The sequence below is a fragment of the Coenobita brevimanus genome, chromosome 51 (assembly GCF_032717465.1).
Source record: "Coenobita brevimanus isolate Jiangsu-jjx chromosome 51, ASM3271746v2, whole genome shotgun sequence".
Classification (NCBI taxonomy): Eukaryota; Metazoa; Arthropoda; class Malacostraca; order Decapoda; family Coenobitidae; genus Coenobita; species Coenobita brevimanus.
The window spans coordinates 26961959-27100460 of NC_137004.1; the positions used below are offsets into that span (position 1 = coordinate 26961959).

General features: G+C 42.7%; 1 protein-coding gene across 1 annotated transcript; it reads left to right on the plus strand.

Moving 5' to 3' along the window:
- The first annotated feature begins 43154 nt into the window (after positions 1-43154).
- Positions 43155-94552, plus strand: LOC145400255 (caspase-1-like). The gene is made up of 6 exons (XM_080272772.1): positions 43155-43289; positions 52385-52505; positions 70203-70381; positions 77155-77290; positions 87684-87836; positions 94467-94552. The coding sequence occupies exons 1-6, from the start codon at positions 43185-43187 to the stop codon at positions 94550-94552; spliced, it is 780 nt and encodes a 259-aa protein (XP_080128898.1). The 5' UTR covers positions 43155-43184.
- Positions 94553-138502: the final 43950 nt, after the last annotated feature.

Sequence of the window (138502 nt, forward strand, 5' to 3'; positions counted from 1 at the left end):
ATCCACTTATCACAAATACTGCACAAGATGGAGTTTCTCCTTACACCCTTGTGGCAAACTGCACATGACCACACTCCCTCAGCTTTGACAGTACCACCACTTGTCCTAGGTATCATCACTTTTGTTTTATCCACATTTACTCTCAAACCCTTGTTACAATGACTTTTTGGCTTGTCACTTATAATAGTCACAAGAAGGCAGCATATTATTGAGTGAATGGAGAGTTCCCCTACTTACCACATTAGTTGTTGTTACTCAACTTGGTCTGCCTGGCTGAGCAGACCTGTCAACTGCACATAAACCAATACCCCTGTGGGGTCATTCCATAGGTTCCTTACACTGTTCATGTTGTGCCTGTATCTTAGTGTGGCATTTTCTGTGCAGTGCTTCATGTTGTGTGTTACATTGTGTGGCCCTGTTCTGCAAGGAGGGCACATGTCATCTGTGAGTCCTCCCACCTGGAATCTAAGCCTATAACTGAGGAATACTTAGTATATCCTGATCAAAGCCTGGCTAAGTGTACTTGTTCAGTTATATTTAAAGATACTTCTGATGGGTGGCTGTCAGGAGGGAGACTTGTAGTACAAATACAGTGTTTTGATTGAAGTGTTGTATTTTCACGCACATGCAGTATAATGAGTATGTAGTTGTTTCTTCATTAATAATGTTGGACTATCATTAGGTGAGATGTTGCTGAAATGGGTCTGGTAATGTTTATGTTGTGATTGTTTTCTGTGACTAGTGTATAGTCCTGTTTTACATGTGTAACAACAGGTGTGTTGGGTGTTGGCACAACTTGCCACATAGAATTGTTTGCCTTTTGTACAGAGATAATCCCTGACAATGAGAACTTTAGCTTCAGAATGTAAATGAGCTAAAGGAGTAGTGCGCATGCTGCCAGTTATGCATCGTTTTGTATGATATGCAAAGTGTTGCTGTAGATAGGATGGGAGTCCAAGAGGGGGGTGGAATAGGACATTATTGATCTGATGCAATTTATTGCTTGTAGTGTAAGGGAAATGTAGCTTTTGTTGCTTTAACCCATGGATTGCGAGCCACAGCTCAGGCTGGGTAGCATCACGTTGCAAGCCACAGCTCAGGCTGTGCTGGCTGTGTATCACTGCTAATTACTCCACCTCTGTGCAAACTTACACATGGCACCATGCAAAGACAGAAAGAGAGAGATTTTTTTTCTTTTCACCAGATGATGCCCTGGATTGTTTATCTTCGTTTATGATAAACAAAAACAAAAAAAGTTTTTGTTTTTTTGTTCATTTTTTACTTCCCCTATGTAAATTTACGCATGGCCCTATGCAAAGATGGAGAGGGAGAGAGAGAATGTTTCTTTTTACCAGGTGATGCCCTGGATGTTTATCTTCAAGTTTATAAAAAAATAAAAAAAAAAAAAAAAACTTCATTTTTAGCACATGACAGGGTGGGATAAAAAAAAGATAACTGCTCAATCCATGGGTTAAGTCTGCTCCTTTAGCCCCTGAAAGACGGGTGTCCTGCATATGAGGTCCCCCCCCCCTACCACCAACACACTACCCCCACCCCTTCCACCCCCACCCCACACACCCCACTGTCCCTTCCACCTCTCACCTCCATCCTCCCACCACCCCTCACCCCAACCCCCCACACCCCCATCTCCCAACCCACCTATATCCTAGACCCCACCTTCGCTACACCCCATGCTCCTCACCCCCCACCACCCCCCATAATCCCCCCCACCACTCCCACAAACAAGTTTCAGACTATCCACTGATGAATGGAGGAAAGTGCAGTGTTGGGAGTAGTATGTGTATGTGTGTTAAGTGGAGGAGGTTGGGACAGAGAGTGAGGGAAAGGGCTGATGGGGAAGCCACAAGAACAGTAAGAGTAAGCACACGACACTTTATGTATGTCTTGTGTGTACGGTGTAAAGAAAAATGTCATTTTAGTAAAGCAGTTAACACTCTCAGCCTCCTGTGATTCATACTCAGCTAAATACAATTATATGGTGCTCGCTGCAATAGAACACTAGAGTTGTCCTAATTATGAGGGGATTAAGGGAACCAGTATTTATACTCCACCAAGATATACAACACTAGCATGGAGAACACAAACAAATGCTGGCTTGCAAACTAGCTATTTATCTGATAGACAAGCACATGTTACATTTTAAGGGAAGTCATCATGAACACAAAATTTTCTTGTGTTCCACCGAGCTCCGTTCTCTGACACACTCTTCAGCCTCTACATACGTGATATACGAGTATTCACACTTTGGCCACCCACAAACTGTGCCTTATATGTAGATCACATAACCATAACAACCACACACCACTTTACTGATACAGCGTGTACATTGCAATAGGACACTGAAGACTTGTATAGCTGACAACAGGCTGAAGAATGCTTCAACCACACTCATCACCAACAGTAACCATGAATAAAGGTACAGTGTATCCTCGTTTATCTTGGCTAATTGCTTCTGCACCTCTACCATGTTAGAGAAATTTAATTTTACTGGGACTCTTGAAACCCCCAATTTCCTTCTGTACCCCTGCCCAAAATCCACTTTCCCCTCCACTTGTGGTGCACCCTCCACTTGTGGTGCAAAATTTTTTAAACCCCCCAATTTTATCCTCCTAGAAAGCATTAATACAGTTCAGAAAATTATAAAAGAGTATTATTACAGTTAAAAGCCACATTTTATTTACCTTATGGGAGGATAAGAGGAGACACACTATGCCAGAGAGGAGGTAGAGGGGAGAACACTGGTAAAAATCCTTCAAAGTCAGTAGCACTTATAACACTTCACACATCATCATCTATGTTATCCATGGCTTATTCTTCCTGCTGGCATTGGATATCCTGTTCCTGGAGTTCAGCAGCAGCTTGTCTGGCAAAGTAGCGAGTGACAAGTAACTGTTTATGTCGACTCACTTGTTCAGTGTGCATACAAATGTCGATGTTGAAAACATTTAACATCTGCCTGATCATTTCATTTCCTCTGGAAAGTGAAGAGTCCTTATCCAAGATGATCTCCTTGAGATAATCAACTTGATTCAGAATCTGACTTAACGTCTCACTGCTGGGTTCACCTGGTGCATTTTCCTCCCTTCCTTCCTCTTGCCCTTCCCTATCCTGCTCGTCCCTGACTTGCTGTTCAACTTCCTCCATTAGTCTGTCCAATGAAGTGTCACTGACGTCCCTGACAACTTCCATCACCTCCCCAAGAGTCACCTTATCACAACCTGGCATAGCCTAAGCAGCAGACACAGCAACAGAGGTGGACTCGGCAGCTTTTTGGGTAAAAGAAATTGAGGAAGTAAGGAGGATAGGGCCTTATAAGAAAGGGGAAACAAGACCAATGAGAGTCAAGTTTACATCAGAAAGTGTAATAAATGAGATACTTAAAGTGGCCTGGAAATTAAGCAAAGAGGCGGGGATGGAAAATATTATAATAAGAAAAGATCTGAATGAAGAAGAAAGAGAAGTTTTAAAATCATTAAAGGAAGAAGTAAAGGAAAAAAATGATAAGAGGACAGAGGAAGAACGTAATACTTTTTTTTGGAGAGTATTGGATATGAAAGTAAGGAAATGGTATTTAAGGAAATAGAAGTGAAGGAAACTAGGGGGGATGGTTGTGAAAGATCAGAAGTTGAGGAAGTGGTACGGACAGAGAGTAGGAGAGAAGAGGGTATTAATAATGTCAAAAATAATTTGAAGGTGATATATACTAATGTTGATGGTTTCATATCGACAAGGATCGAAATTAATGATTTCTTGAGAGAACATGAACCTGATGTCATGTGCTTTGTAGAGACCATATTAAGAGAAGATATTGATGTTCATTTGGGAGATGGTAAATACAAACTGTGGAGAAAAGACAGAAAAGAAAAAAAGGGAGGAGGAGTGATGATAGCAGTGAAGAACAACATAAATGTAGATACTGTGGAAATGGGAGAAGGCAGGGCTGAAGTGATATATATGAAATTAGAAACTGGAGAGAATGTTAAGAGAGATATGGTGGTAGTGTATGTTCCCCCAAAGACGAGAGCATGGAAGGATGACGAATACCATGAGATGTTGTCAGATATGGCTAGCTACTTGCAAAAAATAATTGAGAAAAGCAATAATATAATTTTGGTGGGTGACTTTAATTGTAAAGAGGTGAACTGGGAGGAATGGTACTCGGGAGGCGGCGAGGATTCGTGGGGCACTATGTTATTAAATATAATAATGAATAATGTGATGACGCAGTGGGTCAAAGAAGAGACACGGTTTCGAGGTGAGGACACACCAGCAAGGTTAGATTTACTGTTCACCAAAGAACCCGATGTAATAGAATCATTGGAATATCTCTGTCCTATGGGAAAAAGTGATCACGTGGTCATTGAGTTCCAGATGTTAATAGGAAACGTCGAGCCAAGAGACGAGCTTCATAGACAGGGAAGATACAACTTTGGCAAAGCAAATTTTACAGGATTGAGAAACTTTTTTGAAAATGCGGATTGGAGAAAATTCAGAGAAACAAGAGAGATACAGAGGAAGTGGGATATCTTTCTAGACCTCTATAATTTGGGAGTGAAAAAATTTGTACCAAGAGTAAGAGGGAAAGAAAACAGGAAAAAGGAGTGGTTTAATAGAAGGTGTATGATAGCCAAAAAAGAGAGAGATAAGGCGTGGAACAATTGGAGAAAGAGAGGTAACGACAGAACAAAGGAAGAATATAAAAGAACAAGAAACGAATACACAAGAATACGTAGGGAAGAAGAAAGGAATTTTGAAAAAGGTATAATTGACAAATGCAAGGATGAACCCAAACTGTTTTATAGATTTGTTAATGGCAAACTGAAACAAAAGGAAGGAATCACCAAGCTGAAAGTAGATGGAGAGGTCTTTAAGGATGCGGCAATGCAAGCAGAAATAATGAACAAACGTTTCCAGTCAGTTTTCACTAAAGAAAAGGAGCTTGTGGAAGGGGAGGGAGTGATTAGAAATGTTCCGGTGATGAAAGATATAAAAGTGGAGGTGCAGGAAGTGTATAAATTACTGGAATGTAAGGAAAGCCCCAGGACCTGATGGAATTTCTAATTGGGTACTGAAGGAATGCAGAGAACAACTGGCGGATAAAATTCACAGCTTAATTGTATGCTCACTGGAAGAGGGGAAAGTGCCAAAAGAATGGAAGAGGGCAAATGTGGTACCAATTTACAAGGGAGGAAACAGGGAAGAACCCCTGAATTATAGACCAGTGTCTCTAACCAGCATGGTCGCAAAATTGTGTGAGAGAATCCTGAAAGACAGATGGATAAAATATCTGGAAGAGATGAATATTTTGGCTGAATGTCAGTTTGGATTTAGAAGTGGAAGGTCATGTGTTTCAAACTTGTTGAGCTTTTACTCAAGAGTGATTGATGTGGTACAGGAGAGAGATGGTTGGGTGGATTGTGTGTACTTAGACTTAGAGAAGGCCTTTGACAAGGTACCTCATAAGAGACTAATATGGAAACTAGAATATATAGGAGGACTAAAGGGGAAACTTCTGGAATGGATGAGAGACTTTTTGAGAGACAGACAAATGAGGACAGTAATAAAGGAAAAGATGTCTGGATGGAGGGAAGTAACAAGTGGAGTCCCTCAAGGCTCAGTGTTGGCGCCAGTAATGTTCCTGATTTACGTAAATGATATGGTAGATGGAGTGAACAGTTATGCGAGTCTGTTTGCTGATGATGTAAAGATCTTGAGGAAGATAGAGGTTGAGGAGGATTGTAAAATACTGCAGGAGGATTTGGATAGGATACACAATTGGAGCCGGATGTGGGAAATGAAATTTAATGTAAAGAAATGTAAAATATTGGAAATGGGTAAAAGTACCAGGAGAGCATCACTGAATTATTTTTTGGGTAATGAATTAATCACAAAAAGGAGAGAAGAGAAAGATTTGGGAGTGCTGGTCCAAGATAGTTTGTCACCAGAAAAGCACATTAACAAGATAGTTGGAGAGACTTATAAGCTCTTGACTAACATAAGAGTAGCATTTCATTATATGGATGAGGAAATGATGAAAAAATTGATAGTGGCCATGATCCGCCCCAGGTTAGAATATGCAGCGGTAGTGTGGTGCCCACACAAAAAGAAAGATATAAACAAGATTGAGAGAATACAAAGAACAGCAACCAAGATGGTCCCCAGTCTGACAGACATGTCATACAGAGAGAGGCTGGAAAAACTGGATTTGTCTTCGTTAGAGGAAAGGAGAAAGAGGGGAGACATGATTGCGGTGTTCAGGACCATGGTGGGAGTAGATAAAATTGACAAAGAAGATCTGTTTGTATGGGATAAGAGAGCAACAAGAGGACATGGAATGAAATTGAAAAAGTCAAGCTGCTTGAAGGATATCAAGAAATATAGCTTTCCTTACAGAAGTATAGACTTATGGAATAGCCTGGACAAAGAGATCGTCCAGTCAAAAAACTTAAACGAGTTTAAAGTTAAATTCGACTTATTGAGAAACAGCGACAGAAACCCACGAGCATAGTACATTCCGTGTATATCACAATTAGGTATATTCTTAAATATTTGGAATGACTTAGACAAAGAGGTGGTGCATGAGAAAAACATTCATGTGTGTAAAGGTAGACTTGATAAATGTGGATATGGAGACAGGACAACACGAGCATTGCTCAATTCCTGTATACTACAAATAGGTAAATACATTGCCAAGCGTGGTTAATGGTGGTTATGATTCATCTCATCACCCCCTGCCCGGTTCAAATAACCATGTTAGCTTTGTCAACGGCCATGTTAGAAGCAATAGTGCTTCCAGAAAATTGTACCGTGTTAGACCATTTTCGTGTTAACGAAGACCGTGTTAGACCATTTTCGTGTTAACGAAGACCGTGTTAGACGAGGATAGACTGTACTCCTCTCACAGCGTTCATTTAATTTTGTTTATAAAGGCTTCAAAGTGCTTGCATGCGTCAGTCATGGTCACATAACTACAGCTTTCCATGCAGCTCGAGCTCTGGCAGCCTCCTTAGTCAGTTCCTTATCCCAGAGGTCACACACTATGACCTCATCCCAGGTCTTTTTCAGTCTGCCTCTCGCAACCCCACCTTCGGCATTCACACTTCTCACTTTCTGCACCCATTTGTTATCCCCCAGCTTCTCCACATGCCCAAACCATCTCAGTCTACTCCTCTTCATCAGTACACCAATACATGGCAATGTCCATGTGCCACACACACTCTTCACCAAGATCCTTTAAGTGACTATGACATGAAGGTCCATGGGGTTACACATGACACCAAGATCCTTGGAGTGCCATGTGACACCAAGATCCTTGGAGTGCCATGTGACACTAAGATCCTTGGAGTTACATATGACACCAAGATTCTTGGAGTTACTTGACACCAAGATCCTTGGAGCAACATATGACACCAGGATCCTTGGAGTAATGTATATCGCCGAGATCCTTGAAGTGGTGTTACACCAAGATCCTTGGAGTGACATGAAACCAAAATCCTTAGAGTGACATGACACCAAGATCCTTGTAGTGACATATGACACCAAGATCTTTGGAGTGACATGACACCAAGATCCTTGAAGTTACATATGACACCAAGATCCTTGGAGTGTCATATGACACCAGAATCCTTGGAGTGACATGACACCAGACTCCCATTCAGGGACCAAGTACAAGACATCAAGAGGCAGTGCACCTCCAAACTCAGTGCACTTGGGGCAACTACAGGTTCAGACTTAGGGAACTAAAAGAAACACTTACCTTACTCTACAAACAGTACAGTTGACAAGTGATGTCCTGTGCCTCCCCAGCCTGGACTTCCATCATATCAAATACCACACCTTGAAAATCATACAGAACAATACCCAACACATCACCACTGGCTGCACCAAAACCACACCCATAGCCTACTTACACTTTGAAATTAAAGTCCTCCCTGTCAGAAACCACACCCACAGTTCACTTACACTCTGAAATTAAAGTCCTCTCTGTCAGAGACTACAGTGATGTAAGAGGCATCTAATTCTCTGAAGAAGGCTGTGCTAATACACAACACCCCTGTCACTACGTGACAGAGTGACACAGCACCCCTAGGCACAAAAAACAGTTACCACACAGATGCTGTCAATCCCTCAAAGCAGTGGTTCTCAAACTTTTTCAGCCCCTATACCCCAAGTTCAATATCATATCAACCTGATACCCCTTCCCTAATATCATTACTCCTTTCACGTTCATTTTTCTTAATAAGACTGTGTCTGTGCTTTGTTTTTATGTATAACAGAGCGGAGAACCCAGTCTCGCATACAAAAAATACAAAAAATTGTTCAATTTTTTTCAAGATGCCTTGCTGGAGACCCCCTAGAACCCATTTTGATACCCCCTAGGGGTGTTGAGGCACTACTTTAAGAACACCTCTACAACAGTATCCCTCCTCTGGACATCCCAACACTACCAATGAAGAGAGACCTACATACACACTTCACACACAAGGCAATACAACACCTTAATCAGAACACAGTATTACAAGCCCCCCTCCTGACATCTGTCAGAAGAGTCCTTAAATAGATATGATGGCATTAGCCTAGCAAGCTTAGATCAGGACATCACCCCATCCACCTTAGCTACCAACTTAGATGATGTGTGTCATACATGTAGAATGGGCCCACACAACACACATAATGGAGCACTGCACAGCACATACCACACTAAGATGCAGACACACCACCAATGTAGGGAATCTGTGAGACAACCCCATAAGTTTTTTTTTTTTTTTTTCCCACAGCCCAGTAGTCCTTCAACATATACATCTTCATACCCCCAAAAGGATTTGAACCTGGGTCCATTAAGACTACAGGCCACCTCCCTACTGATTCGGCCACTGTCTCCCCTTGTGATTGATGGGACCGCTCTGCTTGGTGAAGAGTGGTTGAGCAACAACAATAAGGCTCATACTTTGCAGGTAGACAAAATCACCTGGTGTCAAGTGGAAAAATATACTTTACTCGTTTTACTAACCTGGTCTAATGTTGCTATCTATCCATCCTGAATGCAGAGTTATAACAAGCGATTACCAGTAACACAAGAATATGATGCTAGTTACCAGAAAGTGCTACGGAAGACCTGTAAAGACGTAGTATTGTGTTTCTGCCACTGACCTTTGAAATAAGCTACAAAAGAATAAAAATCTAGGCCAATTTAGTGTGAAAAATGTATCGTTATCCCGATCAGAATAAGGTTAATAATCTCAGGAATATTGCATTCTGAGTTAACCACAAGTCGTATTCTAGGTGGCATAGGCAGGGTTGGGAGAAAATCACAGATTTTTTTTTTTAATAAAGATTTTTAATTTAAACTGGATTTTTTTTTTAAATTTAACCCATAGACATACCAGTGACGACCTGTGTCATCATGCATTTGTCAACCTCTGATGTCAGTATGACGATTTTGCTCGTCATCAGATGTAATCTCTAAAGAAATATTTAGGGAGTCATCATTTTTGTTGGATGACGGGCAAAAGTGGGTGAAGCTAAGCCTGCCACAGCCGGTGCGTGCGTGCTCATGCACTGCCATTTTCATCTATCTCAGCAGGCACACCCCACTCACCGACTATTCCATCCACCTTCACATTCCCTACTTTACCATTCATATCACCAATCAAAAACACTCTCTCATTCCTTCCAAACTTTTTCATGCACACTTCCACATTTGTCCTGAACTCTTCTCTCACTCTGCTAGCACGATCTTGCGTTGGCGCATACACACACACACAATCGCCCACATTTGTATTCCAACTTTCAACTTGACCCACACAATCCTTGACCCAACTGATCCATACTGTCTTATGCTCTTCTTCCATCTTTTACTCACAACTATACATACTCCTTCCTTTGCCCTCTCATTCTCACCTACTCCTGCGCATACACCCCATCCATACTCCCAGTCTCTCACACTTTCTCCTCTCCATTTTGTTTCAGTTATTCCACATCCACTTTCGCACCCTCAAGCACCTGGACAATCTCTCTCTCTTTCACCTCATCATTCGCTTCTCTTACATTCAATGTACCCATTACCAAGTCCTTTGTCCGGTCCTGGGTCATCATCGTTTGGTCAGTCCTTGTCCGAGGCTTCTTTTTTGTTTTTTTAGTTAGTTGTTTTCCGGGGAGGGGCACTAACCCTCCGCCAACCCTTTTTGATCCCGGTAATCCTTCTGCTAGATCATCATTGTTACCTTCTTTATCCACTGTTGACCCCTCGTGACCCACATCCAATTCTTCAAGCATTTCCTTGACGTATGCCAGTACTTGGTCCTTCTGCTCTTGTAATGAAAGCCAGTCCAGTTTGAACCAAGGATCCAAAAAAAGCCGCCACTTGAACATCTCTCATTTCCTTGTATGGATCCAAACTTTTCTTCACAGTGTAATAGCACTTTAGCCAGTTGTTCACAGTACTGTAATTCCATATTGTGAATTAGATTCTCCAGTGAGTGTTGAAGTCCCTGAATCATCGGTCCAATAGCAGTTATGGTCATCTTCTGTCCCTCCACAACTTTCGTGGCCTCATGAATAGGTTCGAGGAAAATTACAAGCACTTTTAAGGCAGAAATCCCCACTGGCATGATTTACTTACTCCTCTGCTTTCTCTGGGACAGAAGATCAGTTGCATTATTCACCTCTACAGGGTTCACTTTTGGTGAGTGTAGCCTATACACTGTATATATACTGTACATGGCTAGTGTGGGAGTGATCGCCCTCTACCTACACAGATCAAAAGCCCTCGGGAGCAGGGGGGTGGTTGCTTTCTCAGGCAGAGGAACTCCTTTAGAGTGAAATGGCTGGGAAGCATGCCGGCACGTGACTGGCTACAGCATAGCTGGGTCTTTCGGGTGTGGGCAATCAGGCAAGTTAGCTGCCTACTGCGACTGCAACACAATGGCGAGGTGTTCAGGAAGTTAGCCAAAGAAACCTTGATGGACTCTGAAAGAACAATAATGGCCCCCAGTCCCGTGCAGCCCTTAAATGGGCAGGGGGTGCTAAGAATCTCACGGTTGCCTCAATTACAATCTAATTCCTTTGTCAATGCAAAAAATACAATTAAAATTGGTAACTGGAATGTGAGAGCGCTAAATTATGACTGTAAAATCGATGAGTTAGTGAAGGTTTTTCAAAATTACGGACTTGATATTTGTGCTCTGACAGAAACTAGATTAACTGGAGTCGATAAGTTGGATTTGGAGGATGGTATACGTTTATTGATATCTGGTCGACAGGACGGAATGCATTATCAGGGAGTAGGGTTGTTGCTGGGTTGTAAGGCAAATAAGGCTTTATGTGAGTGGGATCCTATAGATGAGCGATTGTTATACGCACGGTTTAAATCAAACCATGGCAACATCAGTCTGTTTGTGTGTTATGCACCTACTAATGATGCACTCGATGAAAGGAAAGACACATTTTATGAAAAGTTGCAAGAAGGAGTAGGAAGGGTACCTAGACATGATGTTTTGATCTGCGTTGGAGACTTTAATGCAGTAATGGGCTGTTCAAATGAGGGATTTGAGGCATGTATGGGTAAGATGGGAGTTGGTAGTAGGATGAGTGAAAACGGAGTGAGGTTTGGAAGCTTCTGTCTAGCAAATGACTTAGTCATCGGGGGCACACTCTTTCAGCATTGCAATATACACAAGACAACTTGGGTGTCGCCGTGTGGAAAATATAAAAATCAGATTGATCACATCGCTATCAGTAGGAGGCATAGAAGTTCTCTGCTAGATGTTCATGTTAAACGGGGAGCGGATATTGGTAGTGACCATCAACTCAGCATTGCAAAAATAAGGTTTAAACTTAAAAATCAGAAGAAGGAAAAATCTGGTGTTGGTAGATACGATATTGTTAAGCTTAGAAGGGAAGGAGAAGAAAAGGAGGAATTCAGATTAGAATGCAGAAATAGGTTTTTGGTGTTGGAAACGTTGGAAGAGGGGGAGAGAAGTGTAGATGAGATGTGGGAGGATGTGAACAAAGTTTTGCATGAGACTGCTGAATGTACGATTGGAAGGAGACATAGCTTCAGGAGAAAGAAATGGATATCAGAGGAAACGTGGGATATGATAAAAAAGAGGGGTGAGGCTAAATTGAGGAGTGAGATGCAATGCGTTGATGAACGAGAAATTGAATTAGCAAGAGCTGCGTACTGGAGTTTGAATTCAGAAGTAAGAAGGTTAGCTAGGAGAGATAAAAGAAGATGTGTGGATGAAAAGGTTGCAGAGACTGAAATCTTAATAAACAAAAATGATGGACAGAGTCAAAGAATAGCATATGAATCGATTAGAGAACTGAGTGGTAATGCAGGTAAACGCAAGGAAATACCAGTTAGAGACAGGGAAGGAAATTTATTGACCAAAGATGGAGATATTAAAAATAGATGGAAAGAGCATTTTGAGACAGTTCTTAATAGACCAATACCACCAGAAGAGGATATACCGTCTGCTCAGGAAGATTTAAATATAGAAACAGGAGAGTTGAGGCTTGCAGAAGTGGGGAAAGCAGTAAAACAGTTAAAGAATAATAAGGCACCAGGGGAGGATGGTTTATTTCCGGAAATGTTTAAAGTGGAGGGGGATAGATTAATAATGATCTTGACCAAGCTATTCAATAAGATATGGGTGACGGGGTTACTACCATCAGTTTGGAAGAATGGTGTAATTGTTAAAGTTCCGAAGAAGGGAGACCTGAGTGAATGTGGTAATTGGAGGGGAATCTCTTTGTCACCGATAACTTTGAAAGTTTTCAGTAGAGTGTTGTTAAATAGGTTGGAGCCGGTGGTTGAGGGTATTCTGAGGGATGAACAGGCTGGTTTTAGAAAGGGACGTGGTTGCAATGATCAGATCTTTATAGTTAGGCATTTGATGCAGCAAGTTAATGAAATGAGAGTACCGTTAAGTCTTTGTTTTGTTGATTTTGAAAAGGCTTTTGATAGTGTTTCGAGAAAGACTATGGGGAAGATCATGAGACATTATGGAATACCAGAGGAGTTTGTGAGGGTCATTATGAACATGCATGAGGACACATTTTGTAAAGTGATGGTTGATGGTTGTCTTAGTGATTCGTTCGAAGTCAAGTCCGGAGTAATTCAAGGTAGTGTTCTATCGCCTTTACTATTTATATTGGTCATTGATTACATTATGAAACGCGTTGGAACAGAAACCGGTGCAGGTATACTTTGGGGAAAGAACAGGAAACTTTTGGATTTAGATTATGCAGATGATATAGTTTTGATTTGTGATGGCCCAGAAGAGATGCAGAGAGTGTTGGACTGTTTGGTGAGTGAAGGTCGCAAGGTGGGTTTGGTTATTAATTGTGGAAAAACTGAAATAATCAATATGAATATGGAAAATGCGCAGGAATGTGTAATTGGAGGTATGGTTGTAAAGCAAGTTGATAGGTTTAAATATTTAGGTACTTATTTAGCCAAGGATGGTTCTTTGAACTTTGAATTCGAGGAAAGGTTAAAGAAGGCTAATCAGGCAATGGGAATGCTTAAAAATATTTGGAATAATAACAATTTCTCTGTGCATACAAAAATCAAACTTTATAAGGTAATGGTTAGGAGTATCTTAATTTATGGACACGAGTCTTGGTACAGCACAGTGACTATGGAAAATAAATTCTTGGTGTTTGAAAATAAAGCACTTAGAAGAATATTAGGAGTTAAGTGGTGGGAAAAGATACCAAATAGTAGAATTAGAGAAATAACGGGAGTGCAGCCGATCGATGAATATGTTAGATTCTCACGATGGAAGTGGCTAGGACATGTGTATAGGAGACAGGGAATAGTACGAGGTATACCAGGGTGGGTGGCACTTGGTAGGAGAGGTAGAGGAAGGCCAAAAGAGACGTGGGTGAGGACAATGAGACGGGAAGCTGGAGATGAGTGTTGGGGAGATCTTGAGGAGTTAGCACAAGATAGGATGTGGTGGTGTGAGTTCATCGAGGTCCTATGCATCCCCGAGGGTGCCACAGGAAATGATTGATTGATTGACAGGGTTCATGAGTATAGATTTCACCATTTTCAACAGTGAAGTCTATCATGTCACATTTTGAGTCTGGAGAACAATTCCTTTAGATCTAAGGTACGGAGCAGCTACTGTTGATTTCCAGGGCCGTAACCAGGACTTGAAAACAGACGAGGCGAACACAGCCCTACAAGGGGGGTTCGAGGGCATGCTTCCCCGGATTTTTTTTTTTTTTTTTTTTTAGCCCTAGCACCAAATAATCCAATTACAGGTGAATCTGAACAAATTTAAATTAAGTAACTCTGAAAATTTCAAAAATGTTGCTACAGTTGTATGTTTTTATTAACACCATCTGAGATGCCCCTTCCCACGGGAAACCCAGGGAAGGCTGTCGCAACACCAACCCCACGAAGGACCCACGGCCCCACACTCACCCCAGGAGGAGACCACGGGGGGGGGGGCGTGTAGAGAGAGCATCAGACCCGACCGAGGTGGTCCTAGGTGTCCCATGGCCCTGCGCCCCACTTCCTCCCAACACGGGCACCAGCAGGAAAGGAGTCCCGGCCAACTACATGCCAGCCCTCGCCAGGATCGGGGTGGGACTTGTCTCTGCACAGTCTCAAGCAGCACTGTGGTAACAGCCACTGTACGAACCAGGGAAGGGATGGCCACTATACGCCCTTCAGCTGTTACCCCCTGCAGCCCCGCAGTTACGGCCACTGTACGTGCGTCGGCTGGGGTCACCCCTGGAACCAACCCTGCAGTGACAGCCAGTGTACACACCGGGCAGGACGTGATGGCCACTGTACATGCATCGGCTGGTAAACCAGGCAGAGGCAGAATTGCGGTGATGGCCACTGTACGCACCAGGGAATTACGGCCATTCTACACCCTTCGTCTGCCTCCCCAGGGAACAGCACTGTGGTGACGGCCACTGTACGCACCGGGCAGGAGGTGACGGCCACTGTATGCACTTTGGCTGTTACCTCTAGGGCTTATGGAACTGGGGTGATGGCCACTGTACACACTGGGGAAGGGAAGGCCACTGTACGTCCTTCATCCACAGCCCCTGAGACTACCCCTTTGGAGGAAGTCCCTGGCTCGGCCCACCACCCCTCCGGAGGCAGAGTGAGATGTCTCTCTTCATCTTCTCACAGGTGCAGTCCCCCAGAGGAGTTACAGATCGAGAAGTGGTGGTGAGGGCCTCTCCCGAGCCTGGGGATCCACACTCTACAGGCCGCCCCTGGACGATGCCCACCACTGACGGATGCCACGAGGAAGGAACGCTGCAGGCAGCTCCTGACGGTGGTCCAACCCTGTGGAGACCATAGCTCTCAAACACCCAGGGGCATCCCCAGGACTCCGGGGTGGGGCCTCCCGAGCCCCACCCACAGACGACCCTCTTCCAGGAGCAGGTGAAGGCAGGCAAGCCTGTTGGCCCTGTTCGGCCCCAGTCCAGAGGGCCACCTACCAGGTCAAAGCTCCACCAGGAAAGGGCCTCCCTGCATGCCAACCAGCAGCCCCCTCCAGACGACATCACCCTTGGCATTAGTTCTGTGCCCCCTACGGGAGGGCACACCTGAAGAGCTACCTCCCATGCCTGGGTGCCACCTGTAATCAGCCCAGTCCCCAGCAGCCTGGGCCAAGCCTGACAGTGTCCCTATTAACCTGCACATATATGTCATTGTATTATATTGTAAAGGATTGTAACTAAGGCAATATATGTGTAAGGTTGGTCTGCCAAGTTTTTATGTACTTTTCCTCTTGTAAGTGTATTCTAGTTCCGGTCTCGAAAGAGAACCCCGCTCAGTAGCTAGTGTTCTTAGGACGAGAAGTCGACCTAAAAACACCTAGCATAACACAAGGTACTTTTGGTCATTTGCTGAAGTTGAAATACCCATGCGGTGGGGTAAGCCAGACACCACCACCCCGGGAGAACAGAACGGGGGGGCGATACCCACCCCACCAGAAGATGACAGGGAGGCTGGCTCACCTGTCATACCTTCCAGGCAAGAGCATCTTATCTCCCTCACGACCCGACGCCCCTCTTCTCCACAGCCAGACCACCTGGCAGTGTACAGGAAAAGTACACTACACTCCAGCGGAGGGAATGGTCATTGGAATCGGGGTGGGACTTGCAGTGGCAAGATCCCAAGCAGACCCTCGGACGCCAAGTCCCCTGGATCAGCCTTCTTTTTAACAGAGGACTCAGGAGGAGCCTCAAGGGCTGCTATTCCCCCAAAGGGGCAGCAGCACAGTATCACCCACCAGGGATACTGTGGGTGGAAGGACTGTCAGTTTGCCACCCTCTGCCAACCCCCTTTGGAGGACAGCACATCGGCACATCCATCAGACGACCCTTGCTGGCATCCCCAAGGAGGAAGACGGGCCCTGGGGTACTCTCTGCCAGAGGTACCACACAGGACAAGACATCTCCGTCCCCGAGTGCTGTCTCCAGGACAGGAATCCCAGACCCTAGAGCCGGAGAGCAGCCTCTGTCGGAGCTGTGGCCATAGCCGGGCATATCCATCGGGCACCTTCTCCCCACTGCCAAGACTACAGCCAGAGAGCAGCCTCCATTGGAGCTGTGGCAATAGCCGGGCATATCCATCAGGTGCCTTCTTCCCACCGCCAAGACTACGGCTGGAGTGCAGCCTCCGTCGGAGCTATGGCAATAGCTGGGCGTATCCATCGGTTGCCTTCTCTCCGCTGCCAGGGTCTGTAGTGCCCACAGGAGCCTCCCCCAACTCCTCTTGCCCTCCTGTCCCCCGTGGGAGCCCAGGTAGTGCCCAACGGGGCTGCCTGACAGAGGGAGAGTCCCTTGGACCTTCCCCGTCTAGCCTGGACTGAAGTTCCAGTGGGGCCTTCCCGCCCCACCAAGTAGGAGAGCCAGCCCCTGGCCGCTCTCCCTCCGCCCGTCCCCAGGTTCCTGCAGAGGAATGTACCGTACCTTTTGCCCCGACCACCACTCCGGTGGCAGAGTAAGGTGCCCCTCTCCCCGCCCTTCTACACAAGAGGGCAGTTTCTGCTCCTTCTCAGGGACCCCACCAGAGACCAGAGCGGGCGTGACATCCCTGAGGCCCAGTATCCTGTCCTTGCAGCCCCAGGTGTTGTCAGATTCTTCCAGGACGAGAGGATGCAGCTCACCCCTGCCAGTCCCCTCCCGACGGTGAGACTGCAGCCCCCGGAGTCAGCAGGCCTACCCCGGTGTTTGCTGCAGTAGGCGAGGCTCCCTCAGCTATGGCGGCCACAGACCCTTCCTGACGACCACCTCTGCAGAACGAGGCAGCAGCCCACCCCGGGTGCCGCCCTCTCCATGCCCAACCCCAGCCCTGAGCCCCTCCAGGTCCTCTCCTAGGACCCTGATGATGACTATGGGCCAGTGACGAGCAGCCCTCTTCTGGTCCTCTTTGGCCCTAGCTCAGAGAGCCCTGCTTCCTGCCGGGCTGTAGCAGCTAGGGAGCCGCCCAGCACACCACCTGCCCACTCCTCCAGGACTTGTGGCAACCTCACGGACCATCCTCTCTTGTACTACTTGCCGGGTGGCCCACCTCCCACATCCGGCTGACATCTGAAACTCCCGGTGTAGGCCCTCCCGCCCCGTGGGCCATGTCCTCCACTCCACCGGCATCGTGAGTACTAGATCCTATGATTGTACACTTCCCCAGTGTTGTTGGACCTCCCCCCAGTGAACCAGCCCCTGTGACTCTTCCCCCTATATCCGTGGTGCCTCTTCCCCAGTGTTGATCAACCCTCCCCAGTGCTCTATCCCCTCTTCCTCCCCCCCCTGACAGCTGCAGTGTTATCCTCCCTCAGTGTGCAATAATGAACTCTGCTACTTGTGATCTTGCATGCAGAGTGTTCGACACCCACACTCGGGTTGGTTCCCTGACACTGACAACCCTCCCCCAGTGTCGCCCCCTCAGGACATCATATGTCAGTGTAACTCTCCCTAGTGTATTCTCCCTCCCCTCCCCAGGCCCCTAGTCCCCATCCCCATGTGAACAGACCCTCCCTAGACTCACTAATACCCCTCCCTGCCCCCCTTTTTGTATCAATGCTATGTAACGCGTACATAACCTAAGCTTAGCTAAGGTATTGTCCATGTCATGCAGATACATTGTACTAGCTAGGAATCCGTTTATGTCACGCGGATACCTAAATGTAAGGGCTTGAATATATATCTTCACGCGTCTGTCATATTGGGTATACTGTATTGGTACTATACTGTCCGTGTGTGCTTAACATAATGTAGCTGACATATTTGTGAACTATTGTCTGTGACACTGTGTGGACATAACTCTACAGTACATCAGGAAGGTGTAACTCTGTGCACAGGTCAGACTTTCTGAACTACCTGGAAAATGATTGTTGTAAACACTATTCTAAGTGTTATGCAGTGTATTCTGAGTCCAGACTTCTCGGGTTCAGGTACGGTGTGACCTTGGGTTCTTTACTCTCGACTGGGTCAGTCACAGGCAAGGAAGGAAAAACACAATCACCACTGGTCAGAGGCACAATTATATATTATCAAAAAGACAAACACACACCGTTCTATGAGCAAAACTAAGGAACTTACAAAGACACAGAAATATATATGCACCAATCACTTTCCACCTACTTCAGCAAGCTCTGGCTTATACACGGAATTTCACCTTTCTAAACTGAGAGTATATCCACACAGCGTCGCAGACAGTATTACCACAATAGGTCAGGTATGTCGTACACCCATCAGGCGCGTGACATGTATGACGGCATATATTCAAGTCCTTAAGCCTAGGGATTCGCATGACATGGACGAGGCCCTAGCTAATACAATAGTTACGCGTCGCATAGATGAGGCGCTAGCTAACCTTAGGCTACATATGCATCACATGGGAGAAGAATATATGATGGCTCGTGCATGAGGGGGGGAGGGTGGATGAGTGAGTCCAGGGTGGGTTTATTCGTGTGAGGGACGGGGGCTGGGGCCTGGGGAAGGGAGAGGGAGAACACACTGGGGGGAAGGATCACACTGAGGTATACTGCTCGGTGGGGGGAAACGGCACTGTGGGGAGGGTTGTCACTATTGGAAAACCGGCCCCTGGGGAGGGGTGTCAAACACTCCATGTATGAGATCACAAGTAGAATTCACTATGATGACACACTGAGGGGAGGTACTACCCCAATTGCTGGGGGAAGGGGAAGTGTACGGGGGGTGAAACACTGAGGAGGGGCATGTCACACTGGGGAGGCTCACCGCCGGTGAAAGGAGGGATCACAGGGGTTAGTTCACTGGGGGAGCAGACTGTCACAGTGTCTGGTATTCACAGTTCGTGCAGAGGGGAGGACATGGCCCACAGGACAGAAAGGCCTACGCCAGGAGCTCCAGATGACAGCCAGGCGTGGGAGGTGGGCCGTCCAGCAAGTAGTGTGGGGGATGGTGGTCTGTGTAGCCACCACTAGTCCCGAAGGAGTGGGCGGGTGGTGTTAGGTGGCTCCCTAGCCGCGACGACCCAGTGGGAGGCATGGCTCTCCGGGCTAGAGCCGAAGAGGGCCAAGAGGCCCACCGCTCGGCGCCGCCCTTAGTCGTCATCAAGGTCCTGGGAGAGGACCTGGGGAGGCCTGGCCCTAGGGTTGGCCGGGAGGAGGGCAATGTCCTTACTGGGCTGTCATCTCATCTGGCAGGGGCGGCCGTCAGGGAGGAACTGCAGCCACTTACACCGGGGGAGGGCCGACCACCACAGCGAGCATCTGGGGAGGCCTGCTGTCTCCAGGAGCTGTAGTCTTGACTGAAGGACGAGGCAATCAGGGTTGGACTGTGGCCTCTCGTCCTGGTGCAGCCCATCAACACCTGGGGAAGGCAGGGCTGCAAGGACTGGACGCCTGGCCCCGGGGACGTCTCACCCAGCCTGGTCTCGGGTGAGGAGCCTGTAGGGGAGCAAATCCCACCTTCTCGGATTGAGAGACGGGGAAATGGGCACCTTACTCTGCCAGAGGTGGTGGGCGGCATTAGGGGCATTCCCCTCTACAGGAGCCTGGGGACTGAAGGAGAGAGCATGGCCAAGCCTCTTGCTTGGCAGGCATGTAGGGCCCCGCCGAAACTCCATTCCGGGGTATGCAATGGAGATCCAGGGGACTCTCCCTCCATCAGGCAGCCCCGTTGGGCACTGCCTGGGCTCCTAGAGGAGGCCGGAGAACGGAAGGAGTCAGAGGCGACTCTTTGGGACATTGCCGACCTGGGTGGCTGGGAGATACTGCCTGCTGGGCTCGCCCTGTCACAGCCATGGATCTGGCAGAGCCTACACTCTGGCCATAAGACCTGGGATTTCTGCCCCTGTGACAGTGGGAGGAGGAGGTCGGGCGCGGGCGAACTCTCCCGAGTTTTACCACAGCTCCAACGGAGCATGCCCTCCTTCCGTAGGGGTCAGGATTCCTGTCCCAGCGCTGGGGGGAGGAAGAGGTCGGACAAACTCTCTCAGCTTTAGCCTCAGCTCCGACGGTGTGCCCTCCTTCTACCAGGGAAGGTTTTATCCCAGGGATGGGGGGAGGAAGAGGTCAGACGAACTCTTTTGGCTTTTACCACAGCTCCGACGGAGCATGCCCTCCTGCCGTAGGGGGATAGCAACCCTTGAGGCTCCTCCTGAGTCCTCTATTAAATAGGAGGCCGATCCGGAGGACTCGGTGTCCGAGGGTGTGCCAGGGAGCTTGTCAATACAAGTCCCACCCCGATTCTGGTGGGCGTTCCCACTGCTGAAGACTAGTGTACTTTCCCTGCACACTGCTGGGTGGTCTGGCTGAGGAGAAGAGGGTCGCCGGGTCACGGGCGAGATATGTCGCTTTAGCCTGGACGGTGAGCCAGGTGAGCCAGCCTGTCCGTGGTCCCCTTGTGGAATGGGTGGCACCCCCTCATTCTCTCCTCCTAGGGTTGTGGTGTCGGGTTCATGCAGCCGCGAAGGTATTTCACTGTCATTGTAAGTTCCTCAGTTTTGCTCATAGAACGGTGTGTGTATTTGTTTTTCGGTAATATATATGTGTGCCTTTTGACCAGTGGTGTTTGTGTTTTCCTTCCAAGTATTGACCCGGTCGGGAATAAAGAACCCAATACCGCACCGTTTCTGTGACCGAGAAGAACACGCTGCATAACAAAAGTACAGTATGAAGGGAGAAACCTGTACTGCACACAGGAAAAATCATCTGGTAAATTACCAATATGCTGGGAATCGAACCAGGGACTCTCAGATGAGAGCCAGGCAGCATACTTTCCTGGTGTAGTGGTATGCTGCCTGGCTCTCATCTGAGAGTCCCTGGTTCGATTCCCAGCATATTGGTAATTTACCAGAAGAAAAAAGTACAGTAATGACAGGATATGACTGAAATGAAAATCTGATGTTTAGAACTGTCTAGGTCGGTATTTTTTTTCTGCTGCAATACAGTATATAACTTACATCAGCGACAATTACTATATTATTTTTGGGTATGATTTTGATCATAGACGAAATAGAATAAAACACAGTGCACAGGTACTAAAACGTCCCTAACGCGAGATTAGTATCAGACGCAAACAAAGGCTGCTGTTGCGTTGCATCAAGCCAAAGCTACACAGTTTATTGCCAACGGTTGGTGAGACCCTTTGAAAACTGTTGCATTTTGGATGTAGTTTATATATATATATATATATATAATATTGGTATATAATTCTTGCATTGAGCAAATATTTTTGATGAAATTTACGGGTCCTTGGAGGACGAGGGGCTGCAAAAGCAGAAGTTAGATCCAACAGCATATAAATTGCGGAGTGGGCATGACACTTCGCCACACACGTATATTTCTCGGAAGATCTGAACAACTACACTTTCTCTAGTTAAGAAGCCTTTTTTTTTTTTTTAGCCTACGGGCCTCGCGCCATGAGCAGCCCTTGAATCAACACCAAGAAAAAATAAATCAAGTTCTTTAAATCTTCGCCTCTCGTGCGTGGCCTTCCCATATATCCTATTGAAATTATTCTTTCACAGGTTACTTGTTATGTTTTTTAGCCTACCATAGATATCGGCCTTTTTATTTTTTTTTTTGTTTTACTTGTGAAATATGTAAAGCTTTATCACATACTGTCATCCATCAAGAGCAGAAGTTGCTGCGGAACTCCAAATATCTTACTTTTGGTGTAATTTCAGATTCTCTACCAATATTAGGTCTGAATAATTTCAGTTGATTAAGTTAGGATTGTTAAGATCAGCGTAGTAAATTAAGATTAGACTGAGAGTTGCTCCGATAGATATTTGGCGACTCTCTAAGGTTGAGTGGCACTCCTAGGTGGTTAAAGTTAGGGGGTCTGGGGGCGAAGCTGAAAGGATCAACCTGTAACTTAACAAATTAATCACAGTGGTCTGGCCAGGATTTGACCTCAGGCCCTCACACTTCATACCTGCACATGTTACCACTGAGCTAAAGAGAAGATCCCCACATTGCTTCTAAGCAATGCAGGCTTTTGTACACCCCATTACATCACTCTTTTCTCCTCCCGGTGATTAACTTGGTCAGTTTCGAACACATGTGGTAGTGTAGCACACCGGAAGCCACCATTAGGGGGAGCCCGCAAACCACACAAACAGCTCACCCCCGGGATGTACGGTATGGTTTAAGATACTGTCGACAACATCATGGCCCTCTAAGTCCCGCCTCACATCCCGCACCGCTGCCAACCAATGTAAAGGACCAACCTGAAACTTAACAAATTAATCACAATAGTGTGGCCAGGATTTGAACTCAGGCCCTCACGCTTCATACTCATGCATGTTACCACTGAGCCAAAGAGAGGATCCCCACATTGCCTCTAAGCAATGCGAGTTTTGTACACCCCATTACAGAGACCTCCTTTTGGGATAAGGTAGGCTAGATTGTTAAGTTTTCTACAGATTTTCATGTTTGATGCACAGATGTGTCCCGTCGGCAACATCATCAGTTATCAACTCGTCCATTTTGTTATAGGCAGCTCTAGGCAAATTGGTGGCATCCATAAATACTCCCAAATAAGTTTATTTCATTTTTCACTACACTTCTTTTTGGAGGCAGGGTGGCTCAGTGGTAAAGCATTGGACTTGAGATTGGGATGTCGTGAGTTCGAGCCTCGCCTGGTAGTTGCCATGCCATAAGAGGTAGCGCCCTCTCGTCACCTAGCAGGGCTATATGATCTAATAAGGTCTAGCTTGGAGGAACATTTCCCTTTTTTTTTTTTTTTTTTTTTGTGTGTGTGTGTGTGTGTGTAAAATAACCAGTTAACTATCTGTGTTAAGTACTGTATTAGAATTACTTTCCTGAAGATCTTGACATTGTAAGAAGACGGTTGCAATTGTGTTGCCCCTGTGGTAAAGTTTTACCTCAAATTCTTCAATATTTTGTTCTACAATTCTCATAGTAACAACCACAACAGCAGCAGTCATGTCAAAAATGCCTTGCTCAGTGTCAGGTGCCAACTTAGATTCATTGGTACCCAGGTTATTGTAACATACCGGTACAAGGCCACTACCCACAAGTGAACTGGAGTAAAATGCCTTTCCTAGCAGACATGGCAAAAAGAAATAGCTAATGGTGAAGGTCCACAGTGATTCTAGTGGTTTTCTTAAAGACTGATGTTTTAAGGAAAGTAATTTGGTCATTTTCAAGAAGAAATAGGACCTCTTAAATATTACTAGTACAGTATTATTATTACTATTATAATTATTATTAATATTATTATTATTATGTTGTGGTAGGTGGGAATGCTTAGCATCCACTCGGACGATGTAGTTCTGCTTTGGGTGTCTGCCCTTTCCTCTTTTTCTTCCTTCCTCTTCTGTCTTTCCTTCGTTTTTTCCTCTTTCTGCCCACGATTGACTTTACACTCTCTCTTTTGTCTTTCTTTCCTTCATTCTCTCTTCTTCCTTCTTGCCTATGGGTGGCTCTACACTTAGTGACAAGCCAAAAGGTTTCCCGTACAGCAGGAAACCATTTACTATGCTGGGTGGTAACCTTATACGGTAACCAGATTTTGGCACCTGGTGGTTTAGTTGGTAATTAAGGCACTCCAATTGGATTCAGCCTGTGTTGGTTTATATCCAAGGGATGGTTGGGGTTTATTTGCTCATGTATTGCCATTCAGGGATGAGTGAGGTTGGTTACTTCCATCTTAAATGTCAGGACCAACTTGCCAAGCCCTGGGCTTCTATGCTTCCCATGGGGCAACATAAGATTGGATGATGGATGGATAGACTTGTTATGCCTAACTCCAAATTGATTCAGTGACATTATAGATTTGTACAGAAGTGGATTTTTGAGTATGAACAAGATCCATCAGTACTGTAATAAGAAAAATTTGATTATATAAGGTTTTGTTAGATTAGGTTAGGTTAGGGAAAGTTTTGTCAAGTTAGGTTAGGATGAAGAATGTCAGGTTGTTGTGAAAAATTAGGTTAAGCTTGGATAAATCAGCAATGATAAGGGTAATTTTGTGCCTGGTAATCAAAGATGGTGTCCCTCTGTCATGGTTGCAAACAAGATGGTGTCTGTCTTGGGCACTGTGGTAGGTCATAAACAAAAACTACTTTTCTGAAAGCTATTCATGACTTTTAGTGTTACTACAATTCTGTATTACCAGAATCATCACACAAGTTTGGTGAAATATTAGACATTACTAAAGGGATAACTCCATATGTAATGTAATGACCTAGCAGTATTACCATTGCACAGTTATATGCTTATGTCTGTTATACATACACATCTTACAGTATGTCATACAGTAACCAATTTAACTATGTTGCATTTGTTCAGTTATGTATACAACTTGTTTAAAATGTAATATTACTGGATCATTGCAATATTAACACAAATATTATATCTATACAATATTATAATCAGTGTTATGTATTAACCTTTTAAACGTTGCCGTGAACAGTCGACCCCCCCCCGAGTGGCAGGGTTGTATCGCGGTCTGAGTACCTGTAGGAAAATATTAGCCAAAAATCAGAGATTAACCCTAGAACATTATACTTGGTATGGCAGATAGTCCTTACATTCAGCTTTCTCCAGAGACATGTGTTGAGCCTTCGTGGACTACCCAAGGACTTGTGGAGACTTGCAAAGTTGGGTAACCAAATCTTCACTTTCACACCTCCAGCAACCCGGTTTCCCCTCTACCACAGCCTCATTCTGTCACAGTAAACTTTATACTACAACGTAAAGGTAGTTTGGAATCCGTATTTGTACAATAAGCACTGAAAATAAGGCTAAAATCAACGGAGCGTACGGCCGACATGCAGTGTGGCGGCGGTCTTCCCGTCACTCAACAAACATTTCCATTTTCGCAGCTAAAAACATGTATACTACATTATTTTCAATCATATTACTTCCCAAAAGATCACTGCGGCGCGCTTTTTATTCTGCCTTACACCCGTCACTTAATTCTCGTTCCTGTCGGCCGCTTGCACTGACTCAGAAGAGCTAGAACTCGCCATAATGTCACTTTGAAAGCCTGTGGTAAACTGACGCTAAACAGGGGCAAACCGTGCGAAAAAAAAGCTAGTGTTACAACTGGGGAAACAAGCGTTTCCTATTAGCATAAACTGCTTGTGAGAGGAGAGCGCAGATTTACAGTTCTGAGCAGTCAGAGTGCTGCCATGTATCACAGCCAGGCTGGCCGGGCCTTGGGGGGGGGGGGAACGCGATACTTGGCAACAACGGTCAGTAGTACAAAGGTAAAGTATGCTAATTGTAGCTAAAGGGTGGTGGTACTGATAGACAATACCAGCTGGAGCCTGCTTGCCTGCGGTTATTCAAAATTTACTAGAATCGCAAACACGACGCTCCACCGTTATGTCCTTTTCGCTGGATTCCCAGTGTCTTCGTCTGGTAATTGATGACCTCCTTGACGAAATGGCAGTGGAACCAGACTTTGAAGATCTGGGCTGTGAGCCATGCCTTCAAGGAATGGTACCAGACAACAGGAAGGACATCCATCACCCCATGAAGACACCGAGGCTGCTTTACACGGCCAACAATAACGGGCTTAAGCCGGTGCATGCCGTTAGCATTGGCACAACACAAAGCAGATATCCGTTGCTTGCAGAGCTTGCAGCTAGGTACACGCTTCTCCGTCTCCTCGGTTAGAGGGTTCGTAGGCAGAGAGCGATTAAATAAGCCAGTTTCGTCAGTGTTGTAGACTTGACCGAGAGTGAGGCCCTCCCTGTCGATCAAGCGCTTCACCTTGCGCCGAAACTTGTCTACTCCATCCTCGTTGGCGTCCAAAGCTTCGCCATGAGACTTATGGTTTGTAAGGCCATGTCGTAACTTGAACGCGAAGAGCCAACCTTCAGATGCCTTGAAGTCTAGGGCGTTGCCAAGCCTTGCAAACGTCTTAGCAGCAGCCTTCAGCTCCGTGCAGAGCACCATCACACCAACAGCACGTTGCTGTCGATACCAAATCAACGTGGAGCGGTCAACTTGTGCATACTTGGGAGTATACATCACCTTCCTCTCTACGTTGCTTTTGCTTTTCGATGAGAAGTCAGCCGTGTACAGCATGAGTTTGTCGCGGGATCTCTTGATATCAAACAAAGTAGATCGGGCCAGGTTGAATTCACGAAGGATTCGTGAGGAAGACCATCCCGCATCCACATTGTCCAGTATCTCCCTCTTCTCCAGAGTCATAACCAGTCTCTTCCTCTTCTCAGGTGGCGGGGCCATCATCACACACACGAAGGAGAGGCACGAGCACAGCAGGTAAGGCACCACCACAAAAGCGAGCACGTGGGCGACCATGACGACGAGCATGCACACACAACGAGACGGGCGGTAAGTGGGGAGGATGCAGAGGTGCTCTAGCGGACGTCAGCGGAACGACGCACCAAAACACAGCTGGCCTGCGCTTTGCGCTAACTTCAAATTATGGGCAGGAAAAAGTCGGATTTTTTTCAAATTTTTGGCGGTTTTTGGCCCATTTTGGGAATACAGTAGTGCACCAACTTTCGCTACAGCAGGATTCGCGGAATCCACTTTCGCGGCATGCACCAAATATTCCCTAACTTCCACTTTCGCTTGAAAAAAAATCAATTTTCGCGCACAAATTTTGGGTTTGGGACAATATTTTGAACTTTGAATATCCTGCACCGCCCGCCCGTAACCCACCGCCATCTTGAATGACGTCATGTCAACACTCTGTCCACCCATTCCCGCCATTGTGTACGAGCGTGCTAGCTCCATTGTGTTGGATTCTCACGGTTCAATGGCCTCTACTATACCTGGTAGTGTGGGGAAAGGGCCTGGTGGTGTGGGGGGAGAGCCTGGTGGTGTGGGGGGAGGGCCGGGAGGCAGTGGTGGTGATAAAAAGTGGCCGGGACATTCAAAGTCGGGAGGAAAGGCCAAGGCTAAAAGAGAGTATCGTGTTGGAGTGAAGAAATGGCAGTATAATAATGAAATGAAAAGGAAGATAGTTAAGCACATGGACAAGGGCGCAAAAAACAGTGAGAGAGAGTGGTAGCGAGGCAGCAAGAGGTGGCGCCAATACGTCTGGCGTGGCTTAATAAGCCCGCCACGCACCTCGGATACTTACCCCCAACATCCATTAAACACCTCAACCTGGTCTCTGTGGTATGTTTCTCCTCATATAATGTGTACTGTACAGTTTTTCCCTTGTACGAAGGAAAAGGGGAAAAAGAAGTGTGTAGTAATCATAGGGGCATTTGTCTTCTTAGTATAATAGGAAAAGTGTATGGTAGGATACTTATAGACAGAGTTAGAGAAAGAACAGAGAAATTAGTTGGAGAAGAACAGGGAGGCTTTAGGAAGGGAAGAGGTTGTGTAGATCAGATATTCATTCTTAGATCTTTAGTGGAAAAGTTTCTAGAGAAGGGAAAGAAGTTGTATGCGGCTTTCATGGATTTGGAGAAAGCATATGACAGGGTGGATAGACAAGGATTATGGAAAGTGTTAAGAATATATGGAGTAGATGGGAAGTTGTTGAATGCTGTGAAGAGTATGTACGATGGTGCGAAGGCTGCAGTGCGTGTGGTTGGTGAACTAAGTGAATTTTTCTCTTTGAAAGTTGGTTTGAAACAGGGATGTGTCATGTCTCCATGGTTGTTCAATCTGTACATGGATGGGGTAATAAAAGAGGTACAAGGTAGGGTAGTGGATGTTGGAGTGGCCCTGGTGAGAGAGGATAGTGTTTGGAAACTCCCTGTACTGTTGTTTGCAGATGATACTGTGTTGTTGAGTGAAGACGAAGGGGAGCTGCAAGGCTTGGTGGATGAGTTTGAGAGAGTGCGTAAGAAACGGATCCTAAAAGTGAATGTAGGGAGGAGTAAAGTGATGGTCTTTGAGAGAGGTGAAGTTAATGAATGTACAGCTAGGTTAGATGGTGAGGAATTGGAAAATGTGAGTACGTTTAAGTATTTAAGTAGTGTGATGAGTAAGGATGGAGGTTTGGAGGGTGAAGTGCTTGAAAGGGTACAGCAGGGAAGAAAGGTTGCTGGTTCCTTGAAAGCAGTGATAAGAAACAGGGAAGTGAGCATGGAAGTGAAAAAGTTACTACATGACAGTATTGTGATACCAACTCTAACGTACGGAAGTGAAGCTTGGACATTGTTGGAAGGACACAAGTCAAGAGTGAGAGCAGTGGAAATGAGTTATTTAAGAGGAGCCTGTGGAGTCACGTGGAGAGACAGGCTGACGAATGAGGATATAAAGGAGCGTTGTGGTGTGGATGTGGATGTGATAGGAAGCGTTATGAGGAACACACTGAGGTGGTTTGGCCATGTGGAGAGGATGGAGGGTGAAAGACTGACGAATAGAGTGTATGTGAGTGAGGTGGAGGGGGGAAGAGGGAGGGGGAGGCCGAGGATGAGATGGAGGGATGGGGTGGAGAGGTATATGAGAGAGGGGGATGTGAGTTGGAAGCAGGGCAGTGAAATGGCGGGGGACAGGGCGACTTGGAGGCGATTTGTTTGTGGCCACCCCAAACGTGATTGAGGCGTCTGGCAATAGATAGATAGATAGATAGATAGTACAGTTTTTATTGTTTGTATCTCACAATGCAATGTACAATAGTGATTTGATGTACTGTATTGCAAGTGAAAATGAAAATCTGATGTTACTTTAGGATAACTGGGAACCAATTAGCCTTTTTGCCATAAAGACAATGCCCCAACTTTCGCTAATTCCACTTTCGTGCATTATTTTTGGACCCAATTAGGTGCGAAAATTGGTGCCCCACTGTATTGGATCTCGGAACAAAAATGTCCGGTTATTGGGGATGTCCGGAAATTGGGCGTCCGGATATTACAGGGATTACTTATATATATATATATATATATATATATATACAGTAATCACTCCAGTATCCAACGAAATAGAGCCATAGGTAGGTCCGGATATTGGTTCTGTCCGGATATTGGGCCCCAGCTTATGGACTTGTACTTATGGACCCTAACTCAGAGAAACACCTATACAACTCCCTCTGGACATGCATAGCACCTATTTAAGACCCAAATCACACCAATAAGGCACATAAATGACTGAAATAAATGCAAAAGAAACATAAAATGAGGGTTTAGAGGTAGGTTCATACAATATTAAACTTTCTGGTTACTGGCTCCTGGACTGGTAGTTATGGACTCTAACCTAGCCTAACTCAGAAAAACACCTTCCTACTGCACGTGCATAGCTCCTAACACCTTATTCACACCAATAAAGGACATTAAAGAGTGAAATGAGGTAAGTATAGTATGGAAAAAAGTACAGTATGAAACGGGCGGGATTTTTTTTTTTTTTTTTTTTTTTTTTTTTTTGGAATATTGGATCCCAGGACGATTATGTCCGGGTAGTGGGGATGTTCAGATATTGGGCATCCGGATATTAGAGTGATTACTGTACTTCTTCCTTAGCCTTTATCATTCTTTTTCTGTGCCTGCCCTCCTCTCTTCCTATTTCTCCCATCTTTCCTGTCACTTCATATTGCTTTTCTTTCCCTTACAGGTGGCTTTACATCGAGTGACAAGCCAAATGGTTTCATGTAAGCCAAGAAACCATTTACAACGCTGGGTGGTAACCACATAACCAAACCATATGTGCTCCCTACGTGTCAGCAAGTGGGTTGGTGGAGGGTTAGTGCCCCTCCCCGTAAAACAAATAACTCAGAGTCAAATGACCACCCTTTACGGGATTATGGCATCTGGCAATAGATAGATAGATAGATTATTATTATTGTTATTATTATTATAATGGCACCTGATGGTTTAGTGGGTAATTAAGGCGCTCCAATCGGATTGAGCCTATGTAGGTTTATATCCAAGGGGTGGTTAGGGTTTATTGCTCACATAATGCCATTCAGGGATGAGTGAGGCTGGCCACTCTCATCTTAAATATCAGGACCAACTTGCCCAGCCCCACGCTCCTACGCTTCTCATGGGGCAGCATTGGATTGGATGATGGATGGATTATTATTGTTATTAATATTATTTATTATTATTATATTATTATTATTATTATTATATGATTATTATTATTATTATTATTATTATTATTATTGATGCTGCTGCTGCTGCTTATGCTGCTGCTTTTGGTGCTGCAGTATTATTATTATTACTGTTATTATTATTATTATTATTACTGTAGTGATAAATTTTGAAAGCTATTCAGGAATTGCACATCTTACTTTTATCAGCCATATTTCCTTTCAAAAATATTTTTACCTTTCTTGTATTACTTACTGTGCATCTTGCTTATGCCCACATCTTTTTGACAAAGATACTTTCCACAGTCTGTAAATCTTGAAAGTTCTCTGTCATGCATAGTCCAAGTTTCACTCTTATTCATAAGTGAAACACCTTCTCGCTAACTATATTACCTTGTCCTTCAGAATAATTCCAAGTTGCGTAACATATATTTTTTTGATGTCAGACACCTAGACACTCTGTACCATTTTGTTTCATTACTTGCATCTTTCGGGTTAACATTTGTGTCATTATCTTTATATGGTTGGAAATTACATTGAACATGTAGTCTTTAGTACCAGGTATTAATGCAATCTATTAACTCTTTCATTCCCCCCCTCCCCCCTGGCCGATTGCTGGACAGTTGTATTCTGCTTAGGCAAGATGTTGTCAGGCTGAAGGGTTTGGAGCTCTGTTTTGGATAGTTTCAAGCTTTGGCCTTTCTCTTTACAGGTTATTTCTTAGAGAAAAGTGAAGGAAGATGAATACTGGTCAGAAACATAATGAAGGAGATGGAGTGGAGAAAGTAGAGACTGTAGAACAAAACAGTGTTGTGAAAACAAGCACCACAACAGAGCATACAAATGGTAGTAGCAACCGTGAAGTAGATGGAGCAGTCCAGGGAGCAAAGGAGGATGTAAAGGATGCTGGACCCCGGGGCACTACTGTGTAAGTCCTGAACTTATTGTATAAGCTATTCAGCAAGTATTTGGTACTGGTACAACCAGGGATGGGGTCAAATACAAGTGCCCAGTTACAAATACAGACACAAATATGTTAATTTCTTTGCAGCCAGTTACAAATACAGGTATAGTAACCCCTCGTTATATGATGCCTCATACAATATTTCACATACGATGTCGACATTTTAGTACCCTACACTCGCTATACAATGGGAATGATTCACTACAATGATAGATCGTCAGTGGCTCAGTGAATAGTGAACGCAACGCAAACATCCCCACACGGTCGGCGCTGGACAACACACACTCGTCCACCGGTCCATCCTCATCAGCCAGCCCTGCCCAGCCAGCCAGTTCTGACAGTGATGAGTGAGGGCTGTGAGACCCTTACTGTCCCTTAGCCTAGTAGTTGGGACAATTCGCCGTCAAGTCAATTCGCCGTCAGGATCATTCCCCGTCATTTATGTACACATCAGTTTATTTATCAAGTACAGTGGGGCACCAATTTTCGCGCCTAATTGGGTCCAAAAATAATGCGCGAAAGAGGAATTAGCGAATGTTGGGGCATTGTCTTTATGGCAAAAAGGCTAATTGGTTCCCGGTTATCCTAAAGTAACATCAGATTTTCATTTTCACTTGCAATACAGTACATCAAATCACTATTGTACATTGCATTGTGAGATACAAACAATAAAAACTGTACAGTACACATTATATGAGGAGAAACATACCACAGAGACCAGGTTGAGGTGTTTAATGGATGTTGGGGGTAAGTATCCGAGGCGCGTGGCGGGCTTATTTAGCCACGCCAGACGTATTGGCGCCACCTCTTGCTTCCTCGCTACCGCTCTCTCTCTCTGCCTCCTCAGATGCAACTTATTATACTGCCGTTTCTTCATTCCAACACGATACTCTCTTTTAGCCTTGGCCTTTCCTCCCGACTTTGAATGTCCCGGCCACTTTTTATCACCACCACTGCCTCCCGGCCCTCCCCCCACACCACCAGGCTCTCCCCCCACACCACCAGGCCCTTTCCCCACACTACCAGGTATAGTAGAGGACATTGAACCGTGAGAATCCAACACAATGGAGCTAGCACGCTCGTACACAATGGCGGGGATGGGTGGACAGAGTGTTGACATGACGTCATTCAAGATGGCGGTGGGTTGCGGGCAGGCGGTGCAGGAAATTCAAAGTTCAAAATATCGTCCCAAACCCAAAATTTGTGCGCGAAAATTGATTTTTTTCAAGCGAAAGTGGAAGTTAGGGAATATTTGGTGCATGCCGCGAAAGTGGATTCTGCGAATCCTGCTGTAGCGAAAGTTGGTGCACTACTGTACACTAGTTTTTGAATTATATGAGTTATAAATGTGATGGTGGTTTATTGTGTTTATAGTAAATGTAAAATATGGCATCAAATAATGGGTATTAACTGAAAAAAAAATATAAATATATTGAAACGCGAATCAGGCGATTTATGATCTTTCCTTCAGCGATTAACATAAAGCTACATACAAGACATTGGCATTTATATAAATGCCTAATGACCTGAAGTGAACGATCGACATGCTTTGGAATTATATGAATAATCTTCATGTTACGTCTGTATAAATGTTTTGGGACAATTCGCCATCAAGTTAATTCGCCATCACAACAGTACCAAGACAATTCGCCATCAGGACTTTTCGTCATCAGGACGATTCCCCGTTGTTTATTTACGTATCAGTTTATTTAGCAAGTACAATAGTTATTGAATACTTGTACCTCTTCAAAGTCGTTTTAAAATTTACCCAGGATGTTTTAGTACCAATGGAAATTAATGAAGACAGCTATGGTTGACGCTAGCATATAATTCAAAGTCAGCTACAGCGAGGTAGAAACAAGTTAATTACTGTCTAAAAGTGCAGCTTATAAATGATATCCAAAGCCTACGCTATGGAATGAACATAGACTTTGATAGATCCCCCTGAAAATTAGGTATTAAAGTACAGTAGTGCACCAACTTTCGCTACAGCAGGATTCGTGGAATCCACTTTCGTGGCATGCACCAAATATTCCCTAACTTCCACTTTCGCTTGAAAAAAATCGATTTTCGCGCACAAATTTTGGGATTGGGACAATATATTGAACTTTGAATTTCCTGCACCGCCCGCCTGCAACCCACCGCCATCTTGAATGACGTCATGTCAACACTCTGTCCACCCATTCCCGCCATTGTGTACGAGCGTGCTAGCTCCATTGTGTTGGATTCTCACGGTTCAATGGCCTCTACTATACCTGGTAGCGTGGGGAAAGGGCCTGGTGGTGTGGGAGGAGGGCCGGGAGGCAGTGGTGGTGATAAAAAGTGGCCGGGACATTCAAAGTCGGGAGGAAAGGCCAAGGCTAAAAGAGAGTATCGTGTTGGAATGAAGAAACGGCAGTATAATAAGTTGCATCTGAGGAGGCAGAGAGAGAGAGTGGTAGCGAGGCAGCAAGAGGTGGCGCCAATACGTCTGGCGTGGCTAAATAAGCCCGCCACGCGCCTCGGTTACTTACCCCCAACATCCATTAAACACCTCAACCTGGTCTCTGTGGTATGTTTCTCCTCATATAATGTGTACTGTACAGTTTTTATTGTTTGTATCTCACAATGCAATGTACAATAGTGATTTGATGTACTGTATTGCAAGTGAAAATGAAAATCTGATGTTACTTTAGGATAACCGGGAACCAATTAGCCTTTTTGCCATAAAGACAATGCCCCAACTTTCGCTAATTCCACTTTCGCGCATTATTTTTGGACCCAATTAGGTGCGAAAATTGGTGCCCCACTGTATCAATTAATCAATAATAAGCATATTTATAGAATGATGGGGGATTGTCCTGACGGGGAATCATCCATATTCTGACGGCGAATTGACTTCACAGGCAATTCACTCAGAACCACATCAACAACCCTTCTTGCTTCAGTAGAAGTAAGAACCACTGTATACTGTAGTTTTCGTGTTTTTCCTCTTTATTCATTGCTAACGTGTTACTTTAAATGTTTAAACATAAGGATGTATCATGTATGTGAGTGCAAAGGTGTGTGTATGTGGGAGTTTAGGTAGGTCTGGGAACGTATCCCCACTGACTCCAGGTTATAATGAGCCTGCTGTATGATGGATTGCTATACGATGGGGTTTTCAGGAATGGAACCCCATCGTATAATGAGGTGTTACTGTACAAATGTTCAAACTTCTAAATCTTCAAATACAAATAAAGTACAAATATGAAGCTTCAAATACAAATAAAATACAGTAATCCCTCTACTTTCTGGATGCCCACTTTCTGGACGTCCCCACTTACCGGACATTGTGGGCCTGGACCATTGGAACCGAAAAATGGCCAAAAAAAGAAAAAAAATCCCCCCAAAATCCTAATTTTTTCCCACCCGTAATTTGAAATTGCCGCGCGGCACCAAACAGCTGCTTACACCATGGCCCCTTCACCCCTTCCTTCCTCCCCCTCCCCCCTCCCTGTCAGGTTGCCATTTGGTATTTTTCATTACCAAATGTGGGCCAATTTGGTAATGAAAAATTCGTTTGGTAATGAATCAGAATAATGCATTACCAAACAGATTTTTCACATGTATGAGGATACACAGGATGGAGATGGTGGATTGTTTGCTCTCTCTGATCAATATGCCACCCTACATAGCGTGAAAATAATCAACATGCTGTAAGGAGAGTGATTACATGTATTTCCACTTGTATGTATAATTAGTGAAGAATAAATGTTAGCTTTACGAATTTGGTAATGAAAAGTTAAATTTGGTAATGAAAGTTGAGGAGATTGGTAATGTGGCCGTTGCGATCTGGCAACTCTGTTTCTCCGACATCAACAGTTACTCCCTAACTTCGATTGTGAATAGATGCTTAGTGCACTGGAAGTCACATGTGCTCATTTTTTGTGAATAAACAGTGAATATACTGCAATACCTCACCTCTAGACCACATGGGAATTTACAGTGTTGTGCAGTGTTAAGAAATTTGAATTTAGAGTCCAAAGGATCAACTGTGGAGTGCAAATTGGCAGTTTAAACTGGCAGTTAGAATTGCAATGTTGCAGTTAAGAACAGTGTGCAGTGTTAAACAATTATAACTCACAGTGCAAAGAATTAAGTGCAGCACAACACTGGATTACTGTACTTGCTTCAAGAGCGTTTTCACCCTTGCCAAAACCTTAGAAAGGCAGCCACGAACGTGATGTAAGTACCCTGGCTGAGGTACACTCACTTCTAATTCCTCATTCTTTGGTTCCTTTTCATTTATTTCATGCTTTATGTCCATTATTGGTATGAATAGGGTCTTAAATAGGTAAATAGGTGCTATGCATGTCCGGTAGGGAGTTATTTAGGTGGCTTTCAAAGTTAGGCTGGTTAGGGTCCATAAGTACCAGTCCAGGAGGCTGGTGCCCACTATCCGGACAGGAGCACTTTCCGGACATGCCTTTGGCTCTGTTACGTTGGATAGTGGAGGGATTACTGTACAAATACAGTATTGTACCAACAGATACAAATATGAAGCTTCAAATACAAATACAAGTGCAGATTTTGGTTAGTTTTACTCACTGATAATGCTTCACTCATTTATTATAGCACAACACCACTGTTTTAATTTAACAAAGTAAACTAACCTTTAAAGCTGTCCATAGATTGGATGTGCTCTTGAGGGAGCCAGCAACAGTCTTGACAATAATTACACTCAGCGATGTACTGGCTAGGGTCAGAACCAGGCTGCTTAGGTCCAAAACGTCTTAATACAGTACTGGACATCTTGGCTGTACAAGTGACTGCCGGTTTCTTGTGCTGATCTCAGTCTCTCAACATAGGCTAACAGGTTTGGAACATGTTCTGACAAGTGTAGTACTGTACACTATCCCTTGACTGAATGAGAGTGGTAGACAAGATGCCAACTGTGCCAACTTTTATTTATGAAGAAAAGTAAAATTCAACATTGGCACTAATTTTACCACAATGGCATGTAAAATTAGCAGTTTTATATGAGTGAATTTGACTGTATTTGAAGCAAATATAGCAAATGCAAGGCTCAAATACATATACAAATACAAATATGCACTTTTAAAATTCTCAATTACAAATACAAATATGCAGCTTTTAAAATTCTCAGATACAAATAAAATACAAATATTGATTTTTGTGTATTTGCAAATACAAATACAAATATGTATTTGACCCCATCCCTGGGTACAACACCAATTTTCCAGCTCCAGATGATCTGGCACCTCTTTTAATCCAGACAAAATTAGAAGAAGACACTTGACGGTATGCCCGTGTTTTACGATGAGAGTGTGTTTGAAAGAAATCATTCTATAACAGTTTATTGTATATTGAGTCATTATAACATGGACTTCGTGGGGATATATTTTTAGCCAAGGGACATCTTCCCAACAAAGTATAAAAACAAATTTCCAACTCACCCACACTGGTAGTTTTTTCATTTCATGGCCCTTCACTTACTGCTTACCACCAAAAATGTTTTAAAATTAGTTTCCTGTGCACCTAAGCTGGTATAGTCGCAGTCAGTGAGTCTGAAGGTTTCATTATTGTTCCCTGGCAACCTACTGATCATCAGTGTGTCCAATTTCGTGTATGATGTGATATTCATAGGAAACGGTTGTTGGTATTATATGAATGGCCACATGTGCAGGCAGTAAGGAAACATGCAGTTAATTCACTCAGTTTTAAGTTTCAGAGAACAATTACTGTAGCAGACAACTATTTTTGTTAATTTATATTGTGGCTATAACACTCCAGAGAGAGAAGGGAGGGTGGGGGAGGTTGCACACCCAGCTGAGTTACGACACCATATAGAGTGATTCTTGGTGACCTAATAAGGATCAGTTTTAATTCTTAGTTTATATTACTCGTTTACCGTGAGAGTGCGAGAACAGTTCGAAGTTGAGGAGTGTCATAATTATCAGTGTTATAGTACGAATTACTTGAAAAAAAAAAGATCTATCTATCTATCTATTGCCAGATGCCTCAATCACGTTTGGGGTGGCCACAAACAAATCACCTCCACGTCGCCCTGTCCCCCGCCATTTCACTGCCCTGCTCCCAACTCACACCCCCCTCTCTCATATACCTCTCCACCCCATCCCTCCATCTCATCCTCAGCCTCCCCCTCCCTCTTCCCCCCTCCACCTCACTCACATACACTCTCTTCGTCAGTCTTTCACCCTCCATCCTCTCCACATGGCCAAACCACCTCAGTGTGTTCCTCATAACGCTTCCTATCACATCCACATCCACACCACAACGCTCCTTTATATCCTCATTCGTCAGCCTGTCTCTCCATGTGACGCCACAGGCTCCTCTTAAATAACTCATTTCCACTGCTCTCACTCTTGACTTGTGTCCTTCCAACAACGTCCAAGCTTCACTTCCATACATTAGAGTTGGGATCACAATACTGTCATGTAGTAACTTTTTCACTTCCATGCTCACTTCCTTGTTTCTTATCACTGCTTTCAAAGAACCAGCAACTTTTCTTCCCTGCTGTACCCTTTCAAGCACTTCACCCTCCAAACCTCCATCCTTACTCATCACACTACCCAAATACTTAAACGTACTCACATTTTCCAATTCCTCGCCATCCAACCTCGCTGTACATTCACTGACTTCACCTTTCTCAAAGACCATCATTTTACTCTTCCCTACATTGACCTTTAGATTCCGTTTCTTACACGCTCTCCCAAACTCATCCACCAAGCCTTGCAGCTCCCCTTTGTCTTCACTCAACAAAACAATATCATCTGCAAACAACAGTACAGGGAGTTTCCAAACACTATCCACTCTCACGAGGACCACTCCAACATCCACTACCCTACCTTGTACCTCTTTTATTACCCCATCCATATACAGATTGAACAACCATGGAGACATGACACGTCTCTGTTTCAACCCAACCTTCAAAGAGAAAAATTCACTTAGTTCACCATCCACATGCACTGCAGCCTTAGCATCATCATACATACTCTTCACAGCATTCAGCAACTTCCCGTCTACTCCATATATTCTTAATACTTTCCACAATCCTTGTCTATCCACCCTGTCATATGCTTTCTCCAAATCCATGAAAGCCGCATACAACTTCTTTCCCTTCTCTAGAAACTTTTCCACTAAAGATCTAAGAATGAATATCTGATCTACACAACCTCTTCCCCTCCTAAAGCCTCCCTGTTCTTCTCCAACTAATTCCTCTGTTCTTTCTCTGACTCTGTCAATAAGTATCCTACCATACACTTTTCCTATAATACTAAGAAGACAAATGCCCCTATGATTACCACACACTTCTTTTTCCCCTTTTCCTTGGTACAAGGGAATAATTATACATGACTTCCAATCCTCCGGGACTCTACCTTCCTGCCAGGCCAATCTGCACATCTTCCACATTCATTCTACTACTATCTCTCCCCCATGCTTCAGCATTTCACCACGCACTCCATCAATTCCTGGGGCTTTCCCCAACTTAACTTTCTTCATTGCTTCCACAACTTCTATCCTACTGATTTCTTCCTGTCTTCTCACCTCCCTCCTTCTCTCAGCCATTTCCCAGCCACTTACACTTGCATTACTTCCATCCTCTATGTTCAACAATACCTTAAAGTGTTCTCTCCATCTGCTCACTTTTTCTCCCTTCTCCACTAGTACTCTACCATTTTTATCTTTCACTCCCCTGCTAACCTCACTTGCAGTCTGTCTTACTCTCTTCACCTCTTTCCAGAACATTTTCTTACAGTCCCTCCACTTTACACTCAGATTCCTTCCAAATTCCTCATCCACTCTATTCTTACTCTCTCTTACTAATCTTTTCACCTCTCTCTCTCTTTCTACATATAACTCTCTCTTCCGCCTCTCAACTTCTTCCACGCCCCTATTTCTCATCCATTCATTGTATGCTTTCTTCTTTTGTGCCACAGCCTATCTCACCTCTTCAGTCCACCACACTGTTCCTTGCACCCCCCCTTCGTCTTCTCTTCCTTCCACACACCACGTCACATGCTGCACATATTTCTTCTGTAAATATCCTGCACACACCGTCCACATCCCCCATTTGCTTCAATTCATATTTTGCCCAATCGTTCCTCCACTTCTCTCTTATACTCTGCCTTTTTCTCATCCTCTTGTAACCTTTCCACTCTCCTTGCAACTACTCCTTCCTCTCAATACTGATGACAGTATGGATGGAATGAGTACTGGTACTGCACTCAAAACCTTTTCATAACACTAAGATTACATAGACTGACTCAAAATAATAAAGTAAAAGTACTCTGTATACCTTTTACAACAATAAATACAGGATTAAAAAAAAAAAAAAAAAAAAAAACGACCACCAGCAATAACCAACAACATTGCAATGTCACATATTTTGCGGATAATACTCCAGGGAGTAAGGGTACAATGTAAACTACATATGGTATAGTAGCTGTGTTAGAATATGATATACATAATTTGTAATTAACATATAGTGGATCAGCATGGTGCACTACATTGGTCCGTGGAGGGCAGTGTTCAAGCCCTTTTTAAATTATAAACAGTGACCTTATAAATTAACAAAACAGCGCTCTGGGACAGTATTTATTCTTCGAAATTTAAAATTGACTATAATTAGCAGTATTCCTCATAACTTCCTGCGTATTTGGCCATTCAGATAATACTGTGCCAACAACTGCTTCCTATGCGTATCAGATTATATATAGTTCCTGATTTACGTAAATGATATGGTAGATGGAGTGAACAGTTATGCAAGTCTGTTTGCTGATAATGCAAAGATCTTGAGGAAGGTAGAGGTTGAGGAGGACTGTAAAATGCTGCAGGAGGATCTGCATGGGATACACGATCGGAGCTGTATGTGGGAAATAGATTCAATGCAAAGAAGTGTAAAATACTGTATTGGAAATGGGTAAAAGTACCAAGAGGCCATCACATAATTATTTGACGGGTAATTAACCAATCACAAAAGCAAGAGAAGAGAAAGATTTGGGAGTGCTAGTCCAGGATAGTTTGTCACCGGAAAAACATATTAACAAGACAGTTAGATAGACGTATAAACTCTTGACTAACATAAGAGTAGCATTTCATTACATGGATGAGGAGATGATGAAAAAATTGATAGTGGCCATGATCTGCCCCAGGTTAGAATATGCAGCAGTAGTGTGGTCCCCACACAAAAAGAAAGATATAAACAAGATTGAGAGAATACAAAGAGCAGCAACCAAGATGGTTCCCAGTCTGGAAGATCTGTCGTACAGAGACAGGCTGGAAAAGCAGGATTTGCCTTCCTTAGAGGAAAGGAGAGAGAGGGGTAACATGACTGCAGTGTGTAGGACCATGATGGGAGTAGATAAAATTGACAGAAGATCTGCTTGTATGGGATAAGAGAGTAACAAGAGGACATGGAATGAAACTGAAGAAGCCAAGCTGCTTGAAGGATATCAAGAAATAGTTTTAATTATAGGTGCATAGACCTGTGGGATAGCCTGGACAGAGAGATCGTCCAGTCTAAAAAATGAGTTTAAAGCAAAATTAGACTTATTAAGAAACAGAGAGAGGAACTCCGCTGCCTCTCCCTCTCATTGTGCCATTGTTTACCGAGTGTCCTGCAGTGTTTTGGCTTTCACCACTTTGTTATGGCACCTACCTGTGAACTATCGAGTGAAATCATATCCCAGATCATTGCTTTAAAGGAGGCAGGCCACCAGACAAAGGAAATTAGTGAATTGGTTGGTGTGGCACGATCGACAGTGCGTCGTTGGTGCGCTTGGTTTCGTGTGGAAAACAGTGGTGAAGTTCCCACAAGGAAACCGCGGTCTGGTAGGCCTAGGAAAACTTCCCCAAGGTCTGTTAATGTTTTAAAACGTGCAGTGGAGTTTAATCCTCGTGTTAGTGCAAGGAAAATAAAGGAGAGCAACCCGGAAGTGTTTGGTGAGGTGTCTGTGAGAACAGTGTCTCGTAAGGTCCATGAACTTGGTTACACAAGTCACAGGCCTGTGAAGAAGCCTCTTCTCACAAAAAACCAGCAACTTCGTAGGCTTGCCTTTGCTAATAAATATCTTAACTGGGGTGAGCAATGGTGTCAGTGTTGTGGTCTGGTGAGGCAACGTTTAGTGTCACCTGTAACAGAGTAGCACGTGTGTACTGACACAAAGGTAGTGACCCACTTGACCCACGGTATGTAGAAAGCACAGTTAAACATCCTGATTCACTCATGGTATGGGGTTGTTTTTCTGGTCAAGGTTTGGGGAAGCTTGTTGTGCTTCCCAAGAACATTAGAGTGAATCAGGATGTTTACCTGGAGCTTCTGTGTGATCATTTACCAGACTTCTTCGAGCTAACAGGTGCACGAGTGTTTCAGCAGGATGGTGCACCTGCTCACAAGGCCAAATCGGTCACCAATTGGCTTTGTGACTGTGAGGTATCATTCATGAAAGACTGGCCAGGAAATAGCCCAGACCTCAACCAGATTGAAAACCTCTGGTACCTCGTAAAGAAGAGTCTCCAAGGGAAGGACGTGAGCTCTCTGCCTAAGCTGGAAGCCGCCATTCTTGACCCCTGGGAGAAAATACCCCTCCAGCACCTCAGGAGCCTCGCCCTTTCACTTCAAAGACGTTTCAGGTCCATGAAGAAGCGTAAAGGATACCCTACGAAGCACTAAAGGTAAATAAAATGCATTATATGTTTTTTCAATGTTGAAAGGTTTGTTTCATAGGAGGGACGCAGGACGCTCGATACTTCTGATGAGTACTGTAGAAGGTAAAATATCAAAAGGAAGGTAAGTGGCTGGGGCTATAAAGTCCCTGTTATGAAACAGGTCTGAGTGTGGTGGGTGTGAATGGCCTGCGTGGAGGAGTTTTAGTGCCTACATTAATTTATGAGTGTGAGACATTGATGAGGCATGGAAATGAAAACTGAGGAGTAAAAGCAATGAAAATGAGGTTGTTAAAGAAGATGTGTGGCGTGTGGAAACTGTATAGGATAAGAAATAATGTGATTTGTGAAAGATATAAGGGACAGGGAAGTTTGTGGATACCAGAGTTGAAGGAAGGTTACTTGAGTGTATGGTATGTGGAGGGATTGAGTGTGAAAAGTGTGTATCTGAGTGAGTTTGAAGGTGAGAGGAGGCATGGTAGATCATGGAGGAGGATATATGTGGTAAAAAATGAGTGTGAGGAAACAGATTATGGCAGCTGACGATGCAAGGGAAGTGCCAGTGGATTGAGCTGGTAGGAAAAATTTTGTATGGAGGAGTGTATGACAAAGGTTTAGCACCCCCCATTTTTTCCTGATGATGTGATGGTCATTGGATTGACTCTAACTGATATAGTAGGTATGGAGTGCAGAAGTGTGGATGTTTATGAAAGGTGAATTCAGGGTTCTAGGAGCTTGAGTTGTTAGTGAGTGAGTGTGTGGCTCATTTAATTGGACAGTTTGGGTTACTTCCCATTCTCAAGTTTTTTTTCTCTCTTTCTTTTTCTCTCTCCCTCTCTGTTTCTCTGGACCTTACCTCATCCCATTTTTGTGTGAGAAAAGAAGCTTCAAGGAGTATTAGCATATATTAATTGTTATTTATATTAATTTATTCTGAGTGACACCTCTGAGTGCTGCCTCATGATAGTAGATCATTAACTTTTTTTTTTTTTTTTTTTTTTTTATCCACCATATCTACTTTAGTGAGGAGAATGGGATTGCTGTGGAATCAAGATTGGCGAGGATGCCAGTGTCACGTGATGCCATGCGATACAGTAGCTCTCACTCTCACCGTGGCCATTGTGTCATCTTCAATCACCGCTACTTTGACCGCCACACTGGCCTTGGGGTAGGTTCCTCCTGTATTTTAGTAGTAACTCTGATGGCTTGATGTTGGAATGTTTGATCTTTTAGAGTGAGTGAAGGGCTCTTCCTTATCTTCCACATCTTTACTTTTATGTTAACACTGATTCATATAAAAGAAAATGACTGGTTCATGACCAAAAATCATGACAGTAACGATAATGCTATTAGCATTACTGGTACTGATCTTTTCTGTCTGATTTTTGTTGAACTTCTTTATATTTGGTCAAGTACTGAAGGTCAGTAATAGTTCCAATAGGAGAGTACAGGCAGTTTTGTTATGCAGTTGGGTTATGTTAATATAAAATGGATTGGATATTGGTTGAGCATATAGTGAGCATAATACAGGTATACTCCAATTTAACGATGCAGTTGGTTAGGTAAAAACCCATTATTAGGTGGGGTATCATATATTGGGATAGTTTTAACATGTAATGGGATGCATTTTTCATCCTTGGGTTTCCTTCCCGAAGCAAGATCCAAATGAGCCCAAAAACAAGTTTAAAGCCAATCTTAATGGCCTAACAGCTGTAAAAGAAGCTAACCTAAGCCTAATACCTGTTAATAACTCACCAAAACCAACAAATAAAATCTGAAATTCGTCAAATATAAGTCTGGAAAAAAATCAGACTTAGTAAGCTGTACCCCAAAATAACAATGTTCACCCCACCTATGGCTAAAACATATTAATCTTAGTCTAAAAACTGTTTATAAATGAATCTAAACACACAATTTTAGTCTAAAATGTCATCAAAATCGGTAAAAGAAATAAAAACCTGTCATTAAACCGGGATTTGGCCATCATTAGGCTGGGTATGATGGTATTTCTTCCCATCGTTAAGCTGGGGTATCGCATCTAGGGGTATCGTATATCAGGGTGTTACAGTACTTGGTACGAATTTGTGTAGTACGAGAGTATATTGGTTTTCAAACAGTAATATAGGCATTATAAGCATTGTTTCACTCACTAACTCATCACCATACCTGACCTTTTTTTGCCACATTACCTGATCATCATTTCTGACTGTTTCTTCCTCTGATGCTATGTAAAGTTTGTCCTCCACATTGTTATTGATTGGGAAATCACTCTGGACCTGAATTTCGTACCGTGGCATGACATGGCTTTATTTGCAAGGTCACTGATAACAGGTGAATTGCTGAGACAATGGCATGCAGGGGGGGGGGAGGAGGTCATGCTGGGTAAGGCATTGTCCCTGCCTGGCATCTTGTAGAGGAAGGTGTCCTGTGTATACGTACCAAAAATCACTTGCGAAAATTTAAAATTGTACAAATTAGGGGCCTTGCAATTGATTCGCGTTTATGTACGTCGACGGGAATGGCAGTGACAAAACCTGTGGACGTTAATTCACGTCAACAGGACGCCGCGGGTTAGATATATTTTTATTCCAGCCAGGAATGTTAATTATTAGCTACCAAGGCAAGCAAAAAAATTTGCATCACCTTTTTTGTAAGGCATCACTGGCAGTGTCTTCCAGCCAGTCCGCTGGTAGCTTACTTTTGGCTGTACGTATTTCCATCTGAGCTTCTGGCTCACTTTTGATAAAAAGCAAAAGCTTCCTAGTGCCTGTAGCTTCTTCTCTGGAAAGTAATGAAATGTTTATGTAAATACAGTACAGTACAATATGCATGCAGGTGGCACCAGCCTGTCACCTCTGTGTTACGAACATAGCTAGTGGCCTGCTTTTGGCGTAATTGTTCCATCTGTGCACCTCACTCTCACTTTTAACTCTTTCAGGTTGCAAATAGGTCCATGGGTCCATCTGAGAAATTGCATTTTTGACCAAAAAATCAGGGTTTGTAAATTTAGAAAAAAAAAAAAATAATAATAATAATACAGTAATCATGCATAAGGAACTAATATACTGGTATATCTGTTTACAAAATGTTTGGGCTCTGCTTACCAAATAATAATAATAATCATGCATAAGGAACTAATATACTGGTATATCTGCTTACAAAATGTTTGGGTTCTGCTTACCAAACAAGAGCTGTAATAATGATGGGAAGTTGTGTAGCAAGTGGTGTGTGGTAGTGCAGTGACTGTACGTACTGTATATGTTTGTTTGGTCTCAGACAAATGCATTTCTGGAAATAAAATGATAGAGAAACACTTTACAAACCTAAAATCATTAATGTGTGTTTTTTTCTTCTCAGTTGGATTGTCCAATACCCAGGAAGTGAGTAAATATTGAGAGCCATATGACAAGAAACATTCAGGCTTGACCCCTCAGATGCATATCACATTTGGCTCTTTCCAGATCAGGAAAACTAAAATCTTGTGCGCTTGTCTGGTGGTCGCAGAGGGTGTCTGGGGAGCAGCCCACGTGCTGATACCATTCACCAGCTTCCTGCCACAGTTTTGATATGGGGAAATATGGAGCCACGATCGTGGCTGGGAAACCCCTTCCGATAAAACCACGATAAATAACAAAATATACTTAGCACTGATAGCTCTTTCTTTGGAAAGTAAAATATCTATGTAAATATTGATCCACTTGCTCCCAGCCTGTCATCTTTGTTAAGTATGTAGTTAATTGCCAGCTTTTGACTATACTCATTTCCGTCTGTGCATGTCATTCTCACTCTTAACCCTTAAGATACACAATTTGATTGACCAAACTTCCCTGCAAACCTGTATATCGGGCCAATTTTTCAACTCTTTTAAAAATAAAAATTTTATACCGAAGGTTTAGAACTTGAATTGCACGCCTTTATGCCACAAACTAGAGAATTTTAGACCAACTGTTTCATAAGCTATAGCTCGTCAAAGTTGAAAAAGCTACCCTTCCAGGTGGAGCAACTCCGGTTTTCTATGCTCACCCACCCAATCTCTCCCTCATTCCTCCCCTCCCATTACCTTCCTCACCCACTCCCATCACCCCCCATCTCTCCCTACCCTTCCCACCTCCCCCTACCCCCTTCCCCCCACCTTTCAGAATTTTCCTGCACTTTTTTTTTTTTTTTTTTTTAACCCCTTAACCGCGGGGCGTCACTTTCGTGACGCTTGGGAGCAAGGGATCATACCGCGGGGCGTCGCTTTTGTGATTCTGTGTTATTTTGAATTCACCTGGGCTTCCAAGTGGGGGCTTGTATCATCTATCAGTACTGCCAATGTCCAACACTAGTCAGCACTACTAATCTCATCTGTACTCCCATCCATTGTTGACAATTTAGCCATTTCTCCCCGTTCTTGACTCCCCTCCCTACCCCCCCTCCATTACCCTATCCTCTCGCCTGCCCGGCCGTGCTACGCTAAGTAAATCTTCCCTGGAATTTTTCACTGATTTCATCCATTGAAATAAGCCCTATGTCCTATTCTTATACCAAATAATATATACAAGAAAGAAATAAGGTAAGTGAGAGTGCCATACACCTGGAATTGGCTAATTATCACCTGACAACACCTCACGTGCACTCGTTCGCTAATTTTCGCTGTTTTTTTCCCCTTGAATAATGCCGTATAATCTATTTTCGTAATAAATATACATGTAAGGAGGGAAGGGAGAAGCCTAAGTGATATTTACATTCACCTGGAACTACCTAATTTATAATGTATTGTCTAGATTTCCTGCCAATCATATCAGTGCTAGACAAAGCTGTTTCAAGATCTAACATTGGTAGCTCTGAATATATATCTCCTAAGTAGGCCTCTAATCTATTTTCGTAATAAATATACATGTAAGGAGGGAAGGGAGAAGCCTAAGTGATATTTACATTCACCTGGAACTACCAAATTTATAATGTATTGTCTAGATTTCCTGCCAGTCATATCAGTGCTAGACTTAGCTGTTTCAAGAAGTAATATTGGTAACTCTGAATAACCCCTCTAAGCAGGCCTCCACGCTGGCCCTCCGTTATCAGTTTACTCTCATCTTCTGAAGCGAGAGTACATATGTTTCTTCTTGCTGACTTCAAGGCCTTTTTTCACCCCCATGCAAATGGCCCTGTGACCTTTACCCCCTACTAAACCTCGTGTGGAAAGAGGTAAAGGGCTGACAATTGATAAAAGAGTGACTACGATCTTTCTATTGAGTAAAACAGTGCAAGTGGAATTGTAAATAATGTGTAAACAGCAAGTGAAAGTAATGAATGTAAATATACGTGAACAATGGAAAATAGTTTTATAAGTTATTTCAAGTGACAGTGCACAACACAGTGTAAATAAAATAGAAATGTAAATAACGTAAATAAAATAGAGAACGTAAATAGAAATGTAAATGAGTAGTATTATAAGAATACGAGTATATACCCTAGGAGTAATGAAAGTGAAAGTTTCACTCTAGCATGTCTGAATGCTATGAGTTATGAGAGTGAAGATGAAAGTGACATTCACTCTCAATGCCAGTATACAGGACGAGAAAGTGAATGCTACGTATTTTACTGAAAGAAATTGAATCCCTACAGTGACAATAAACTAATACTACTGAAGGAAACTTATGGATAAAGATTGTAGATATATATAAGTGTTATATAGTTATAGAAATATAAAGTGTGAGGGGTTTTATGAATAATAAATGACAGAGTAACAAAAGCGAACTAGTGCCAGTGCGACGATCAGACGCGCTCGTAATTTCCATTGCTTTCACAGTGTTTTTTTTTTTTTGAGTACGGATCCCAAACTACTTGAAAATTGTAGAATAGTGTTTATAGTGTTTGTATCTGGCTGTGGTAATCATATTACGGGTTGTCGGGAAGTGTAAAGTGGAGACTTCGTTACCCTACTTCAGAGGTCTCCACAAGTCCTACGGTAACCGACGAAGGCTCAACAATCATTCCAGGAGAAAGCTGAAGGTATGTGCCATAAGCATACGTAATTTTATTATTCTGGGACTAATAACTGATTTTTGGCAAATATTTTTTGAGAGTCTGTCGGAGCCCAAATAACCCCGCGGCACACGCAAGTCATTGGTAAACAAGCCCGCGGTGTAGGGGTTAACAATAGCATGCACAGTAATTATATTAGTGTTCCTCACTCACTCCCAACACCCTTCCCCCCAACACTTCTCTCCTCCTCACCTTCCCTACCCCCCATCCCCCTCACTCATAGCTGCTTAACTGTTCAAATAAAAAACGTTCTTGAAAAAACATACATTCTGTGTTTCGTGCATCAGCGTATGCAATTACCCAAACAATAATCTGGTATTGAATGAAAACATGCGACATGAAGAGTAACAATGACGTACAATACTCTAGGCGGGGGGGGGGGGTTAAGTGGACAGCATACTACAGGGGGTTGGGGGTGGGGGTGGGGTGGGTAGAGGTCTGGAGGGGTGATATGAGGGTATAGAGGTGGGAGACAGCACAAGACAAAGTGGACAGGCAGAGAGGGAGTACAGGGGTGTGAAGGGTGGGTAGGGGGGATATAACCCTCCTCAGGGAGACAGGGAGGGAGGGAAAGGAGGGGAACCATAGTGGTGTGATGGGGGAGGGGGAGGGAGGGAGCAGGAGGCGGTCAGAGGCGAGGGAGGGGGAGAAGGAACAAAGGTATTGGGGTAGAGGAAGGTGGCAAGAGGGCAGTGGGGGAATCACCCCCCCCCCACCATGGGTAGGGGCCCAGATCCTTCCCCCTTCCTACTCAGGACTTAGTTCGTATTGGTTTGCATTGATATACATCACGATCGGGCCAAAGCCTAACGTCCGCAGTTGTTTACAAAGGCTCCTTTATCGATCACATTCGGCATCTTGCGTAATCCTGAAAAAGGATCGATCGATCCTGTTAATACTTTAGGGGTTAATGTATAAAAAAAAAGTTTTTTGTGCCTGTAGCTCCTTTTGTTATAAATAATACAACAATCCTTTGATTGTCGCATAGATTGGTAATGCGGCTAATGCATGATAATGAAACTGTGTGATAACAAAAGTACAGAACCTATGGGACTGATCCTAATTGGTATGGGGCACCCCACTTGTAAACGTAAATTTTCCTTTCTACAACAATTTAGTCCCGCCAAATACATACATACTTATGGGAAGTATCACAGGCACACATAGGCATAGTTAGGTTAACCCCTTAACCGTGGGGCGTCACTTTCGTGACGCTTGGGAGCAAGGGATCATACCGCGGGGCGTCACTTTTGTGATTCTGTGTTACAGTATATTGAATTCACCCAGGCTTCCAAGTGGTGGCTTGTATCATCTATCAGTACTGCCAATGTCCAACACTAGTCAGCACTACTAATCTCATCTGTACTCCCATCCATTGTTGACAATTTAGCCATTTCTCCCCGTTCTTGACTCCCCTCTCTACCTCCCCTCCATTACCCTATCCTCTCGCCTGCCCGGCCGTGCTACGCTAAGTAAATCTTCCCTGGAATTTTTCACTGATTTCATCCATTGAAATAAGCCCTGTGCCCTATTCTTATACCAAATAATATATACAAGAAAGAAATAAGGTAAGTGAGAGTGCCATACACCTAGAATTGGCTAATTATCACCTGACAACACCTCACGTGCACTCGTTCGCTAATTTTCGCCGTTTATTTCCCCTTGAAATATGCTGTATAATCTATTTTCATAATAAAAATATATATAAGAAAGGAAGGGAGAAGCCTAAGTGATATTTACATTCACCTGGAACTACCTAATTATTTCAGGCCACCACACTGTATTCTACGCTAAGTAAATCTTCCCTGGAATTTTCCACTGATTTCATCCATTGAAATAAGCCCTATGCCCTATTCTTATACCAAATAATATATACAAAAAAGAAATAAGGTAAGTGATAGTGCCATACACCTGGAATTGGCTAATTATCACCTGACAACACCTCACGTGCACTCGTTCGGTAATTTTCACTGTTTATTTCCCCTTGAAATATGCCGTATAATCTATTTTCGTAATAAACATACATATAAGGAGGGAAGGGAGAAGCCTAAGTGATATTTACATTCACCTGGAACTACCTAATTTATTATGTATTGTCTTGGTTTCCTGCCAATCATTTCATTGCTATATATTAGCAGGTCTCACAGGGCTGAAGTTGGTAGTATTGCACTCACCCAAGCCAGGCAGCAGGAGGTCACCACTATCAGTTCACTGTCGTCTTTCAAGGTGAAGGTATGTCTGATTTGCTCCTGCTAACTTCTGCCGTTTTTCAGCCCCATGCAAAGGGCCCTGTGACCTTTACTCCCTACTAAACCTCGTGTGGAAAGAGGTAAAGGGCTGACAATTGATAAAAGAGTGACTACGATCTTTCTATTGAGTAAAACAGTGCAAGTGGAATTGTAAATAATGTGTAAATAATGTGTAAACAGCAAGTGAAAGCATTGAATGTAAATATTCGTGAACAGTGGAAAATAGTTTTATAAGTTATTTCAAGTGACAGTGAACAACACAGTGTAAATAAAATAGAAATGTAAATAACGTAAATAAAATAGAGAACGTAAATAGAAATGTAAATGAGTAGTATTATAAGAATACGAGTATATACCCTAGGAGTAATGAAGGTAAAAGTTTCAATCTAGCATGTATGAATACTATGAGTTATGAGAGTGAAGGTGAAAGTGACATTCACTCTCAGTGCTAGTATACAGGACGAGAAAGTGAATGCTATGTATTTTACTGAAAGAAATTAAATGCCTACAGTGAGAGTAAGCTACTGTTACTGAAGGAAAGTTATGGATAAAGACTGTAGATATATATAAGTGTTATATAGTAATAGAAATATAAACTGTGAGTGTTTTTATGAATAATAAATGACAGAACACCAGCGGCGAACTAGCGCAAGTGGGAAGGTCATACGCCCTCGTAATTTTCATTGCTTACACAGTGTTTTTTTTTGGAGTATGGATTCCAAACTATTTGAGAATCATAGAATAGTGTTTCTAGTGATAATATCAGACTGTGGTAATCATATTATGGGTTGTCGAGAAGTGTAAAGTGGACACTTTGTTACCCAACTTCAGAGGTCTCCACAAGTCCTATGGTACTCGACGAAGGCTCAACAAACACCCCAGGAGAAAGCTGAAGGTATGTGCCATAAGCATATATGATTTTAATATTCTAGGACTAATAACTGATTTTTGGCAAATATTTTTAGAGAGTCTATCAAAGCGCGAATATGCCCACGGGAGCCGCAAGAAAAAGCAAAACAAGCCCGCTGTTAAAAGGTGATGAAAAGGATACAGTAAGGAAAAAACATGTAATCATACAGAGACCTGGGATATGTTTGAGGTTAGAGGTTTTGAGGGATAGAGGGTGAAGAGTTAGTGGTCTCCACTATCTGGGTTTAACCTCTTGGATAGGGCCTCATCTTTGAATCCCTCAAAGCCATCAGAAACCACAGACTTTGCACCTTCATTGTAGGGACAAACTAGCTCAAGTGCATAACAAATCCTTTTAGCCCAAAAAATGCTCATTAGCAACAGGAATGCAGATTTACATATGGCAGTGATAACAAAAACTGGTATCACCAAATGCACGATAACCAAGGGATCATTGTCATATTAAGTGTTTATGTAAATATGCATGTAGGCATTGGCAGCCAGTTTCCTTTGTTGTGTATGTAGCTATTTGCCCGCTTTCAGCTGTACTTATTTCTATCTATGCATCTTACTCTCAGTTTGAATAAAGGACAGCATTCTCAGTGCCTACAGCTGAACAGGTATTAAGTGTAGATGAGGTAGGCCAATGGTGAAATGATATTTATAAGTGGCAGAAGCCGTTGCACATCATTTGGCACTGTCAGGGTAACATGGTACTTTTATCGCATGGTATATTCATGTGAGAACACTAGAAGTCAAGGTCAGGCAGGTGAGACATGGGAAGAGAAAGAGGGAAGAGGATGCAGACTGCATCCACAGCAGCCATTTTTGATGGCCACGTTGACATATGTCACTGCGGAGGACTTTCAATGTCAGTGCCTGGTGGTTTGTGTTGGGGGTGGGGGCTGATTTCTAGAATTTTCCAGTACATATCTTTCTCCCTCCCCCCCCAACTCCACTGTGCCTGTCACTTATGGGTAGGGTTTGTCTATCTGCTCATGTTGATGCATGCAAAAACCACGCAAATAATGAGCTAACTGTATACTCTTATCCGTACTTTTTTTATTTTTTCTGGCAGGAACGAAATGGAACAGACCGTGACCGTGACCAGATGCAGCAGTTGTTCAAGAACCTGGGGTTTGACGTGCAGGTCCATAACAACCTTACTGTGGCTGAAATCAAAGCTGTCATTCAGGACTGTAAGTTCTTGACATCATGTTTCTTTACTTAATCATATAAGGGAATGGTGATCAATAAACAGACTGGTGGATTGTCGAGAGGGACATTTTATAGCTTGGTATTTTTCAGAAACTTTTATAAAACTCAGGAAATAAGTGGACTGTGGTCAACATCCATTAGTTTTTTACTGAAGCGAGATTTTATGCAGGAAAACAGCTATCCAACCTCCAGTGAGCATTACTTCAAATACCTTACTCTCTTCTAGAAACCATCCTTCATGGAATGACCAATTCAGAAATGTCTCCAAGTTATTTCATCCATACACCGTCTCATGGTTGGAGAGGCTCCCCATATATAGCTCTTCTCAACGAGGTGGAGTCAAAGGCTTTCGGTCTCATTAACTCACCTCCTCTAACTGGCTCCCTTCAGCCTCTTTCTCTTCACTGGACTGTTGCATCTTTATTTTCTGTTGCAACTTCAGTGGTCACTGCTCCTCTGAACTGTCTGCTAGCATCTCTTCACCACTACGGCAGGTGCGTAGCACCCATCTAGCAACCAACTCTCTTCCCTTTTCTGTCCAACTCTCTAATGCAAGAATTAACCATTGCTGCCAGTCCTCCATGTATGCAACAGGTCAGCTCTGGAACTGTCTTCCCCTGTCTATATGTCCTACTGTCTGTGACCCGCAGTCTTTCAAACACACTGTGTCCAGCCATCTCAAAATGAACTGATCTTGAATTTAGCTCTCTGTTATTATTATTATTATTATTTTTTTTATTTTTTTTTTTTTAGGGAACAATCTTATGGGCTCCTGGCCTTGGTTCCTTCTTCCTTGCATTAAAAAAAAAAAAAAAAAAAAAAAAAATCACTTTACCATACCCTGCTGTACTGGTTATCAGCATTAATATGCATTTTGAGGGCTCGCGGACAAACTGTCTTAAGTAATACCATCCAGTAATTGGAAAAAATCATGGGGACCTGCCAGACAACTCTGGACCCATCAGACACTGTTTTGCATTTAATGTATGCTGTTCGTTACATGGAGCGTATTAGACATGCCTACCAGTTTGTTTCCCACATGTGGCATGACTCAGAATGCATTTACCAACACAGGCGACAGTTTTTCCCACCCACATGGAATAGGCTGGGGAGCGAGAAGCATTGGCACGTCAGGCTATTTTTCAGCTATTTCCGGTAGGCTTGTGCGGGTTGAAGGCTGTGGACACACTGTACTGCATGTGATCAGTATCTGTCTTACTGCATCTTTCATTGTGTTAACATCTCTGCCAGCGCATCTTGCATCTCTTGAATGTGAAAAGTGTTACCCCATATTGATTGCAAAAAATGGCTTCTAGTAAGAAACCACCACCACCTTCTCCACTGAGAAAGCAAAGAGGAAGATTTTGAGTCTAGAGGAATTGATGAAAGTGATCGAGGTGTGCGATAACCAAGATCTGACTGTGTTTATGTATGTATGTTTATATACAGTGGCTCCCCCTTATCCGCGGGGGATACGTTCCTAGACTCCCCTGTACATCTAGATACGGACAAAATCCAGATACGGAGCAATATTCTACCTCCCAACACCCTACCAATACCCAACCTGTATATACAGTACGGTACCTCTCCTAATTGTGACAGTGTTCTGCGGTCTTTCACTTACTGTATTTGGTCATCAAAACACACATGGGAATATCCAGTATAATGTTAGACACTAAGAAAACAATGCATAAACAATAAAACCCCCCCAAAATCCACAGTACTTACCACCCAGTGAACGGCGGACAGGTGTCGTAACCCGCTAGCCTCCAGGTGGTGTTTAACAAATGTCAAATATCTCCTCCTCCATCCACTTGAGCTGGGCAATAAATGGGGATGTGCAGTGAGGTGATGGAGGCCTACCCACCTCAGGAAAGTCTGAAGACAGCCACAAACTAACTTCTGATGGCGACTCAACGGCTGTTGATATGCCTTGTTGTGGGTCCAAGAGTGAAAACTGGGGATGAGGTGGTGGTGGTGGAGAGGACAGGCTCGTACACGTAGGGGTGGCAGGCTTGAAAAAGGAGTCAGGCTTGGTCTGACAATAGGTGTGACTATTCTGACAGAGGATGACAGTGTCCCTGAATGCCCGCAGATCCATTGCCAGCCTCAGTGGCACCAAATATCTGTGCAGTGGGGGTGCTCAGCATATTTGAGCACCTGCTCAATGCCGGCACGTAGCATATCAAGACAAGGGAGTGGTGGAGTGGCGGGGTGCTCAGAGTCAGGGTCCTCATCCTCATCCTATTTTGCTGTCTTCTGTCTGCCTTTCATAAACAGCAGCGGTGATGTCCTCATAAGACAAAGTCTGAATACCTGGATCACCGCCATTGTCATCCAACCTCTCCTCGTATTGTCAAAGTCCACATCCTCGCCTGCCGTATATAGATGAAGGTGGAAATTCTCCACGTCAAATCCCACAAAGTCGTGTGCAGCTTTGTATCCCTGAAGGAGACGAGACCAACCACTTTCGAGGATGTTGACGGAGACTTCTTTTCAAGCATTCAACGAGTTGAAAATCGCAGAGATGATGATGTAATGGCGAAGATTTTCCAAGGTCTGCTCCCCGCGTGTGTCGACCCCTTGCTCATCTTCTAGCATTATCACCACATCATCGAGGAACCTCTGACAGTACAGTCTCTTCGCCGCCACAATAACACCTTGGTCCACTGGTTGAATGAGAGCAGTTGTATTAGGTGGCAGAAACATGCACATGATACAACCATTATCAGCAACCAATTCTTTCTTGGATGAATGTGCAGGGGCATTGTCAATTAGCAGGAGTGCCTTCTCCTGGTTGTGAGGGATACAAAGTTCCTCCATTTGATAATGGATAACCTCCTTGACACAGTGTCTGTGGAACCAATCTCTGAAAATCTTACAGGTAAACCAGACCTTCATAGAATGGTACCACACAACAGGCAGGCTATCCATCAACCCACGGAGACAATGTGGCAGTTTTGCGTGTCCAAAATTAACGGGCTTGAGGTGGTGCATCCTGTTAGCGTTGGCGCGGCCCAAGACCGAGACTCACTGTTTGGACAACTTCCGACCAGGCACAGTCTTCTCCCTCTCTTCTGCCAGGGTGTTGATGGGCAAGGACTGATAGATGAGACCAGTTTTGTCAGCATTGTACATTTGACTCAGGCCCTCCTCCTTGATTAGGTGCTGCACTTTCTGGCAGAATGGCCAACATCCTCCACTGTCACATCCAAAGCCTCACTATGTGTCCTACAGCCAGTAAAGTCCATGTCAAAGTTTGAACTGTAAGAGCCAACTCTCTGATGTGTTGAAGTTCTGCACGTTGTAGCAGGTGTGCAAACTTTTCGGCTGCCACCTTCATTTTGGTCCCATGTACAAGCACGCCTGCACCCTGTTGTTGATGGAACCAAACCAAAGTTGACTGGTCGATGGTGGTTTGGTGGGGCTGAGATTTCATCTTCCTGTCGCCCTTTCAAGTGGCATTGCTGTAGTCATGTCCATACTGAGTCAGCTTGGCCTGTGATTTCTTGACATCAAACAAGGTTGAATAGGCCAGCCTGCATCAACCTTACTGAATTTCACGCTCCTTCTCCAGAGTCAAAACCTTCCTCTCTCTCTTCTCGGGTCATGATGGGGCCATCATCACGCACACAAGAAAGCCACAGAGGGAAATCAAGGCTTGTGGGAGGTAGGGAACCACCACAAATACAACAGTGGAAGCAGCTTTGGTTACAAGCACATCCACACTTGTGAGAGAGAGACAGGAACTGAGGTGTGGTACTGCCACGTGAACGCTGTGCTGCCATATCTCTACCCATGCTTGGCTATGAGTACTCAAGGAAAAAGCGCCAAACTGACCTGTGAGAGTAAGGGTTAATTTCGCCCAGCCAGGCAAATGTTGCCACACGGCAGCAACACTGGATCTCTGTACATTATGGTGTCAGGGAGTGTCTGAATAATCCAGCTGGCCAGGTGACTTTGACCATTTGGTAGGGAGGTGGATGGCAGCGCGTGCCTGTGAGCATCTCAGTAATCCGGGCGGTCTGGGGACTTTGACCATTTGGCGAGGAGCCGGATGGCCATATTTGCTGAGCTTGTGGGGTAGGGTCTTTATTACTTGCATGCGGCCAGTAGTGTCTGAGTGATCTGGGCAGCTGAGAGATTTTGACTTTTTGGTGAGGAGGCAGACGGTCATATTTGCTGAGCTTGTGGGTTAGGGTCTGTATTACTCTCCCACAGCTGGTAGCATCCAAGTGATTCAGGTGGCCAGGGGACTTTGACTGTTTGGTGAGGAGGCAGACGGTCATATTAGCATATGGGTTAGGGTCTGTATTACTCCTGTGCAGCCAGTCTTGTCCGAGTGATCCGAGCAGCTGGGGGACTTCGAGTGGTTGGTGAGGAGACAGATTGCCATTTTTGCTCAGCTTGTGCTTTAGGGTCTATTACCCGCGCTTGGCCAGAGAGTCCGGCTGGTCGCCAAATCGATTTTTTAAATTTGTTGGCTGCCCAACCGGCAATCTCGGAAATTTTATGTTCTGATACGGACAAATAAATCTGGATACAGAAATACAATAGAGCCAAGGACTAACAATCGAATATGGAGTATGTCAGGTACAGAGCATCCGGATAATTGAGTTATTACTGTATATACACGTAAAGGAAGCTTATCATTGGCATATCTGAATACGGCTTATCAGTGGCATATCTGAATTTCCAGCATCACTGCTCTCTTGCTTTGGAGCCATTACTAAGTAGAATAAGGGTTACTTAACACAAGCACGGCAGTACCGCGACAGTCATTCTGATTACCGAGACAGCTACTAAGTGACTAACAGGTGGGTTGCGTATACGTTATCTTTGTACGCATGTAAAAAGACGAGCTTACCGCTCCTTCAGTTATTTTTGGTCATAATCATACCAAAGTACTGCTTAGCAGTCATGAATAGCAAACATCTTTGTGTCTAATAGTGGAATGAAAAGCTTATGCATTACGAGGTCCAGTTTATTGTGGTGGACTACCGCACCATCGTGACACATTGCAGGGTTTGGGGGGTTGCTATGGTAACCACACAAGTGCCTCACCCTCTGGATGAAGACACTGTTGTTCACAGACATCTCTGTAATGTATGAATTATTTTATTTTCATGTTAGTACTGAAAATTACCATGTTTTAGAACTTGTTAAAGCAAAATTTGTCAGTACAGTAATTATTAAAAATGAAATATTTTGATAAATTACAAACAAAACTGTGCTATGTGGCTGGTAGTGCACTGTGTGGTGACTGAATTGAGCACCCATACCGTGTCCTGGGTATGGTTAGGCCAGGTCTACTGAAAAGTTCATTAATCCACTGCAGCTGATAAAATAACAGTACTGTACAGTGTGGATACACTGGACAAAGATATAATTCATGTCCCAGGCGGGATGGAGCAGGAAGGCGCGAGATTTCATCATGCTGCTCAGAACGACACGTAATTTAAAACTTATGAATTGTTTATTTCTGGAATTTTCCACTTAATATTTACTGACTGCAGTTGACTGTGGGTAACTGAAACCTTGGATGGTGGTTCCACATATACATATATATATATATATATATATATATATATATATATTGTATATATACTGTATATATATGTATGTATGTATAAAATTGTTTGTATTATTTATAAAGGTTCCAGGATGATTGCATTCGTTGGCCTTGGTCAGCTGATGGTGGGTCTCCATGCTTCTTAAGCTCTGATAGCCTCCCTATTGAGTTTCTTATCCCAGAGTTCACACTCTGTGACCTCATTCCAGGTTATTTTTGGTCTGCCTTTCGCACCCCTACTCTCGACATTCATACCTTTCTCCTTCCGCATCCATCCATCATCTTCCATCTTCTGAACATGCCCGAACATCTCAGTCTACCCTTCTTCATCATGACACCAATACATTCAAGCCCAATCCATCCTTTGAACTCTTAAATTACAGTCCTAGCCCCCCCCCCCCACAGTCCTCTCATTCAAGGATGTACTACACACACATACAGGCAAACCCTGATTTACACTACCCCTAGATGTGATACCCTGCAATAGCGATAGGGGTAGAAATACCACCTACCCCTCCTATCGTAGGCTTACCCCCTGTTTTGTGATGGATTTTTATTTTTTTATTGCTGATTGATGATATTTTAGACTTCAGTTTTGTGTGTAGGTTGTTTTATAAACTTTTTGGACTTGAATGTGATTTAGTCATAGGTGGAATGAACACTGTCATTTGGGGTATGGATTCTTGCCTGTCAGACTAGGTACAAAACAGTGTGGACAGCTAGGCGACTCAACAAAGAATATTTCGTGTTTGACCATTGAATTGTCATCTAACCTATCATGGAATACATAATAATAATTTAAAAGAAATATTAATAAATATGAAAACCTTAGAGTAAATATTTCTCGTATTGATGAAAACTGTGACATCAATAAATCATATGTTTACATTTTGGCTATTCAAGGAAAAACACTTTGAAAATACAAAGGAATTTCTAAATAAATGTTGGAAAATAAGAGAGAAGAAAGTAAAGGAGCTCAGGAACCAGAACAGTAGCTAAAACGACATAAAGAGGGGCCATTGCAAAGGCTATCCCGATCGCATCATCGATCGATAAGTGATGTTTTTAAATTCAGATTGTTCAAGGGTAAACGATTTGAAAATACAAAGGAATTTCTAAATAAGTGTTGGAAAATAAGAGAGAAGAAAATAATGGAGCTCAGCAACCAGAACAGTAACTAAAAAGACTTAAAGAGGGGCCTTTGAACAGGCCATCCCAATTGCATCATTGATTGATAAATCATGTGTTTGCATTTGGGCTATTCAAGGGAAAATGCTTTGAAATTATAAAGGAATTTCTAAATAAATGTTGGAAAACAAGAGAGAAGAAAAATTAAGGAGCTCAGCAACCAGAACAGTAACAAAAAAGACATAAAGCAGGGCCGTTGAAAAGGCAATCCTGATCACATCATCAATCTCATTCCCCATCAAGAGAATTCCCCGTCAAAACATCAACGATTTTCTGTCACAACAATCCGCACCTTGGATGATTTTGTGTCATTCATACATTATTATTATGCACAACAGATGTTTATTTGATTGTCTCGGGACCGTCTGATGGTGGGATTGTAAACAGTGCTGCTGCTTCTTCTCTACCAAGAGTAAATATGAGTCGGAAATCGCATTCTCGAGTGACCTTGACTGGGTACAAGAGAGATGAGCCGTGGTTTTAGACGTAGGTTTGCCATTTTTACAGCTGTTATGCCTTTCAGACTGGCTTTAAACTTTTTTTTTTTTTTACTCATTTGGGTGAGTTTGGGACTTGGTTGGTAGGGAAACCCAAGGCTCAAAAACACATTTCAGTACATGTATACCCTGATATACGATATCCCTAGATTCAATACCCCAGCTTAGTGATGTGGGTAGATATACCACCATACCCTGCCTAACAATGGCCAAACTTTGGTTTAAGGATGGGTTTAGATTTTTAAAAACCGATTTTGATGATATTTTAGACAAATTTTGTGTTTAGGTTGATTTGTAAACTGGTTTTAGACTTATATTAATGTGTTTTAGCCATAGGTGGGGTGAACTTTGTCATTTTGGGGTACAGTTTACTAAGTTTGATGTTGGAGTGGATGTTGGAGTGGCCCTGGTGAGAGAGGATAGTGTTTGGAAACTCCCTGTACTGTTGTTTGCAGATGATACTGTGTTGTTGAGTGAAGACGAAGGGGAGCTGCAAGGCTTGGTGGATGAGTTTGAGAGAGTGTGTAAGAAACGGAACCTAAAGGTGAATGTAGGGAAGAGTAAAGTGATGGTCTTTGAGAGAGGTGAAGTCAGTGAATGTACAGCGAGGATGGATGGTGAGGAATTGGAAAATGTGAGTACGTTTAAGTATTTGGGTAGTGTGATGAGTAAGGATGGAGGTTTGAAGGGTGAAGTGCTTGAAAGGGTACAGCAGGGAAGAAAGGTTGCTGGTTCCTTAAAAGCAGTGATAAGAAACAGGGAAGTGAGCATGGAAGTAAAAAAGTTACTACATGACAGTATTGTGATACCAACTCTAACGTACGGAAGTGAAGCTTGGACATTGTTGGAAGGACACAAGTCAAGAGTGAGAGCAGTGGAAATGAGTTATTTTTAGAGGAGCCTGTGGAGTCACGTGGAGAGACAGGCTGACGAATGAGGATATAAAGGAGCGTTGTGGTGTGGATGTGGATGTGATAGGAAGCGTTGTGAGGAACACACTGAGGTGGTTTGGCCATGTGGAGAGGATGGAGGGTGAAAGATTGACGAAGAGAGTGTATGTGAGTGAGGTGGAGGGTGGAAGAGGGAGGGGGAGACCGAGGATGAGATGGAGGGATGGGGTGGAGAGGTATATGAGAGAGGGGGGTGTGAGTTGGGAGCAGGGCAGTGAAATGGCGGGGGACAGGGCGACTTGGAGGCGATTTGTTTGTGGCCACCCCAAACGGGATTGAGGCGTCTGGCAATAGATAGATAGATTTTTTCCAGGCATTTATGACGATTTTTGGATTTATTTTCTGGGTTTAGGTGAGTTATTAACTGTTTTAGGCATAGTTTAGCTTATTTTAAAGCTATTTGGGGGTTTAGGTGAACTAGAAACTTGTTTTTGGACTCATTTAGGTGGGTTTAGGACATGGTTTGGAGGGAAACCTAAGGCTCAAAAACGCATCCTTATACTTTACATGTTAAATCTACCCCGATATATGATGCCCTGCCTAACGATGGGTTTTTACTTAGCCGGTTGCATCCTTAAACCTGGGTATGTCTGTACATGTTAAATCTACCCCGAGATACGATACCCTGCCTAGTGATAGGTTTTTACGTAACCCGTTGAGAGCGATAGGCCTCATTTGGGGCTTACCAGAGTCAAAAACGATAGGCCTCAAATGAGCGCAATTTTGAAAGGCGGACGAAAACTGCACCACGAGGAGTAGGTGGCTGAAATTTGTATGGGAAATAGGGGCAGGTGGCAACTCTTGATACCACCCACACACTACCCCATATACGCTCAGAATATGCGTGCGCGGACACCATGGAGCGCGCACTAATTTTCCTCCTGTGACGCCCCAATCCTGCACCAGCCGCTAGGGGATCTGCACACACACACACACACACACACACACACAAGAGAGAGAGAGAGAGACAGACAGATGGACAGAGGGGATCTGCACATGCATGCATGCATGCGCACACACACACACACACACACACACACACACACACACACACACACACACACACACACACACACACACACACACGAGATAGAGAGAGAGAAAGGTCATTTTTCTGAGAGAGAGAGAGAGAGAAAGGGCATTTTTCTGAGAGAGAGAGAGAGAGAGAGAGAGAGAGAGAGCATTTTTCTGAGAGAGAGGGAGAGAGAAAGAGCATTTTTCTGAGAGAGAGAGAGAACAGAGGAATGGCACAAGGAGCGTCCCTTCAAATGATGAGATGAAGGCATAACATTCGTCCGTCTTCTCTCTCTTATTCTTCATTCCCTCCCTCCTCTCTCGGAGAGAGAGAGATAAAGGGAATCTGCATACACACACACACACACACACACACCACGGAATTACCCGAGAGAGAGAGAGAGATAAAGGGCATTTTTCTAAGAGAGAGAGAGAGAGAGAGAGTAAATAGAGGAATGGCACAAGGAGCGTCCCTTCAAATGATGAGATAAAGGCATAACATCTGTCCCTCTTCTCTCTCTTATTCTCCGTTCCCTCCCTCCTCTCTTGGAGGGAGAGAGAGAGAGCAAGCGAGTGAGCTATGGGTAGGCCTAAATTGTATGATAATGTATGCTTTGTCGGCAGTGCGTAAGGTAATTTATCGTAGTGAGAGAGAGAGAGAGAGAGAGGGTTGATGATACAGTAATCAAGTGATCCTTGCCCAAGGCCGTGGTAAATTTAGGCTGCTAGACAATGCCCCTTCTTACCTCACTCACCGCAGGTGGTGAGTTGCTCGCGCCATCAGCTATTCATCTTCTGGCCATTTTATCTCACCACCACATGACTTTATGTGGTCATATATATATATATATATATATATATACTGTATATATATATATATATATATATATATATATATACTGTATATATATTGCCGGATGCTCACGAACATGTCCATGATGATGATGATGATGATGTGTGTTTCATTTAATTCTGTAAGACTCAAAATTTTGGCCAAGTTGTCACTTGGTGCCACGTACCTGCGGAAGCTTGGTCACTCTCCACGGGTTAACCAATTGCATCGTTCAACAAGGATTGTATTCCTGTATATACAGGTATACCTTGATAAGCGATGCCCCACCTTATAGGGTAGAAATACCACCATACTCCACCTAGTGATGGCTAAACCCCAGTTTAACGTTGGGTTTTGATTTTTTTTTTCCCCCCAATTTTGATTAAAGTTTAGACTGAAATTGTGTGTTTAGGTTGATTTATAATTGTTTTAGATTTAGATTGACGTATTTTAGCCATAGCTGGGGTGAGCTTTGTCATTTTGGGGTACAGTTTACTAAGTTTGATTTTTTCCAGACATATATTTGGCAATTCAGATTTTATTTGTTGGTTTTAGTGAGTTATGTACAGGTATTAGGCTTGGGTTAGCTTCCTTTATGGCTGTTAGGCCATTTAGATTGGCTTTATACTTGTTTTTGGCCTCATTTGGTTGGGTTTTGGACTTGGTTGGGAGGGAAACCCAAGGCTGAAAAACACATCTTACTACTTTACATGTTAAAACTACTTTGATATACGATACCTCACCGAATGATGGGTTTTGGACCTGGTTGGGGGAAACCCAAGGCCGAAAAACACATCTCATTGCTTTACATGTTAAAACTACTCTGATATACGATACCCCACATAACGATGGGTTTTTACCTAATCAGTTACATCATTAGACTGGGGTACAGTAGTCCCTATAACTATCCAGACGCCCACTTACCGGACATTGTGGGCCTGGACCTACAGAACCCAAAAATGGCCAAAAGAAGAAAAAACTCCCCCCAAAATTCGATTTTTTTCCCTCCCGTAATTTGAAATTGCCTCACGGTGCCGATCACCTGTTTACACCACAGCCCCTTCACCCCTTCCTTCCTCCCCCCTCCCCCCTCTGCTGTCAGGGTTGCCATTTGGTATTTTTCATTACCAAATGTGGACCAGTTTGGTAATGAAAAATTCGTTTGGTAATGAATGAGAATAATGCATAATCAAGCGGATTTTTCACTTGTATGAGGCTACACAGGATGGAGATGGTGGATTGTCTGCTCTCTCTGATTAATCTGCATGCCTACATAGCGTGAAAATAATCAACATGCTGTTGATTATAAGGAGAGTGATTACATGTATTTCCACCTGTATATATAATTAGTGAAGAATAAATGCTAACTTTACGAATTTGGTAATGAAAAGTTAAATTTGGTGATGAAAATTGAGGAGTTTGGTAATGTGGCTGTCGTGATCTGGCAACTCTGTTTCCCCATCATCAACAGTTACTGCCTAACTTCGATCACGAGTACTGTAGATGCTTATCGCAGTGGATGCCACACGTGCCTGTTTTTTGTGAATAAACAGGGAATAAACTGCAATTCCTTGCCAGTAGAGCATATGGGAATTTACAGTGTTGTGCAGTGTTAAGAAATTAAAATTTAGGGTGCAAAGGAATAACTGTGGACTGCAAACTGGCGGTTGAAACTGGTGTGGTGCAATTGTTTTCTTGGTGTTTAGCATTACTCTGGATATTCCTGCTTGTGTTTTGATGTCTAAATATGCCAGAATGACCGGAAAACACTGCCATAATTAGGACGGGTACCATACATATAGGTAGTTTTTTTTTAAATATTATTTTTGCATGTTTTCATGGTGTTTTACGTTAATTTGCATATTTTGATGTCTAAATATGCCAGAATGACCAGAGAACACTACCAAAATAAGCAGAGGTACTGTACAAATAGGTTAGGTAAAGGTAGGATATGGGTATAGTAGGGGAATATTTTCTATTATCTGGACATCGGTACTACCCGTACATGCCTTTGGCAGATGATAATGTGTTGTTAAGTGAAAATGAAGGGGAGCTGCAAGGGTTGGTGGATGAGCTTGGGAGAGTGTGTAAGAAATGGAATCTACAGTAAAGTTGAATGTAGGGAAAAGTAAAGTTATGGTCTTCGAGAGAAGTGAAGTTAGTGAACGACAGTGAGGCTGGATAAGGAGGAAATGGAAAATGTGAGTGTGTTTAAGTACTTGGGTAGTGTGATGAGTAAGGATGGAAGTTTAGAGGGTGAAGTGCTTGAAAGAGAGCAACAGGGAAAAAAGGTCGCTGGTTCCTTGACAGTAGTGATAAGAAACAGGAAAGTGAGCATGGAAGTGACAAAGCTACTACATGACAGTAGTGTGATACCAACTCTAACGTATGGAAGCGAAGCTTGGACCTTGTTGGAGGGACAGAAGTTAAGAGTGAGAGCAGTGGAAATGAGTTATTTGAGAGGTGCATATGGAGTCACATGGAGAGACAGACTGACAAATGAGGAAATGAAGGATCACTGTGGTGTGGTTGTGGATGTGACATTAAGGTGGTTTGAACATGTGGCGAGGATTGAGAGTGAGAGACTGATGAGGAGAGTGTATGTGAGTGAGGTGGAGGGGGGGAGAGGGAGGGGGAGGCCAAGGATGAGATGGAGGGATGGAGTGGAGAGGTATATGAGAGAGGGGGTGTGAGCTGGGAGCAGGGCAGTGAAATGGTGGGGGCAGGGCAACATGGAGGCTATTTGTTTGTGGCCATGTCTTATGGGATTAAGGCGTCTGGCAATAGACAGATAGATAGACATCGGATAATTGAGGGGATATTGTATGTATATACAGTATGATATATCATCATCACCATTATCATCTGGACCTCCCATATCATCGTAGGGCAGGGTGAGGAGTAGCAACATCCAGACAGCCCAAATTTACCCAGTCCAATGGGCCATGCTTCTATTCATTCACCATTCAAGCCCCTGGAATCCTAGCTCTATCTGATACTCCAAAAAACATTCACTGCGTTCTGTAGCTTTGCATAAATATATCTGAGTCCATCTGGATGCTGTCACATTAAAAAGGGGTGCCAAATCCCTGATCATGTGCTTCTCCTCACAATATTCATCCAGTCAGCTCGATCTCTTGTCAGTCTGCTATCCTCACCGACTTCCAAACCTCTCTTCTGCACACACTCATCCACCATATCTCTTCACCTTCTCCTCGGTCTACCTCGCCTCCTCTCTCCTTCAAATTCGTTCAGATATACCTTTTTCACCCCTCAGTTGTTATTCATTCTCTCCACATGACGATACCATCACAGTACACTGTCATTGATTATTGTGTCCACTGACTTCCTCACTCCACGTCTTTCACGAATCACATGATTTTGTATCCAATCCACTCTCTGTACTCAACATACATTCCTCAGCAGTCCCACCTCCACTGCTGTCACTCTTGACTTTTCATTTTTATGCCAAACCAGAGTCTCACATCCATATGTTAAAGTTGTCACAAACACTCCTTCATGTAAGTCTTGTGCGACTGCAGCACACAAGCCTGTTTCTTATCAAGGCCTTCATTGCACCAGCTACTTCCCTTCCTTGTGTCACTCTACTTTCCAGTTCTTTTGTACAGTTTCCACACTTGTCCATCACTGTACCCGGGTATTTGAATTCTCACCAGTTCCAGTCTTTCTCCATTCACTGTAACAACACACTGGGATTCACCATCTCTCTCATTAACCATCACTTTACTCTCTTCTACATTTACTCTCTAGACATGACACTCACAGACATCAGCAAAACTCTGCACTAGTCTACCAAGTTCTTGTCCAGTATTTGCAACTAGTACTGCATCATCAGCATACAACAAATTTGAGATATCCATCCATCACCTTTCATTACCAACACCCTCCCCCTCTCCATTACTCATGTTTTTACTTCTCTCACCACCCCATTCATATATATATATATATATATATATATATATATATATATATATATATATATATATATATATATATATTGAACAACCATGGGGACATCACACAAATTTGTCGCATGCCCACTCCAATCGTGAACCATTCACGTAGATGCCCCCCCCCCCCCTTTTTTTTTTATGTGAGGAAGAAGGAACCTAAGGCAACGAGCCCGCAAAACTGTTTCTTCCGAGAGAAAAACAAAATGCAAGAGAGAGCTAAATTCAAGATCTGATCATTTCGAGATGCCTGGACACAATGCGTGTGAAAGACTGGAGATCATAGGAGGCAGGAAATACAGACAGAGGGAGACAGTTCTAGAGTTGACCTGTTGCATAAATGAAGGACTGGGAGTAATGGTTAACTCTTGCATTAGACAGTTGGACAGAAAAGGAATGAGAGTCTGCTGCTAGACGGATGCTACACGCCCGTTCTAGAGGTGGAGGAATGCATGCAGACAGTTCAGAGGAGCAGTGACCATTGAAGCAGCAAAAGAAAAGAGATAAAGATGCAACAGTGTGGTGAAGAGACAGAGGTTGAAGGGAGTCAGTAAGGGGAGGAGAATTTATGAGGCGAAAAGCCTTTGACTCCACCCTATTGAGAAGAGCTGTATGTGGGGAGCCTCTCCACACATGAGAGTTGTACTCCACGCAGGGGCGGATAAAACCCCTGTATAGAGTCAACAATTGTGCAGGAGTAAAGAAAGAGCGGAGTCGGCTTAGCACACCCAATCTCTTGGAAGCAGATTTTACAAGAGATGTAATATGATCTTTCCAAGATAAGTCCCGAGTAAATGAAACCCCAAGCATGTTCAAGGATGATGCAGGATTAAGCTGAATATTATTAAACATTAGTGGGTATACCTGTGGAAGATTTTGTCGGGTTGATAGATGCAAAAACTGAGTCTTTGATACATTAAAAACAACCAGATTATTTTTACCCCAGTTAGAGATACGAGCCAAGTCAGACATTATGTGTGCCATAGCCTCATCCCTTGTTTGTTGAAGTAACTGCTGAGATGGATGTTGTGGGAATCGTATGGAAAGGTGAAGGGTGGAGTCATCAGCGTATGAGTGGATAGGGTTAGATGTACAGCTTAGAAGGTCATTGATGAACAAAAGGAAGAGAGTTGGTGATAGGACAGAGCCCTGAGGAACACCACTGTTAATAGATCTAAGAGAAGAACGTTGGCTGTCTACAACAGCAGCTATAGAACAACCAGAAAGGAAACTATAAATGAAGGCACAGATAGAAGGATAGAAACCGTAAGAGGGCAGTTTGGAAATTAAAGATTTATGCCAGACTCGATCGAAAGCCTTTGAGATGTCAAGTGCAATGGCAAAGCTTTTGCCAAAGTCCCAAAAGGAGGATGATCAGGAGTCTGAAAGGTAGGTGAGAAGATCGCCTGTGGAGCGTCCCTGACGGAACCCATACTGACGATCAGAAAAATATAGGAAAAAACATATCACAAAGATGCTTTAAAATTTTTCTGTGAAGAATAGACTCGAAAACTTTTGAGATACAGGATGTTAAAACAATTGGACGATAGTTAGAGGGTTGGGAATGGTCACCCTTCTTTGGGACTGGCTGAATGAGAGCAAACTTCCAGCAAGAAGGAAAGGTACAAGTTGATAGACAAAGGCGAAAGAGTTTGCCTAGGCAGGGTGTAAGCACGGAAACACAGTTCTTGAGAACAACAGGAGGGACTCCATCAGGTCCATATGCCTTATTAGTATTGAGGCCTGTGATGGCAGAAAATATATCAACTGAAGAAATTTTAATGTCAGCCATGAGGAAGTCAGAGGGGGGGAAGTGATGGAGGAACAGCACCGGAATCGTCTAAGGTGGAATTGGAGGAGAGTGTCTGAGCAGAGATCTGCTTTATCAGTAGAAGAAATAGCTACAGAGCCATCAAAGTAGAAAAGAGGAGGGAAGGATGATGAGGTAGAGTTGTTAGAAAGGTTTTTGGCAAGATGCCAGCAGGAGCGGGAAGAATTCGAGTTAGAGAGTTGAGAGCATTTAGTACGGATGAAATTATTTTTAGCAGAGCGAAGAACAGACTTAGCATGATTCCAGGCAGAAACGTATAAAAGATGTGATTCAGGGGTGGGTTGGCTCCGGTACCTTTTATAGGCCCTCTCCTTGTTGCGAACAGCATTAGAACAAGCGTGATTAAACCAAGGCTTTCGTGCATCAGTCAAAGGATATGAGAAAGGAATGTATGCTTCCATGCCCGAAAGAATAACCTCCGTAATGCGCAAGGCCACCCAGATGGCTCCCGGCCATGGAAGCAATAATCATTCCAGGGAAAATCAAAGAAGTACTGCCTGAGGGCCTCCCAGTCCGCAGCTCCAAAGTACCACAGACGACGTTTCTTTGGAGGGTCCACAGGCCGTACCGGAGCAATAGGACAGGTTAAGGTGATAAGGTTGTGATCGAAGGAGCCCAACGGAGAGAAAAGATTAACAGTGTAAGCAGAAGGATTGCACATGCTTCACTACCATCATAAAAACTCTTGACGACACCTAGGAGCTTACCATCTACACCTTACATGAGTAAAACCTTCCACAATCCTTCTCTGTCTACTTTGTGATATGTTTTTTCCGATCCATGAATGCCCTAAACACTATAGTCCTTCTCACAAGCCTTCTCTGCTATCTGTCTCACTGCAGATTTTTGATCCACACTTCCAGTGCTATCACTAGTTTTGCAAAATGTACGTGTACTTTAGCGAATAACAGTTTCGCGACACAGAGAAATGATCCTCTGCAAGGAATCTCGCAATTTTACTGAGAGTTTCATGAGTCCTGGCAGCGAGTGATTGCATGCATAAGCATCTCCTCAGTCACTTGTTAATGGCGACAGCCACCATGTTTGTGATGCCATATCCCGCAACACTTTGTGTTGTTGTGATCTCACTCTCACAGGGCTTTCTTTCTTGAGTCTCTAGTTCTTGTGTTGTGTAATGTGTTTCATTATTACATAATGAGTGACTTCAGTGCTGAGGGTTCCAGGAAGGGCACGCGTACCCGGGAGTACCGTAAAGGTGTGAGTAGGAAGAAATATTCTTTAGAAGTTAAGTGTGGTATACTGGTCATGCTCTACAATGGTGCTGAAACACTGATATTGTGAAGTGCATCAACTTCCTAGAATCAGCCGTGCGTTCAGTTAAAAAGAACCGTGATGCGTTGAGTGCTAGTGGTGGCAGGGAGCAGTAAGGGGGCAGGTGGTAACTAACCACTGCTCCCAGCCTCACACTCATCTTCAAGCCTCATCAAGCAGTTCAGCCTATGTGTCAATGTTAGTAAAGTATTTAATATTATGGTTCACTACTATACAGTATGTCTGATTAACTGCATGTAATTTATAGTAGGGGTGTTGTGTCATTAATGGGTAACTAAGGGGGAATGAGGTGGTTAACCCCAGAACCAATTACCACTTATTACAGTATACGTTCAGTATACTTATGAGTTTCGTGAATTTTAGTTTTCCGACGCAATTGTGGCACCAATTAGGCTCAAAACTAGTGAGTGCACTGTATACAGTATATATAAAATGTTTCTACTTATTTATTTTACTATTCAAATGGTCATTTTGTGTTTGAAATGCTCATTACTTTAACAGTATACAGATTACTTTTTTTCTTTTCACAGATGCTTTTGGAAAGGACCACAGCAGCTGTGACATGTTTGCAGCCGTGTTTATGTCTCATGGAGAGCAGGACATACTCTGGGGTCGTGATGACCATTTCAAGGCTGACTTTCTCTTTGATCAGTTTACTTCTGATCAGTGCAAAACCCTTGCTGGGAAACCAAAGCTCTTCTTTGTTCAGGTAATAAATGCACAAAAACCATATGGTCACCTTTTCGTTTAGTAATTTTGGATGAATGACAGTACAGTAATTCTTCTTTGTTTTGAGTTATTTATTGTGAAATTCCTCCTTAGCTATTGTGGAATTCATCTAAAACTGTCAGGCACAAAAATGATAATACTATTGAAGCCATGCCTTGGATATGATGTATGCTTGTTGAACTACACATCTGCCTGAGTTGGACTAACTACACTTTTACTGGCCTAGAATGATACACAAAGTGCATATCCAATAACCAGAGCCATTTTCACTTTCTCAACATGCATCACTTTGAGTTGATGCATTTTAGATCCATCATGCCTATGGAGCAGTCATCATTCAGCAACAAACTCACTCTTATTTTTCACTCACACCTGACCTTATATGAGGTCTGTCCACAAAGAAGCCAAGCTTTTTCAGTAATGAACCAACAAGCTGGCATAGCTTGATCACAACAGTAGCGCAGTGTAGTAGTGACTTTGAGCTTTAGTCTAACACTAGCCACATCACACCACATTACTTAGTCATCAAGGTACACACACTTGAGTGAATGTGTGTTTAATGCACCTAATGAATTCTCTTCTATCTCTTGTATCATCTGAAATGTCTTTTGTGTCGACTGAAATCAGTGACTTTTCCGGATTGATTTCAACTGGTGGTGGGGGGAGGGAGGGACACAGGGGTCAAATCATGGGAGTAGGACAGCTGAGGGATGTTGGTATTTTTGTGCTTCATCAAAAAGTCACAGTTATAGGAGCATTGCATTGTCATGGTGCAGCATCCAGGTTTTTGTCCATGCTTTAGGCGTTTTCCTTCATAATGCCTGCCTCAGATGCTTCAGGATATCCAAGTAAAACCCTTTCTTGGCTGTCTGACCATGTGGAACAGATTCATGATGAACAGCGCCCTTCCAGTAGAAGAAGATGATTAACATCACAATTGAGCGACACTGACATACTTTTTTTGGTTGCTGTGACGATGTTCCAGTCCCAGTGCAATGGTTGCCTTTTTTTGTTTTGTTATCATAGCTATACATCTACAATTCATCACAAGTTATAGAAATTTTCAGAAAGTTTTCCCCAGCATTCAAACAGTCACACACCTGATTGACTGTGGCATGGTTCTCTTTTTGCTCATCCGTCAGCAGATAAAGCACAGATTTTGCAGCAACACGATGCACCTTCTTTTTTTTTGGTTAAAATTGCTTGGCATGAGTTCTTACAGATGCCTACTTCTTCGGGAACCTCATGGACAGTCAGGCGACGATTTTCACAGATTACAGCACTTGCTTTCTCAGCATGATCATCGTCTCGATGTAGAAGGTCATTCAGTTTTGGGATCATCTCTGGTGGATGTTCTTCCCGATTTGAACCGCTGGAACCACTTGTGACATTGCATACGCTCAGGCAATCCTCCCCATAAGCCTGTTGCAACATCTGAAAAGCCTTTGTAAAAGTTTTTCCTAATTTGAAACTGAGTTTCCTGTAAACACACTGCTCTTCAAGATCCTTCAGATTGTTCAACTTGCAATAAATTGCCAAGTGCACTAAACACACGTTCTCTCATGTGCATGTACCTCGATGACTAATTGACGTGGAGTGATGTGGCTAGTGTTAGACTAAACCTCAAAGATGCCACTACACAATGCTCAGATCTCGATCATGTTACGCTGGTTAGTTGGTGCGCTATTTAAAAAGTTCGGTTTCTTGTTGGACAGACTTTGTAATGTATACTGTACGTTGCACCTTTCCATTTATCCGTTTAACTCCCTTTCAGTGGCATTGATGAGGAGCCTACACATGGTGGCACAATGAGTTTTGGGCGAGTGTAGAAGCATGTATGGATAAGTTTGAGAGGAGCGAGAGAGTGTTTTTGATAGGAGATGTGAATGGCAAAGTTGGGAATGTACGAGTGGATGGAGTGGTTGGTCAGTGGGGTGTGCCAGCTGAAGTAGATGGGAATGGTAGTGCTTTGGTGGACATCTGTGCTAGTAAGGGGTTGGCAATAGCCATCACCTTCTTCTAGCATAAGATGATCCACAGGTATACATGGAGAGTCATGAGGAGGATGGATGGTGAACGAAAGGCAATGATACTGTAGATTACGTGTGTGTGGATAAGCAAATGAGAAGACAAGTTTTGGATGCGAGAGGGTGGGGGAATGGAATCTCAGACCATCACTTAGTGATGGCCAAGGTAAGGCTGCAAAGAAAGTGGGTGAAGAGACGAAGGGGAAGACAGGAGGAAACAGCTCCTATGAAAAGAGTGGAGAAGTTGCAAGAGAGCGAGAAAATGGCAGAGTATAAGAGCATAGTGGAAGAAAGATTGGGAAGGCGTAAGTTAGAGCACATGGAAGGGGCGGAAGAAATATGCAAGATATTCACGGAAGAGATAGGTGCAGTGTGCTAGGTGGATTCTAGAGAGAGGAGGAGATGCAGGGGTATGCAAGGGACAGCATGGTGGAATAATGAGGTGAAATGAGCTGTGGAACAAAAGAGGAAGGCATATAGTGAGTGGCTAGTGAGTATAGGTAAGGGAGATGAGAGAGAAAATAGAGAGGTATATGTGAGCAAGAGAATGGAGGTGAAGAGATTGTGAAGGAGAGTAAGAAGATATTGGATGAAGAGTTTGAGAGCAATCTAGTGTGAAATGGAGGGAGAGTAAGAAATTATTTTGGAAGGAGGTAAAGAAAGTAAGACAGTGTGAAAGGGGAAATAGTAGGGGAGTGAAAGATAGGAATAATAGATTGTTGGTGGAGAGGAGAGAAAAAATGAGGAGATGGAAGGAGCACTTTGAGGATTTGTTGAATGTAGAGTGTGAGAGCAGTGTGAGTATAAGTGGTTGGGGAATGGCTGAGAGAAGAAGAGATGAGAGGAGGGAGGAAGAGATTAGTAGGGCAGAAGTAATTGAAGCAATGAAGAAGATCAAGATGGGAAAGGCCCCAGGAATTGATGGAGTGTGTGTTGAAATGCTGAAGTATGGGGGGTGAGATTGTTGTGGAGTGGATATGGAAGTTGTGTAGATTGGCTTAGGAAGAGGGAAGGGTTCCAGAAGACTGGAAATCAGGTATAATTGTTCCTTTATATAAAGGAAAAGGGGAGAGAGAAGTATGTGGTAACCACAGGGGTATTTGCCTTCTTAGTGTGATTGAAAAAAATATATGGTAGAAGAAGAACATAAGAGAGTATGGATCAGTTGGGTCAAGGATTGTGTGGGTAAAATTGAAAGTTGGAATACAAATGTGGGCGATTGTGTGCGTGTATGCGCCAACTCAAGATCTTGCGAGCAGAGTGAGAGGAGAGTTCTGAACAAATGTGGAAGTGTGCATGGAAAAGTTTGAAAGGAATGAGAGAGTGTTTTTGATTGGTGATATGAATGGTAAAGTAGGGAATGTGAAGGTGGATGGAATAGTTGGTGAGTGGGGTGTGCCTGCTGAGATAGATGAGAATGGCAATGCATTAGTGGACATTTGTGCTGGGAGGGGGTTGGTGATAACCAATACCCTCTTCAGGCATAAAATGATCCACAGGTATACATGGCAAGTGATGAGAAGGGTGGGTGGTGAACTAAATGAAAGGAAGGCAATGATTGATTATGTGTGTGTGCATGAAAGGATGCGAAGATGTGTAATGGATGCAAAAGCTTATAGAGGTTGGGGGAGTGGACTTTCTGACCACTACTTGGTGGTGGCCAGAATCAAGATCCAAATAAGATGGAGAAAGAAGAAGGGAAGGACAGGAAGAAGGGGTATTTGCAAGGTGAGTGGAAAGGTTACAAGAGGATGAGAAAAAGGCAGAATATAAGAGAGAAGTGGAGGAACGATTGGCCACGTATGAATTGGAGCAGATGGGGGACGTGGAAGGTGTGTGCAGGATATTCACAGGAGAAAGATGTGCAGCATGTGATGTGGTGTGTGGGATGAAGAGAAGACGGAGGGGGGTGCAAGGAACAGCATGGTTGAATGAAGAGGTGAGACAGGCTGTGGCACAAAAGAAGAAAGCATACAATGAATGGATGAGAAATAGGGGTGTGGAAGAAGTAGAGAGGCGGAAGAGAGAGTTATATGTAGAAAGGAAGAGAAAGGTGAAAAGATTAGTAAGAGAAAGAAGAGTGGATGAGGAATTTGGAAGGGATTTGAGTGGAAAGTGGAGGGACTGTAAGAAAATGTTCTGGAAAGAGGTGAAGAGAGTAAGACAGGGTGGAAGTGAAGTTAGTAGGGGAGTGTAAGATAAAAATGGTAGATTACTATTGGAGAAGGGAGAAAAAGTGAGCAGATGGAGAGAACACTTTAAGGAATTGTTGAACATAGAGGATGGAAGTAATGCGAGTATTAGTGGCTGGGGAATGGCTGGGAGAAGGAGGGAGGTGAGAAGACAGGAAGAAATCAGTAGGATAGAAGTTGTGAAAGCAATGAAGAAAGTTAAATTGGGGAAAGCCCCAGGAATTGATGGAGTGTGTGGTGAAATGCTGAAGCAAGGGGGAGAGATAGTAGTACAGTAGATTGGATGTGGAAGATGTGCGGATTGGTCTGGGAGGAAGGTAGAGTCCCGGAGGATTGGAAGTCAGGTATAATTATTCCCTTGTACAAAGGAAAAGGGGAAAAGGAAGTGTGTGGTAATCATAGGGGCATCTGTCTTCTTAGTATAATAGGAAAAGTGTATGGTAGGATACTTATTGACAGAGTTAGAGAAAGAACAGAGGAATTAGTTGGAGAAGAACAGGGAGGCTTTAGGAAGGGAAGAGGTTGTGTAGATCAGATATTCATTCTTAGATCTTTAGTGGAAAAGTTTCTAGAGAAGGGAAGGAAGTTGTATGCGGCTTTCATGGATTTGGAGAAAGCAAAACAAAAGTAAAGTTATGGTGTTTGAGAGGAATGAAGTCACAGAGTGTGCAGTGAGGTTGGATGGTGAGGATATGGAGAATGTGAGTGCATTCAAGTACTTGGGTAGTGTGATGAGTAAGGATGGAACTTTGGGGGATGAAGTACGTGAAAGGGTACAGCAGGGAAGGAAGGTTGTTGGCACACTGAAAGCAGTGATGAGAAATAGGGAGGTGAGTATGGAAGTTAAGAAGTCACTGCATGATGGTATTGTGATCCCTACCCTGACGTATGGAAGCGAGGCGTGGACTTTGCAAGAGGGGAACAAGTCAAGAGTGAGAGCAGTGGAAATGAGTTACTTGAGAGGAGCATGTGGAGTGACATGGAGGGACAGGTTGACGAATGTAGAAGTGAAGGAACGTTGTGGGGTAGATGTGGATGTGGTTGAAAAGATTAGGAGAAATACACTGAGGTGGTTTGGACATGTGGAGAGGATGGAGAATGAAAGACTGACTAAGAGGGTGTATGTAGGTGAGGTGGAGGGAGGGAGAGGGAGGGGTAGACCGAGGATGAGGTGGAGGGATGGAGTTGAGAGGTATATGAGGGAGGGGGGGGGTGAGTTGGGGGGAGGGGAGTCAAATGGTGGGTGACAGAGTGACTTGGAGGCGTTTTGTCTGCAGCCACCCTTTGCGGGATTAGGGCGTCGGGCTATAGATAGATAGATAGATAGATATGACAGGGTGGATAGACCAGGATTGTGGAAAGTATTAAGAATATATGGAGCAGATGGGAAGTTGTTGAATGCTGTGAAGAGTATGTATGATGGTGCTAAGACTAAAGTGCGTGTGGATGGTGAACTGTGTGAATTTTTCTCTTTGAAGGTTGGGTTGAAACAGGGAAGTGTCATGTCTCCATGGTTGTTCAGTCTGTACATGGATGGGGTAATAAAAGAGGTACAAGGTAGGGTAATGGATGTTGGAGTGGCCCTGGTGAGAGAGGATAGTGTTTGGAAACTCCCTGTACTGTTGTTTGCAGATGATACTGTGTTGTTGAGTGAAGACGAAGGGGAGCTGCAAGGCATGGTGGATGAGTTTGGGAGAATGTGTAAGAAACGGAATCTAAAGGTGAATGTAGGGAAGAGTAAAGTGATGGTCTTTGAGAGAGGTGAAGTCAGTGAATGTACAGTGAGGTTGGATGGTGAGGAATTGGAAAATGTGAGTATGTTTAAGTACTTGGGTAGTGTGATCAGTAAAGATGAGAGTTTTGGGGAAGGAGTACTTGAAAAGGTACAGCAGGGTAGGAAGGTTGTTGGTTCACTGAAAGCTGTGATGAGAAATAGGGAGGTGAGCATGGAAGTCAAGAAGTCACTGCATGATAGTATTGTGATCCCTACCCTGACAAGTGGAAGCGAGGCGTGGACCTTGCTAGAGGGGAACAAGTCAAGAGTGAGAGCAGTGGAAATGAGGTACCTAAGAGGAGCATGTGGAGTGACATGGAGGGATAGGTTGACGAATGAAGAAGTGAAAGAATGTTGTGGGGTGGATGTGGATGTGACTGAGAAAATTAGGAGAAATATACTGAGGTGGTTTGGACATGTGGAGAAAATGGAGAATGAGAGACTGACTAAGAGGGTGTATGTAGGTGAAGTGGAGGGAGGGAGAGAGAGGGGGAGACCGAGGATGAGGTGGAGGGGTGGAGTTGAGAGGTATATGAGGGAGGGGGAAGTGAGTTGGGGGGAGGGTGACAGAGCAAGTTGGAGGCACTTTGTCTGTGGCCACCCTTTGTGGGCTGAGGGCGTCAGGCTATAGATAGACAGATTATTATCATTATTATTATTATTATTATTGTCATCATCATCCCTACCTTCTGCCCCTTGTGAAGGAGGAAAGAGGATTAAGATGTTGAACTACTTTATTGATAAACTGTTGTATCCTCAGGCCTGCCGAGGAGACAAGCTTGATGCTGGGGTAACACTTGTGCGATCCCAGCCCAGTGATGAAATTGACAGTGGCTACTTGGCCTACAAGATACCCAACTCAGCTGACTTCCTCATATGTTGGTCCACTGTGCCAGGTAACTTTATTTTTCATTGTCTCATACCACATGTGGTTCCTCAAAATTCAGCACTTTTTATTGCTCAGCATATACAGTACAGTACTAGGTTTATTCTCTCCTTTATACAGCATAGTACAGGCAAACCCCAATTTGTGATACCCTAGATGCGATACCCCGGAATAGTGATGAGGGTAGAAATACCACCCTACCCCGCCTATCGTAGGCCTACCCCTGGTTTTGCAGTGGGGTTTGATATTTTTTTTTAAGGATTTTGATTATATTATAGACTTAAATTTTGTGTTTAGGTTGATTTATAAACTGTTTTTAGACAGAGCAATGTGTGTTAGTTATATGTGGAGTGAACATTGTCATTTGGGGTACGGATTCTTGCCCATCAGATGAGGTACAAAACCTTGTGGACAACTAGGTGACTGAACAAAGAATATTTCATGTTTGATCATTGAACTATTATCTAATCTGGCATGGAATACATATAATAATAATTTTAAATTTTAATAAATATGAAAGCCTTAGAGAGTAAATATTGCATGCATTTATGAAAACTATGAGATTGATAAATTGTTTGTTTGCATTCAGGCTGTTCAAGGAAAAATGCTTTGAAAATAGAAAGAAATTTCTAAATAGATGTTGGAAAATAAGAGAGGAGAAAATAAAGGAGTTCAGCAACAGAACAGTAACAGAAATGACAAAGAGAGGCCATTGAAAAGGCTATCCTGATCGCATCATCGATTGAGAAATCATGTGTTTACATTCGGATTGTTCAAGGGAAAATGCATTGAAAATACAAAGGAATTTCTAAATAAATGTTGGAAAATAAATGAGAAGAAAATAAAGGAGCTCAGCATCCAGAACAGTAACAAAAATGACATAAAGAAGGGCCATTGAAAAAGCTGTTCTGATCGCATCATCGAGTGCATTCCCATTCAGGAGAATTCCCCATCAAAACATCAACGATTCTCCATCACAACAATTTGCACTTTCAACAATTCTTCGTCATTCATACGTTATTATTATGCATAACAGATGTATATTTAATTGTCCTGGGACTGTCTGAGGGTGGGATTGTATACAATGCTGCTGCATCTTCTCTACCGAGTTTGAATACGAGTTGGAGGTAGCATTCCCCAGTGACCTTGACTGGATACAGGCGAGACGGGCGCTGGTTTTAGGCTTTGGTTAGCTTCTTTTACAGCTGTTAGGCCATTTAGATTGGCTTGGAACTTGTTTTTGGACTCATTTGGGTAGGTTTAGGACTTGATTGGGGTGGAAACCCAAGGCTCAGAAACGCATCCCTATACTGTAAATGTTAAATCTACCCAGAGATACGATACCCTGCCCAGCGATGGGTTTTTACTTAACCAGTTGCATCTTTAAACTGGGGTATGGCTGTATATATTTTACGTAAGAGCTGTATTCCTTGTACTGTATATATTAGTAGGGGTGAACTCACCGAAACATAGTTTTGTGATATGAGCATTTAAATTTTTCCAGTCTTTAATAACACATAACAACCACACTTTGTAGTATATTGTCATAATTATATGCATGTTATTTTGTTAATGACTCTATGTTATTTCTCTACTTTATCATTGAGCTAGTTAAACCTTAAAAAGTGCTCTTATCCAGAACATAATGGTGACTGGGGCTGGCAGTGGGCTGGGAAGAATGGTGGCAGGCACTGTCTTGCTTGCAAGGGGGTGTGTGGTGAAGTAACGCGCGCTTATTGGCTGTGGGGGCTGGGCTTATGGGACAATCCACATCTCATATATCTCCACTCAGATACACATACCTTGAATGCTCACACAGAAAAATAACTTTAGAACAACAGGAACTTTCAGCTTATTAGATGCAAAGTGAGCTTAGCTCTTGGGAGAGAGACTTTTCAAACTGTTTCGTTATCACCTTAACTGCTGCTTTCCCTTTCAAGTTGTAATCCTGCACAATCTCAAGCTGCTCCAGGCCCACTCCCAGTAGTGACCAGGGCCCAGAAACTACTGCATGGCAGGTGGCTTGAGTTTTCAGTAACAAATTCTATTTGCATAGAGCAAGGTGATGAGCTGCTTGTGATGATTTTGATGCCCGGCACCTGGTTTTCTTCCTATTTACGAAAGGCAGAGAAAGACAGGCATTTCCAGAATAGCCCAGTTTCATCCACGTTGAAGAGCTGGGCTATTTCCTTGCCACCCTCCTGTACATCTTCATTAAACAGAAGAAATGTGGCAGCAGCTTCACTGTCATCAGAACAGGCTTCACCCATCAACCAGCTATGGTAAAGCTCAGGCTACATGAGAAAACGGTTCAACCACCCTTCACTGGTGCATCACCAAGCAACTTCACTTGCACCATTTGTAACATTTTAGCATAAATTTGCTTTGCTTTCTTGCAGACTGATGTATATCCACAGGGTATTGACTCCATGCTGCACACTGACATTTTTCATTAAAAGATCTTTTCCCACAGCATAGCATAGGATCACATGCTGCTGTTCTCTCCATACCCGGCAACCCTGTTTGAATAACCAGTTCAGTCTTGTCATGGTTCTTGCAGAAATTGCATATTGTCAGCTTGTTAATCATGGATGTCCAAGCAGTGTCAACCACCTTCTGATGGCTGTCCAGGCATTGCAGTATTTCCTTTTTGTGTGCCTTAGGCAAGGGTTGTATGCGTGTTAGAAGGTTCATCCACCAACTGTCATTTTTCAGTTCACGGGCAACAGCTAAAGCACACTGCTCTTGCCCAGAAAAGAAAGGAAAGTACTACAGATGGAAATGATAATTAGTGCATTCAACACCATAAGTAAAATGAATGTGTATGAGGAGAAATTGGGAGACAATCGGTCTGATGCTTTATGGGTTGAGGCTATGGTCCGTCTATTGTATGAAGAGCGTTTGGGCGTTGTCCCTCTTGGGAATTTCTTGGGCCGCCTCTCTGCCAAACCTGTACACCTTTCTGTCTCATGTCAGCTATTTACTACTTCTAAATGAAGTTTATTTACAGTATATATATACAGTAATCCCTCCAATATCCAACGTAATAGAGCCAAAGGCATGTCCGGATAGTGATCCTGTCTGGATATTGGGCCCCAGCCTCCTGGACTTGTACTTATGGACCCAAACTCAGAAAAACACCTATACAACTCCCTCTGGACATGCATTGCACCTATTTAAGACCCAAATCACACCAATAAGGGACATAGAAGACTGAAATAAATGCAAAAGAACCATAAAGTGAGGTTTTAGAGGTGAGTTTATACAATATTAAACATTCTGGGTACTTACAAGTCCCTGGCTCCTGGACTAGTTTGAACCGCCAGTTTGCAGTCCACACTAAATTCTAATTTCTTAACACTGCACTCTAAATTCTAATTTCTTAACACTGCACAACACTGTAAATTCCCGTGTGTTCTAGTGTCGAGGTATTGCAGTTTATTCACTGTTTATTCACAAAAAACAAGCACCTGTGGCTTGCACTGCTATAAGCATCTGCTCTCGATCAGAGTTAGGCTGTGACTGTTGATGATGGCGGGGTAACAGAGTTGCCAGATTACAACGGCCACATTACCAAAATCCTCAATTTTCATTACCATTTTTAATTTTCATTACCAAATTTGTAAAGCTAGCATCTATTTTTCACTTAAGTATATACACATGTGGAAATACATGTAATCACTCTTCTTATAATTAACAGCATGTTGATTATTATCACGCTATATAGGCTACCAAATTAATCAGAGAGAGCAAGCAATCCACCATCTCCATCCTGTGTATCCTCATACATGTGAAAAATCCATTTGGTAATGCATTATTCTGATTCATTACCAAACGAATTTTTCATTACCAAATTGGCCCACATTTAGGGGGGAGGGGGGAGGAAGGAAGGGGTGAAGGGACCATGGTGTAACAGCTGTTCGGCGCCAGGTGGCAATTTCAAATTACGGGTGGAAAAAAGTCAGATTTTTCAAAAAATTTTGTGGTTTTTGGCCCATTTTGGGAATATTGGATCCCAGGATGATTATGTCCGGTTAGTGGGGGATGTTCGGATATTAGAGGGATTACTGAACAAATAAAATATCATACTTTAAGGAACGTATCACATTCATAAGAAAAACATAATGTTGACATACAGACAGTAACACAGAGAGAGAGAGGGAGAGAGAGAGAGGGAGGAGGGAAAGGGAATGGAGATAAGGGGGATAGGCGGACAGCGAGGGAGGAAGGTTGGAGAGGCCGGAGATAAGGGAGAAAAGGCAAGACGGAGGGAGGGAGGGAATGTGGTGGAAATTGAATAGGAGCGCAACAAGACAGTCAGGAGGCTTTTCCTCAACCTCGAACGTGGTGTGGAAAATAAATTGAAATTATTAACCACAAATAAACCTCACACTTTAAGGAGAAAATCACAGTCATAATAAAAAATAATGTCAGAGAGACAGACAGACAGACAGACAGAAACAGAGAGTAAGGGGAAAGGTCATGGAGAAAGGAAATGAATAAGAGCGCAACACGACAGACAGTCAGTCAGTCTGGAGGCTTATCCTCAAATTCTAAATATTCATAAAAGTGTATAGACTTTTTATAGAAATAAATCTATAAAAAATTCAATTTCTATATGCAGAGAGAGAGAGAGAGAGAGAGTGGTGTGCTGGGAGGGAGAGTTGCCATTAGCGCCTTGTTTCTAATCCGATTAAGTTGCCCAGTACAAAGTATGGCAACACTGTGGGACGGGGACTCCCCAAGAGGGACAACGACCAAACGCTCTTCATAAAATAGACGGACCATAGTGAACCATACGTCACTGCACACCAAACTTGAAGCGCCAGTTTTGGACCTACTTGGGTTGTGCATGATAAGAGTGCAATGACATGCAAAATGGATTGAGGTCAACTTTCAGGTCACTGTGGATAACAAATCTATGCATAAGAGGCCTGTGAAAGCTGGGGGATGACTGTACATAGGCCATGTGATGCATTGGGGGTCTTGCTGCCTGTTTTGGCGGTGCCGTTTTTTTTTTTTTTTTTTCCCCCCACTCATTTGCTTCATTATTCACATATATTGTAATTGTATGCCCATAAGCTTTACTAATATTGGTATAAGTATAAGGTGGATTGGTTTATCTAGTGCTAAAGACCACATGAAAGACAACCCCAGTGTATGGTGTCCCAGTATTAGATGGTTTGCTTTGATGATTCACTCTGATCTTAAATATCAGGACCAACTTGCTTAGCCCCGGTCTTCTATGCCCCTCACGGAGCAACATAGGATTGGATGATGGATGGGTGGATGGCTTTGATGATATACTTTTTTAATGATCAACCAGCCCTTCATTTAAAGAGCACAGTAGTAGAAAAGCATCACATGTCAGGAGCAGTGTAGCCCATGACCAAAGCATACCTTGGGTCAACCTGTAATGATCATCAGTATGATCTGTGCCTTACAATTCTAAATGGAGATTCACAATTTTATGGCAGATAGTGGGTGAAATGTTTCAACAGTACAGTATGTTCTCCTTGTGCAGTGCAGTTCCAAAAATCTGAATACTGTGAGTTCTCGATATAAGAAAGGGATAGGGACCAAAAAATCTATCTGTCTATTGCCAGATGCCTCAATCCCGTTTGGGGTGGCCACAAACAAATCGCCTCCAAGTCGCCCTGTCCCCCGCCATTTCACTGCCCTGCTTCCAACTCACCCCCCTCTCTCATATACCTCTCCACCCCATCCCTCCATCTCATCCTCGGCCTCCCCCTCCCTCTTCCCCCCTCCACCTCACTCACTACACTCTCTTCGTCAGTCTTTCACCCTCCATCCTCTCCACGTGGCCAAACCACCTCAGTGTGTTCCTCATAACACTTCCTATCACACCCACATCCACACCACAACACTTATTTATATCCTCATTCGTCAGTTTGTCTTTCCATGTGACTCCACAGGCTTCTCTTAAATAACTCATTTCCACTGCTCTCACTCTTGACTTGTGTCCTTCCAACAACATCCAAGCTTCACATCCATATGTTAGAGTTGGTATCACAATACTGTCATGTAGTAACTTTTTCACTTCCATGCTCACTTCCCTGTTTCTTACCACTGCTTTCAAAGAACGAGCAACCTTTCTTCCCTGCTGTACCCTTTCAAGCACTTCACCCTCCAAACCTCCATCCTTACTCATCACATTACCCAATTACTTAAACGTACTCACATTTTCCAATTCCTTACCATCCAACCTCGCTGTACATTCACTGACTTCACCTCTCTCAAAGACCATCACTTTACTCTTCCCTGCATTCACCTTTAGATTCCTTTTCTTACACACTCTCCCAAACTCATCCACCAAGCCTTGCAGCTCCCCTTTGTCTTCACTCAACAACACAGTATCATCTGCAAACAACAGTACAGGGAGTTTCCAAACACTATCCTCTCTCACCAGGGCCACTCCAACATCCACTACCCTACCTTGTACCTCTTTTATTACCCCATCCATGTACAGTTTGAACAACCATGGAGACATGACACATCCCTGTTTCAACCTTTCGTAATTCGAAATTTCGTATATCGGAACGATTTTCCCCATTGAAATATACATATAAATGGGGGGATGCGTCCCAGGACCCCCTCGGACCCCCACCTAAACTTTACCCCCTACTAGTAAGAAGTATGCAATACCTGTATACAATTGTAGAGAAGGAGGTGGCCATATTCTTGTACATCTCTTTTTTTTTTTCTTTGTCAAAGTGCCAATGGTGGAAACAGCAAGGTCTAAACCACGCCCAATCTCCGGGACTCCCTGCCTCTCCTCATGGGGCCTTATAATTTCCAATTTCCTTTCCAAAACTAGAGTATGGTGCTGCTGCTTCTTTGCAGTGGGCTTCCCCAATGCTGGAGATGATGCAGGGTGTTTGGAAGGCATGGTGAAACAATATGAAAAGGTGAAGGGCTGCGAAAATATCCTCACGTACAGCGAGGCTGTGAGGAGAGGAGGGACGTGGACTGAACTGAGAAGCGCGCGAAAATTTGTTTACCCGAGAGGGGTTAGTTAATTTTCTTTCGGCAAGCAAGTGCGGCGCTATGCAATGCGCCCATTTTGAATTTTTCATACAGTATTCCATTAACCCCTTCATAATTGCCGGCCTTGAACAACACTTCACTGTTTCGGTGTCAGTGACGTTGAGTTAGGGCATTATAAAAAACTGCGAACAATTACGGGAAGGGAACGAAGGTCACTGGTGTGTCTACATGACCTTATTCTACCATCCCATGTCAGGAGTTCTCTTCACTCCAGATGTATTCACTGATGTTTACATGCTTATGTTACATGTGTCCTAATTTTTAGTAAGTTTCTTTCAGCAAGAGAACATAATTTACCACCCTCAAAATAGTCAGAAAAATAGTCAGACAAACTAGAGGAATATGAACTGAATTGGTAAGGTCTGTATGCTTACATGAAAGATTATGGGTTTTAAAATTTTAAGAGACGATATGGAACAAAAATGTTTGCTAATCAGAAAAAAATGACTCTTTTCATCCCACATGTTTTCGTAGGTTAGCATTCAGTTCCACATTCTTTGTTCGGTATCACTCTTCCCAATATATTTCAGACCTACTGAGCACAGTTATTTATGTTCCTTAGAGTTAGTGTACATTTACTGCTTATTCTTTTGTTCTTTCTTATGTGTACGTGTGAAAGAGAGAGGACTGATACAAACAATAATGTATTCCATTTTCACTTTCATAGCTGCTGGCCCTGAACAACGCCTTACTGTACTGGTGTCAGTGACGTTGAGTTATTGTGAGCTATAAAAAACTGCGAGCAATTATGGGAAGGGAACGAGGGTCACTGGTGTGTTTACACGACCCTACTGTACCACCTCAAGCAGTTTGGTGTTCACTTCATCCCAGATGTTTTCACCGATGTTTACATGCTGATGTAACACACATCCTAATTTTATTAATTCTTACACGAATCATAGCAAATCACAGGTTGGGTTTAAGGGAAACAATAATAAAAAAAAAAGCCAGGTGTGCCAGACGAGTCTTTTCACATATATAAGAAAAAGAAATTGATTTTAGAACTTTGAAAAAAATGGTCCCAAGGCCGACCAAGGGAGCACACAAATATATGAACCCACAGCCATTGAGGGGGCTAAACATATGTTTTACTTTAAGCAGTAAAAGCACCTTACCAAATCAGTTCTTCCTGATAGTCTGTTATATTTTTCAGATTATTTCTGAGTTGGTAAATACAGTAAACATTTCTTATTAAATCTGTTTCCCCGTCATTTTTAGCTGTTCTGGTGTGACAACTCCTGTTTATTTCGTTTACTTAATGGTGGAAAGGACTGTTCTTCCGTAAGTGTTTAACTAAACCTGGCCTAACCGAGCTTATGTGTACCTAATACTTTTTAACCTAACCTAACCTCCAGTTGGGAAGTTGGGAAACGATATCCACCTTTGAGCACATTGAGTTTCTTCCACTGCGCTGGAAACAATCGTAGGGGAAAGTGACGATAATAACAGGGAGGAAATTTTTCAGCAAGAAAAAGTAATTTGCCAAACTGAAAGTTGTCAAAAAATTACAGAAACAAGCCGGAGGATTATGAATTGAATTGGTAAGTCTTTCTGCTGCTTCAAATGTACAGTGAAGACACAAGTATCTTCCCAAAGTCTGACGAATATAGCGAGGAAAAATCGAACCATTTGAAACATGCACTAGTAGAAACAGGGTTTTCATTGTACTGTATTTTGCCTGGTGTTAATTTTCTTCAGACTGAACTGGGAAGATAGTTGTGTCTTTCATTGTACATTTACGGTTAAATAAATCAATCAAACAGTATTTGTGTTTTCTTTCTGCCAGATTAATCGTGATTTCAGACTATTCAGGCACTTCTTCACATCATGTAGTCTGGATAATCGGACTATCTCTGCATTTCCTTTCGTATTGAGTATCGATTTTTGTATAATCGAGACAGATATTTTCATACTGTGGAATTTGTCCTATATTAATCGATTTTGTACCATCGAAAATTCGTACTTTGGGTTTTCGTATTTCGAGGACTCACTTTTCCGAAAATACCAGTTTTCCAAAAGAATTTTCAAGTACAGTGCTTCCTTAACATCCATGGGGGTTAGGTAACAGAGACACCCGCCTATGTTAAAAATCAGCGGATATCTGCTGCCCCCTTTAAAAACACCCCTGGACCCCCCATTTCCTTATATAAATAAAGAAAAACCCTATGTGCATATTTACAACCACTTTATTTAATACAAACACACTAACTCGTCCCAGCTTCCTCCTCCAGCCTCCACATCATCAACACTGCCGACAACAAAAACAAATGTTCCGTGAGTAACGGCACCCGCATTTCCTGTGTACTGTACATCTTTACAAACAGTACAATAATAAGGGCAAGAAAAGCTATGAAAACAGTTAAAATTTTCATATTACCTGTCCTCGGTGATGGGAGGAGGGTCATCAGGTTCACAGGCGTTTCAGTGGTTACCAGCTGATTTCCGATCAGCCAGTGACGGAGGCCCTTATACACAAAACTTTGGTATGACCAACCAATCACGGAGCTTTCCCCTTGTATCAGCTGATAAACACAACAGAGCCCTTTGCCACTAAGATTGCAAAAGGAGAACATGGAAGAAAAGAATTACTGTACTCCCAGCCCATCCTAAGTTTTCGCCAGATGAATTAATGGCATTAATAAATAAAGTGGGCAAAAGGAAGAGTGTTATATTTGATTCACTGGATAATGCCATCACTAAAACAGCCATGAACTGTGCCTGGGATAATGTAACATTTGCAGTGAACAGTGTTAACAGAATTCAACGAGATAAAATGTCTTAGTGAATCCAGCCCCGGTACTGTATCCACCCGCGGATATTTAAAACCGTGTATGTTATATCCACCGGTGGATATTTAAAACCACGTATTTTAAAAATGCGGATGTTAAGGGATGACTGTACTGTACATTTATTGAAGGGCTGCATTTACCCGCTCAGAAGACTGCTCCAGACTTACTGCTGGAATGATTTCCCACCTTTCTGATGACAGTAGTTCCAAATATTCTGCCATATTGCCTCAACCCAGTTCATTTGAGAGGGAGCATGACTCGTAATCCACATCCTTAGATTTTAAGGCATTTGTCCGTGCAGTTCAAGAACAAATTAGCACTGACATGGTAACACATCAGTGTCCCTTAACGTAACTTTTCTCCTTTATACACTGTAATGGCAGACACATATATGAGTTTACATCCTTGAAGGTGCTAAAGAAGGAATTATGTTCACTGTGGCAGCTCATTGTGTTTAAAAACTAACAACTTATCATCTTGTATTCATTCATAATACCACATTATTTATATAGTTCCTCAAAGATTTGCTGTTCATCTCCTCTACAGGTCACTATTCTTGGCGCAACACCACTAATGGTTCCTGGTTTGTGCAGTCCCTGGTTCATATACTAGGACAGGAGTATGCTCATGATGATATCCTCTCCATTATGACATCTGTCAACCGCCACATGATTATCAACTTTGAATCCAACTGCCCTTGTAAGTGTTGCAGTTTGTTTCTTATATGTTTAATGCATTTCTACTACAGTAAGGTCAGGATATGAGTTTTTTTTTTTTTACATGGGTTAAAGAAATTTGGATATTTTCAGATAAACCTGCAAAATGTAATCTGCTGAAAATATTATTTTATAATTCCCCCCTCCCCCTCCCGTCCAAAAAAGTGCATTATGGTTTTTGATTTACTGCTTTAAATCCACCCCAAATAGGTGTTACTACATCATTCTTACCAGAGGGGTGAGTGAAAATATATGTGAAGATATGGGTGGCCAGTGTGGTAGGTCATTGGGTAACTTTATCAGTTGCCATTAGTAGATACCAGAGATGGATTTTAACATTTTGATTTGACTGTGGTAGTACAGTAATCCCTCCAATATCCGATGTAATACAGCCAAAGACATGTTTGGAAACTGGGATTGTCCGGATACTGGGAAAATGCCTCCTGGAGTGGTACTTCTGGAACCTAACCCAGCCTAACTCAGAAAACCACCCACATAACTCCCTACCAGACATGCATAGCACCTATTTAAGACCCTGTTGACACAAATAAGAGACAGAAAGCATGAAATAAATGAAAAGGAACCAGAGAATGAGATTTAGAGGCGAGTATGGAAAATATTTAGCTGTATCCAGTGTACTTACAACACATCCATGGCCGTCGCTATGAATAACCTGCCTCCTCTCAGACTCTGACAGTAATAAGGTGCCTGCAGTAATCCAGTGTTGCACTGCACTTGAAACTCACCACTGTTGCACTCTGCACTTAAGCCTTTGCACTCTGAATTCTGATTTCATAACACTGCACATTCTTTTCTTACTTGCTCTTGCACTTGAAACTCTCCACTATACATTAGCACTCTACACTTAATCCTTTGCACTCTGAATTCTAATTTCTTAACACTGTACATTATGTTCTTTACAGTGCACAGCACTGTAAATTCCCATGTGGTCTAGTGACGAGTTTTTGCTGTTTATTTACTGTCAGAGTCTGAGAGTAGGTGTTGCAGGTGGCCAAGCAACGCGTCACTGGGACGTGGTGATGGACTACCCACTGCAGACGACTCTGAAGATAGCCACAAACTCCCGTCCAGTGGGGACTCCACCATGGTTGATGTGCTGGGCTGTGGGTCGGAGGGTGGAAGGCCTGTCTTGTGAAGGCAGTGGTGTGGAGCCAGGGCTGGGCATGGTGGAGGTCATGGGCCTGAAAAAGGTGTCAGTGGTTGATTGACGTAAGGAACGGCGATTCTGGTGATTGATGATGCGCTGCCTAAAAGCACACTCTTCCTTCACAAGTCCCAGGGGCCCCATCTCCCTGTCGCAGTCCGGGTGTTCTAGGTAGTCAAGAACGAACTCGATGCTCTCCTGGAGTGCACTCAGCTTAGGGATGGATGGAGTAGTGGCGCGCTGAGGGGAGTCCGCATCATCATCGCTGTCCTCGTCGGAATCTTCAACCTGGGTACTTGTACCGGCAGCTGAAGATGCAATCTCTGTATCAGACATGATCTGATACCCAGGATCGTCCTCGTCGTCATCCAACCACTCACGCCCTTTGTCCACATCAATGTTGTTGCCAGCTGCACGAAGACGTGCATGGAAGTCATCTACGTCAAAACTTAAAAAGTCGTGCACCACATCGGCTCTGTGAAGCAGACGAGACCAACCACTTTCCAGAGTCTTGACAGAGACTTCCCTCCATGCACTGGCCCAGTTGTAGGTGGCTGACTTGATGTTGTAGCAGTGAAGGTTTTTCAAAATCCGCTGGCCTCACGTGTCCCGTCCCTCCCTGTGCTCATCCTCGTCCTTGAGAACAACCATGACCTCGTCCAGGAACTTCCAACGGTACAGCCTCTTCATTGCCACGATCACTCCTTGGTCCATTGGTTGGATGAGAGCAGTCGTATTAGGTGGCAAATACAAGCACCTAATGCGGCCATTCTCAGCAGCCAACTCCTTGTCGGACGGATGTGCAGGTGCATCGTCCAAGAGAAGGAGGGCCTTCACCTGGTCGTGCGAGATTCAGTGTGTTCATCTGGTAATGGATGACCTTGATGAAGTGCTGGTGAAACCAGTCTTTGAAGATCTTGGCTGTGAACCAAGCCTTCACAGAATGGTACCACACTACAGGATGGACATACATCTCTCCACGAATGCACCGAGGTTGCTTTGCATGGCCAACAATAATGGGCTTGAGCCGATGCATGCCTTTAGCATTGGTGCAACACAAAGCAGATATCCGTTGCTTGGAGAGCTTGCAGCTAGGTACACGCTTCTCCGTCTCCACTGCTGGATTGTTTGTTGGGAGCGAGCAATAGAATAGACCAGTTTCGTCAGTGTTGTAGACTTGACCGAGAGTGAGGCCCTCCCTGTCGATCAAGCCCTTCACCTTCTTCCGAAACTCCTCTACTCCCTCCTTATTGGCGTCCAGAGCTTCGCCATGGGCCTTATGGTTGGTAAGTCCATGTCATAACTTGAAAACGAAGAGCCAACCCTCGGATGCCTTGAAGTCTGGGGTGTCGTGAAGCCTTGCGAACTTCTCGGCTGCAGCCTTCAGCTCCTTATCATGCACCAGCACACCAGCAACACGTTGTTGTCGGTACCAAATCAGTGTGGAGCAGTCGATTTTTGCAAACCTGGGAGTGTACATAACCTTCTTTTCCACATTGCAGTTGGTCTTCGATGCGAAGTCAGCCATGTACTGGCTGAGTTTGTCCCGGGATTTCTTGAAATCAAACAAGGTAGAGCAGGCCAGGTGAATTCACGGAGGATGCAAATGTCAACCATCCCACGTCCACCTTCTCCAATATCTCCCTCTTCTTCTTCAGAGTCAGAACCACTTGTTTCCTCTTCTTGGGTGGCAGGGCCATCATCACACACACGAGTAAGAGGCAGCAGAGGAACAAGAGGGCCTGCAGGAAGTAGGGCACCACCACAAAAGCAAGCACGTGGGTGGCCATGGTGAGGAGCATGCACTCACGATGATGGGTAGGTGGGAAATGGGGAGGAGACAGCGTTGCCCTGGCGAATGTTGGCGGAACTACATAGCAAAACACAGCTGGTCAGCGCCACGTTCCAAGTTCAAATTATGGATGAAAAAAATTTAAGATTTTTTATTTTGGGGGGGCATTTATGGGTTCCGAAGGCCCGGGCCCAAAATGTCCAGACATTGGGGTGTCTGGTTGTTGGGCATCCAGATATTAAAGGGATTACTGCACTGTAATTCAAAATAAACTAGTGGTGATAATAATTAAGGGTAAACTTAACTAAAGGAACAAGAAATATTAGAAGAGTCACATTCAAAGCAAGAGAAACTGATGGTTAGGAATGGTTAATTATAAAAATTTTGTATCACAGACGGATATTGATGAGAATGCTGGCTCGCTAAATTTGTGATGAGAAATGTGAGAGAAAAGGGATCTCTGGTTCATGATCAAGAGTAACAGAATCATTGCAGACATTGCTGATCCAGTTGCTCCGGAATGTTTAGGGGTTATTGTGGTAGTTTGATGGGCCAGTTAACCATGATCAAGGAGGTCTGACTATACATCAGTGCGTTTTCTAGTCTGGAGAGGATCCGTCAGTAAGCAAAGAAAATATGATTTACATCAGGGATAGAGGGACTGTGTCCCCTACATTGCTTTTAGATGGTGTCAGGATTTTATGCAGGCCAAAATCTGCAGGTTAAAATTAAGTTAGTTTAGATTAAGGTCGGGTTGAAATAAGGTTAGGTTAGATTAAGGTTAATTAGAATTAGTTAGGTTAAACAAGTTTTATTAACTCTGTCAGGTTTCTGGGCAGGGCAGATTATGTCTGTGCTAGAGTCAGCCATTCACGCTGACCCACATCTTCGCGGCCCGATATTTTACTTTGATCGCTCCGTGTAAATACACTTTTCATGATAGAATGTTGGTTTTGGTGTCGTTTTAAAGTTGAATAGTTGTACTTTATTGTAGTATGTTAGAAAAAAGAGAAAAAAAAAAATCCATCCATCTATCCATCATCCAATTCTACGTTGCCCCATGAGGAGTGTAGGAGCTTGGGGCTAGGCAGTTGGTCCAGACATTTAAGATGAGAGTGACCGACCTCACTCATCCCTGAGTAGCATTACATGAGCAATAAACCCCAACCACCCCATGAATATAAACCTTTACCGGCTCAATCCGATTGGAGCACAATAATTACTCACTAAACCACCAGGCACCAAAATCTGGTTTTATGGTTACCACCCAGTGTAGTAAATAGTTTCCTGGTGTACAGGAATCCATTTGGCTTGTCACTCAGTGTAGAGTCACTCATAGGCAGAAGAAAGAGGAAAGAATGAAGGAATGAAAGACAGAAGAGGGAGTGTAAAGTCACCCGTAGGCAGAAGGACGAGGAAAAAATGAAGGAAAGATAGAAGAAGATGGAAGGTAAATTGTCAAAATGATGAGTTGAAGTTAGGCAAAAAGCAAAAATTTTATACCTTGCCGTAGAAAAATATTCAGCAAAAAATAACAAGTAAAGATATGTAAATTTGGTTTAAACCATGCAAAAATACAATAAATTACCTTTACAATGATATATAGATTATGGTAATACTTGCATTTCATTTTGCATTAAAGCGAAAGGAAAGATGCACAATTTTATTTTACTCTCGGCCGCATATTTGCTTCATGATGTTTTTCTTTGATCGGTCAGTGTAAAAACACTTCTTATGATAGGATGCTGGTTGTGGTGTTATATTGAAGCTGATTAGTTGTACTCTATCATAGTATGTGCATAAAAGGAAAACAAGGAAAATAAAAAGTCAAAATTACGAGTTGAAGTTAGGCAAAAACCAAAAATTTTATACCTCGCTAAAGAAAAATATTCACTAAGAATAAAGTTGAGTCAGACCAGCTGTGCAGTACTGCCACGCATAGAGCAACCATTCCGTGACATCATACTCGAGCCTCCTTGCCATGATGAGCAAATTCGATTTATGGTGAATATTTTACAGAAGTATTGTAAAATGACGATGAAAAGCGTCATCAGAATCTCTGAGGTTGGATTTGAAATGATGATTGAAATAGTCATAAGAATCTCAAAGGGTTAAGTTAGGATAAAATAGAGTAGAAACGGTTAGGATGCTTTGTTTTAGTATTGTTTACTCTTAATTACAATTAGTACGTTATAATGAGCCAAGTGAACTGAGTGAATTTTAAAGTTTGAAGGTGGGATTGAAACAGGGATGTGTCATGTCTCCATGGTTGTTCAGCTTAAGCTGTGCATGGATGGGGCTATAAAAGAGATACGAGAGCAGTCGATATTGGAGTGGCTCTAATGAGAGAGGGCAGTGTTTGGAAACTCCCTGTACTGTTGTTTGCAGATGATACAGTGTTGTTAAGTGAAGACGAGGAGGAGCTGCAAGGCTTGGTGAATGAGTTTGGGAGAGTGGAAGAAACAGAATCTAAAGGTGAATGTAAGGAAGAGTAGTTATGGTCTTCAAGAGAATTGAAGTTACTGAATGTACAGTGAGGTTGGATGAAGAGGAAATGGAAAATGTGAGTGCATTTAAATACTTAGGTAGTGTGATGAGTAAGGATGGAAGTTCAGAGGATGAAGTGCTTGAAAGGATACAACAAGGAAGAAAGGTTGCTGGTTCTTTGAAAGCAGGGATAAGAAACAGGGAAGTGAGCATGGAAATAAAAAAATCGCTGCATGACAGTATTGTAATACCACCTCTTAACGTATGGAAGTGAAGCTTGGACCTTGTTGGAGGGACACAAGCCAAGAGTGAGAACCGTGGAAATGAATTATTTGAGAGGAGCATGTGGAGTCACATGAAGAGGCGGTCTGACAAATCTGGAAGTGAAGGAGTGTTGTGGTGTGGATATTGATGTGATAGAAAGTGTTAGGAGAGATACATTGAGGTTTTGGCCATATGGAGAGGTTGGAGAGTGAGAGACTGATGAGGAGAGTGCATGTGAGTGAGGTGAAGGGGGGGAGAGGGAGGGGGAGTCCAAGGATGAGATGGAGGGATGGAGTGGAGAGGTATATGAGAGGTGGGTGTGAGCTAGGAGCAGGGGAGTGAAATGGCGGGGGACAGGGCGACATGGAGGCAGTTTGTTTGTGGTCACCCCTTACGGGATTAAGGCGTCTGGCAATAGATGGATAGATAGAGAGACATTGTAATGGGAAATACGTTGAGATAATTTGGCCATGTGGAGAGTATGGAAAATGAGAGATTGATTAGGAGAGTGCATGTGAATCAGGTAATGGAGGGGAGGGGATTGGGGAAGCCAAGGATGAGATGGAGGGATGAGGTGCAAAGGTATATGAGAGGTGTGTGAATTGGTAGAGGACAGTGATGAGGAGGCAGTTTGTTCGTGGCTATAGAAATAATGTATATACTGTATAGATGGGTAGGTAGACTTTATCCTCTGGCACAGGAAAGGGGAGGGGAATTGGTATTTGGAAATTCCTTTCTGTTGATTCCTGTTCTTCTTGAATTGAGCAAGCCATGATTTGCATATCCTCACCCATTTTATATCTGGAAAATAGCCTTAAGGTAATGATGAGGCTAAACCTTTTTCCTTGACACTTAAGTCCATTTTTATTTACATGTCCTTCCCCCCCCCCCCACACCCCATTTAGCACAGCACCACATGCATGGGAAGAAGCAGACTGCCTTTATTGTGTCTACTCTCATGCGGAAAGTTTATCTCACTCCAAAATACTGACCTGCAAGCCTGGAGAGTAGGAGTAATTTAACCCATCCTTCAGCTCATTCTGTGACTTTATCTAAAAGTCCCAGACCCCCCATAGCATCTCAAGAAATTGTTGAGATTGAGCTTGAAGAGGAGCCTGAGAGGAATGGATTATCATGCTGGCCATTGAAGCACAAGAAGAAGTCAAAGAGCTCCAATAAGACACAGCAAGGCAAGAAATTGCAGTGGGTATTTAATTAATTGGACCACAAGCGTGAAATATCCATTTATAGGTTGTTGATGATTCAGTGATAATTTTAAAGTAATCTGACATATTTAGAATTCTTGACAGTAACTGCTCAAAGTTTGACTTAGAGTCTGACTGATTCTTAAAGATTCTGCTGGATTAGCCTATACCAAACATTGTCCTGGTTCAGAATGGCATGTGTCTGGTGAAAAGTTTTTGACCATCAGGGCCTAGTTTAAGTACCGTACTATATTAAGAATAATGATGCTGCCACACTTTGTCTTTCAGATGAATAAATAAGTATAAAATCATTGTACAATTGTTATTAAGTAACTGACCTGCTGATTCAGTGTAGTCCCTGTAATTTATATATACAGTATATATATATATATATATATATATATATATATATATATATATATATATATATATATATATATATATATATATATATATATATATATATATATATATATATATTATATATATATATGCTCACACCATGATGCTTACCAATATTTTTAGATGTAGAAACTTTGAAACAAACAAGTAACACATTCAAATTCACTTTTATACAGCAATTTATAGGTACAATATTCACTAGGATGAAAATACAGCAAGTTTGACATTGCTGCCTCTTGTCACTTATATTCCTACCTCCAGTAGATAAAGGCTTTATTAGCTAGCCAAGCAGGCATTAGGGGATTATTATATACTCAGCCATAATCTCTTTTTAGAAACTTTGGGTTCATTGAATTGTCCATGGACCTAATTGTATCTCTCCATATTAAGTTGATTTTTTAAGCACAGTATATGTACATTGGTGAAGTCCATTGCACAACAGATAAACTTGTCTTTCATGTGTGCTTTCATTTGTGCTAGGAAGGTTCGGAATGAATTAGACTCAGAGATGCATGGTTGTGATTCAGAACTTGAGCCTGTTTGATGGATATTCACCAGTGAGAGTAAACAAATGAATTTTTATTGTAGTGTCAGTAGTTGTATAATAATTACACAAGAGTTATAGTGCAGTGTTGCCAGAATATCTGTATGATAGGTACTGTATTATATTTGATATTATTATAAAGATATTTTGTGATCATCTTTGTGTTGCCAATTCTCAATGATCATATTTTTCTATTATTAAATAGTGTTAGAATATACAGTGATCCCTTTTTATCATACACTTGGTTATAGGTTATTGCTGATCTGCCAATATTACACTTTTTTTGGCTTAAAAAAATTATCGCTTATCTGAGCTGATTTCTGCCGACATTGATGAACAGAATCTGTGGTTTATGATGGCTCTGTGGGATTCAAAGATGATGCCCTACCTAAAAAGTTAATCCTAGTGGTGGAGACAATTAACTCTTCACCCCTAGCCGCAGAACTTCATACTTCAAGCCTATCTCAGTTCTCTTTATGGTATATGTTTCTTGTCTTTCTGCCTATGGGTAACTTATATACTCCCTCTTCTGTCTTTCCTTTATTCTTTCCTTTTCCTTCTGCCTGTGGGTGACTCTACACAGATTGACAAGCCAAATGGTTTCCTATACACTAGGATACCATTTACTATGCTGGGTGGTAACCATATAACCAAATTTGGGCGCCTGGTGGTTTAGTTGGTAATTATTACGCTCCAATCGGATTGAACCGGTGAAGGTTTATGTCCAAGGGGTCATTGGGGTTGATTGCTCATGTAATGCCACTCATGGATGAGTGAGGCTGGTCACTCTCATCTTAAATGTCAAGAACAGCTGCCTAGTCCCGGGCTCCTACACTCCTCATGGGGCAATGTATGATTGGATGATGGATAGATGGATGTTTCTTCCTTACTGTGTTCTTTACATTTTCTGTTAACCATTCCTTTGTGTGTTTCTGATACCGTAACAGTATGTACGGTACCGTATATATTGAGTGAGTCTAAATTGTTGTAAAGGGAAAATTTGGGTTTACGAGTCAGGTGTCTGGTGCCTATCTACCTGTCTGTCTATTGCCAGACGCCTTAATCTCGAAAGGGGTGGCCACAAACAAATTGCCTCCACGTCACCCTGTCCCCCGCCATTTCACTCCCCTGCTACCAACTCACGCCTCCCTCTCATATACCTCTCCACTCCATCCCTCCATGTCATCCTTGGCCTCACCCTCCCCCTCACCGCCCCTACCTCACTCACATACGCTCTCCTTCATCCATCCCCTCTACATGGCCAAAGCATCTCATTGTGTTTCTCCTAACGCTTCCTATTACATCCACATCCACACCACAACACTATTTAACTTTTTCATTTGTCAGTCTGTCTGTCCATGTGATTCTACAGGCTCCTTTCAAATAACTCATTTGCATTGCTCTCACTCTTGACTTGTGTCTCTCTAGCAAGGTCCAAGCTTCACTTCCATATGTTAGAGTTGTTATCACAGTACTGTCATGCAGTAACTTTTTCACTTTCATGCTCACTTCCCTGTTTCTTATCACAGCTTTGGAACAGCCGCCTTTCTTCCTTGTACCCTTTCAAACACCTCACCCTCTAAACTTCCATCCTTACCCATCACACTGCCTAAGAGGCATACCCTAGTTTAACGATGCAGTTGGTTAAGGAAAATACCCATTGCTAGGCAGACTATTGGATCTTGGGTTAGATTTAACAGTCTCCCTATGTGCTAAGGGGTCTTTGTATGCAGCAAGTGTTAGGAGTGTAATGCTGTATGGTAGTGAGACCTGGGCAGTGAAGGAGGAGGATATTCACCGGCTCAGACGTACAGAAATGACAATGATTAGGTGGATGAGTAGTGCGTCCCTTCGTCCAAGGTCTGGGGGGGCTGGGTTCACGATGGAAGAGTTGAGAGGTAGGATGGGACTGGAGTGTATTGGTGGTGTGATGAGGAGAGGTAGATTGAGATAGTTTGGACATGTGGAGAGGATGGGGGATGATAATTGGGTGAGGAAGGTGAGAAGTGTTAATATTGGGGATGGGGTTACGAGGGGTAGACCGAGAAGGACATGGGACGAGGTCATTGTGACCTCAGGGCTAAGGGACTGAACAGGGTGGCTGCAATGGATCATGCAGCGTGGAGAGCCACCATTAGGTGACCAAGGCCGACGCATGCAAGCATGTTGGAGCCTTTAAAAACAAAACGAAAATGTAGGGATGCATTTTTGAACCTTGGCTCCCCCCCCCCCCCCCCCAAGCCAAGTCCTAAACTCACCCAGATGAGTCAGAAAAAAAAGTTGGAAACCAATCTAAATGGCCTAACAGCTGTAAAAGAATTTAACCTAAGCCTAAAACCAGTGCTCATTTCACCCAGTCAGGGTCATTGGAGAATGTGATCTCTTTTACTCAAACTCGGTAGAGAAGAAGCAGCAACGTTGAATACAGTCCCACCATCAGATGGTCCCAGAACAATGAAATAAACATCTGTTATGCATAATAATAATGTATGAATGGCGCAGTATTGTCCAAGGTGCGAACTGTTGCGACAGAGAATCGTTGATGTTTTGACAGGGAATTCTCTTGATCAGGAATGCGATCGATGATGTGATCGGGATAGCCTTTTCAATGGCCCTTCTTTATGTTGTTTTTGTTACTGTTCTGGTTGCTGAGCTCCTTTATTTTCTTCTCTCTTATTTTCTAACATTTATTTAGAAATTTCTTTGAATTTTCAAAGTGTTTTCCCTTGAATGAACCGAATATAAACATGTGATTTATTGATCGATAATGCGATCGGGAGAGCCTTTTCGATGGCCCCTCTTCATGTTGTTTTAGCCACTTTTCTGGTTGCTGAGCTTCTTTATTTTTTTCTCGCATATTTTCCAACATTTACAGTAAGACCGCAATATAACGGACTTCAATTGTACGGAATTCACTTTTATCAGAATCGAGGAGCTACTGGACTAAATTCCTCTATATCAGAAAAAGTTCAATAAAGCCAGATGCAGTCCAGACTACCTGACCACTTCATCTACTGTATGTTCACGACAATAAGGTAAACAAAAGACATGTTTATCAGTGTACAGTACAGTATTATTATATATGTTATACCAATTGATTAATGTAGTGAAGGTATAATACAGTACAGTACTGCAGTGGTAGTGAAAACAGTTTAAAAATCATTGGTGCAGTCTGGACTAATGTCTAATATGTCAGAAAAAGTCTAGTTAGCAGGGGGAAGTCCGGATGTCGCTTTTATAGGAATTTCGCTTTTTTCGGAATGGCTTGGGCCCCAATTAGTCCGTTATAGTGAGGTCATATTGTATTTAGAAGTTCCTTTGTACTGTATTTTCAAAGTGTTTTTTCTTGAACAGCCCGAATGTAAGCATATGATTTATCGGTCAGTTTTCATCAGTGCATGAAATATTTACTCTCTGAGGTTTTCAAGATTATTAATATCCTTCCATTCATCCATCATCCAGTCCTATGGTGCCACATGAGGAGCGTAGGAGCCTGGGGCTAGGCAAGTTGGTCCTGACATTTAAGATGAGAGTGACCAGCCTCACTCATCCCTGAGTGGCATTACATGAGCAATAGACCCCTACCACCCCTTGGATTTAAACATGCACCTGTTCAATCCAGTTGGAGCTCCTCAATTACCCACTAAACCACCAAGCACTGTAATTTGGTTATATGGTTACCAACCAACACAGTAAATGGTGTCCTGGTGTACAGGAAACCATTTGGCTTGTCACTCTGTGTAGAGTCACCCATAGGCAGAAGGAAGGGGAAAGAATGAAGAAAAGAAATACAGACGAGGGAGTGTAAAGTCACCCATAGGCAGAAGGATGAAGAAAAAATGAAGGAAAGAAAGACAGAAGAGGAAGGAAGGACGAGAGGAAAAGGCAGACACCCAAAGCAGCACTACATCGAGTGAGTGGATGGTGAGCGCCCCCACCTACCACTAATTAGTAATATCTTTTTAAAATCATTAATATGTATTCAATGATAGGTTAGATGACTGTTCAGTGGTCAAACTCGAAATATTCTTTGTTTAGTCGCCTAGTTGTCCACACTGTTTTGTACCTCGTCTGATGGGCAAGAATCCGTACCCTAAATGACAGTGTTCACTCCACGTATGACTAAAACTCATTAATCTAAGTCTAACAACAGTTTATAAATCAACCCAAACACAATATTCAAGTCTAAAAAATCATGAAAATCAGTTTTTAGAAAATCAAAACCGGTCGCAAAACTGGGGGTAAGCCTGTGATAGACAGGGTAGGGTGGTATTTCTACCCCCATCACTATTTCGGGGCATCACATCCAGGGGTGTCGTAAATCAGGGTTTGCCTGTATTTTTGCCTGGCACCAATTTGAATAAATCCCATAGATTCTGTGCCTTTCTTACTGTATAATTTCATTGTCATGCACCAGGCGTGATACTGTACCAGTTATGTGTGATAATCAAGGGATCATTGTATGTACTTAACTGGATTATTTTAGTGTAATTTAATATGTATTACTTGATTAATGATTGTGTTTAATTTGATTCTGTCAGTGTTGTGATGGTTTAATTTTAATATAAGTGTACATTAGACAAATAGTGGATGTTAGGCTGTAATAATGTAGTACTTCAAATGTTAATCCATTATTATTGACTTAAGAAACCCCAATAAGTCAGTTTCCTCAGGCAGGGTTGTAGTTTTAATACTAATGAACAAATCATTGGATATCAGTTGATGTATTTTATATATTTAGTGACATTTTGATACAGAAACCTAATATATTAAATGTAAAATATTACCTCTGTAAAACAAAAATTGATTTGCATGTCTGCAGAACTATATTTAATGAATTTTGGTTACCATTACCTTGTTAACCATTTGACTATTAGGAGTATGCTGAAGTTTAGTACTGGTGAAATTGTTTTGCATTTGCCAAGATAAAGATATATAAGGGGAACATTGCTAGTCATATGTTAATCTTACTAGTTTAATAATTCTGAATGATGGGGGTTGCATTCAGTTACGTAAAATTGTCTGCTGGTAGCCAGAATATAAGTAGGTGCAACATCAGCAGCCAAAGGGTTAATATATTATGCTCATACTGCATTTTATTTTTACAGTGTTGTTACTGCCATTTATAAATACAAGATGTGGAATAATATTTCAGTAATGCAAGATAATGATGCAAAATTTTAAGTACTGTATTATTATTATTATTATTATTATTATTATTATTATTATCCATCCATCCATTTATAATTATTTTTTAAAGCTATCTTTTTATTACCATATAGTGCATAGAACATAGTGTCAGATTCTCCCATAAGTAATTGTCAGTAAGTGCCCATAATTTAAATATGATATTACATTGAGGTATATTTCTCTCCCCAATCCATTATTCTTTTCTTAATATTGTCCCCACCTTGATAGATTGACTGCTTTCCTATCTATTAACTCTTGCATTGCCAACTTTTGCTGTATCCAGGTAGAGAAAGATAATGCCAAACCAATATTTTTTTTAAACATATAGAGAGTTTGAGGCAAAAAAACAGTACACTGTTATACTTACCACAGTAAGTCTCTCTCTTCAGAAGTACAAGTATTTTGGCCAACAGTGCTGCACTTATGATAGCTATGCAGTTTTAACATATGAAAAATGAATAAGATTTGTTTTATATGTCTCAATTTCACCAGTAAATAAAAGGTGTCAAAGCATCTCACCTACTCACCCTGCCCTCCTTCCCATCATGTTGTTTATCATCAGTCTTCACAACATATCAACCTACTGTATATGTATTGCTGTCAGTCTTCACTTCCACCATCATCATCCAGACTTTTTTTTTTTTTTTTTTTTTCCACTTAAGATAGGGTGATGAGGTAGGGCCCCAAGAGCAAGAAGAAACCTGATAAAATGAGAACTTACCAGTGTTTTCCAGTCAGATGGGCCACATGCTCATTCATTCACATTTCAAACCCCCAGAGTCCAGGCTGATCCTCACAGGCATATTTTCCAGGCATATGCACTTCATAACTACCAGTCAGGCAGTCAGTGTGATGACTATCAAATTATAAAGAGGTGTCACTTCCTACAAGTTTCCCCTTCAAACAACTGGATCTACTGTCAGTTCCCAAGCCTCATCAATCTCCATACTTTACTTTCTCACAGATTCATTTAACTTATTTATCCTCCTCCTTGACCTCATTTCACAAATTAAAAATGTGACATGGAATTTAATGCATTTCCCTTTGGATGACTTCACATTATAGCAGACATTAAACATCTCTTTTGTCTAATAAGATTAAAAGATTAATTGTGCATGTTTTATTATGTATGTCCATCCATCCATCGATCATCCAATCCTTTGTCATCTCACAAGGAGCGTTGGAACCCGGGGCTAGGCAAGTTGATCCTGACATTTAAGATGAGAGTGACCAGCCTCACTCATCCCTGAGTGGCATTACTTGAGCAATGAACCCCAACAACCCCTTGGATATAAACCTGCACAGGCTCAGTCCAATTGGAGCACCTTAATTACCCATTAAACCACCAGGCACCATAATTTGGTTATATGGTTATCACCCAGTGTAGTAAATGGTTTCCTGGTGTACAGGAACCCATTTGGCTTATCACTCAGAGTAGAATCACCCATAGGCAGAAGGAAGAGGAAATTATTGAAGGAAAGAAAGACAGAAGAGGGGGTGTAAAGTCACCCGTAGGCAGAAGAAATAGGAAAATATGAAGGCAAGAAAGAAGAGGAAGGATGGAAGAGAGGAAAGGGCAGACACCCATAGCAGCACTACATTGAGTGAGTGGATGGTGAGTGCCCACACCTACCACAGTTTGTTATAAAAAAAAAAAAAAAAAAAAAATGTAGAAAAAAACTTCTGTTTCGGAAAATTTGTGCATGTTTTGGCATGCAGTATTCATATTACCAGTTTTTGTTTCATGTGTACTGTTATGTATTTGAGTTTTGCTCATGTTCTCATTTGTCATTATCATTATGTCATGTCTTTCTAACCTCATTACTTTCATTACTGCAGTTATTTTTCAAGTATTTTTTGTTTTAGATTTAGGAGAAGTCTCAAGCTGTATTAGATTTTTTTTCAAATTTATTTAGTTGTATAAATGGTCTCGCATCCTTAAATCTCCTGGACTATTGGAGCCAACCCTTAGACCTGTATGCATTGAAAGGGATGACAGGTGCTCATTAGTGGAGAGTGGTCAGTGGTCCACTTTGCATTACATCACAAGAGCCAGAGTTGGTTCAGAGAAGTTAGAGAGCTGTTTCCTCTGTTAACAGCGAGGAGATTTTACGTACATGAATAGGAAAGTAGAAGGACACGGAAGGAAGGCAGCTGGTGCTTTGAAGGCCATGATAAGAAACAGAGGCTTGAGTGTTGCAGCTGCACGAAGCTTACATGAAGGAGTCATGCCAACTTTAACATATGGATGTGAGACTATGGTATGGCATGAAATAGAGAAGTCAAGAGTGACAGCAGTGGAGATGGGACTGCTGAGGAATGTATGTGGAGTACAGAGAGTAGATAGGATACGAAATAATGTGGTTCGAGAAAGATTCGGAGTGAGGAAGTCTGTGGACACCAGAATTGAAGAGAGTGTGCTGAGATGGTATGGTCATGTGGAGAGAATGGATAACAATAGAGTGGTGAAAAAAGTATATCTGAGCCAGTTTGAAGGAGAGAGGAGGCAAGGTAGGCCAAGGAGAAGGTGGAGGGATATAGTGAATGAGTGTGCGAGGAAGAGAGGTATGGAAGTCGGTGAGGCTAGGGGACTGACAAGAGATCGAGCTGGCTGAATTAATATTGTGAGAAGTGCATGATCTGGGATTTGGCACATCTTTTTAATGTGACAGTGTTTGGATTGACTCTATCAGATACATTTATATGAAGCTACAGAATGTGGTAAAAGATTTTGGCATATCAGATAGACCCAGGATTCCCAGGGTCTTGAATGATGAGTGAATGGAAGTGTGGCCCATTGGAGTGGGCGAACTTGGGCTGTCTGGACATTGCTCCTCCCCACCCTGCCCTAGGGTGGGAAGAGGGGTCCGGATGATGATGATGATTAGGAATTTATTTGTTTTAAGTGTCGGAAATATGATGCATAATGGTATTAAGCATGTGTGCTGTACTGTATAAGAGGAAGATGTCCAAAGATATGAGTATCCTGAAATGAGAATAGTGACGTTAGATGTGTGTTGCCACAGTGAGGGGCAGAACAATATGTTCGGGTTAAGAGGATGTTTTGATATTGAGACTCAGTTGGGAGATGTTTACAGTTGGCTGTAGTGATTTGAACATGTGGAGAGAATGTACAATAACAGTTAGTGAAATACTATATAGACCTAAATGTGAAAGAGAACTAACAGGTAGATCAAGTAAATTTTAGGTAGATGTTCATAGAAGAGATCTAAAGTTAGGTGTTTTAGCCAGAATGTGGCAGGAGATGGAGGAGCTTGGAAAGCTCCCACAAGGTGAACCTTTCTAAATATCTGCAAGTACGTGTATTACTGAATCTGAAATAGGCACCATTTTCCTTATACACTACTGCTAGATAACATCATCTGGCTTCAGTTTTACAGTCTTGTGCTTTTGGACCATGAAGGGATGTCTAGTACTGGTATTATCTCAGAAATGTGTTACCAGTAGTGAAGGCACTGTCAAGACAATTGAAATAATGGAAAATTATATGGACTCTGTCCTGGCTAAGAAGGTACCAAAACTGAGTATAACAAAGTGATAATGACAACACTAGAAGTTGATGTGGTGTGATACTGATGCACTTTTTTTTGTTTTTTTGTTTTTTCATAGTTCTGTGAAAATTTCTTAGCATTTTGTTGATAGGATGCTGCAGATTGGAGAACTTAGGATTAGAGAATGAAGAACTTTAGTTTTCCACATTTCCGTGTGATAGATCCAAAGCATGAGCACAAATCTTTGATCTCATTGGAGAGACAGATCAGTGGAATAAAGAAGCCACCTGTACATTTCCCACCCTCCTGTCATTATTCACCATAAAGTTTCATTAGTGTATATATATATATATATATATATATATATATATATATATATACTGTATATATATATATATAAATTTCTTATGACTCAGAATGTTTGCTCCGAGCAGGTGCCGAATATTGTACAGTCTTTTAACTTTGGTGCCATAGTTTATGGTTTTTTGCATCATAATAAGTTCATGCTTTATGCTTAAGATGAAACAATTGCCAGACTCATCTTCATATTATTGTGAAGTTTTCAAGACACAGCTTAATTTTATGGTAATTCTTGTCATGTATGTTAGGTATACAATGTTTTTCTTGATATTAAAAAGACAGTAGCATCCTCCTTTTAAGTTATACTGATGCCGGTATTTGTTATAGCCAGACCATTATTTGGACACACATTGAAGGCTTTTGTCTGGCCATGCTGATGGTATTACACACATCTCATTTATTGTGTAATGGAGCTTTACTTCAACTTATTTAATCATTCATGTGGCCATTGGAGGTTTTGGTCAATTGCATTTTATTTTTTAATTTTACTTAATGAAAGGCTCTAGTTGAAAACAGCGTTGGTATGTATTTGCATAGCTTGGTGAAAGACATTATCAGAGATGTAAAGGAGTCATAGACATTCATTATACTAGTAATTAGCCATGTATCATTAGTATATTTACCATGGACCTGCCAATTTGGAAATGGTGTACAGTATAAGCTTAGGCATGAATAGTTGTAGTTAAGGCCTTAGTATGAATATTGTATTGCACCAGCACTGAAGCCCTTCTCATGTGTGCAATAAATTTTTCAGTGCAGCTTTGTTTTTTTTTTTTTTCCTTTACACACACACACACACACACACACACACACACACACACACACACACACACACACACACACACACACACACACACACACACACACAAATAATATGCCTAACTGAGACAATATTAACACCAAGGATATCCAATGACATACTAAACTTAGAGGAATACAATATATGGAGAAGAGACAGAAATTTACAAAAAGGAGGAGGAATTATAATATTAACTAAGAAAAATCTAAAAGTCAAGGAAATAAACCTAGATATACCATCACAAGTAGAACTGATTGCAGTAGAGATCGACACATCTGAAGGTAAAGTAATTGTAGCCAATTTGTACATGCCACCCAGATCAAACACATGGGAAAAGAGACGAATATGAGGACCTGGCAGAGAGTACAATTCAGAGTATAAGAGCATTGCTACATAAAATGGAAGAGAAATCGGAAAGAATTATACTAACTGGGGACTTCAATACAAATATAAATTGGAATACTCTAGATATGAATAGCCAAGAAAGCTGTTGGGACCAAAAGCTCCTGGATCTCGTACATAAGTTTTTCTTAACGCAACATGTGAGGGAAACCACCAGAAAAAGAGGACTTGATGTACCGTCAGTGCTAGATCTAATATTTACTAGGCAAGAAAATGACATTGACAGTTTAATATATCACCCTCCACTCGGCAAAAGTGATCATGCAGTACTAAATTATAACTTCAGGATAGCATATGACATAGTAAACAGCAATGACAGTTAGAAAAAGAGCCTAAACTATAAAAAGGGAATTTATCAAGACCTAAAGAAATATTTCTTAGAAGTTGATTGGGAAAATGAGCTTAGAGGACAAGATTTAATTGCTGTATATAAAAAATTTTGTGAATTTTATGAAATAGGAGTCCAGAAGTACATCCCAGAGCACAAAGAAGCAGATAAAAAAATACAGAAATGGTTCAATACAGAATGTAAAAAATCAAAAGAAAGAAGAGATTTGTTGTGGAATAGATACAGAAGACACAATAGTGAAAGGGCGTATAATAATTACAAACAGGCAAGAAACGACTATACAAGAATAAGGAGGGAAGCCCAAAAACAGTTTGAGGAGGATATAATAAATAAAAGTAGTGATCAACCAAAGCTGTTTTACAGCTATATCAGAAGCAAAACCAAAGTAAAAGATATAATACAATCCATTACGGACGAGGGAATCACTTATACACAAGAGAGATATTTGTGAAGCACTAAATAAGAATTTCCAATTAGTTTTTACAGAAGAAAAAAATTTTGAGAGGGACTATGTGGAACACGCATGTCCACACATACTACCAGATATACAAATAGCAGAAAAAGTAATACAGGAGGAGTTAAGTAGAGTAGACAGAGGAAAAGCAAGTGGTCCTGATGAAATTTCATGTTGGGTATTACGAGAATGTGCAAAGGCGTTAAGTAAACCATTATTTTTAATTTTCAAGAAATCCTTGAGTCAAGGGAAACTACCTGATATTTGGAAAAAAGCAAATATAGTCCCCTTATTCAAGAAAGGAAATAGACAAAATCCTCTCAACTACCGACCAGTATCACTGACCAGTGTTGTACGCAAGGTATTAGAAAAACTTATAAGAAAAGCTTGGGTAAATCTTCTAGAAGAACACAGTATGATAACAGAAAGACAGTTTGGTTTCAGAAAAGGAAAATCATGTGTTACTAATCTGTTGAGCTACTATGACAGAGTAACAAACACAATACAGGAAAGGGAAGGATGGGTGGACAGTATCTATTTAGATTTCAAGAAAGCTTTTGACACAGTACCACACCAAAGACTTTTATGGAAACTGTACCATCAAGGAGGAATTTGAGGCAAACTGTTTTGTTGGATGCAAGACTTTCTCATAAAAAGAGAAATGAGGACAGTACTAAGAGGAAACTACTCATCATGGAAAGAAGTGACTAGTGGAGTACCACAGGGTTTGGTGCTGGCACCAATCATGTTTTTCAATCAATCATTTCCTGTGGCACCCTACGGGATGCATAGGGCCTCAATGAACTCTCTCCAACAATATTTGTCTCTTGCCATCTCCTTCAGGTCCCACCAACACTCCTCTCCTGTTTTTTTTTTTCATTGTCCTCAACCAGGTTTCCCTCGGCCTACCTCTACCTCTTCTTCCTCTAGCAATCCACTCTGGCACATCCTGTATTAAACTACCTTCTTTTCTGTATATGTGCCCCAGTCACTTCCAGCGAGACAGTCTCACATATTCATTAACTGGTTCCACTCTCGTAATATCCCTTACTCTTTCATTTGCAACTCTGTCTTGCCACTTTACCCCAAGAATCCTTCTCAGTATTTTATTCTCAAATCCTAATACTTTCTGATCTGTTGCAATTGTACTGTACCATGACTCATGCCCGTAAATTAAAATTGGTCTAACCATGGACTTGTAAATTTTCACTTTAGTATGTACCGAAAGCATATTATTATTCCAAACAGATTTCAACATTCCAACAGCTCGCCAAGCCTGTCTAATCCTCTCCTCAATTTCATTGTTTAATGATCCATTAGATGATACAATCGTTCCCAGATATTTAAAGTTTTCTACATTCTTCACCACATTATTCCCAATTACACAATCGATTTGGTTCTCCACGTTCATATTAATAATTTCAGTCTTTCCACAATTTATTACCAATCCCACTTTTTCCCCTTCCTCCAACAGACAATCGAGCACCCTCTGCATCTCGTAAATACTTCCGCAAATCAGTACAATATCATCAGCATAGTCCAAATCCATCAGCTGCTTATTTTCTTTCCAGTTAATTCCTGCACCTGTTCTCCTTACAACCTTTTTCATAACATAATCCATAACCAAAACAAACAACAATGGCGAAAGAACTCCTCCTTGAATCACTCCTGACCTAACTTGAAATGGATCACTCAAAGAACCACCCACCATTACCTTACAAAAAGTACCTTCATGCAGGCTTCTAATAATATTTACAAACTTTTCTGGTATACCATAGAATCTCATAATTTTCAACATAGCTCCACGTGAAACACTATCAAACGCCTTTTCAAAATCCACAAAACACATGTTAAGTGGCATTTTCATCTCATTAGCTTGTTGCATTAGATGCCTTACAATAAAAATCTGATCATTACAACCTCGACCTTTTCTAAATCCCGCTTGTTCTTCTTAAAATTTTATCAATTACTGGCTCTATTCTGTTCAACAAGATTTTGGAAAAGACTTTTGCAACTACAGGTGTCAAAGTTATCCCCCTCCAATTGCCACACACACTTAAATCTCCCTTTTTTGGTATTTTTATAATCACTCCATTCTTCCACTCTTCTGGAATTCCACCATTATCCCAAGCCACATTAAAAAGTTTCAAAAGCGCATTCATCAACTCGTCATTTTCCACCTTAAGCATTTCAGGGAATATTCCATCCTCACCTGGAGCCTTAAAATTCTTTAACTCCTTTATAGATTTTGCTACCTCTTCCAAAGTTATATCCCCTGTTTCTATCTGCAAATCTCTCTCGGCTGGCAAAATGTCCTCTTCAGCTGGGATTGGTCTATTTAGAACAGATTCAAAGTGCTCTTTCCATCTTCCTTTTATATCCAAATCTTTAGTCATCAAATTACCATTTCTATCTCGTACAGGTATTTCCTTCCTTCTCCTTTCAGTCCCAGTTAACTCCTTTATGGCCTGATACACTACTCTTGTGCTCTGACCGTCATTTTTACTTAATTTAATTTCTGTATCTGTCGCCTTTTCATCATATAGTCTCCTCTTATCACGTCTAACGAGTCTTTTTACTTCAGAATGTAAACTCCAGTACTTTGCTCTAAGTACTTCAACTACCTGGCCATCAACATGTTGTTCTTCACTTCTTAACTTAGCCTCTTTCCTTTTCTGAATTACATTCCATGTTTCATCTGACATCCACTTTTTCCTTCTCGCTTTTCCCTTTTTCTTAATAGTAATCTTAGCACTCTCATGCAAAACCTCTTTTACCTCTCTCCACATTTGATTAATATCATTGTCTTCAGATTCCATCAAAGTCTGCAGGACTTGAAACCTGTTTCTACATTCGCACCGAAACTTTTCCCTCGTGCTCTCATCACTTCTCAGCTCATCAATATCATAATTATTACCTCCTGTACAATTACCATTAACGTTTCTCTTAAGTTTTATTTTAATCTTTGACACAACAAGTTGATGATCACTACCTATATCTGCTCCCCTCCTTACGCAAACATCTTGCAAATAACTCCTATGCCTTCTGCTAATTGCAATGTGGTCAATCTGGTTACAATATTTACCACATGGTGAAATCCAAGTAGTCTTATGTATTTTTCTATGCTCAAAGATAGTTCCACCAATTATAAGGTCATTTGCCAAACAAAAGCTTGCAATTCGCACCCCATTTTCGTTTCTCATACCAACACCCTCCTTACCCATACAATCTTCAAAGCCATCCCTACTACTCCCAACAATCGCATTAAAATCACCAATGCAAACTAACACATCATGTCTTGCCACTCTGTTCACTACATCCTGCAGCTTCTCATAAAAGTCATCCTTCATTTCATCAGCAGCCTCATTTGTCGGAGCGTACCCTACAACCATACTGTTTTTAGTGTATATAAATGATATAAACAGTAACACTGGAAATGGGAGCTATCTGAATATGTTTGCAGATGATGCAAAAATACAAAGGAGAATTACTAGCACAGACTCTTGTAGGGAGCTATAAGAAGAATTAAATAAACTTCATGAATGGAGTAGTACATGGCAAATGGAATTCAATGTGGACAAGTGTCATGTAATCAAGTTTGGTGAAAGTGGAAAAAGACCTGATTGGGATTATAAGTTAGGAAATAAAACCCTATACATATCAGAAAGAGAGAAAGACCTAGGTGTGATTATCAATAACAGACTATCTCCGGCTGACCACATCAGCGAGAAAGTACGGAACATGTATACACTGCTTGCAAATATGAGAATAGCATTCACATACATAAATGAAGACATGCTAAGAAGGATAATAACATCATTCATTAGACCAACCCTGGAATATGCATCAGTAGTCTGGAGTCCTCATCTCAAAAAGCATATAGACAAGATTGAAAGTTCAAAGGGCCGCTAAAAGATGGATACCAAGCATAAGGGACCTAAGCTACGAAAAAAGACTAAATAAACTGAATCTACCAACACTACAGGAGAGAAGGAAAAGAGGTGACATGATAATTGAAATGCGTGGCTTTGACCGATACGATTCTCCGGAATATTCCGGAGAATACCTCAGTATCCCCGACATCGAGGCGGACCAGGAGCAGTGGAGTCTGCCCTCAACAATGCCGACACCCCCACTCGGACCCCCCGGGGTAGCCGCCGCCAGGCACCATCACTCCGGGCAGCAGCGGCGTACGTCAGCCCGGGCCGTGCGCCCTTGTGACACTCAACCACCACGCCGCCGCCACCGTAGGCAATAGACACTACCTTCGTGTGGCGGAATCACCGAGTTAGCTAGGGGTGGAGTCAGAAAATATACTCCAGGCAGCGCCCCTAACGTAGAGACGATCTATGGTCGCTCTAATAGTGTCAAGGTAGAGACGATCAACGGTCGCTCCCATAAAAAAAAGATAGAGACGATCTATGGTCGCTCACATAAAAATCAGGAAGAGACGATCAATGGTCGCTCCCTGAACGCTCAGGTAGAGACGATCAACGGTCGCTCCCTCAGCACACCGGTAAAGACGATCAATGGTCGCTCCCATAAAAAAAAGATAGAGACGATCTATGGTCGCTCACATAAAAATCAGGAAGAGACGATCAATGGTCGCTCCCTGAAAGCTCAGGTAGAGACGATCCACGGTCGCTCCCTCAGCACCCCGGTGGAGACGATCGATGGTCGCTCCCAGGGTATAGTAAGGAGGAAAGACCTCCCTGTCTCCCCCGGCCTCTGTTCCCTGCGCGAGGCCCTTGAGAAGACCCACCTGTCGGGCCCCCGTGACAGCCGCTGCCGCAGTCCTCCCCTGTCGGCGCCCCTGCTCATAGGAGACCGCAGTCCGTCGCCTCTTCCGGCCCGCCCCAGGACACCCGGGCGAGACCTCACCACGCTCCCGCGACGCCGGGACCTGACCCAGAGGTTCCTAGCCCTCTTCGGCCCCAGTCCGGAGCCCAGTCCGGAAACCCCCGGACGTGAGAGGACGCCCTAGCGAGTCGCCCCGTGCCCTCCCGGCTCGCCCTACCCTGACGACGCCCTCAGTCCGACCGGATCATCACGGAGGTAACCGTGTTTCTCTCCACGAGAGATACGAGTGATCCTGTAATAATCGTGAAGTAGGTTAAGTGTGACTCCTTTCCTCTTATAATAAGACTAGTGCAGTAATTTCATGTAATTTCCATTGGGGTAAACCAGGACATAGTGCTCCATTAACGGGCGAGAATGTGGGTAGAGACCTCAAGTGAAGATACGTGCGAGTGTCATCCCGAGTTTACTAAGGACTTCTTTCTAGAGCCCAAAGAAAGAATAACACATTATTGGAGTGCTATTGGCTAAGCTCTGAGTAATATAGTGGAATAGAATTTACGAGGGTTCCGACTTTGTTACGCGTTGGGAAGTGCGAGTCTACATAGCCTACCGGGGAGATGTGTAATATATAAGTTGTGCCGACAGAAACCTAGTGTCACCAAAACAACGAGGACAGCGAGTAATAACTATATTCCCCTGTTCCGCACGCTATCCCTAAAAACTCTCTCCATTCCTCACCCCCGCTCTTAAAGTCCAAATAAGAACCAGAGTTAATTGTCAAAGAATTCTTGCCAACAGAAAACACCTAAACTCCCTTGTTAATATCGGGCCTCATTAAATATTACCATAACTTCCCCCTCGCCGTTCCAAGTCACTCTCCGTGTCTCCCTATCTCCCCCCCCCCTTCCTTGTAGATAACAAACCCCCCCCTCTCCCCTCACGCGCTCCGCGCGCACGAGTATTTACTGTACTCCTAGTACTAAGATTTGTTGTATTGTCATTAATATCTAGGAAGCTAGTATCCTGCGAGATACACAATATTTTAGATAAGGTTTTGTATTGCTCTATATTGTGATGTAATGTCTACTGAAATGTCTTGTGTCTAACTGAAATAATACACGTGTATGTTGTTGCCGAAAGTTTTTATGTCCTGCCTCTCTTCATTGCACTAGCTCCGGTCTCGAAAGAGGACCCCGCTCCGTGTTGAGTTGATTTGGGACGAGAAGTCGAGCCAAATTCTACTCAGCATTACAATAATGCTATATAAGTGCATATCAGGAAAGGAGAAAATAGACATAAATGATTTCTTAACATATGGAGAAGCATCAGCAAAAGGACACTGCAAAAAACTGCGTATGAAGAGAGGTGATAAAGACGTAAGGAAATTCAGTTTCCCAAACAGAGCAATTGATCAATGGAATGCACTACCGAATGAAATAGTGTGTGCCAAAACAATTCACAAATTTAAGGATATGTACGATAAATATGGTTTAAGACACGGGACAGTACGAGCTTGACTCATTCCTGTAATGATACAATTAGGTAAGAACACACACACACACAGACACACACACACACACAGCCCTTAATTCACGCGAGGGTTAGGTTCCCAGACCCTTCGCGTATGTGGTAAATTCGCGTACAGTATATGTTCTGGCCTTGTTTGCACATAATTACGCACGTTTATACGTATATTACATCTGAATAATACTGTTTATACACTACATACACCTTATAAACTAGCATAAAGTATTAAAAACAACAAAAATGTAAGAAATTTAAAACTGAAACCTGACAAGCACAGGCGTAGGTGGAGACACTTCAGAAGTCTGGTGCACTAGCCCTCACTGCCTCCCGTATGCTACATTCTGCCTTCTTTATTGTATGAACAGTTGACTCATTCACCCCAAACATACGGTTACAAGACCATTCACAGGCGTAGGTGGAGACACTTTAGCAGTCTGGTGCACTAGCCCTCACTGTCTCCCGTATGCTACGTTCTCCTTTATTGTATGAGCAGTTGACTCACCCCAAACATACGGTTCTGAGACAATTCACCATCAAAACATGGACAATTCCCCGTCATTCTATTAATATACTTTTTTTTTAATAATTAATACTTTAATAACTAATTTTCAGAGGGATTTTATAACTCATATAAGTAAAAAACTAATGTACTGTACTTTCTAAATAAACTGGTATGTAAATAAATGACGGGGAATCGTCCTGAGGGAGAATTGTCGCTGACATTTCTCCCTGAAGTTTGTCCAACACTTTAACTTTGTCAGTGACACCACTTTACCAGCCCGCTTTGGTGTGTTACCACATGCATCACTAGCACTATGGTTAGGCCCCATATTGTCAGACAAGGCAAGCAATCACTGGAAGGCAGAAAAATAAGCCACAAATAACGATTCGCGATCTCGAGTTACGCATGATTCGACCGTCGGATTCAAACTGTGTGGTGCGTGGTAGACCGACCTCCCAGGCTCCCACACACACATACATATATGTGTGCACACGGGCAGTAGGTAGGCATTTTTTATATTTCATTAATTTCTCTTGTATATTGAAATTACTTATTTGAATACTATAATTTTGTTTTAATTATTGTACGAAACATTCGTGGATAACCGAAATCGCGTGAAAAAAGTTCGCGTGAATTAAGGGATAACCTATATATTTTCATGTACAGTACAGTTCAATACTAGTGATGGTCCAAATGTGTGTTTTCAGCATTCGCGAATGCAATATGAATTTTCAGTACTTGCGAATATGAATGCGAATACTGTGTTCTGTTTGAAGACATAGAATAGAAATGTGATTTTTTTTTTTTTTTTAAGAATTTCACCAAGAAAACCATGCCATACAAAATTGAATGAACAAATGTCAATCAATTTTCTGTTACCAGGATGCAGGATGAGGACCCAACTCTTACATACATCCCCTGGAGATATCAGACGCTTCCTGGGCGAATATCAAATCGACCCAAGACAGATCACGTCAGATAGGCGTTTCTCTCTCTCTCTCTCTCTCTCTCTCTCTCTCTCTCTCTCTCTCTCAGAAATTCTTGAGACTTAGCACCGCTTCACACGAATGGATTTTTTCCGCGAGGTTTACAAATTCTATCTATCTATCCATAGCCAGAAACCCTAATCTCGCAAAGGGTGGCTGCAGACAAAACGCCTCCAAGTCGCTCTGTCACTCACCATTTGACTACCCTCTCCCCAACTCACTCCTCTCTCCCTCATATACCTCTCTATCCCTCCACCTCATCCTCGGTCTCCCCCTCCCTCTCCCTCCCTCCACTTCATCTACGTAGACCCTCTTAGTCAGTCTCTCATTCTCCATTCTCTCCACATATCGAAACCACCTCAGTGTATTTCTCCTAATTTTCTGTCACATCCACATCCACCCCACAACGTTCTTTCACTTCTTCATTCGTCAATCTGTCCTTCCACGTTACTCCACATGCTCCTCTCAGGTAACTCATTTCCACTGCTCTCACTCTTGACTTATTCCTCCCTAGGAAGGTCCACGCCTTGCTTCCACTTGTCAGGGTAGGGATCACAGTACTATCATGCAGTGACTTCTTGACTTCCATACTCACCTCTCTATTTTTCATCACCGCTTTCACTGAACCAACAACCTTCCTTCCCTGCTGTACCCTTTCAAGCACTTCATTCCCCAAACTTCCATCTTTACTCATCACACTACCCAAGTACTTGAATGCACCATTCACACCATTCCACGTGCAAAAATATTCACTCAATAAAGATTCACTGACTGTGTGCACTGCCAAATCGCAGTGTCCCAAGCATTCTGGAGTACTATAGATGGTTATGGAGTACTTCACATGGGCGGAACTTTCCCATGCGGCTACAGCAGTTCTGATTCATCTGTGGCAGGGTACAGTTGTTGCTGTGGATATTTTCTGTCAGGTATGTACATTTGAAGTATTTGTAATATGAATAAGTATTTTTCATACAGTATTAAGAGATACTATATAATTTATTGCTGTTATGGTAGGTGTTTTTAGGTCGACTTTTCGCCCTAAGAACACTAGCTGCTGAGCCGGGGTTCTCTTTCGAGATTGGAACTAGAATACACTACGAGAGAAACAGGGCATAAAAACTCTGGTCAAGCAACCTTACACGTGTATTATCTTAAATTCACAAACCACTAGATACAATGTAGATACAATTAAGGCACAATACACTGTCTGGGTGCAAAGTCAGTCTTGGGACAGTAGGGTTCCTACAGGGCTGCTGAAGTCCTGGGCTCCTAGAGGTGTCGGCTGGGTGTGGGAGGGGTCCCGTCAGGTGTGCCTTCCCTTAGAGGGCACGGGACTATTCTCAGGATCTGTGACATCTTGAGTGGGCTGCTGGGTGGCATGGAGAGGAGCCCTTCTCAAGTGGGGCCTCGGTGGGGCGTTCGGTCACTAGGGATGGGACCGAATAGGGAGAGTAGGTGCGCTTGTCTGTGCCCACCCTGGAGAGAGGGTCGTCATCCTTTGGGGCTGGGGAGGTCATGCCCCGGGGTCCGAGATGCAGCTCAGGGAGTAAGAGGACTGCAGTCTCCCTTGGGTTGGGTCACTGTCAGGTGTGGCCTGTGGCGTCCTCTCCTCTGGGAGTCCGACAGCGGATGGTCTTGTCTGGGCGCCGGCTGGACTGTTCACACTCCCAGAATCACGATGGCTTTGGGGGAGAAGGAGGGGGAGGGGATGAGTGAGTCTAGGGTGGGATTATTCGTGTGGGGGCCTGGGACTGGGGACCTGGGGGAAGGGAGAGAGTGAATGCACTGGAAGGGATCACTCTGAGGTATATTGCCCGGTGGGGGGAAGCAGCACTGTGGGGAGGGTTGTCACGGTTGGGGAACCGACCCTGGGGAAGGGGTGTCGAGCACTCCGCGCACGAGCTCACAGGTAGAGTCCACTATGACACACTGAATGGAGATAACACCACGGTTGCCGGGAGGAGAGGGGGGGGGAAACACTGGGGAGGGTTATATAGCATTGGGGAGGCACACCGCGAGTATGGCGAGAAGGCATGGGTTGGTTCACTGGGAGAGGGACTTATAGTCGGATTCGCGCCCGTTTGCGTCTGAGGTGTGGCCCGCACCTGTGTACAATGGTGCCACGTTTCCCCAACTTGCTATGTGAAACGGAAGCTATTTATGTACAAGGCATCACAAATTCGATAAATTCAGATCAATAAAACTTACACTTGTGTATTTTGATGGATGAATCAACAGTAATCTTATTATGCATAAAATATTTATACAGTAACACAGAAACATGGCATACATATTGTACAGTGTTGCTAAAAGAAATTGTAGTCACTTTTAATGGTTTTTAGCGTAGTTTTAGGGTGGGTAATAATATCACAGTTATGGATATAAGATAATGAGCCTGAAAAAAGAAGAAATATGCCAATATCCAAAGTAAAAGAAATAATTCATGTAATTCTTGTAAGTGGCAACACTTACACACCCAATCTGGCCTAAAGTACGTACCCCTTCGTATACCCAACCATAGCTTGTACAGGTGTTGCTTGGGAAAAATGCTCACATTTACTGGCTTTTACCATAATTTTAAGGGCGAGGAATAATCACATTTATAATCATAGGCTAATATGTAGGACAAAATAGTAGACATATGCCAATACCGAAGTAAAAAAAAAAGAAAAACTATTCACTCGCGAGCGGCAACACTTCCACACCCAGTCGGTGACCTTGACAGATAGCTTCCCTACAGAGAGAGAGAGAGAGAGAGAGAGAGAGGCAGGAGAGGGGCATGCATTGAATGCATTGTCGGCATCACTAAATATAACAAAACCAAATTAACAAATGAAAGCACAATTATAAATAACTTATAAAAGAATCAAAAGTACTCAGGGTGGCTCACATTTCCCGCCAGGAGAGAGAGAGAGAGAGAGAGAGAGAGAGAGAGAGAGAGAGAGAGAGAGAGAGAGAGGTCTGTCACTGCCTTCTTTGTATTCATTTGTTCCTTCGTACATACTGCACACACTGATATACATTGTTCCTATTGATGCACATATATCTATACACGTGATTTCTCTCTCTCTCTCTCTCTCTCTCTCTCTCTCTCTCTCTCTCTCTCTCTCTCTCTCTCTCTCTCTCTCTCTCTCTCTCTCTCTTCTAATACTGACCACGTGGTAGGTGAATCCAGCCCCCCCTTCCCCTTCCCTCCCTTCTTAATCCCTCCTGGGTGTCTCAGGTCAAATCCCCCTTCACACTTCCCCTCCCCCCTGGACCACCACCCCAACAAACCCACATCCACACTCCCACCCACACCTACACCCACACCCCACTACGTCGGGGTGTATGAATCAGTAACGTAACAAACCTCTCAGCAGACAGTAACTTTGACACTCCATCTACTACTAAATATAGCAAAACCAAATTAACAAATGAAAGCACAATTATAAATAACTTATAAAAGAATCAAAAGTACTCAGGGTGGCTCACATTTCCCGCCAGGAGAGAGAGAGAGAGAGAGAGAGAGAGAGAGAGAGAGAGATAACGGTATAGAAAACGTGGCAACACTGTACACAGGTGCGGGCCACACCACAGCCGCAAACGTGCGCGAGTCCTACTATAGTAGCACTGGTGTTCTGGTGCCAATATTGTTTCCCATGACTAGTCTTAGTTTCACACTATTGTTGCATTTTTATATAAAGTTGTTTATTCATAATTAACAATATGCAACGTAGTACGAATGATAAACAAACAAACGCCATTTCACTGCAAAGTGTGGCTTGGGATAGGATGCGCAATCAGACATCTTCTTTTAATCAAAACCTAGAGTAAAGGGAAGGCGATAGAGAAATATGAATTGCATATATGTTTAAGTCTTGGGGAAAATATTTGCCTTGTTGGTATACTTTAATGTAATCAATACTACTTTATTGAGGTGCATAATGTACATGGTATAGTTATGATGCTTTTATTCATGTATAAAGCCCAGTTGTCTGTGGAGGTTTAGCACCTCTGATTTTGCTGACCCCAGCGGCACACCCAGAGGGGGACGCTGGTGGGCTAGGGCAGAACTCATCATTCAAACGAGAGGGACGTATAACTCTGAGCTCTCTCAGTGTCGCAGTTGCATCTTTCTGTGGCCAATAAAGATAGATTTAATCTGCTCAGTTTCAGTTCACCTGCACACGCTACCTTCTAAGTTCCTTCAACAGGATTCTACACCGATTTCCATCATCTCCAGTGTGTGAGAAGACGTTTTGGTGGAGTGTGTCAGCCGGAAGTGACTTCGACCAGGAGCAACGTTACCTTGCTTGGAACTGTGAGGTCACGACTCAGCTGATACATATATGGATTGGTGATCAGCTGTGGGGCTCCAAGCTGATATGTTAGTAACTAGTTGAGGAATCCATACAGCCGAAACATATTTTTGGTGGTTGCAGTGGCGGGATTCCTGCCTGCTGTTACACATTTTTGGTGCCAGTGGTGCGACGACACACTTAACATTGGTGTTTAGTGCTGGGATACGACAAGGTGGTAAAGGGATTGTGCAGAAAACCCTTGCAACCGCTCGCGATCCGGCAGGTGAAACAGAAAAATCTTACTCTCCTGTGCAAAGGAACTTATTGTGTAGTAAGTAGAGCAGGTATCAGAATAATCTCGTTCTCTCTCCATCTCTGCCTGGCGAGATATCTCTACCATTAAGCGCGAACTGGCAATTATCTCGCTCTCGTACCGAGGCCAGTGCGGTGAAGGGTTGGATCGTCTAGACACATCTAGCAACTCTGGAAGCTGGAGTGCGGCAGGGTGGTGTGTGGCTGTACGCGGTATGGTGCCTCGCAAGTCGCAAATCTAAACGTAGGGTTTTGGTGGAGTCACCCCCTCCCTGCACTGTGCCACGTTTCCGAGCTGACCTCTCCATCAGCGATGACCTTGACACTGTTTCCCTCTTGTGATCTCCGTTTTTCTAATACCCCCTATACCCCTGGCACCAACACCCCCTATACCCCTACCCCCAACAACACCCCCATCAACAACACCCGCTATACCTCCACCACCAACACCTCCTATAAATATAGACCCCCACCATCAACACCTGTATAATAATTAGCCGTTGATAATTGCTATACTTTTATTTAGAGCATACATTCTACCCTATTGCTCAAACTCCCTAATCTTACAATCCCATCTGTCTTAATCCTTCCCACTGCCTTCGTTCCTAAATCCCTTAATTGATCTATTTTTAACCTAAGTGTCCCCACACCTTTTAAACCATTTACCTCTCTGTCACTATTCTCCACCATATGTATCAACTTGTATTATATTGTGTATAGAACTTTCATACTGTATGCTGTACTACTGTATAATGTATAAGAATACCCACTGTTTAGTGGAAATAAAGTTTTATTATTATTATTATTATTATTTCTCTCTCTCTCTCTCTCTCTCTCTCTCTCTCTCTCTCTCTCTCTCTCTCTCTCTCTCGCTAGATTTTATGTGTCATCCATGGTTTTTTACTTCCATTTTTATGTATGGATTATAATTTTGACTTTATTTCCGCACCACCCTTGAGGTAAAAGTCACGGCGCGTTTTTTTTTTTAGAGGTTTCCCCAATAGGCCTAAATCCTGTAGGGGGTTGGTGACCTCCCATAGCGTACACACAAACACGTGTCGCGTGAGTGCTGCCACCCCAGAGCTGTTTGATATATTTATTTTAATTATGAAAGGATCGCCTCTTCCCACTTTTATCCCTTCAAATTTTCTTGCAATTATACTTGCTAAATTGATTAGCAATGTTAGAAGTGTTGGGGAAGTAAATAATAATTAGAATATTTTTAGAGCAACACTGCCAAATTTTTTGCCACGTTTCTCTATTATCGTATAATATAGTATGCAGAATAGTTTTATTCTTCCTTGATACATGTCAGCACTTTCATTACAGTTATATTAGTATGAGTTATGTTTATGTATCTTTCCTACTACACAAACCACAGCCGTTATACATCGTAGGGTTAGGAAACACGGCATAGTGTAGGGAGGGGGTGACTCCACCCAAACCCTATGTTTAGATTTGTCAGACTATAACTTTATTACTTTACTCACAAGACTGGCAGTCACCCTAGGACCAGCGGAGGGGGTGGGTTGTCGTGTGGTTGGCGGAGAAACTGAGCGAAGTGTGAAAACTTGCAGTACGAATCTACCGGGAACTTCAGCATTATATGACACCTAGGTAGTGTACATGCACAGTGAACCTTCAGACACACTTTTTAAGCAGCACATGTTAGTTAGATAATGTGTATAAAAATACAGGTTTCTCAGGATCTCCTCAATACATACATTTTCTGTACGTCTTGTCTGTGTCCCATTCTCTATTGCTCAAAGCCATAACTAATCTATTTGAGTCAGTTTAATTTTTCCTGTACTGGGGAGGGAATAAATTCTGATAAGGTTAGATGGATATAGTGAAGAAGTGGGGACAAATTAAGGGGATATTCAGACAAACCAACCACGACGGAAGAAGAGTCTAGTGAATTAGACTCAGAATTTTGTGAATGAATTGAGACTTTGGTTACTGGTATTCAAACTCTACAGTGAAGGATATCTTGGGCTGAAGATAGTCAGGACACATCTGAGGAACTGGATAGTGGGGACTTAAACACTTTACATTTGCATTCTGGTCGTTCTTATTCAACAATTCCTGAAAGTTCAGTTTTGTCCAAAATGACCACTAGTCTTGCTAATTAAGAGTACTCCTAGCAAAGAGACTGTGGATGTTGAACAGGCTACAACAGCACCCTTGGCCTCTTAACCAGATACTCAAGGTCCAATAATCTCTGATATTAATGCAACCACTCACATACCCACTTACACCTCAGGCATGTTCAGTTCACCATTCACCATTGGACAGCAAGGACAAGACCATTTATTTGGCAATGTTCCTTATACTAATCCATGGAGCATGAATACTAACAGTACTGGCATGCAAACCCAGGATCTTTCTGCTTATACATGGGGCATGAATACTAACAGTATTGGCGTGCAAACCCAGGATCTTTCTGCTACATGGGGTATGAATACTAACAGTAGTGACGTGCAAACCCAGGATCTTTCTGCTAATACATGGGGCATGAATACTAACAGTACTGGCGTGCAAACCCAGGATCTTTCTGCTAATACATGAGGCATGAATACTAACAGTACTGGCGTGCAAACCCAGGATCCTTGTGCTAATCCATGGGGCATGAATACTAGTATGCAAACTCAGGTGAATTTTCCTTCTGTATGACATGAACCTAACATGGCAACCACTAATCTGGCTACTGCTAACGTTCCTTCAACTTTACCTCCTGTAGCGCCGGTTAGACAGTCCCAAGGACAGTTTGCTCAGGCACCTTCGAACCCAGATTGTATGAAGGTGCTACCTACAGCCCAACTGAGTTTACAGTTTACTGGGGATGATGACTACAACTTCCAAACCGGGCCTACTGGTCATGAATATGAAAAGTTTAGGGAAACCTTAATTAACACTTTTGCAAGCGACTGCTACATGTTGGATGCTTGGATGTTTAGGTTCATAGAGTCGGCCTGTAGCCGCTCCCCACCCCTCCTGCAAGAGTCAGCCTGTAGCCGCTCCCGCCTTCGTCAGACTGCCGGTAGCCGCTTCGAAGGTGTCCCGAGGTGCGCTGGTTTCTATTCCCCCTCTCAGGCCACGGCCAGTAGCTGGGCCCCACGGCCGGAACCAGGAGAGAGCAGTCCTGCCGCCCCAGCGTGAGACGAGTGTCCTGTCCCCCGACGCAGTGGACGTGGGAGAGTACTGGAGAGGCCCTATCATCTCCCCCGCTTCTGCTTCCTACGCCTGGCCCTGGAAAAAACCCACCTGGCGGACCCTGACGCAGACCGGTGCCGCTGCCCCTCCCTGACGGCGCCGCCTGACTCTGGGGGCTGCAGCCCTCGGGAACTCCAGGCCCCTCCCAGAACTCCCGGGAGGGACCTCCCTACGCCCCGACGACGGAGGACCTCCAAATCCGGCCGAGACCTGACCGCAAGGTTCAGGGAATTGTTCGGCCCCAGTCCTGAGAGCCATACTCCTGTCCCCAGCGAGGAGGAATCGGGCCCCTTCGCCACCTGCAGCCCCGGACGAGGGAAGACGCCCTTGCGCACCATACTGTGCCCTCTCGGCACGCCCTCCCCTGAGGGTGCCCCTACCCAGGCCGAGTTGTCGCAGGCGTGTCTCCCCGCCGCACCCACCCCTCAGTAACTTGTGAGACAGTGACTTTGCCCTGAGTACAGTGGAACAGTGTCAAGGTGATAGTGTACTCTCTTAGCACCAGGCCAAGAGTTTACGTGACAGGAAAATGAAGTCCTAAAATACAAAAAGGGCAGAGTAGTGAGCAATCCCTGTGAAACCCAAGTGACAGTGCATAAGACTAGTGTACGACTCCCTCCACATTATCCTCAGTGTAACAGCAAAGTCGTGGAACTCAGATTATTAATTGATCTAAACTTCCCCTGCTCCTAGAAAATAACAAACCGAACACGCTAGCAATACCCTCCACTTCATATTACTATAAACATAATTAAACCCCAGTGCCTTAAACTCTTCCCTAGTGAGCTTTACCTTAAACAAATAACCCTTTGTACTTAGAAAATATAAAGTGAACGTGCTGTCATTAACCTGCGCCTCATACTACCATAAATACAGTTAGACCTTATACTCTCCCCTAGTGAGCCCTGTCTCTCACCCCTCCAAGTGCACCAATACCCTGGACTATACTAATTCTGTACATTACCCTTGGAGTGTTATCCCACTTACTACTGTAGTATCCTGCGTGATACTGAGAACCTAGTTATAAGAGTTTGTAATTGACCAAATATTGTGCTGTACCATCTGCTGTTGTCCTTTGTCTGACTAAGTAATACACGTGTAAAGGTTATTGCCTGAAGTTTTTGTGTCCTGCCTCTCTCTTATTTGTCCTAACCCTCGGTCTCGAAAGAGGACCCCGCTCCCCGTTAGGTGTTCTACGAGCGAGAAGTCGAACCTTAAACACCTAGCATTACACTTATTATCGACATATGCATATTCTATGAAGCACTGAGGAATCCATGGCCCTCCAGTACTCAAATCCGCCCGTCTTCATCCCGCCAACCCATTTGATTTGGTAACAAATGAATGCATCGAATCTGTTCACTTACTGTGTTCCTGGGTATCTAGAGGAAGTCGGGGTCGGGGTGTAGAACCAGTACACATATTTGTCGGTTGCCTGGCTTTGTAATGTAAGAGAAACAGTACATTTTTAAAATATTATATGTGCTACATTCTTGGAGTCAAACCTTTACAGCAGGTATTATTATTCCCATTATATCTATCAGCACAAGCCCTGAGTTGAAGGGATATTTTCGACAGAACTGCATAGTAGGCAACTGGTATGCTAGTGAATAATAATACGACTCTGGCACATACACACGGGTTGGCTGGAGGAGGGTGGATTTCCTACTTCTTGCCGCAATAGTACCTTTGTACCCGTTTTACTCGTATAATCTTGTTCACATCGAAATATCAAGTGAGACTTCGGAAAGGATTGCACGGAGGTGTACCTAAAAGATGTTAAAGTAAAAAATTCTGCTAAGTAATTTCTAAGACTTTTGCATATATTACTGGTCAAACAACGGTAAACCTGTTTTCGTGTGGTTTTCATCTTCATAACAGCTCATTATGATATTTTTCACAGAAGTTGCTCCTCTACAACATTAAAAACGAACTGTCGTCATATCTTGTTCAGGAAAATTGTTGTCAGTGAGGGAAAAAGTAAATTAGAGAAACACGAGTCGCGTGAAGCTGGGCAAGGTCGCGGGGAACACAAACGATTATGGACGGCTGCGAGTGAAGCAACTTGGAGGAATGTATTATGGGAAGAGGGAAGTGGGATGTTAGGTCAAGTGGCGGAAAGGATGAAAGGATGATGACAGTTTAATAGTTCCGGAGTAATTAAGCCAAGAAGTTGATCGATTATCATATTTCCCGTATACGAAGATAGTAAACCTGGGGGAGCTTAGCCTGCAGTTCACTGGGTTCATGTCTAGATGAGTCTGTGGTCACAACAAGGTCTGGTGGTTGAGGTCAGGTATCAGAGATGGCTGTGCATGGATGAGCTCCGGTTCAAACCTATGAGGTGGCTGAAGACGTTTCTGTCAAGTATGCAGTGTCAGGGACAAAGGGTGATATATATAAATGTGAAACTTTTGTCCAATCAAAACTTTGCTCTCGGTGGAAATACATTAACATATCCCTGCCGATTTTAAAACTTTTTCCAGAATACTCTGTAAATTTTTTGCAGTAACTTTCCCTTGATTAGTGAAGTTTTCAATTTACTCCAAAAATAGATGGCCCATTAAATCAGAAAATTAGAAGTTGCCCATGAAATTTACGAGACAGTTCGGAAGGGGCGAGCCAGACAGGCACGCCTTTACTCCCGTACTCCTCCTCTCACTCTCCCCTCTCGCCCATCTCCAACCCTCGCTACCCCATTCTCTCGGCTCTCTCCCACTCCCCCCTCCCCATGTCCTCGCCGCCCCTGCCAGGTAAGAGAGCGCGGGTAGAAGAGGTGGCGTGGCCGTGGGGAGAGAGTGTAGCGGCAGGGGAGGAGGAATGAAAGAAGCAACATTAGACGGCGAGCTGCATGGGACCAGTAACGTGTGGAGGAAGTCTGTCAGCATAATATTTTTGTATGCGCAGATGTCTGTGGATATAAGATCATTTTGTATCTGAGATTATTCTTTACGGTGGTACATAATTATTCCCTCCTTGAAATCAACAACTGACAGGATGATGGATTACCTGCCCGGCTATACAGGTAAGTCGACATGTCTTGAAATGGGCAGTATTTGTAAAGTATTTTTTATGCGTATTAACGTAGGTACCGGTAATGTTCATAACCCTATCGGTAAATTCTCAGTGTAGTTTCATATTGGCTATTAAAAAAAAAAATGTCATTGCAAGAATTTCAGTATAGTTGTGGAACTGTAAGATTATTTGTATCCTACAAGTGTCCTTTCCTTGTTCGGTGTGGAAGGTGTGAAATTAAATTTTTTTTGTTTGATAACTGTGAGAATAAGAGAAAAAGGAAAGTCATATGAGAAAGCAGTTTGATGATTAATATATAGGTTTTAGTACTGTTTATATTCTTGTAACTGGTGGCGCTAGATAACTCCACCACTCATGTTTACACGCCATTAGTTGGACACCATTATTCACTGTTTGTTTGAAATCTAGGGTTGGCCCATTCGAGACCAATGTCTGGCAGGGATATTTAACTTGTGTGTGTATGAGCACTACGGAACACAGCAATCCTGTTCAAATGAAATGGAGCCTTTTTCTGCTCTGGGTTTCGAATTGACCTTGCGATCAAAAATTTACTGCTCCATGCCGATAACGACGGTCGTTCTGCAAACTGTTACTGACCTCACGAACTTTGCATTAAAAAATGTAGCATTGTCCTCGGCGAGAAGATAAGATGGTCGTTTTCCTTGGCATAGCGGGATATGTTTTGGTGGTCCACGGAATACTTTTAGCCACCTCAGATTAAAAGCTGCAAGCAGTGCACTTATTGTGTCCATCCTGTTGTGGTAATTTTTAACTTAGCCAAAATCTGCCCAACCAGGAAACAGAAGTAGCCTTTATATACCGTCTCGGCAAAGAAAATCTGATTGCATGATACTTGAAAACTTATATTGACCGCTGAAAAGACTTACGGTATGAAATCACCTATACTTCTTTTTAAGTGGAGAAATAATAAATATAACATCGAAATAATAGGTCCAGTTAAAAAAATGGGAAACCGTTTAAAGATAAACACTTGTTCGTTGCTGTGCTTAGATTTTAATATTTACTTGTACATTGTACAAGGTACTGTATTTTTTGTATAAGCAAGCAAGCAAGAAAAAAGAGCAAAAATCCCCATAAAGAAATGGAGTGATCACTGAGATGATTAACAATTTAATCTAACGAAAAATGTGGTGGCTGGTTGGAATGACGTTTGGGAACGATGTACATTTCTGTGAAAACAGATGAGTTTTAATTGAACGCATAGTGGATTTTTTGACCTAAGATCCCAGGTTCAAACTGTGCTGCCGCTAGGGACAGTCTGTAAATAATAGTTTTATTGGGTCTCCCAGAGTGCTCGTGGACACGTCACTGATTCCCTAGCCTCTCGACCCCTCCACCCACATTCTCATATCTACCCTTTTATTTATTTTTTTATTTTTTATTTTTTTTGGGTGGAGTAAAGAAGGAAGAACGACGTAGTTATTCACTATCTTTTAATTGCTTCCTATGAGGTAGGTGATGGGGTGGTAGGTGTGGCGACCATCATCCACTCGCTTATTGTGGTGTTGCCTAATTCGTCTTTACCTTTATCGTTCTTTATCTGTATATGCCCTCCTGTCTTCCTGTTGTCATTTTTATCACTCTTTTTTTCCACATTAGGTGGCTCTACATTGACAAATCTAATGGTTTCCTGTAATCCAGGAAACCAATTACAGCGCCGGGTGGTAAGCATATTGCCAAATAACGGCGTGATGTGTCGAAAACTCAAATCTCAGAAAGTATTGATTGTTGAAAGAAAAATTATTAATAAAAGTTATTTAGTGTCACAACTTGAATTCACATGTCACTCAGCCAACACTGGGAGCCATCCAGAATGGATAGGCTACATACAGGTAACAGTATGTCAGGAAAAAAAAAAAAATCGGTTCCTGTGTGATAAGTACTGTTTCCTTATTCGTTTTGCTCGAAAACTATAGAGAACATGTATCATCATCCTAAAACTTTGCTTTTGTAAACAGGAGAATGATTTTTTATATTTACTAATTTTCTGTAGAAAGAATGAGTGGGTTTGTCTTTTCCTTCGTGAGGAGCCAAAAGAAAACATACTGGGTATAAATACAGTATGAAAAGTGACATGTAACAATAGTGAATACATAATGAATGAAATCGTAGAAGTCTAGAATCGAACTTTTTTTTTTTTTTTTTTTTTTTTTTTTTTTTTGCGATTGTATAGTAGATCACTTTCACGGACCAGCCCCCAAATGTAGTCCCCCATCACACACGTTATACTGTCCTTGGTATCTCCTCTCAAAGTCCATTATATCTTGATAGAAGCGTTCTCCTTGCTCATCAGAATATGCACCCATGTTGTCCTTGAATTCATCAAGATGGGAATGAGGCATATGAATCTTGGGTGACATTCTACAGCCCATATGACGCCGTAGTTCTTTATGAGGTTGTCAATCAGCTCCACATGGTCCTCATCCTTGTGATTTCCAAGAAAACCGCGAACCATTGCTTTCAGGCTGTCCCAAGTCACTTTTCCCACCTTCGAAAGCTTGCTGGGAAAATCCTTGCACTCTAGGATCGTCTCAACCTGTGGACTGACGAAAATACCGGTACCTCGCTACACCGGCTTTGATTTTCGCCTCCGATAGCACGGGGAAGACGTCTTGTAGGTACTGAAATGCCGCCGACCGCTCGTCCAGAGCCGTGACAAATTGTTTCATGAGGCCCAATTTGATGTGTAAGGGTGGCATCAGTACTTTTCTAGGGTCTACAAGTGGCTCCCAATTCACGTTATCAAAATATGCCTTATAAGCTTCAAACATCTTGACAGATGCTTCAACACAATATTTCTTTCTCGTTTTAATAAATTGACCACAAATATAGCAAAACGCATCCGCGGAATGCTTACAACCTCTAGATGACATCTCTGAAAAAATAAATATATTCATGTTTGCAATGATCGAAAAAACAAAAACAGTGGTATAAAATTTAAAGCACAGCAAAATTAGCACCGTTACTGTAAAAATCCACAATTCATCCGTAATTCGATAAAGAATTGATATATAATATATATAAATTTACAAGCCTTTCAAGTAAGCTCCGCTCAGACTGACTTCATTTCAACTGACAGCGCCCACACCGTACGGCGCGTCCAGAAACGGTTCGTGTTCGAATAATGTGCTTCAGCGAGTCACCGAGCTCTGCAAAATGATGTGCAATGCTGACATCGGCACATGCAGACACATGTAAAATCATTTATGAAGTGAAGCTTTGCGTTCATCCAAGAACTCACCTCACTCTGACTAGGTAGCCATTTTTCACGTTTGAAGGCATAAAAATCATTCTCCTAGTCACAAAAGCGAAGTTTGACGAGAATGATAGCCATTTTTCATGGTTCTGAGACCAAAACTATCAGAGAATAACACCCACTACCCAGGAACAAAAATCGTGTTACACAGTGTAATAGGTTTCATCTAACAGTAGTATTACAGTCTACCTGGCACACAGATGATCTACCTGGCTCACAGATGACGGGTAGTCTTGTTTTTTCTTTTTCTTTTTTCTTTTTAAGACAAGGAAATAAGAATGCATAATATTACCACGATTCTTATTCTTCCTGCAAATAATAATCTCAGTTACAAAAGGGGAATGACTGTGAGGCTATTTGTGATTCTGGCCCTGCTATCATGAGGGCGGCTATCTCGCCCTGCCATCTATATTGATAAGAAGAGGGATTTGGTTGTTAGGTAGTCCAGAAGTTTCTTAGTGTTTCTCGTAGTTCCAATACGAGTCAGAGTTGCCGTTACCCTGCTGTTTGTAAACGTAGTTATATTGTTAGTTATGGTTTAATTTTTGTGCTCTTTTCTCTATCATGTTTTATTTATGTGATTGTTTATCAAATTATGTAATTTAAGTTTGTATGCTAAATGATTTAGCGTGTTTTTCAGTGTAGGATAACTTTGGTATGCTTTGGATGTCTCCAAGTTTGTAACTGTTGTAACCGTTGCTCCCTTCGGGAATGCACTAGATCTGTGGAGAAGTGTAGAACACTCTAGAATATACGAAGTTTATATAAGGATGGAGAAGATACTACATCAGTTCAGTCGGTTTTCAATTCAGTTTGAGTGTAGTGCAGTTTCAGTGGCCTTTAAGTGAGTAGCTAAAATGTGGCTCTCAGGGTCGTATTGTGTGTGCTAGGGGATTTCTTAACACCTTTCACTTCGTTATTTTTTCTGTACATTACGCCTCACTATCCTCTTGTATACTATTAACGTAAACAATGTCCATAATAAAACGATATAAGTAGCATAGAAAAGAATGTTAAGGTATAATGTGCTAAAATAAATCGCCAAAGATTACATGTTATGATGCCGCCTGTGGTGCCTATAGTACGACCTTTAGTTTAGCTAAGGTTTGGCGTGTGCTGGAGGATCATAGTCGGAGTGTACTTTTTTCACTTAATGCGGGCATTTTTAAACCTTAATCCCTCTTTTCAGACTTGGTAAGAAATAATGTTCTCTTTCACGTGGGCATACTTTTGCTCGCACACGTTTTTCCGGGGAATTAAGAACGACTTAACACGAGACTATAAGCAGGAATGTATAGACCACCCATGTTATTTTTAAACCCTTTTAGTCTTGTGACGTATATTTTATTCTTGCTACCTCTTGATGATTTATTCAATTTCGGAATGATGTCTTGCAGTGAAGGCCTTTATTAAGGCTACATCCAACCCCTCTAGTTCTGAGAGTCTATCCTAAAGTGAATAAGAGTGACTGATGGTAGCAAGAATTAAAAGAAAACTACTTCCCCGGGTTAAAGGGATTAAGCAAGATCTAATCCGTGTCTTATATTATGTCTCGCTCACAATTCCAGCTTTACCATTCTCAGCGTCACATGTTCCAGTTTTAATTTGGCTTATTAATAAAAGTCTCGTGATTCATATTTACTTCTGCTATTTAGTCTCTCTGTCTCTGTCTGTCTGTCTGTCTGTCTCTCTCTCTCTCTCCCTCTCTCTCTCTCTCTCTCTCATTTTATCATTTTTCCTTTATATCCTCACTGTCCTTTCCCGCTCATTGTTAACGACACCTACAGCGTAGCTATTGAGATCGAGTCGGTGTCTGTGCATATAATATGTATGTGTCTATGTGAAAAAAGAATTATCAATTTGGCACATACATTGTATATGGGTCTGGAAAAAGGCAGTTTGATTTTCGTGCGGATCCATCAAAAGTCAAAGGCTAAAGTTCTGGGTGTGACGTTATCCTATTTTCCTGATAGGTTTTGGATCAAAACAGACAGTCGCATATGTGTTGTGCGGGGACGGGAAGAAGGCACTCGATCTTGGTGCAGGCTGATCAAAGGTTAAGTTACGAATGAAGGTCAAAGTCGGGACGCCACGTTGGTATGCTGTCTTAACACTCCCTATGATGGTGTTCCTTTCTCACCTCCGTCACGTATGCTGTTCTTTCTCTTTTTCATTCACTTTACCCTTTTGTTTATCTGGCAACTCATTTCCTAGAAAATAAGCCACATATATTTTTTCATCCCTGTTTTTGTTTTTATTCTCCCGAACATCCCGCTCTTTATTATTTCTCCTCTATAATTTTCTTCCATTCACCTTTATTAATCCCGTACATTCTCTCGTTCTTCCCCATCTGTCTGTCTGTCTCTGTCTCTGTCTGTCTGTCTGTCTGTCTGTCTCTGTCTCTGTCTGTCTCTGTCTGTCTGTCTGTCTGTCTCTCTCTCTCTCTCTCTCTCTCTCTCTCTCTCTCTCTCTCTCTCTCTCACGCCTTCTTTCTCTTTTCCCCCACACCCCAGCCCACCCACAGCTCACCATAACAGAGCTATTATTCGCCCGCCTAATTAAAATAATGACAAAAACTTGCTCTTAGCTCAGCGCAAGACCATACAGAGGGCAACACGTGACCTTGCTGTGCCCTTTCCCTCGCCCTCACTCCTTCTCATATATCTTTCGCCTTCTCGTTCTTATTTACTTCCCAAGCTATACCTGTCAGCGTCATTAATTAACCCCTGATTACGGTAATTTTGCTGTGTGTTTTGCTTTTCGTTATACTACCAGACGATTAGCCTATATTAATATTGGATAACCTTTCGAAACTGGAGAGATTATATACATACGGTATTTAATATACCCTTTCAGTATGAAATGCCTTTCATAAGTGTAATTAAAGCCACTGGCGAGAACAATTGCTAATAACCTGAAAATAATAATACAGTTAATAAACTAAAGAAACTAATAAACCAAAAATAACATCATCCGGATTCAAATTGTGCCCTTGTACTTGCATGGCGTCCTTTTCAGTTTATTCTTTCTGTTACGAGATAATTTGTTTTCAGCTTACGCAAGACCCCTCGTGATGAAAAGGTTTTTGTTGCTCTATGCACCTCCTATACTAAATGAACTCGTGAAGAGATGGCAGATGTAAAATGATAAAGACATCCCCTGTCTGACTGGATAAAACTTACGTAACTTTTTCTTAAATTTAAGTGTATGGTTCTGAGTTGAATACTCTGCATGTAAAAATCACCTGTTAGAAGACGGATAAATAGAACTTGCATCCGTGGGCATGATGGGTACTAAAGCCGTTCCAGATTCTGAGAAAGCATCACATAAAACCTTTCTGTCGGGGTGTCAGAGAGTAAGAAATATAATACTGTGAATAAAGTAACATTATAAAAGTCTCCCCTCTCCCATCCCCTCAAAAAGTGATACAGGTAAGGCAGTCCACTTTTTTTTTTTTTTTTCTGTGGTAAATTGCGTTAGTTTATATGTGGTTCACGTTCTGTCTTTTTTCATTTATCTTGATAAATACCACTCACAAGATACTTGTGGTAAACATTGTATGCCCAGTGATGCCAGTAGTCACATTACTAAACTAGTTTAGTTGTACTGATGTATCTATTTCAGACGGTATAACGATCCTTTGCTCTTACCTAAAATAAACGTTTCCCCATGCTGGCCAAGTACGACTAAAAAAAAAAAAAAAAGGTTATCTGTAGTGAGAGTACGAATCGAGAAGGAGTGTCTTCTGTGATAGCACTGCGTGTGAAAATGGAAGGTTTGTTTGTATATATTTGTGTGTGTCTAAATGTATGTGTAATCAATAGGAATCGACATAGTGCAAACATGTGCTTGCGTAAAAGGACAATACTACGAGCATTCGCTTTCAAATTAGTACCGTTTTGGATTAGAAATCTCAGACACATGGTGAAGTCATTACGGCAAGTGAATGAGGAAGCCACTGAGTAATCAAATCCTGAATGACGTAATACCTTTCCGTGATGTCAGAAGAGACGGCGACTTCTTTCATATTATAACAGTTTTTTTAATTGGCTTTTTTTTTTTTTTTCAATTGGAGTACTCATTGTTAGTATGAAATAATGTTCTGTAAGAAATTCTAGGCCTCCGGGTGACTGTTGTGCCTGCTTTTATTGGTACTTACTATGAGTGTCGTCTGTCGTTCAAGCACGTCAGTCTTCGTCAGTACTAAAATTTTCTTCTTGTTGGCCGTAGATATTGTGTGACTGACATTCACCACGATAGTGTTTTGTTTAACTGTCGACTTTTTTTTTTTTTTCCCACCAGAAATGGCTTCTCGATCTGAAGGGAGTAAGATCGAAGACTTTTTTTTTTTTTTTCTTAGCCATCCTCACCCCGCATTTATCCCTAACCTTATTATTTTTAACTCATCGCAGTCTTCATACAGGGTGCTTCAGAAAGATGTTAACACTTAAAACTAACACTCGTTGGAACAGAACTGACAATACATGAGATGCTAACGGAATTATGCTTTTTTTTTTTTTTTTCATCATCCAGGCCTGTGTTGCCCCATGAGGAGCGTAGGAGCCCGGGACCAGGTAAGTTGGTCCTGCCATTTAAGATGAGTGACCAGCCTCACTATCCCCTGAGTGGCATTACGTGAGCAATAAACCCTAACCATCCTTTGGATATAAACCGGCACCGGCTTAATCCGATTGGAGCGCCTTAATTACCCACTAAACCACCAGGCGCCAAAATTTGGTTCTATGTTACCACCCAGCGCAGTAAATGGTTTCCTGGTGTATACGTTCGTAGTTTTAGAGAATCAGACAGTGTCCGCTCTTTTGCCATCATTATCAGCACATTCGTGGACCGGTTCAGTCAACGGGAAAGAAAAAATGTTAAAAATACTTTCCACGTAAGTGTTAACATCGTACTGAAGCACCCTGTGTTCCATCCATTTTTTTTTTTTTTTTGTACCTAATTTCATCTAGATGGGAATCAGGACTGGGTTGGTGATTATGATGATAATGATATATCTTTTCTGTAGAACTAAGAAAAAGTCATGATACAGTGTAGGTGTGGCCTTACTATGAACCCATTTTGTCTAAAGGTGATATATCCAGATTGTGAAGTGTGAAATATTGTACAGGACCAACCAAAAGGGAGCCTTTACTAGGCACATGCAAATATGTACCGTTGTTATTCACTGGATTATGTAATGTACAATTAAAATCTTGATTAAGGTAAGCTAGTTTCATGTGTAGTAATTATCTTGGAAAGACGTTAGTGGGAAACACTGATTAACCGTAAGGTTTACCATCACATCAGTTTAATAATAATAATAATAATAATAATAATAATAATAATAATAATTATAATAATAATAATAATAATAATAATAATAATAATAATAATGATGATGATGATGATAATTTTTATCAGTACAGACAGTTCGTATTAGTGTCTCAACAGTAGCATGCTAGGGTGTGTTGCGTCATCTGTTGACGTGTGGTTTGGTCTCAGCATCGTGTTTCTTACTACATGTCCAAATATGGTTGCTTCAAGTGAGCGTCCACGCCTGGTGAAAAGAGGTAAACTTCGTTGAGAGAGGCGAATGAAAGCGATGGGGACTTGGACTGCAGTAGAGAAAGAGGGATAGGAGGAGGGGAGGGAAGATAGAAGGATAAAGAGAGGAGACATAGACGGAGAGGGGAGGGGGGGGGAGATTATTACATAAATACCGAGCCAGAGAGGACAGGATTGCAGCATATTTCATAACATGGGACATAGCCAGAGAGGACAGTAATGCAGCACAGTACATAAGTAGCGTAAAGCGATTAGCACTGCGGCACAGTAAATAACGAGAGACAAAGAGAAGACAATTCCAGCACAGCAGTGTACATAAGCAAAGACAGAGAGAGGACGGAAGTGCAGGACAGTGCATAAGTAGAGACAGAGATTGAGGACAGAAATGCAGCACAGTGCATAAGTAGAGATGGGGAGAGGACAGAAATTTAACACAGTGCATAACTAACTATAAGACATAGGACAGTGTAGCGCACTTATTGTGCACCACACAGTCTTGCTTTGCACCACACAGCCTCCATACGTAATCACCACATTTCCTTCACACTTTGCACACGGCACCTTGGCACCGAGGCTTGGGTGACCCGGTGACCCTCCTAAAATCGCAGACCCAGGCCGAGGGTGTCGCTGGTGCCTAATCCAGTCAGGTCACATATAAGCCACGCCGTGAGGTGCGTCTTCCAATTGCCCACGACCAGAGGTCTAGCTGCCCAATTAGAGTCGACCTAGTCATGTGCACACGGCACTAGAGGCCTATGTGAGCGTCAGGTATACAAAAGCACCTGGGGCGTTGCCGGAGGCCTTCTTCCCACTCCTAACCCCGTCCAGGGAACACCTGTGCCCCCCTCGCGTACATATACACACCACGGAAACACTTAACCCCCTTATAACTACCTAACCCACCAACTACTGAGTTTACTTATCCACCCCTCTCTCAATAATCACAGTCACGGTACTTGCTCCAGCTCAAATACTATGTAATTCTCCTCTGTAAACCAATTCTGAATGTGTTGGATACAGTGTTGATACAGTGTTTAAACATTTGGTGAATACACTCCTCTCTCTCCCAAGCTGAGTTTAATATCAATCCCCATTGTGAGTATCGAACTTATAAAGCAGCAAATTACCACACTCGCTAAAGCGCTACACAGGTAACTAGCTCGCATTCCTAAGGCGCTACACACTAGGAAGCGAGCAACCTCCGCTCATAAAATCGCTACAACAGACACGTAGCACAGTACATACAGTAACTAGAGATCGAAAGAGGACCAAGCGCAGCACAGTGTATAACCAGCCCAGCACAGTGTATAACCAGAGACAGACAAAGTGAGGATAAGAATGCAGCACAGTACATAACTAGATATAGAACAACAATGTAACGGAGTACAGTACAGAAGTAGAGACAGAGAGAACGAGAGTGCAGGACAGTATATATGGTGTGTGAGAGAGAGAGAGAGAGAGAGAGAGAGAGAGAGAGAGAGAGAGAGAGAGAGAGGCGGCAAAAGTGCAGCAGAATATAAAACAAGAGACAGAGAATAAAAGTGCAGCAGAGTATACAATAAGAGAGAGTGGCGCTAAGGACTGTGTGGTGGCTGGGATGAGAGGCTCGCGTGACCGTGCTACGGCGGTGGGATTGTCTCGTGGATTACGGCTGGCAGGAAAACGGCCGTCGGGGCTGGCTAGGAGAGTGTGTGGCGAGGTGAGGGGTGGGGAAGGCTAGGGTAAGTTAGGCTAGGTGGGGAAGGAGTGGAGATGTGATTAGTTCGTGGGGTCTGGGATGTAGGAATGGGGAGGTTAGGTGGGAGCTGTGGTTAGGTGAGTTTCGGAGGGGGTGTGGCTTGATGGGATGTGGTTAGGTGGGTTTCGGTGTGGTCGGGTGGGGTGTGGTTAGATGGGTTATGGTTAGGTGGGTTATGGTTAGGTGGGCGTGGTTAGGTGTGGCTGTGTGTGGTGTCGTTAGATGGGTTTGGATTGAGGTGTCGTAAGGTGGGTTCGGGGTGTGGTTAGGTGAGTTTCGGTCGGGATGTGGTTAGGTGTAGAGTGGTTGGGTGTGGTGTGGTTGGGTGGGGGTGTAGTTGGATGGGGTGCGCTTAGGTGTGGTGTGGTTGGATGGGTGTGATTAGGTGTTGTGTGGTTAGGTGGGTTTGGGTTGGGGTGTGGTTTGGGGGTTTGCGTTGGGGTGTGGTTTGGGGGTTTGGGTTGGTATGTGGTCAGGTGGGTTTGGGTGTGGTTAGATGGGGGGGATCTGGGTAGCGGGGAGTCTGGATTGCTCCGCTGAAAAGAGAGAGAGAGAGAGAGAGAATAAAAGCTTGATATACTGTAGTATGTGTGAAAGAAAGCTAGGTTTGTCTGATAATGAAGTAAACAACTTAACGAAGGACGAAAGTAGTTGGATGAAGTATATTATTATGGAGATCAATATGACAGGAATGATACCATGTTTTATGACTGGTAGTCGCTGGAATCATACTACATCACAAGGGTTGCAAGAGGGGATGTAATTCCGGTAAGCCATATTCGTACGGATGGTGTCGGTTGTTGGGTGGAACCAAGGATTTTGAAGTCTTGAATGTGTTAGAGTAGCCCCATATGGCATTCTGATGATGGCTTTCCTAATTTTTGTGTTTATTTTTCTTCTTTTTTAAAATAGCAAAGCGACAGTTTATATCATCTCTTGGTCAGCGATTTATTTTGCATATTATTCTCTTATATATTTTTTACGTTTATTTTGCTATCGATCTAGTCTGCGTCAATAACATTTAAGAGGATAATAAGGTATAATATTAAAAAAATTAATGATTGACTAAGATATACGAAATCTCCCCAGTCAACGAGAATACAGCCCTTTATCAACATAATTAGAATACAAGCAGGCATCATTTTCAAACAAGAATCTGTTCCAAAATATCACAACCTTTTCCCCACAAACGATATTGTAATTCGGGGAGAATAGCGAATCAATTTTAAAGGTCGTTATGTAATATTAAAAGACAGTTTTTTTTTAATCAGTTACTGTGAACCCAATAGCTAGAACAGAGGTTCTTAACCTGGGAGGCGTGCCTCCCTAGAGGGACGTGAGTAAATTCCAGGGGGGGCGCGAGCCTGAGGGAAAAAGTAGGTATTTCTCTAATTATATTTGTATTTCTCTTAACAAGAGCTTTGTTAATACTGAGATAATTATGGAAGAAATACAAAACATGCTTGGACGACTTTGTGAACTACGAGAAGTAGTAGCAATATTTGTTGATTCACAGCAGAAGGCAAACCTCCATGACAAGTTCCAGTCTGAAGGCTTTGTACTATCTCTAGTTTACCTGGTGGACATCTTCGAAGCGCTGAATGCAATCAATCTTAAACTACAAGGAAAAAACATCAACATCATAATGCACCACGACACCATTCGAGCCTTCATGGCCAAACTCGACCTCTGGAAATGTCGAATTCAAGATGGAAATACAGCCAGTTTTAGTAACTTGGATTCTGCTCTCATTCACAGTTACCTTGATTCCGAGTTTTGAAAAGAAGTAGTAATCTCTCATCTGGCTAGTAGAATTCATCAGATACTTCCCAGATTTGGATGAGAAGCGTGAAGCCTGGAAATTCGTCAGGAACCCATTTCAGTGTGACGCAGATGATGTTTCGGATGAAGTGCAAGAGGAGTTTCTTGAGTTAAAGTTCGACTCCTCAGCTGAGGAAGACTTCAGAGAACTGGATCCTGGGAAGTACACCCGATCAAAAAAAGTATCGGCGCGTATCGGTGCACAAGGGGTGCGATGCCTACAGAAAAGGTTCTAACAACTGCTGACACTACCAACGTCTCATTGTGTATCATCAGTGTCTGTCTATATAAACATTACATTTGCTATATGTTTGCAAGAGGATATTGCTAGTTAGCGATATATGACACCTCCCGACATCAGGGCTACCGACGTGTGGTAGGTCGGATACTAATATTTCAGCGACCTTCGTTCTGTGGTCCCAAATGTTTCACGCATGTTGTGCATCGATACTTTTGTGACCCAGTGTACCTTCCTGTTTACCCTCTGATCTCAAGCTCTTCGGATTCTGACAATGTCTGGATCCACGTATCTTTGTGAAGCAGCATTTTCCATGCTCATCGCTGTCAAGATCAAGTGCAGAAACCGGCTGAACGTTGAAGGGGACTTACGTTGTACACCGTCTGGCATTCAACCACGTATTCAAGATCTGGTAGCTAAGAAGCA

Bases quoted from the DNA above. Each gene is read 5' to 3' on its own strand.
- LOC145400255 (XM_080272772.1), top strand. From the start codon at position 43,185: ATGCCAGTGTCACGTGATGCCATGCGATACAGTAGCTCTCACTCTCAC. The intron at 43,290-52,384 runs GTAGGTTCCTCC...TTTTTCTGGCAG, and splicing joins ACCGCCACACTGGCCTTGGG to GAACGAAATGGAACAGACCG. The intron at 70,382-77,154 runs GTAATAAATGCA...TTGTATCCTCAG, and splicing joins CAAAGCTCTTCTTTGTTCAG to GCCTGCCGAGGAGACAAGCT.